The sequence below is a fragment of the Bidens hawaiensis genome, unplaced genomic scaffold, assembly GCF_021521415.1.
Source record: "Bidens hawaiensis isolate Kalapana, Puna unplaced genomic scaffold, B.hawaiensis_p1.1 tig00031839_1, whole genome shotgun sequence".
Taxonomy (NCBI): Eukaryota; Viridiplantae; Streptophyta; class Magnoliopsida; order Asterales; family Asteraceae; genus Bidens; species Bidens hawaiensis.
In genome coordinates this window covers 8,127-152,305 of record NW_027495392.1, presented here as the reverse complement: position 1 = coordinate 152,305, position 144,179 = coordinate 8,127, and the positions used below count along the sequence as shown (strand labels likewise).

General features: G+C 36.7%; 6 protein-coding genes, 20 non-coding genes and 2 pseudogenes across 30 annotated transcripts; 3 read left to right on the top strand and 25 right to left on the bottom strand.

The window, feature by feature from the left end:
- The first annotated feature begins 15,718 nt into the window (after positions 1-15,718).
- On the top strand, positions 15,719-19,868 carry LOC143582678 (polynucleotide 5'-hydroxyl-kinase NOL9-like). The gene is made up of 9 exons (XM_077065195.1): positions 15,719-15,971; positions 16,223-16,320; positions 16,408-16,441; positions 17,646-17,800; positions 17,885-18,053; positions 18,127-18,286; positions 19,479-19,569; positions 19,647-19,774; positions 19,863-19,868. Exons 1-9 carry the CDS (start codon positions 15,781-15,783, stop codon positions 19,866-19,868), a joined length of 1,032 nt encoding a protein of 343 aa, XP_076921310.1. The 5' UTR covers positions 15,719-15,780.
- Positions 19,869-28,447: 8,579 nt separating this feature from the next.
- LOC143582677 (putative myosin-binding protein 5 pseudogene) lies at positions 28,448-29,269 on the top strand (annotated as a pseudogene).
- A 684-nt stretch (positions 29,270-29,953) lies between these two features.
- Positions 29,954-30,975, top strand: LOC143582676 (putative myosin-binding protein 5). The gene is made up of 2 exons (XM_077065194.1): positions 29,954-30,682; positions 30,800-30,975. The coding sequence occupies exons 1-2, from the start codon at positions 29,968-29,970 to the stop codon at positions 30,973-30,975; spliced, it is 891 nt and encodes a 296-aa protein (XP_076921309.1). The 5' UTR covers positions 29,954-29,967.
- An 884-nt stretch (positions 30,976-31,859) lies between these two features.
- Positions 31,860-34,901, bottom strand: LOC143582672 (serine/threonine-protein phosphatase PP2A catalytic subunit-like). The gene is made up of 6 exons (XM_077065190.1): positions 34,593-34,901; positions 32,963-33,077; positions 32,623-32,731; positions 32,455-32,532; positions 32,181-32,372; positions 31,860-32,093 (listed from the first exon to the last, which is right to left on the bottom strand). Exons 1-6 carry the CDS (start codon positions 34,843-34,845, stop codon positions 31,920-31,922), a joined length of 921 nt encoding a protein of 306 aa, XP_076921305.1. The 5' UTR covers positions 34,846-34,901; the 3' UTR covers positions 31,860-31,919.
- Positions 34,902-39,037: 4,136 nt separating this feature from the next.
- Positions 39,038-42,787, bottom strand: LOC143582675 (transcription factor bHLH79-like). Of its 2 annotated transcripts, none has more exons than XM_077065192.1 (6): positions 42,441-42,787; positions 40,901-41,107; positions 40,749-40,814; positions 40,591-40,659; positions 40,407-40,487; positions 39,038-39,451 (listed from the first exon to the last, which is right to left on the bottom strand). In XM_077065192.1, exons 1-6 carry the CDS (start codon positions 42,735-42,737, stop codon positions 39,326-39,328), a joined length of 846 nt encoding a protein of 281 aa, XP_076921307.1. In that variant the 5' UTR covers positions 42,738-42,787; the 3' UTR covers positions 39,038-39,325. The 2 variants fall into 2 exon arrangements, with proteins under 2 accessions (XP_076921307.1, XP_076921306.1); XM_077065191.1 differs by having other exon boundaries at positions 39,038-39,463; positions 40,416-40,487.
- Positions 42,788-49,750: 6,963 nt separating this feature from the next.
- LOC143582674 (transcription factor MYB35-like) lies at positions 49,751-51,674 on the bottom strand (annotated as a pseudogene).
- A 16,380-nt stretch (positions 51,675-68,054) lies between these two features.
- On the bottom strand, positions 68,055-68,173 carry LOC143582693 (U5 spliceosomal RNA). The gene has a single exon (XR_013144028.1). It is a non-coding gene; the product is annotated as a U5 spliceosomal RNA (small nuclear RNA).
- A 741-nt stretch (positions 68,174-68,914) lies between these two features.
- LOC143582681 (U1 spliceosomal RNA) lies at positions 68,915-69,076 on the bottom strand. The gene has a single exon (XR_013144016.1). It is a non-coding gene; the product is annotated as a U1 spliceosomal RNA (small nuclear RNA).
- An 828-nt stretch (positions 69,077-69,904) lies between these two features.
- LOC143582696 (U5 spliceosomal RNA) lies at positions 69,905-70,023 on the bottom strand. Its single transcript, XR_013144031.1, has one exon. It is a non-coding gene; the product is annotated as a U5 spliceosomal RNA (small nuclear RNA).
- Positions 70,024-71,882: 1,859 nt separating this feature from the next.
- Positions 71,883-72,043, bottom strand: LOC143582679 (U1 spliceosomal RNA). The gene has a single exon (XR_013144014.1). It is a non-coding gene; the product is annotated as a U1 spliceosomal RNA (small nuclear RNA).
- A 1,790-nt stretch (positions 72,044-73,833) lies between these two features.
- On the bottom strand, positions 73,834-73,952 carry LOC143582688 (U5 spliceosomal RNA). Its single transcript, XR_013144022.1, has one exon. It is a non-coding gene; the product is annotated as a U5 spliceosomal RNA (small nuclear RNA).
- A 1,602-nt stretch (positions 73,953-75,554) lies between these two features.
- LOC143582692 (U5 spliceosomal RNA) lies at positions 75,555-75,673 on the bottom strand. The gene has a single exon (XR_013144027.1). It is a non-coding gene; the product is annotated as a U5 spliceosomal RNA (small nuclear RNA).
- A 725-nt stretch (positions 75,674-76,398) lies between these two features.
- Positions 76,399-76,559, bottom strand: LOC143582700 (U1 spliceosomal RNA). The gene has a single exon (XR_013144034.1). It is a non-coding gene; the product is annotated as a U1 spliceosomal RNA (small nuclear RNA).
- A 1,791-nt stretch (positions 76,560-78,350) lies between these two features.
- On the bottom strand, positions 78,351-78,469 carry LOC143582687 (U5 spliceosomal RNA). The gene has a single exon (XR_013144021.1). It is a non-coding gene; the product is annotated as a U5 spliceosomal RNA (small nuclear RNA).
- A 1,710-nt stretch (positions 78,470-80,179) lies between these two features.
- Positions 80,180-80,298, bottom strand: LOC143582690 (U5 spliceosomal RNA). Its single transcript, XR_013144025.1, has one exon. It is a non-coding gene; the product is annotated as a U5 spliceosomal RNA (small nuclear RNA).
- Positions 80,299-98,242: 17,944 nt separating this feature from the next.
- On the bottom strand, positions 98,243-98,403 carry LOC143582698 (U1 spliceosomal RNA). Its single transcript, XR_013144033.1, has one exon. It is a non-coding gene; the product is annotated as a U1 spliceosomal RNA (small nuclear RNA).
- A 1,791-nt stretch (positions 98,404-100,194) lies between these two features.
- Positions 100,195-100,313, bottom strand: LOC143582686 (U5 spliceosomal RNA). Its single transcript, XR_013144020.1, has one exon. It is a non-coding gene; the product is annotated as a U5 spliceosomal RNA (small nuclear RNA).
- A 1,705-nt stretch (positions 100,314-102,018) lies between these two features.
- LOC143582695 (U5 spliceosomal RNA) lies at positions 102,019-102,137 on the bottom strand. The gene has a single exon (XR_013144030.1). It is a non-coding gene; the product is annotated as a U5 spliceosomal RNA (small nuclear RNA).
- Positions 102,138-102,854: 717 nt separating this feature from the next.
- LOC143582680 (U1 spliceosomal RNA) lies at positions 102,855-103,015 on the bottom strand. Its single transcript, XR_013144015.1, has one exon. It is a non-coding gene; the product is annotated as a U1 spliceosomal RNA (small nuclear RNA).
- A 1,790-nt stretch (positions 103,016-104,805) lies between these two features.
- LOC143582685 (U5 spliceosomal RNA) lies at positions 104,806-104,924 on the bottom strand. The gene has a single exon (XR_013144019.1). It is a non-coding gene; the product is annotated as a U5 spliceosomal RNA (small nuclear RNA).
- Positions 104,925-106,631: 1,707 nt separating this feature from the next.
- On the bottom strand, positions 106,632-106,750 carry LOC143582694 (U5 spliceosomal RNA). Its single transcript, XR_013144029.1, has one exon. It is a non-coding gene; the product is annotated as a U5 spliceosomal RNA (small nuclear RNA).
- Positions 106,751-107,475: 725 nt separating this feature from the next.
- Positions 107,476-107,636, bottom strand: LOC143582697 (U1 spliceosomal RNA). Its single transcript, XR_013144032.1, has one exon. It is a non-coding gene; the product is annotated as a U1 spliceosomal RNA (small nuclear RNA).
- A 1,790-nt stretch (positions 107,637-109,426) lies between these two features.
- On the bottom strand, positions 109,427-109,545 carry LOC143582684 (U5 spliceosomal RNA). Its single transcript, XR_013144018.1, has one exon. It is a non-coding gene; the product is annotated as a U5 spliceosomal RNA (small nuclear RNA).
- A 1,708-nt stretch (positions 109,546-111,253) lies between these two features.
- LOC143582689 (U5 spliceosomal RNA) lies at positions 111,254-111,372 on the bottom strand. The gene has a single exon (XR_013144024.1). It is a non-coding gene; the product is annotated as a U5 spliceosomal RNA (small nuclear RNA).
- Positions 111,373-112,098: 726 nt separating this feature from the next.
- Positions 112,099-112,259, bottom strand: LOC143582691 (U1 spliceosomal RNA). Its single transcript, XR_013144026.1, has one exon. It is a non-coding gene; the product is annotated as a U1 spliceosomal RNA (small nuclear RNA).
- Positions 112,260-114,048: 1,789 nt separating this feature from the next.
- Positions 114,049-114,167, bottom strand: LOC143582682 (U5 spliceosomal RNA). The gene has a single exon (XR_013144017.1). It is a non-coding gene; the product is annotated as a U5 spliceosomal RNA (small nuclear RNA).
- Positions 114,168-116,521: 2,354 nt separating this feature from the next.
- On the bottom strand, positions 116,522-122,519 carry LOC143582671 (DDT domain-containing protein DDR4-like). Of its 2 annotated transcripts, none has more exons than XM_077065189.1 (12): positions 121,789-122,519; positions 121,383-121,493; positions 119,724-119,810; positions 119,602-119,639; positions 119,388-119,469; positions 119,113-119,219; positions 118,738-118,888; positions 118,560-118,652; positions 118,335-118,455; positions 118,196-118,238; positions 117,846-118,046; positions 116,522-117,740 (listed from the first exon to the last, which is right to left on the bottom strand). In XM_077065189.1, exons 1-12 carry the CDS (start codon positions 122,134-122,136, stop codon positions 116,876-116,878), a joined length of 2,247 nt encoding a protein of 748 aa, XP_076921304.1. In that variant the 5' UTR covers positions 122,137-122,519; the 3' UTR covers positions 116,522-116,875. The 2 variants fall into 2 exon arrangements, with proteins under 2 accessions (XP_076921304.1, XP_076921303.1); XM_077065188.1 differs by having other exon boundaries at positions 116,523-117,743.
- Positions 122,520-131,523: 9,004 nt separating this feature from the next.
- Positions 131,524-140,632, bottom strand: LOC143582670 (uncharacterized). 3 transcript variants are annotated; one of them, XM_077065187.1, is made up of 15 exons: positions 137,849-140,632; positions 137,625-137,753; positions 137,358-137,540; positions 137,232-137,284; positions 136,921-137,149; positions 136,779-136,842; positions 136,559-136,693; positions 136,164-136,277; positions 135,455-135,651; positions 135,158-135,373; positions 133,453-133,728; positions 133,223-133,370; positions 132,408-132,541; positions 132,199-132,285; positions 131,524-132,103 (listed from the first exon to the last, which is right to left on the bottom strand). In XM_077065187.1, exons 1-15 carry the CDS (start codon positions 140,405-140,407, stop codon positions 132,017-132,019), a joined length of 4,611 nt encoding a protein of 1,536 aa, XP_076921302.1. In that variant the 5' UTR covers positions 140,408-140,632; the 3' UTR covers positions 131,524-132,016. The 3 variants fall into 3 exon arrangements, 1 of the variants encoding a protein (XP_076921302.1); XR_013144012.1 differs by lacking the exons at positions 131,524-132,103; positions 132,199-132,285 and having other exon boundaries at positions 132,414-132,541; positions 133,223-133,728; positions 136,574-136,693; XR_013144013.1 differs by lacking the exons at positions 131,524-132,103; positions 132,199-132,285 and having other exon boundaries at positions 132,414-132,541; positions 133,223-133,728; positions 136,164-136,274; positions 136,574-136,693.
- Positions 140,633-144,179: the final 3,547 nt, after the last annotated feature.

Sequence of the window (144,179 nt, the reverse complement as noted above, 5' to 3'; positions counted from 1 at the left end):
TAGGCCTGTTCGTTACAAGTTTGGAATTGATCTACATGTAGCATCTGAGTAATTGAGCTCCATTCCATGTTCTTGGGACGGGGGTGCCATCGAGCCTTTCGAGCCGGTATGCGCCCTTTCCTAGAACTTCTTTAATAATGTATGGCCCTTCCCAGACCGGGGCCAACTTTCGTGGGCGCTCCTGGTTCGAAGCCTCGTTGTTACGCAGTATGTAGTCTCCGACATTGAAGTTGCAGAGTTTCACCCGCGTGTTGTAGTGCTTTTGCATTTGTCGCTTGTAGTTCTCTTCACGCGCTGCGGCTAAGTCTCTGCGCTCTTCGGTTAGCATAAGGTCTAACCGTCTTTCCGCATCATTGTCTTCTGGTTGAGTTATGACTCTTGGTGAGGGTAGACCGATCTCGACTGGAACCATGGCTTCAGTGCCATAGGTGAGGCTGAATGGGGTTTCGCCCGTGCTTGCTTTTTTCAGCGTTCTGTTTGCCCAAAGGACATGTGGAACTTCGTCCACCCAGCCGGATCTATGCTCCAAGAGTCTTTTCTTTATGCCGTCGACGATGCCCTTGTTTGCTCTTTCCACCTCACCATTACCCTGCGGGTGTGCCACTGAGGTAAATGTGTGGGTGATTTGAAGCTCTTTCAGCCACTTTTGTAGCTTCTGGTCAGCAAAGTTGGTGCCGTTATCGCTCACCAAATTCTGTGGAAGTCCAAAACGACAAATAATAAATTCTCAAATAAATTTTTTGATATGTTTTGCGGTTGTTTGGGCTACGGGTTTTGCTTATATCCACTTGGTGAAGTAGTCGATGGCTACCACTAGGAACTGAACGTTCCCTGCTGCTGTGGGAAATGGGCCTGTAACATCGATGGCCCACTTCTGGAATGACCATGAAGAGGTGACTGGAACAAGTTCGTTCTTCGGGCGATGCGTGTTGGGTGCGTAGAGCTGGCAGGACCTACATATTCTGATGTAGGTCAGCGCATCCGTGTGCATCCCCGGCCAAAAGTATCCCGCGTTGTTTAGCTTAGCTACAACTGCGCGTGGACCTGCGTGTATTCCACAGATGCCTTCGTGTACTTCCCTTAGGAGGTAGTCGGCATCTTGGTCGTCAACGCATCTAAGGAGTGGGCCAAGAAAATTACGTCTGTAAATAATGTCATCAACAAGTTGATAGTTCAGTGATTTACAGCGTATCTTTCTTGCCTGTGTCTTTGACTCTGGTAGTACACCCGTCGCAAGGTAATTTATGATTGGCGTCATCCATGTTTCCGTGCCGGTTTGGATGAAACAAATTTCCTTGTGCGGGACTGATGGTGCTCCAAGAAGTTCAACGCGGATGTCCTTTCCCAAGTGGGTGAAGGCTAACGATGCAAGCTTGCTTAGCGCATCCGCAGATTTGTTTTCGCTTCGCTTGATGTGCACAACTTTGCAATCGTTGAAATCGCGCATAAGGGTTTTTGCTTGTGCGAGGTATAGGGCCATTGTGTCGTTCACAGCCGTGTACGTCCCGTTTATCTGGTTGGCTACTAGCATGGAATCCACGTGGGCTTCAAAGTTTTTTACACCCATCTTACGCGCAATTCTTAATCCGGCCAAGAATGCTTCGTACTCTGCTTCGTTATTCGTACTTGGGAAATCCAGCCGAATAGCGTAAGTGTATTCTTGGCCCGCTGGGTTAGTTAGTTTCAACCCTGCGCCTGAACCTTCGTTGTTGGCTACTCCATCAGTATAGAGTCGCCAGACATCGTTAATGTCTTGTGCTGGAGAGGGTTGAGCCTCTTCCTGGCACTCTTTTTCCCGCAAAGTGGGGACTTCTGCAATAAAGTCGGCCAAGACTTGGCCTTTTATGGCTAGTCTTGGCTTGTACTTTATCGCGTATTCTCCCAACTCAATTGCCCATTTGGCTAGGCGCCCTGCCAACTCGGGTTTGCCTAAAACTTTCGCAAGTTTGAAGCTGGTGAGAATGGTGATTGGGTGGCCTTGGAAATATCGTCTTAGCCTGCGTGAACCCTGTACAAGCGCTAAGACTAATTTTTCCAGGGTGGAGTACCGGGTTTCCACGTCTGTTAAAACGCGGCTTACATAGTAGATGGGCATCTGGATGCCCTTTCGTTCTACTAGTAAGACTGCCCCAGTTGCTCTATCTGTGGTGGAGAGGTAGAGAATTAATTCCTCCCCAACTTCTGGTGCTGTGAGTGTTGGGAGTTCGATCAAGCGTGACCGAATCTCTTGAAAGGCTGCTTCCGCTTCTGGTGTCCAGCGGAAGTGCGTTTTCTTCAAACAATTTCTCAATGTTGACACGAATGGGAACGACATTTCCACATGGTTTGCCAAAAAGCGGTTAAGTGTGACTAGTCGTCCATTCAGTGTCTGTGCCTGTTTGATGGTAGTAGGTGATTCCATTTTCATAATGGCTTCAACCTTTTCGGGGTTCGCTCTGAAGCCATCTTTGGTAACGATGACTCCTAAGAACTTCCCATCTTCCATCCCAAAGGAACACTTGCTCGGGTTGAGCTTCATGTTTATCTTTCTGAGCGTGTTGAAAGTTTCTTCGATGTCTTTCAACATCGCCTCTGGCTCGAGGCTTTTGATGACCAAGTCATCCATGTAAACTTTCAAGTTCCTCCCGATTTGGGCATGAAACTCTTTGTCCATCAGGCGTTGGTTTGTGGATCCGGCATTCTTTAGTCCGAATGGCATCATTTGGTAACAAAATGTTCCATCGGGCGTCCGAAATGCGGTTTTATCCTGATCGTCAACAGCCATGTGGATTTGATGGTGCCTTTTATACGCATCAAGGAAGCATTTAAGGCGAAACGGTGCTAATGAATCTACCTTAAGGTCAATTTCGGGTAGCGGGTAACAATCCTTGGGGCATGCTTTGTTTAGGTCTTTAAAATCTATGCACATGCGCCATTGTTTGTTGGATTTTGGTACCATGACGGGATTTGCATCCCATGTTTGATATTTACTAACGCGTACGATGCCTGCGTCAAGGAGTTCCTTGACTTGGGTTCTACACGCGTTAGCCTGCTTAGCACCCATTACGCGACGCTTTTGTATGACCGGCGCAAACGCCGGGTCACACCTGAGCTTATGCTCAGCTTTACTTCGAGGTACACCAGTCATGTCAGTTTGTGTCCACGCGAAGATGTCGGCATTTTTTTGCAACAAGCGTTTGAGAAAGGTGCGTGAGGGATTAGTGATCGTTGGGCCAATGGTAACGGCCTGGTCAGGGTATTTGCCATTGAAGGCCCATTCTTCTGGCTCAAGGGTGGTTGGTTTAGCCATTTTTGGTTTGGGTTTAGATGAGACAGATGCGATGCATACCTGGGGAATGCCCGTGATCATAGCGACGCCCTCAGCTTGTCACACCCTGACCAAAGGCGGCGGAACATGCCGGGGTGCAACGATTGCTTATAAGCGCATGACACTATTTAAAGCGACAATATTTAACAAACTCATTTCATTTCACAACATCGAAAATGTCACATAACCAAATATTCATAACTCAAATACAACAAAATATAACAAAATATAGCAAATCAAATATTGGTCATTTTTGCTAATATCCTAACGGTATTTGTGATGTTTTCTTCACCGAACTCCATAATCAACCTAGATGCAAACCTGTAACATTTCATAAAATAAAGTTTATCAACACAAAGGTTGGTGAGCAATTCATAAGTTTGAACAATAGATATATAGTATGAAAAGCCACAAAACTAGTATACAAAACCATAAATAATAGCTATAAACTTGGATAAATAGTTATCGCTAACAAGTTAGCGACACCCAACTATAAGGGGTTGCCAAATAGTTTAGGATTTTATAGTTATCGTTAATTGCACTACGTTAACGACACCTTGCCATGAGGGGTTGCCAAATGGTCTAGGATTTATAGTTCCACCATCCAAAAGCGATAAACACATAGTCAAATAAGCATAGAACACCAAATCGAGCAATTATTCAAGTAAGGTATACAACAACGTTTGTGGTTTATGACCCCAAGTATAAAACATTTAGTTTAGATAAGTTGAAATGTCACCCCCAAAATAAAAGATAGAAAACGGGGTATGAAGTTACTCACGTTCAAGTAATAAACTTGAAAGATTGATTATTTGGAGATTTGCCGGAACGACGAGTTTAACGTATGAAGCCTAAATAAAAGAAAGTCTTGGATTTAGAAAGGTTGTCTTGAAGATCTTTAAATAAAATAATTGTTGCAAAAACTAATCAATTAAAGTTCAAGGTTTAAAATGTAACTATTTAAGAATTTATAATAATAACCCTTTTAAAAAAATGTAAGTTTGCTCAAAACCGGGTTAAAGTATCTAACCTTAATATTTACTTAACCAATGTTAAGTAATAAGGTGGGGAAAATGCTAAAATGCAAGTTCCATTAGGCTAAAGATACTAAAACGGGTTTTTAACGAGTGTTCGGGTTGTCGGTTCGGGTCTTGACAAATGGTCGAACCCAAAGTCAACTTTCCAAAATATTAATTGTTATGAGATAACTCATTAAAACATACTAACACTTAACCAATTACGTAGATCTATTGTTTAGAACTAACAAACGCACGTTAAGCGAGTGTTCGGTTTTGTCGGTCCAAACTATGTTATGAGATCAAGTTGGATCCAACTATTCCAAGTACTTAAGAAAAATAATTAAAAATCAGTTTGTAAACTATTTTTTTTAAAGAAATATACAAGTCTTGATAACTAAAAACACACTTGTGTGTCTTAAGCGAGTAAAAGTCGGTATAGTTCGGTCTCCATCTCACAAATAGTTCATAGATGGTTTCTACATGCCCAAATATCATAGAACTTGTATATTGGTATATAAATGAAGAAAACTTAAATTTTACAACAAAAAAAGTTAACTACAAGTCTTTTAAGCAAAAGTTTCGGTTTAGTTCGGTTTCCATCTCCCAACGAGTTCATAGATGGATTCCATATGCTTAATATCAAAGAACTTGTAAAAATGATTTTTGAAACTCAAATCTAGCAATAAACATGTTTAAACAACTATTTTAACAAAACTAGTAAACAAAAGTTCGGTTTCCGGTTTGGACTAGTTTCGGTTAAACCGAGGTTAGTCTTATACAAACCCACACCATGGAACTTGTAAATAAGATGAACAAACTAAAGGGTTAGAAGTTAGTCATAAGTGATATGTATAATAAGTTATGTGTGTGTAAATATATATCAAGGACATGAAGTCCTCCATGAAGACTTGCCTTATGACATTCGAAACTTAACCAACCAAAGTCGGTGAAGTAACAAATAAAGGAAACAAGGGGTGTGTACTATATATATGTTGTACCACCATATTCAAGAGTTAGTAATGTTAGATGAACAAGTTAGAATGAAAGACTATAGTTAGTTTGACCTGAGAAGTCAAAACTTCAAAAAATACATAAGAAATAACAACCTTAAATCAATGGAGTTTGAGAGAGTTTTTTTGGAGATGTAGCAAGAGTAAAATGAAGAAGATGGGTGTGTATATATAGGGAAGGAGTGAAGGGTTGGGTATAAAGATTCTTTTATGGTTTGCATAAAAATGGGTATGTTTAAATGGTCAAACAATGCATAATATAAAAAAACAATATTTTATATATTTTATATATTTTAAATGACAAGATCCAATATTTTATATATTTGAAATGTTCGGGTTACAAATGGGTCGGGTTTACATAACAAAAGTGACCTAAAATTGACGAATGTCACACAGCTGTTGGCCATCCCATCATACCATGGACCGAAGACACCACGACATTAAAACTTGCCATCCCATCTCTCTCGAAGAGAATGTCGTATGTGTGGTGTGACTTCCTCATTACAACGAAGTCCACGTCTTCTGTGCGGGAGTACTTCCCGTTCGTGAGAGTGACGGGGAAAGATAGGATTCCCAAAGGGGTGTTTGTGCTGCCGTCGAACCCTTCCATCGAGGCGTAAACTGTTTCTAGGCGTTCATTGTCTTCGTCGTCTAGCTTGTCGAAGAACTGCCTATACATGACCGTTGATGAAGCGCCATTATCAGCAAGGGTGCGGGAGGTGATGTAGTGCCCCAGCTGGCTTTTGATGACTATTGGGCCTTTTTTGTTGGGCCCCACTGGCACACGCGGGAAGCGCACTTCTGTTTCCTTCCACGCACTTGGCTCTGTTGTTCGTCGTTTTCTTTCTCTGATGTTTCCGTGAACCATGTGAATGCTGATGTCGACGGGCTTCCGTCCATTGCCCTTGTACTGATTGTCTTTCCTCCCTCCGTTCTTGATTGACGCCACGAGGTGTGTGAGTTTCCCATCTTTGACGAATGTTTCGACGACATCCTTCAAGGATGTGCATTCCTCCGTGGTGTGGCCTTTTGTCCCGTGGAAGTCACAGGATTTGCTCTTATTAGCGTTTTGACGCTGTCGGATTATTGGAGCCTTTGGCCATGGGAGCTTCTCGTTGGCAAATATCTCGGTGACGCTTTTGGTGAGTGGCGTCCATCTGGGATTCCAGTTCGACGACTGCATGTTGTCCCTTCCGCCTAAGAGAGGGCGAGAGCTGGATGAGGTGTCAAAGTTTACCCTTGACTGCCAAATACTAAGCTTCCTCCTTTTGTTTTGTCGGGCGGTACGGACGTTATTTTCTCTTGTTCTCTGAGTGTAGAGGTTTGTGCTCTGGGGAAGATTTCTACCCAGTTGCTTCTCCGTTTCGGCAAAGCGTTTAGCTGCCGTCATGATGGCATCCCACGTGGGTGGCATGCCGTCTTTACCTGTCAACGTGCGGATGAGCTCTGGGTACTCAGCGCCCTGGATGAAAGCGGCGCAAACAAGATCTTCGCTAATAGTGCCCAGACTTAGCTTCTTTGAGTTGAAGCGAGTGATGAAGTCTAGCAAAGATTCATCTTCTTCTCGGATGCAGTTGAGGATCGTCCATTGCTCTTCAGTATATTTTCTTTGTTGACTGAAGTGTTGGCTGAATTTGTGCTGGAAGTCTACCCAATTGTAGATGTGGTGGACCGGTAGACGATCAAACCACGCTCTAGCTGCCCCGACAAGCGTCATTTGGAACATGTAACACCATGTAGGTTCCGTCCAATTACTGATGGTTGCTCCCGCTATCAATCTGTTCATGTGATCGTCCGGGTCAGATATGCCATCGTAAGTGCCTATGTTGGACATCTTTTTGGCACTCTTTGGAGCGATTGCTTCCGCAATGTCCCTTGCAAATTTGGACGTTCCCCGCATTCGCAACAGTTGGTCTGAAAGTTTTGGAGAAGTCACGTGGGTTTCCCCCCGTGTTCTTTGGTTTGAAAGTTTCTTCGAAATTTCTTCTCGAGTGGAAGTATGCTTTTTTACGCTTCCCTTTCGCCTTATGACGTGGGTTTGCGTCACTGTCAGATTCTTCCCAATCTTCATCATCCACATACTCGCAATCATTGCTCATGTTGAGCTGTCGTCGAGTGCTTCTGAATTTGTCATTGGCCTGTTGGAGTGAACGTAAACGTTCGTCCAACTCGGCTTGGAATTCTTTCTGACGTGCTTCCGCCCAAGCTTTAACTTGTTCTGGTGTTTGTCGGGGAAGTCTCGTCTGTTGTTTCCCCAACTGGGTATCAATGAATCCCAGGAGAGGATTGTTTACTGCACTTGCCCCGGCTTGGGTAACCGGGGTAGTGTTCGTAACAATCGTGTATTCACCGGTGTTCCCCCCAGTAGCTGGGGTTGTGGATACCGGAGTTTCTTGGTTACCCGGTGGCTTTGGCATCGGAGTAACCTTAACCATCTTTCCAGAAGTTTGAAAAAACTGAGAAAAAGAAGAGTAAGTTCTAGCTTAATGCACGGATGGCGCCAATGAAGAAACACTAGTTAACCCCGACAAATTAAGGATAATCTTAGGGTTAAGTAGATGTTTCCCACGAGGGTTAGGTCCGGCAAAGATGGCTATTCTTCTCAACCTGCAAAACAGACACCGTATGCTCGTCACTGAGAAGGGGGGGGGGGGTTCCTCCTTGTGACCACCCTCCGGCGTGAGAATCAGACTAGGTTGCTCTGAATATAAGTGTATATAGAGAGAAATAGCTAGAGAGAAGATCCTGATACCGTTCCAAGGTGTTCGAGTATTTATAGCCGAAGGTAGGTTTCCAAGCAGGTACGGCCAGCTGTATATAATATTCCTTTTCCACCAACTATGGGCTACGTTAGTGCCATGATGGGAGTTGGTGGGTAGGCAGCGGCTGATAGTGACATTTTGTACTGGAGCGTGCTTCTACTCGTACTATTGTCAGTGAGCTGTCACCCTGTGATTGGTTCATGGGTTCCTTTTGTCAGATCTTGTCTATTTGTCCATACCTTGGTAGGTATAGTACAAAAGATCTTCTAGAAGCGTACGGACTGGCTCTTTTGGGCGGGAATATTCCCGCCCTGCTCATTCCTTCTTCAGGTGACATTACTGCTCATTCCTGCTTGTACCCACAGCTGCGGGGACATGCAGGGTACTGTACCAAGGGAGGCTTTATGCGGGGACAGCTGGCTTACTGCGTGTAAGGTCTTCATCTCTCTGAGCATGGTGGGTCCTGCGGATCCAGTTGGTCTTTGCGTAGACGTACCTCTTCAAGATGAGTCTTGTGGGTCCAACTGGACTTTGCGGGAACCTACCTCTTCACCAACTTTCTACAGAAAATAAGTCAAATCACAATATTAAATAGCATTATCCATTTCAAATAAATAAACATGTTCAAAAAAAAAATATTAATCAAACATTTTCATCAATTATGTAAATGACAACTTTTGTTTAAAATATCAATCTCATTGATCAAATAACTATTAACATTTGACCTACACACAACCCCATTCACTTGCACAAATCAACTTCACCAAAATAATCATACCCACAAAACCACAACCACTAACACAAAAGAATCATCCCGCATCAGATAACTTTTAATCTTAATTAAAGAATTTCTTTTAACAGAGTAGCAATATTACATCCCTAAGCCAAACAAAAAACAAAATCCCTAACATATGGATTGAAATAGCTTAAATCAGTTGACAAAATTGAAAAATTAAAGATGCAATTACGAACAACAGTATTGAGAAAAAATCATAAAACTGCAAGCTAAATAGCATACCTTCCATATCGTCGTTCATTGATTGACCATGGTAGCCAAATCTAACCATAAATCGAATAACTTAAACCATCGATTGACCGCCGTTCATCGAATCACCATGTTGTCACGATATCATAACATCGATTTCAATATTAAGATTCAGGGCCCGATTATTAGGAATAACTGATGAAGAGAAAGAACCCTGCGTAGCTGCTTATAATGAATTTTGTAATATAAATAACCTGTAGAAATTAATAAACCCTAAAGATATGAGCGGGAAAAAATAATTGTGGATGATCGAGAAATGGACACGTGTTTAATTATTGATTCCTTTATTAGAGAAGAAGATGGTAGATGGTAGATTGGTACCGAATGAAACAAATAAATACTTAAAATAAATAAAGTAGGATTTGAAGTTAAAAAATATATAAAGTTAGATAAAAGTTTAAATCGTTTCTTGTATAAATAGTAATCAACAGATTCGTTGGACTAATGTATAAAAATCAGTAAACATGTTATACGTATTTGCCTTACAAAATGTTCTAAAAAATGGTTGATTAGAAAAAATTAAAATACAAATAATCTTTATGTCTTTACTAAGAAATTGTAACTTTCATCATACAACATAGATTTATACAATTTACTAAGAAATTGTAAAATGCTTATAAACAATGCTTTTTCTAAAAATGGTTGTATAAAACAATTTTGGTTCACTTATAAACAACTTTGGTACATATAATAAGCATGGGAATATAAGTCTGCACCTATAAACAATAGACCAATTAGAATTGAGATTCTTTTTTTTAAATACTAGTATTGAGCCGGTACATATAATACGGTATTTGATACCCACTTTTTTCAAATTTCGTTTTCAGTAATTTCAGTATCGGTACCGATATTTGGTAATTGGTACCGATTGAAACAAATGGATACTAAAAAACGTTAAAGAAGCAGTCGAGGTTATAATGTATACAAATTTAGTTTTTTATGCATAAAGTCATAAAGATATAGAAAAAAGTTTAAATCATTTCTTGTATGAATACTAATCTATAAATACGTTGGATTAATGTATAAAATTGAGTAAACTTGTTATGCTACTTGGTTACAAAAACTTTTTAAAAAATGGTTTATTAAAAATACAAATAATCTTTAATTCATTATTAAGAAACTAGTTTTAGAACCCGTGTAGCACACGGGATTTGTCAAATGTTAAAATAAATAAGATTGAGTTATTTGAAATAAGAGAACAAACAATAAGTTAACGTTTGGTATGTAGAAATTTGAAATATTTTAAAGGTAATGAAATGGATAATGTAACACTCATAGGTGATTCAATTTCCTTAACTTACCAAACACTCTTTTTTTCGTTCATTTGTAACGATCCATTTCATTATGTCTCCCAAATTGTGCATACCAAACGTTAACTTACTGTTTGTTCTCTTATTTCAAATAACTTAATCTTATTTATTTTAACATTTGACAAATCCTGATTGATGTAAACTTAGCTCGAAACAATGCTCCAAGCGGCTTAATTATTGCTTCAAGTTGGGTGTTTGAAAGTGGTGTTTAAACTTCCAGTTAACAAAAATTAAGTTGTCCATAGCATCGTTTCGAGCTCTTCAACCACCATCACCGACCACCTCCAACATCGCCACCCATCAATGCCAACCACCATTAGATAAATGAATTCACCACCCGCCACTAGAGGTGGACAACAAAACCGGTTCCTGGAACCGGTTCGGTGGAACCGAACCGGAACCGAACCGGTTCCTACCCGTTTTTCGTAGGAACCGGTTCGGTTCCGTTTCAACCCGACGATCCGGGACCGGTTTGACATTTTTGGAGGTGGACCGGGTAGGAACCGGAACCAGTTCTGGAACCGGTTCTGGAACCGGTTCGGAACCGGTTCTGGAACCGGTTCGACCGGAACCGGTTCGGAACCGGTTCTAGCCGTTGGAGTAGTTCTAGCCGTTGGGAAACGGTTTTATGGCCGTTTTTTGACCGTTGGGGTCAAAAATGGCCGTTTTTGGCTCCCCAAACACCCCACTACTAGTATAAATAGGTATTTGGTGTAATGGGTTTATCACAACACTCAAAACGCAAACCCGAACGCAAAAAAATACAAAAAAACGCTATTACAACGTTCTGAGTTCTCTAATCTCTTGTTTTCTCTTCTTCTATATTCATATTTGTTGTTATGGCTGCCTCACAATCATCGGTTGGTCAAGGTTCCACCGCCGGACCAAGTTTCGTTCGTATTGTACCTCATAATCGTAATCAAGAGATTTGGTGCAATTGGGATTTGGTTGAATTGAGTGACCATTCATTGAAGGCTCGGTGCAAGTTTTGTGAGATTTATTTAAACCCACTTTCGAATTCAAATTTGAAGAAACACATCGAAAGACCGTATTGCAGGGCGTTGAAACAGAACGTCGAGTCGCAACAAACGCAAATGGATAGTGAAGGCGGAATATTTACATACCAAATTGATCGAGTTCAAGATCGTATGGCGAAGTTTGTGATTCAAGAAGCTTTGCCGTTTAGCCACTTCGACAACCCTCGCTTAACCGCCATGATTCGAGATACGCTTCAACCACAATACACTCACGTAAGTCGTCATACTCTTAAACGTTATTGTTTAAAATTGTGGAAGAAGGCCAAAGAGGTACTAATTGCATATTTTGAAAATATAAATACGGGAATAAACTTAACTAGTGATGTTTGGTTGGCTCCACATGGTCTACCCGAATCTTATCTTTGTGTCACCGCTCATTGGGTAGACCCGTCATCGTGGGAAATGATGAAACGCACCATTGCTTTCGAACTCTTTGAGTATCCACATACGGGAGATAATTTGTTTGAAATTTTAGATTATGTTATAAAATCTTATAAACTAGAAAATAAAATATTTTCAATTGCATTTGATAACGCGTCGAATAATACATCGGCGGTTGATAAATTAAAATTAAAATATACGCCGATTTGCAATGGTGTATTTTTTCACTCAAGGTGTGTTGCACATATCATTAATTTAATCGTGCAAGACGGACTTGCTTCGGATGAGGTTACATCGGTTATAAACGATTTTAGAGTAATGCTACATGAAGTTTTTAAGAAAAGTAAAAAAAGACAAATGGATTATAGAAAATTTTGTAAAGATACGGGGAGAAAAGCTTTGGGAGCTAATTGGGATGTACCTCATCGATGGAATTCCACTTGCATAATGTTTCAAAGTGCTTTGAAACAAAGAGAAACTTTACAAATGTTTCATTCTAGTCTTGCCGAGAATGATTTGGCAATCCCCTTTTCAAATGAGAAATGGGAAATTATCAATGACTTATCGACTTTTCTTGAAGTTTTTAAAACATCAACTACGAAACTATCGGGAACGTATTATCCGACAAGTCCCTTGGTTCTTTCGGAGTTATTTTTAATCGTTAACAATCTTAAAGAATTTGAAAATAAAAGTCCAATGTTTTCAAACATTATATTACCAATGAAGTTTAAATTAAAAAAATACTTTCTTGAATTGCCACCGATTTTTACTTGCGCCGCCGCTTTAAACCCAATGTTAAATATTACGGGGGTTGAATGTGTGATAGACGAAATTTTTTCGGCCTTAGATATGCATGAAGTTGACCCAAACTTTTCAACAGAGGCACAAAATGATTTTAACTTGAATTTTAAATTTATGTATGACTTTTATATAAATAAATATGGGTCAAACATACACATGCCTACGCCGGGGGTCTCTTCATCAAGTTCAAGTGCTACTAGAGTACGAGACCCCATGATTAGCCTTATGAACACCGTTCGCAACGTAACGGCTAAAAAACAAAGGGGTAACACCCCTTCAAGCGAACTAGGAAGGTATAGTGCATATGATTTCTCTACCGGTTTATCCGAAGAGGAATATGGCACTTTTGATGTTTTGGCTTGGTGGAAGGTAAAGGAAACCGAGTTTCCGATTCTTGCCACCATGGCCCGTGATTTACTAACCGCCCAAGCTTCTACGGTAGTTTCGGAATCTGCTTTTTCTCTTAGTGGCAGGGTAATATCGGTGAGAAGAACAAGACTGAATTCGGAGTCGGTGGAGATGTGCATTTGCTTGAAGGATCACTTGGACTCAATCGATCGTGTTCAACACGTAACCACTCTGGAAGACGAAACACCACTTGATGTTCGAGTGCACGACGAACAAGAAGGCGTTTCTACAAGTAATTCTAATGAATAAGTCGCCACTCAATAACTACGACGAACAAGAAGGCTTTTATAGAAATAATATGTCACAACTTTATATTTATAAGTTTAATGTTTTGTTAGTTTGTTTTTGAATATTTTAAAACATGTAACCTTTTTTTTTTTAACTTCTTAAAGTAAATAAAATGAATTTTATGTTAATTGTTTTTTTTATTTAACATGTTATACAAATACGAATCGTATAACACCGCTCTTGATTATAATTCAGCATTTGACTTGCGTAAGCCAAAAGACTATAATACATAGCAAACTCAACAAATGTAACACGATACAGATTTAAGTTCACCATTACACGATACACGATACAGACTAATCAATTCAAACACGCAGACACTCATAGCATTAAGTTCAATATGTTGTTTACCATTGCTCTGTGGGTGAACAACAAAAGTAGCATGAGCCTCTTCAGAAATCAGAAGAACACAAATCATCACCTACACAAGCAGCGGAAACGAAAAACGAAAAAAAAAATAATATTTTACACTGTAACCGGTTGGAACCGGTTACAGTGTAAGAACCGGTTTAGGAACCGGTCAGAACCGGTTCCACCGGTTCCGGGTCCGAGGGTTGGGGAACCGGTTCGGTTCCCTAACCGGTTCGGTTCCCTAACCGGTTCGACCATGGAACCGGTTTAAACAGTGATGTTGACTAATGGAACCGGTTCTGAACCGGTTCCGGTTCCTTTGACCAACCCGATTTGATCACCTATACCCGCCACCCACCAATGCCAACCACTTGGTAACCAAACAATAAATTGGAACAATAATGATCCATTTTATTCATTTGTTCATTTATTCACCCTTCTATTTCATTCTCTCGTCTATTTCATCACCCAACTAAACATATCTAAAAATATTTATTTTATTAGCTAGAATAAATAAGAGTGGAGAATACAAAATTTACAAAAAAAAAATAAATTGTTTAATAAAAATTAACATTCATGTCATCGAATAGACTTTAAAATTAGAACTTTAAAATACAAAATAATCGGATTATTCATCTGTAACTATTAATGTATTATAAGTATGGAAATAATGCTAACGTAATATAAGTACCAATAATTTTAATTATTTGATATTATATAAATATAAATAAATTATCATTAAGGAAACAAATAAATCCAAACTTATATTTTATTAGCTAGAATAAATAAGAGTGGAGAATAAGATTTTAGGCGGGAAAATTTGGCCAAAATTTAATATGGACATGACACGTGTCTTTCATTATTTTCTTTTATTAGAATAGGTAGATTGAAACCTTCTCTTTATATAACACTAGTTTTTATCCCCCGTATTACGGAGGTTGTTTTATATTGTTTGTTCTAATATTTATTTATTTTTTGAATTTATATTTTTTTATTGTATGAAAGTTAATAATATACTTATGATTTGATGATAAATTGTTTCACAAATAAATGAGATGTTATAACCCGGTTTAAAAGCTATATGGTTTTGATGAGACCCAGACCCGTTTATTTTTTTTACTATAAAATTGGTTTTTTTAATTATAAATAATATTTATGAAAGTTAATAATATACTTATGGTTTGATTAGATCCAAGACCCGTTTATTTTTTTTTACTATAAAATTGGTTTTTTAATTTAAATAATATATATCTTTTTTTAAGTAAATCATATATTAATTTTTAGTATATCTCTACTTTATAAGATTTTTATATCAAATATTTGGCGAGATTAGTTTTTAATTTAATGAGATGTTATAACTCGTTAAAGGAATATCTGGGTTTGGTAATACCCATACCCGTGAATTCAGGTCAAATGCTCCATTTAAAAGTCAAGCAAATTTGGTGATTATTTTTTCCAAAATGTGTCATTTTATCTTATTTGTTTGTTTTTAATAGTCATAAGTTTATATATTGTCATTGATTTACCAAGCGGACCGATTTATTATAGGGATGTGAAACATCAAGTATGTTCTTTGACATTAAGTTTGCTAAAGGACTACCATTGAAAAAATGTTTAAACATAAAGGACGTGTTTTGCCATTTTGTCATTAATTATTTAGTATATTCTATTTTATAGGATTTTTACATAAATAATTTGGTGAGGATAATTTTTTATTTAATGAGATGTTATAACCCGTTTAAGGAATATCTGGGTTTGGTAAGACCCATACCCATGAATTCGGGTCAAATGCATGAGAATCCACCATTTAAAAATCAAGCAAATCTGGTGACTCCAAAAAAAGAGGAAGCGACCACATCGCGACACGTAGGATTTTTATGTTTTCGTTTATATATATTATAGATACTTTAATACAAACTTGGTATCAATACTGATACTAGTACGGTACCGATCCTTATGAACAGTCACAATAAATACATGCAGAACGCATGCCTTCTAGTTCTTCCTCCCGCCTGCTAAAGTCCAAACTGAGCTTTCATTTGCAGTGAACAACTTCCGGCAATGGCCGTCAACTTACCACCCGAAAACACCAACAATAATAACCAGCTCGTACCGCTAGAGTGGGACGAAGCAGCCAACGCGATTGCTTATGATTCAGTTACGTCTCCAGCGCCTATTTGTGTTGTTTGCGGCCCTCCGAAGAGTGGCAAATCAACGTTCTCTCGACACCTTCTCAATGTTCTCATTGGCCGGTATAATATTTTTTCATAGGGGTCGGAAATTTTTAGTGTTACAATATAATATTTTTTTCTGGTAGTGTCGGGTCAGGTTACATAATTAAAAGATGAAAGAGAATTATATGTTTTTTTGAAAATGTGACAAAAGTACGTCAAACTTTATTAAAAAATGTGAAACAGAAATACAATATCTCTAAAGTAGTTCTCTGCTACTGCGGATAAGTAATGATTATCGAATTTTGTTTTTGATCGTTTTTGGTGAACAGATACCGACGAGTTGCGTACATGGATACTGATGTCGGGCAAGCTGAGTTCACGACTTCGGGGTGCTTATCACTTACTGTTATTAGTGAAGAAACTCCAGGTACATTCGACTCGTTCATATTTAAGTTATTGTTAAATTAAAAAGTTTTGAAATCTGTGTTAATTATCGTCTTTTGTTTGAATGTAGATCTGGCAATGCCGTGTTTGAGGACGCCTGAGAGGCATGGATCGGATCTTGATTTATCGTATTTCTCATTTGCTTAGTTCATGATCAAAATATCTAGAGCTGTAAACGAACCGAATGATTGGCAAATTGTTTACGAATAGCTTGGCCCGAAGTTCGATTATGTTCGTTTGTTTATAAAAAATAAGCGAACATGAACAAGAAATTCCGTTCATTCAGTTGTGTTCGTGAACGTTCAATAATAATATTCATTTTGATTATTTATGTTTGTTCATTAAAGGGTATTTTTTTAAATATTTTTAATGACTTTTCTAATTTTGTCATATAAATTTAAGCAAAACTATTAACTATGAAAAAAATGAATATGTTTATGGGTATTATGTAGGGATGAGATTGGTAACGTGTCGAAAATACTGATAACGAATTTGAACAAAACTGGGTACCAAATACCAAAATCAAATGTGTTGGCTCGGTACCGGTAAAATACTTGTATTTTGGTAAGGCATGTGTATTTCGGTACGGTACCCGCTTTGGTACCACTTTGTTTTTGTTTTTTTTTCTGAATCTCTTTTGATCATATAAAAATTCATTCGTAACCAAGGGTAATCAAGAAACCAAAAATTGTATCAAATTCATTTGTAATCAAGAAACCATAATACCAAAACATACAAAATGTTTTAAAAAGTGTATCAATTTCTCCATAAAAACAAAAAGAAAAGGTAAGGATACCGATACGACTATACGAGTACCAGGTACCGGTACTTAATAAGCTATACCCAATAAAAACTCTACATTTTTCAGTCGGTATGAAATACCAAAAAAAATACCCAATACCGAATTTGAGAAATGTGAGTACCGAAACGGCAAAACTGTACCGTATGTATCGGAAAAAAAACCCTAGTATTATGTGAATATGTGATTAATTTATAAGTAAATTAACAGATGGATATAATTATATGAATGTTAAAAAAAAACACAAACTTGGTAGCGGAGCCGAACCATTGACACTGACCATTCTTGTTTAGCCAAATCAAATAAAAGTTTTTTTGGGTTCATTTGTGTTTGCGAACCGTTCACAAACAAGTTCATATCCTTAATGAACGAACACGAACAAAAAATTTCGTTCAGTTAGGTGTCCGTGAACTGTTCCTTGTCCGATAGAACCTTAACGAACATGAACATGGCCTGTTCGTTCAAAGTGTGTTTAACAAATGCATGTTCTAAAATCTAAACCTCTGCAGATGCTACTTTTTTGGGGATACTACCCAAAGAACTAATCCAAAGACTTATCTGGCATATATACATGCATTGTATGATTACTATCTTGAAAAATATCAACAAGCTGATGCTAAGATTGGTGTTCCACTGGTTATAAACACTCCTGGATGGGTTAAAGGTATGCTTATATAGTTATATCTTTCTTTTTTATATAAGTTGTGTTATGATTATTAATCATTGACTTATTATATTGGTATGCAAGGTATGGGACTTGATCTACTGGTGGATATGTTAAAACATATTGCTCCTACTCAAGTGGTTAAAATCCGTGTACCCGATGAAAACAAGAACCTACCGCCCGGCCCGTTTTGGTTGAAAGACGCGCATGATAATCAAGAAGTGACCCTATTTGAAATCGGTTCAAAGAAACTGTAAGTTAAAGTTTCCCTTCATTTCTAAGGTCATATTGGCATATGAATCTTTATTTATATATTTATTATGCAGGGTACATGCTGCGCACGATCGTTTGCTAGCGTATTTCAGAAACTGCGTTCCAAATGACGCGAGTTTAACCACAACTGAGGAGCTTGATCATGAGCTGGCTGCACACCCTCCTTATGAAATTCTCATGTCTTCGGTCACCATCAAGAAACTTCATCCTGAGGTTTGTGTGGGACAAAATGGGTCGGGTCGGGTCACAATTAGTTTCCTATCTATTTTAACCAATTTGATTAAACATAACCTGAATTAGGGGTGTGCGTGGTGTGGTTAGGTACGGTTTTAGGCTAAAACCAAACCGAAAACCAAAACTTCGGTTTTTGGATTTTTTGAAACAGTTCGGTTTCGGTTATTTCATTTTCAGTTTTTCGGTTTTCATTTTGGTTTCGGTTTTTTCGGGTTTTGTCATTTAAGCTTAAAAATTTTAGGCCGAAAATTTTTTTTGCAAAAAATAATTAATTTAAATATAAATAGTTTTGTTCATTGTTAACTAATAGACTATTATATATTTGACCAAAAATATATGAGTTACATATTTATTAAATTAACACCCTGCTTGCGGTGCGCGCATATAATGTATGACCAAAAATATTATATATTTGACCAAAAATATATGAGTTAAATTAACGCCCTGCTTAAATTAACGCCCTGCTTAAATTAACGCCCTGCTTTAGTTACATATTATATATTTGACCAAAAATATATGAGTTAAATTAACGCCCTGCTTGCGGTGCGCGCATATAATGTATATATGTGTGAATCCTCGGGTGGGCAAAAGTAAAAGTGCACTAATTTTGACGTTATTTTACTAATCTCGTGAAAATAACGTTAAAAGTGGCGGAAGGTTAATCAGGCATCATGTGGTGGCGTTGATAGCCGAAAGACAAGGGCACATGCACCAATCAGCCGGTGTCCCTGATGATTGAGTGCTATGTGCCTTATGTCCAAGGCTTGATGCAAAACTACTATCGAGCCGGTGGTCTCACCGGAAGCAGCCTCTCTATCCCTATGGGATAGAGGTAAGACTGTCTACATCTTACCCTCCTCAGACCCTACCATAGCATTGCTATTGGTGGGATATACTGAGTACGATGATGATGATGATGATGATGATGATGATGATGATATTTATTAAATTCATATAAATTATTTAAAATAATAATAAAAATTTAAATTTACGAATTCCGTTCGGTTCGGTTTTTTGGGTTTTTATTACATGGAAAACCAAACCGAACCGTTAGTTCGGTTTTTATAAAAACATAAAACCAAACCGTTGGTTTTTGTTTCAGTTCGGTTTTTTCGGTTTGGATTTTTCAGTTTTTTCGGTTTCTTGCGCACCCCTAACCTGAATTATGCAGATGCCACGGGTGCAAACATCGGGTAGCTTTATAGTTGGATTGGCTGTTAGTTCATCAACTTCTGAAGGTTTACCTTGCTGTGTTGGTCTTGGTATGTATTATTAATAATCATTTTTTTTTCATTATTTAATTTGCTTATAAATTAAAAACGTTTTATAATTTTTACAGGAATTGTGAGGGGAGTAGACACTGCAAAAGATACTTTGTATTTGATAACACCTGTTCCAAAAAGTGTGTTGGAGAAAGTTGATCTATTGCTACATGGATTGATCAAAATTCCTGCTTGTTTGAAACAGGTAAAAGAAATAAGTTATACAAACCGAACCTTATTTTAGTGCGTATTAGCGATTTAGCGTATAACTTTCTAAATCGTTTCATTTAAAGATTTAGACGGAAAGTCAGTTTAACAATTTTTTTTCATTATTTGTGTTTTAACTATATATATAATTTTATAAACATGGGCTCAAACGACCCGACCTCTAACGTGTGATTTTCGGTACAGGTGCAGGAACTCGTGGCTTCAAATACCGCGCTTATAAATTAATGGATGATAGTTTTTTAAGCTAACTAGACATATTATATATCTAAGTTCACTGCTGCACTAGACTGTTATTTCAAACATGAACATTTATTTATGGTTTATTTAGACTTTAAATATTGTCAAGTTATATTGTAGTTCAGACCTTTATCAATGGTTGAAAATGCAAACTTTTCTATTATGTTAAGTATGGTGGTGATCATAATGTGTGTAGAAATTACCTCAAATAGTTTTCTTATATATTTTTACTCGCGTCTTAATTATATCGTCGTCCTGAATAACATAGTGTGCATTATATGTTGTAAGTACATGTAGTGTAACCATCAAATGTGGGGCTGTAAACGAACCAAACGAATAAGAAACAAGGCCTTGTTCATGTGCATTTGTTAAGGAAATAATGTGTTCACGAACACTTACCGAACGATATTTTATGTTCGTGTTCGTTCATTAAGGAAATTAATGTGTTCACGAACACAAAATAAAATCACAAAGCCTAGAGATTGAGACCACTGCATTCATCAATGTGAATAATGAAAGCATGTGAACGAATGAACGAACACGAACAAGGGTGTGTTCATGTTCGTGTTCGTTCATTTAACTTTAAATGAACACGAACACTTAATCGAACATAAATTTATGTTCATGTTTGTCTAAAATCTAAATGAACATAACTGAACAAATATAAACGAACATAGATAACATATATGAACAAATGTGATGAACACAAACGAACATAAATGAAAATATTTGAATGAACACAAATTAACAAATATAAAACCTGTAATTAGATAACTCATCCAGATATATATGTAACTAGGTTATTGACCCGTGTACGACACGGGTGGATTTACACGGGTGGAAATATTGAAATTGTCAACTAAAGACATATTTAAGGTGCTAAAAAGTTTGTTTCATATGTTTATGTGGAGAATTATTTGATATATTTGCAATTCATATTCCAATATAAACAAAGTACTTAAAAACATAAACTTACTAAAACAAAAGATTTATAGTACATTGTTTGGAAACATAATTTAAAACTTGAAATATTACAAATTCATAAGCTGCTAAATATTTTTTTATAAACCATATTTGTTGTCTTGTTTGTAACTTTACATTGCTTATCCAAAATATGCATTTTAATACAATCTCTACTCTTCACTCTTGAAAAAGCAACATATAGTTGACCGTAAGTAAAACTGGTCTCTCATATATATTCCAACTTTTGTGAGAAATCTGTTTTGAGTTGTTACAATTATATCGCGCTTATTTATTGTGTCACCAATATCATCAACGATTAACGCTGCAACTTAGAAGTTTTTGGCAGGTCGTAAGTCATTGCATCTTTTTGCCTTGTTCCAATAATGCACAACTTTAAATCCATATCGGGATCGTTTTGAAAACAATCACTTACCATCTAGTATCCTTGAACCAAAGGATTTTGAGAATCCAACATTGTCTTCAAGTAATTCATTATTTCTTTATCTAACATTTCCGAACTTATTTCTGTGTCGTTGCGTAAGAAAATGGTTATGTGTTAAAAATAATTTAATTAAATTACTCATAATTTAGATTGTTCATAAAAAAAATATTAAAAATAATAAATGATGTTTTAATGATACCCCTTGAGTCATGACAATTATGATATATAATACGCAAATCTAGTTATTTCATATAATAATATTTATTTATAATTTTTTAATAAGGTTTTATATATTTAGAGAAATCTGCAATTTGCCTCCCTGGTTTATATCATCGCGAGATGGGTTAACCACTGAAAAAGATTTTGCGAACTTTGCGCCACAGTGTTTCTCCGGAGGGTTCATCTGACTCCTGCCGTCAGTTGACCATCAGTTGACCGTTGGTATTTTAGTAATAATACCAACATATTAAGGGTATTTTAGTAATCTTCTAATAAATAATAAATATAATAATAATAATAATCGTAGAACATCAGCAGTAGCAACTCATTACAATCCATCATCATCAGTAGCAACTCATCTTCACCATCATCAACCTCACATACTTGATGTTCTTCATCATCATCAACCTCAAATCCTCAAAACCACCACCAAGTAATCCCTCTTACAAGTAATCGAATCTCTCAAATCCTCAAACCCAAAAATCATTCCGACCAAAACCCCTAACCTACGGCACAACGTCGTCGCCATGGCAACCGCCGCAGCCATGGATTCCGGTCATCTCGTTCCGGTCATAGTTCGATTCGGGTGAAAAGTGTATAAAAAATGGTTCGTTTAGTTGTTTTCGGGTAAAAAGTTTACTAAAAAATAGTTCGTTGGGTTGTTTTCGGGGTCGGTTCGGGTGAAAAGTTTACAAAAAAATGATTTGTTTGGTTGTTGTCGGGTGAAAATTTTACTAAAAAACGGTTCGTTTTGATGTTTTCGGGGTCGTTTAGGGTGAAAAGTTTACAAAAAATGGTTCGTTTGGTTGTTTTTGGGGTCGGTTCGGGTGAAAAGTTTACTAAAAAACGGTTCGTTTGGTTGTTTTCGGGTTAAAAGTTTACTAAAAAACGGCTCGTTTCGTTGTTTTCGGGCGAAAAGTTTACTAAAAAACGGCCCGTTTCGTTGTTTTCGGGCAAAAAGTTTACTAAAAAACGGCCCGTTTCGTTTTTTCGTGTAAAATGTTTACTAAAAAAACGGCGCATTTCGTTGTTTTCGGGTGAAAAGTTTACTAAAAGAATGTTTATGTTGATTGTGTGTTCGGGCTTGGGGTTTACTAAAAAACGACCCGATTCGTCGTTTTCGGGCGTAAAGTTTACTAGAAAACGACCCGTTTCGTTGTTTTTGAGCGAAAATTACAATAAAAAATTACCCGTTTCGTTGTTTTTTGGCGAAAATTACAATAAAAAACGAGCCGTTTCGTTGTTTTCTGTAACATCCCGAAATTTCCAAAATGATATTAATTATATTACTTAATAATAGAGGGAAAGTTGACTCGGGTTCGGGAAATAAATAATAGAGTAGGAGTTGGTATGAGTCGGGCTAGTGTTAGATTAATTGAGATGGGTTAAATGAGAATGGGCCTTAGGTCCATGGGCTTTAAGGGATATAAATATCCCCTAAACCACCATAAAACCCTAAACCTCATCTCTTTCCATTCTAATCTCTACACGTTCAAAAACACACACACCATAAACGAGCAGGATTCAGAGAGAGAGAGAGTAAACGTTAGTTGGTGCTAGATCGTCGTGACGAACCAAAGCAACAAGACCAGCTCGTGTTCGTAAGTTCGACTCGTTCAAGGTACGTTTATGGTTAGAAATCGTTCGTATAGGTTCGGTTTGATTTGAGAAATGGTAGATCTGAGTTTGTATGGTAAAAACGAATCCAACAAAGCTAAACTTACTGAAAATGGTTATGATTTGATGGGTTAATCGATTGATAAAAAGGACCCGTAACCTATATGCCTAAATCGCACCCTCTAAACATCGATGTTAGGTCGATTTGATAGTTGGGGTTTGTAGGCGCTGGTCAGACGATTCCATGGGTACCTAAATCGAGTTATTTGGTTAAGGAACGAAGGATTTAAGGGCGAACAGAACCTGCAGACGACAACTTCGCCTGCAAGCTAAGTTCGCCTGATGAACTTCGCCTGCAAGCTAAGTTCGCCTGATGAACTTCGCCTAAAGCTAAGTTCGCCTAAGGTTTAACTTCGCCTAAAGCTAAGTTCGCCTAAGGTTTAACTTCGCCTAAAGCTAAGTTCGCCTATGGTTTAACTTCGCCTAAAGCTAAGTTCGCCTAAGGTTTAACTTCGCCTAAAGCTAAGTTCGCATAAGGTTTAACTTCGCCTAAAGCTAAGTTCGCTTAAGGTTTAACTTCGCCTAAAGTTAAGTTCGCTTAGAAAATAAATTAAAAACCTAATGGAAAATGTGTTAAGACAGTTAATGTAAATAAAATTTTTCCAAGCTGACCTGGCAGCTCGACCCCAGCCAGGGGCTCTGCCCCTTGGACCCTGCTAGGGGATGCCGCCCCTAGACCCCGCTGCCAGGGGCGCTGCCCCCGGACCCCCGTTCGTTGTGGGTAGTAGTTAAGACTAGAAAGATGATATGAGTAGTGATAGTTGTTTGATACGTGTACTTGTTATACAGTCAGCCGTGCACAGCTGAAGAAAGGGATTACGATTAACGGTGAACGTAACCGTGTTCAGGTGAGTTTCTAGCCCCATTCCTTGTTATGTTTTCGGGGCTGTGTGCATACTCGATGTGTTGTTAATACATTTATCCTAAGTGATAAGTGTATGTCATATGTGATATGTGTGATAGATATGAATGATTGTTTGTCGGTACGCGAACGATCTTCGGATATTGCGCGTACTGTCAGGATTAAAAATAAAGGTACGAATATTATATATCGAAGATGTATGAATATTTCAAATGAATACTTGTCGGGGCGTGAACGATCTTCGGATATTGCACGTAACGTCAAGGGGTATGGTTGTTAAATGAATGAGGTAAGGAATGCCTAGAGTGTTCTTATGTTATAATGTAAGTATGTGTATATAGGTACACGAATGGCATGTGAGTTCTACGTTCGACATAGTAAGTTAGGATGGCAAATCCCTCTAGCTTCTCTCGGACATAGACTCGGCTGGTGATGGCGTAGTTAAGGACTGCGAGCCTTATACGTGAAGTAGATGATATATGTAAACGTAGATAAGGACTGCGAACCTTATACGTAATGTAGATAGGCGTCAGCATAGGAAAGGACTGTGAACCTTATACGTGCTGTATTTGTAGCATAGGGGAGGACTGCGAACCTCGTACGTGCTATGAATTAGGTTGCAACATAGGGAAGGACTGCGAACCTTGTACGTGTTGTGGATGTATTTCAGCATAGGAAAGGACTGTGAACCTTATACGTGCTGATTTTGTAGCATAGGGGAGGACTGCGAACCTCGTACGTGCTATGAATTAGGTTGCAACATAGGGAAGGACTGTGAACCTTGTACGTGTTGTGGATGTACGATGGTATAGGGAAGGACCGCGATCCTTGTACGTACCATAAATGGTGAACATAGGTAAGGACTGCGAACCTTGTACGTGTTCACGACCTTGAGTACAGGTATAGACGGTGAACTATGAACGTACTCTCGGTAGACTGAGGTTAGTGATTGTAGATATGTATGTATGTATGGTAGCAAGTATGTATGTAGAACAGAAGGGTAACTAGTGAAGTATGGATATGTATCTACAGATATGTATGTATGTGTATGTATTGTATGGCGTTCGATTAACTACAACTCACTCAGCGTAGCTGACTTTTAGTATGCACGCAGGTGAGCTGATTATTGAGTTAGCATGAGGATGACACACGGCATGGATTGAACGGCCGGCATCTGAAGAAAGAAGTAAAGATGTTTTAATTATAAAGTTTTGTGTTATGGTATCAAAGAATAGATTTAATGTTTTGTAACAAATGATTGATGTTTTATATTCCGCGAAAAGTTTTAATAAACTCTGATTTGAAGAACTGTGTTTATGAGTAAATCCGACGCTAAAGTAGGGTCACCGGGTTCGGGGCCTTACATTTTCGGACGAAATGTTTACTAAAGTTTACTAAAAAACGGTCCGTTTCGTCGTTTTCGGACGAAAAGTTTACTAAAAAACAACACTTTTTGTCCTTTTCGGACGAAAAGTTTACTAAAAAACGACACTTTTCGTCGTTTTCGGACGAAAACTTTACTAAAAAACGACACTTTTCGTCGTTTTCGGACGAAAACTTTACTAAAAACGACAATTTTCGTTGTTTTCGGACGAAAAGTTTACTAAAAAACGGCCCGATTCATTGTTTTCGGGCGAAAAGTTTACTAAAAAACGACCCGTTTCGTTGTTTTTTTGCAAAAATTACAATAAAAAACGAGCCGTTTCGTTGTTTTCGGACGAAATGTTTACTAAAGTTTACTAAAAACGGTCCGTTTCGTCGTTTTCAGGTGAAAATTTTACTAAAAAATGAGTCGTTTATATTACATATTTTCAAAATGGTTTTTTAAGATGTTGGCAGATGATGAAGATGAAGAGGAATTCTTAAACAAAGTGAGGAATATATATTACATATTGTATAGATATATCAAATGTTAGTTCGGTTTAAATGGTTGGTGTTGTTTGTTGTTATACCAAAGGTCACGGGTTCGAACCCCACTGTCTACACGATTTTAGAACATAAGTTTTAATATTAATTATAGGCTCAGGGGTAAAATGGTAATTTCAACGTTTTTTGGTCAGTCAACTCACGGTCAACTGACGGCAAGGGCACCGACTGACCCGCCCAAATTTCACAGTGGCCCAAAGTTCGCAAAATCTTTTTCAGTGGTTAACCCATCTCGCGACGATATAAACCAGGGAGGCAAATAGCAGATTTCTCATATATTTATGCACCAAAATTTGGTGTGATTTATTTTAGAAATAAAACATTCATACCGATATTATTATATTACATTTTGTGCGTATAAAAAAGATATTTAGGAAATTAAACATTGTCACGGATTTAAAATATAAATTTACAAAGACTAAGATTTGGTTGTAAAAAATAAATTATCTTAAAATAAAAAGAGAAATGTTCAACACGGGTTAGTAAATCAAAGAACCGTTTACCACACAGGTGGAAAATATATAATATGTCATATATATGCATATGTTATACACTATAATGAATTGTAAAAAATTGTATTTCTAAGAAAAAATATAAATATATATGAATTATAAGGTATTTATAAGAGTAAAATTACAAGTTCAATCATCTTTTTAATTTAAACCATGAACCAAAATAATACATTAAGAAAAAAAAATGCAAAATCTATTTAATTCATAGGTTACATGTCCAAAAACCTTGTAAAATTAAGAAAAACGTTCGAAAATATATGCTATAATAGGTTATAGGTTAGTGACCCGTGTACTAAACAGGAGAAAATTATATAAAAAAACGTCAATTATATATATATATATATATATACGTTAATATATTGTAAATTTTGTATTTATATGAACGAATAATTTTATATAAATGTTATGTTTTTTAAAATAAATCCAAAAATGGAATGTGTAAAAGCCATACCTAATAATTATAATCTTATGAAACTATTTCATTTACTGAACTACTCACTAAACTTTCTTCGAGAATGATCAATAAGAATGCAAGTATTGTTATGATCCTTAAACTCTTCTTGTTTTAGCCTATCACATTTAAATACAATTGCAGAAAATAATATAAAGATACTCAATTGAATGTTTATGAATCCACTTGTTGACACCATTACCATAAAAAGAAAAAAATCAATCACAAAGTAAAAATAAAATTAGAAATAAAAAATATATATGTGTCAAAATTTGAGAAATCTTAAAATGACTTAATAATTTGATTAAGTTTAATTTGTCTGCAAGTATTAAAATCTCGTAACAATAATATTATATAAGAAGTTTATAAACGTATTAAAATACATTTATTCAAATATTGATATTGATATGTAATTAAGGAAATCATTATTGTTAGTTAAATCAACTATTAAATGTTTGTCATAGTTATATTAATTATACATCTATATACCGATAAATAACTATATAATTATGGTAATACTTTGAATAATTGATTGAAAGTTTAAAAACTTCAATATAACTTGTTGGCCATTAAAAAAAACTACAATATAATAAAAATCTATAAGACCTAAAAACAAAACTATAAATAATAATGCGATAGCAGCCCAGTCACAAACTCCACATATTGACTCAAGCCACAAATCTGTTAGTTATATAAACCAGGAATTCCAGAATGTATAAGTGAATGTTAAACAAATCTGTTCTCCAGGAATTCATGTTTGTTTAAAATCTAAATGAACATAACTGAACAAATATAAACGAACATAGATAACATATATGAACAAATGTGATGAACACAAACGAACATAAATGAAAATATTTGAATGAACACAAATTAACAAATATAAAACCTTTAATTAGATAACTCATCCAGATATATATGTAATTATTTTCTGTTAATACATAAATGGACATATATAAACAGACCTAAACAAACATAAATATACAAACATAAATGAACGAACGGAACATGTGTTCATGTTCGTTCGTTTAATTAAACGAACATAATTTTTTTTATTCATGTTTGTTCGTTTAACTTTTATTTTCAAGATAAAGTAAGAAAAATGTTATGTGTGATATTTTTGGTCATGTTGATGACTTGATGTAAAGGAAATTAAATGCATATAATGTGATTGCAATATATTATTAATGCTCTAATAACATATGCACAATTTAAGCATGCATAATATGTGCAAAAGTGCATGACTGACCGTTAATTCAGTTATAACAACAGACCATTTCTATATTTAGCTAACTCATCACTTCAAACCTTGTTAAGCATCACATAAACAAAAAGATAACCAACCGAATCTTAACCCGACAATGTCGAAAAGAACATTTCGAATGTTTGTCGAGGAAGAACTTGGCGAATTCCCACATTTTGTAGTCGGAGCCATACTCGAATGGCTCTTGATCGCGTCTCTTTTCATCGATGGGTTCATCGCGTTTATATCTCACCAGTTCGCCTCGGTCTTCCAGCTCGACCCGCCCTGCGTCCTCTGCACCCGCATCGACCAGTCCCTTGCGGCTACAAACCCGAGCTCTTACTACAACAACTCAATATGTGAGTCTCATAAAAAAGACATATCATCATTAGCATATTGTCATGTGCATAGAAAACTGTCTGATATCCGAAACATGTGTGACGGGTGTCTAATCTCGTTTCAAACCGATAAGGAATCGGATAATGTGGAAACCAAGAACCCGGGTGAGCAAAATGTGTGTACAGCGGGTGGTCGGGAAATGAAGTTGAAACAGGTGAAAACGGGTAAGGAATCGGTTGCTAACCCGAGTGTTGAAATGAGTAAGTGTTCGTGTTGTGGGGAGACGTTTAAAAAGCGGACGTCGTCTAAAGTGTTTGTTAGGACTCCTTCTAACCTTCGGGCCTCGTTGACTGCACCGGCTTTTTCGCCCCGGGTACCGTTGACCCCAATGGGGTGGCGAAATGATGATCAAAAGAATGTGGAGTTGAATCAGATGAGGTATACTGAACTTAAGTTTGTTTCGGATAATGAACCGGATATGCCTGAGGATGAATTTATGGGTTTGAATGCTGAGTCCAAAAGTGAGTTCTTTTTGTTATTAGGTCGAAACGGGCCAGGTTGTAATGAGTCAGGTTTGAATTCAGCTTCCACTGGTTTGTAGCTTTTAACTCCTTTGAAGGCCACATGCCTAGTGAAAACTGTGTTTATCTAATCTCATTGGTTAATATGAAATTGGTGGGGTCCCATAAGTTTACTAGTAACAGGGTCTCATTGAGTACCGAACTAATTGAACCCAGACCAAAACCAATTATGTTTTCTCAAAAACTGAATTTCCGGTTCGGTTTCAGTTTTGCATGTATTCATCTGCAAAAAATTTAACCAAACCTATTAGACCAAACCCGTAAAAACCGGTTTTGCTTGAATTAAATTGTTTTATTTGAATGTTTGTTATGAATTGTGGATGATAATCTTTGTTTTAATGTTAAGTAATTTACAAGAAATTAATAAATGATGTAGCACAAATATTCTTGGTCTAAATGTGTAATAACTAATAAGAGTTAAATAATTAATTAACAAAAAATGAATAATCTAGGCCCAATGTTTTAGGCCCAAATTCGTTATTTTGGGCCTTTTTTAGCAAAAAACTTTAAGTCCAAATGACAAAACTGAAAACCCGAAACGAACGGATCATGAAAACCAAAACCGAAAAAATGAATGATTAACGCACCGAATAAGTTTTTGATATAGTTTGAGCCCAAACCGACCCATCAACACCCCAAGCATTTATTATCTATGTAACTAATATCTAATGCAAGCTTTATCTCAAACAACTTGATCTATGTAGCAGTAAAAAACGACATGAAACCGACACCAGCACCATTGCTACCAGATATGGAAGAACTAACTGAAGAATCGTTAAAAACCCCGAGTTACGGTAAAGGAAACAAATTCTTCGGTGTCCCACTCGCAGACTCAGCAGTAGTCAGCAGTCCAAGATTCGGCACCAAACTTTCAAAAAAATTCCCATTTGAACGACCCGACTTTTTATCTGACTTAAACGATGACGGGCCATTAGACGGCGACTCAACTCTTCACATTCTAAAACGCCAGGCCCGTTCAGACAGACGAATGCTGATGGTGTTGTATCAAGAACTCAATGCAGAAAGAAGTGCATCTGCAGTTGCAGCTAATAACTCAATGGCTATGATCACTCGGTTGCAAGCCGAGAAAGCTGCCATTGAGATGGAAGCATTGCAGTATCAGAGAATGATGGAGGAACAAGCGGAGTATGATGACGAGGCGATTCAGATACTTAAAGATATGCTTATTCAGAAGGAGAAAGATATTAAGGTTATGGATGCCGAACTCGAGGCTTATAAAGAAAAATATGGAGAGATTAAAAAAAAGGTAAGTAAAGAGTTTGTTGGTGATTATGATTATGTGGAGACCGAGAGCGAGAAGAGACGAACGAATTTTGAAACCGAGCGGTTTCAGATTTCGGGCATGTTGAATGATTTGGAAAATCTTATACAATTAGATGATGATGATCATGATGATAAAGATAAAGATAAAGGTAGTTTTTTTTATATGTTACCTGTTTTAAATGTGGGGCCCGCTGAATAGTAAGTCTGTTCAGCGGGCCCCACGTTAAAATATTGGTACTCGGTTTTAATTGTTTTTGTGTTAATAGGGAAAGAAAAAAAGGCAACTATGGAAACAGAGATGTCTCTAATTAAGGAGAAAATGAGTGTGATGGAAGCGGATAGCGGATACTTGAAGAACACCACAAGGACACTTCAGAAGGGTGATGAAAGAGCTGATCTTCTTACTGAGATTGCTCAAAATCTTAGAAGGCTCAGGACTTAAACGGGTTATGAGCTAGACAGACTGCAACCGAGTTAATAATGGTTAAAGCGAACGTGGTGATTTTGAGCCATTTGCTTGTAAATGGGTCGATTAGAGGTGATGTTTTTTTTAATCTCTAACGGTTTCAAATGGATCAAACAAAGAAAAATCAAAAAAGAAACAGGTCAAATGGATTGAAAATTACCCGGAGTGTAAATTCTACACACAACACCTCAGTCCTCAAAAATTGTTTTACTAAATAACTGCATTACATTTATTACTAGAATAATATAGATTTTGTAGTCATATTTAACAAACTATTTTTTTAGAAATACAGGTGAAAACAAGCTAGGCTACTCGAGATCAGATAGATAAAAAGCTTGAAAGGAGCCAAGCTGTATCGAGCCCAAGCCTCATATAGAGATCGTTTAGTTATCGAGCCCGAGCTCGAGCCTTGTATGGGAAGATCGTTTAGGCTCATCAAGCCTAACAATTCTAGTGTGTTTTTTTTTTTAAATTTAAACTCTTTTAGACTTGTAACTTAGGGTAAAGCTTTGGCTCACTTAAAGTACTACACACGCCACACTAGCTTGAACCGAGCCAAGGATCGTTTTGAGGTTTTTCTCTATATATAAAAATAATTTCAAATACATATAATGCAACTAGTAAATAACAAATGATCTAAGCCCAAGCTTAAAAGAACAAGTCACAAGCAGAGCTCAAGTCTTAAAAAAAGAGCTTGAAATTACCCGGCCTCAAGTTCAAGCTTTCGTAAGTCATATTGAGACCAAAAGTACAATATCAAGTGAACTGAGACCAAAAGTTTAACATACAATATCAAGTGAAACAACAAACAATCATTCAATTTGTCTTTGAATTTGCAAGAAATAAGGTACTCTTCTAACAAAAGAAAATTATAACAACATAAATAAGATGCAAAGGTCATATTAATATCAAACACAAATTTACAAAAAGTAATCTGGAGTTCTTCTTGCAACGTCGGGCTCAACTTGACGAGGGGCCGGATCAAACTGTAAGAAATTCTGGTCCATATTCTCTCCAACCTCAAGTATCGCAGCCATGTTCCCGCATCTATAGCAGTAGTTTGGTGCACTAAATATTGTTACAACATTATTCTCCTGCAAATTAAAATAAAATGTTATGTTTCAGAAAAAGGATATGTAAACAAATAGTTACAACTTAAATAGATAAATGTTATTACAAACCTGAGACCAATTGTAGCCTTCCATGACGAGCTGATGAGCCCGAGAAATAAGACTGAGCCCATTTGTATGGTTAAATTGGGCAGCTATATCCTGCCCGAATGTGTAACCCGCTCCACGAGGAGAGATCCCCCAACCGCATCGGTCATCAGGGTCAGACCACAAGAGGTCACACATTGGCCCCTCATGAGGAACCTAAATTAGATCAAAACATTACGATAGATCATAGAATCACGCATGGTGTCACTAAAACGGTTGCACGTATTAAAGTTCAAACCTCTTGTATGCGATCTAAAGCACGAATGTTATCTAGTGTATCCAAAGATGGAGACAAGCCACCATGCAGACAGAAAATCTGCGATCAGAATAATATTATTACATAAACAATGTTTTTATAAGACTTCAAGCTAAAAAAAGGCAAGATAGATAATATGGCGTTCTGAACCTGACTCTCGATTAGGGCGGTGAGAGGTAGATAATCGAAAAGATCAGTAAAATGTTTCCATACATTTGCATTTCCATACTTCCTTAAACATTCATCGTAAAATCCATACCTGAAAGGAGATGTTAAGATTAGGGGAGATAATATTGCTAATGGTTCATAAACTGTAACTTAAGATAAACTGATAAACATAACCGTGCAATTTATAGTGGGAATTATGATGCAAAGACATCAGTGATTGACATGCTTATTACCAAAGATATGGATCTTGACAACTGAATATTGACACAAAGTATACTTTCTGGTTATAATAGAAGTGAAAGGTAAGGAGCAGAGATCTCACACTTGAGTTATTTGCCGGCTCTCATGGTTTCCTCTAAGAATGGTAATCCTATCTCTATAACGAACCTTCAGCGCCACAAGAAGTGTGACAGTCTCCACCGAGTAATAACCTCGATCTGCATGAATTAGATCAAAACATAACTAATCAGGTTCAACCACAAATCGTCAATATCTACAGTCTACTACATTTATTTAGCTCATAACACACTCAACAACTAACCAGATTCAACCACATATCCTCAGTTACCAGCAATTTCACTTACATAAGCCACAATACTCAATCAAACTTAACCTAATTAACATTCAGCAATATCCACTACATTTAATGTTTTCATACCAAGTACCAATACTGTATCGGTAACGTCATGGTACTAACAGAACACAGCTGGCACCAGTTACCGTCTTCGTTTTTCATATTTTCAGTATCAATACCAATTGGTTTTGCTATTTTCAACGGTACCAATACTAATCGTTATCAAACCAATAAAATCCATACAAGATTCCGTTAACACTTTCACTCATTTTCAGTATGAAAACTTTTCGACACCGTGCCAGTTTGGTACAACATTTTATTAGATCATAACACACTCAACAGCTAACCAGATTTAGCCACAACTCCTCAATTACCAGCAATTTCATTTACATAAGCCATAATACTTACTCAAACTTAACCTAAATAAACATTCAGCAATATCTACAACACTTAATCAGATCACAACATACTCAATAGGGGTGTGCGTGGTGCGGTTTGATGCGGTTTTGGGCTAAAACCAAAACTTCGGTTTCAGTTTTTGCCAATTGAGCTTTAAAACTTTTGGCCGAAATAATGAATTTAGGTCTAAATTGTTTTGTTAAATGTTAACTAATAGAATATTATACATTTGGGCAAAAGTATTTGAGTTTCATATTTGTTAAATTCTTTGTAAATTACTTAAAATAAAAAATTAATAAATAAATTAAAATCTAGAAATTCGGTTCAGTTTGGTTTTTCATTCTTTCTTACATACAAAACCAAAACCGAACCGTTAGTTCGATTTTCACAAAAGCATAAATCTAAACCTTCGGTTTTTATTTCGGTTCGATTTGGATTTTTTGGTTTTTTAAAACCAAAAAATTCAAACCGATAAAACCAAACCAAAACAAAAACCAGTGGTTTAGATTACATAAAACAAATAAATAACTAAAAATTCGGTTCAATTCGGTTTTTTCCGGTTTTTATCACACGCAAAACCAAAACCGATCCTTTACTTCTGTTTTCACAAAAGCATAATTCCAAACCGTCGTTTTTGTTTCGGTCCGGTTTGGATTTTTAAGTTTTTCAGTTTTGGTCAAATTTTTTGGTTTCTTGCACACCCCTAATACTCGACAACTAACCAGATTCAACCACACAGGGAAAGTTAACGTACAAATGGTAACTGTGAGAATCAAGTAGTGTAGTTATATATACAAGTAGTGTAATAATGTAATTACGTCGTATTGTAATTACACTACACTATAATTACACTATGTTGTATATACAACTACACTACTTGATTCTTACCGTTAACACGTTAATTTAATTTGTACGTTAACTACGTAACCAAACTTAACCTAATCAACATCTAATTTCAAAACCACAAACCACTACTAACCAACATAATCTCCCATAAACAAGTAATTAGTATCCGGAGCACTTCCTCCGATCCGAAACAACTCCAACAAATCATGAAACTGTCCATGAATATCACCACAAACTGTCACCGGACACTTCACCGGCTGCACATTCCACTCCTCCACTAATATCGTCCGCGCCTGCTCACACAACACCTTCACCTCTGCCTCCGCCAACGGCTTGCAGTCCATCAGCTGCGAGATCTGACGGTCCAGATCCGATTGCAACGGCATGCTTGGATAATAATAATAATAATAATAATAATATAGTTGTGAGGATCTGGTCGGAAGTCCGCCGGAGAGTCGCCGGAGAAGCAGGTCAAGGCTCGGTCATGGCTGCCGGCGGCGGAGATATTTTCTAGGGTTTTGGAGAGAGTGTTTTTATATTATTGGGGGGTAGTTAAACTGGTTAATATTTTCGATTTGGTCCTTGTAGTTTTTGTATCTTTACGAATTATGGAATTATGGTTTTCGTTTCTGCGGTTTGTTTGCGGCTGATATTTAAGTTTAAGATTTGTTGTTTCGGTTTCTAGAGTTTCAGTTCATTGCAATTTGACGATTTGTGTATCCATCTCATTAACATATTTTGGATTGAAATAAGAAAAATTCTAAAAATAAGCGTTTATGAAAACAACTTTCAAGTTTGAGGTTTCATTTGCAAGAAATTCCGAAAACAGCACAAGAGTTTTTGTGGAACCAATTAATATTTTTGATGCAGTCCTTGTAGTTTTTGTAAGTTTACTCTACAGTCAAATAAATAATAAACAAGCTAAATTTGAAGATCTTCCCATACGACGACTAGTTTACCCAGTTTACACTTCCTACACGAGTAGTTTATCAGTATTTAACTTGTCGTGACTAGTTTAGCCTTACAATCTACTCGTCGCGACTAAAGGACTTATTAATTACTTGTGGGCGTTGATTATGATGCATGAAACTAATTTGGTCGTAACGAGTAAATGATTAGTGAACGTGCTCGTTACGGTTTGTTTAATGGCACATGTCAAGTTTTAATTGGTTCTACAAACTACTTGTCACGAGTAGTTTATAATACATATTTTTGAATTTTTTTGCAAATGGCACCTAAAACTTGAAATTTGTTTTTATAAACGCTTATTTTCGGAATTTTTCCATTGAAATAACAAATTTTAACAAACCACGGGGATGAAAATACTAGATTTTAATAAACTACATGGACATAACTTGCAATGAAAATGACACTCTACGGACAGAAATAGAAAATTTTAAACATTTGGGCTGAAATAGAAAATTTTGAAAAAACTAGATAGACGAAAATCATAGGAGTGGAAATAACAAATTAACTTATGGACTAAAATAATGAATTTGGGTAAACTATAAGGACGAAAACTATAGTTTTCACTTTACACATTATGCACAAGGTTATTTTAATTATTTTTGACGTGTAAGTAGTCATTATGAAACATAATTGTAAGACTTATGTGTGCGATTTATAAATTATTGCTCACACTAATTAGTAATTACTGTCTTTATAGTTATTTTCTAATTCCGATACTTTTTACCTAAGAATGTATTTTTTAAGATTTATGTTACTTTATAAACATTTTTGAAATGTAATTATCCTATAATATAGGGTGAGCAAAAACCGAGACGTAACAGTAAACCAAACCGTTAATCGAAATTAACCATAACCAAACAAATATGATGGTTATGGTTAAGTGAATTTGATTAACTAATCATTCGGGCATGGTTATGATTGATGGGTCTTAGTTAACCAACTTTAACCATAACCGAACGAGCATAGTATGTTTGTCGTTTTCCAAATTTTGTACCTCTATTTTCATTTTTTGTACCTACAATTTAGCTTCGAACATTTAAATTTATGTTGTACATATATCTATAACATAGCTTGGAACACCGCACTAACCTTTGAAACCTCATATATTTGAGTTTCAAACACCATAACGGAATCATTTTTGACTGTAACAAATGAAAAACTAATTAAAACAATACGTTGTACAATTAACCTTACCGAACCATACATTCTTTACACACACTATTCATGTAAGAGCATTCACATCACATCACATCACATCATTCATCTCCAGCTATATAATTACACTAAAAAACACTACATTTTCCCTCTCATATACAATTAAATAATAATTTTTTACATCTTTATCATTATCTTTTCTATTTCCTCCACTCACAACCACTTTCAAATATATTAAAAAATAATAGGAGGATGAACAGTGATTCTCCAAATTTACTCAAAATTTACCCATCTCTTTAAATTTTCTCTCTCCCTTACTCACAAACACTTACCATTCTTTAAATTTTTTTGAGATTTTCTCTCACAAATATTTTAGAGGACCTGATATGAATGCTCTAATACTATCTACTTATCTAGTAAATATTTACAATCTAGTAAATCTAACAAATCATATTTATTCACTTTTCTATTGTAACTCATGTCCTTAACTCAACGTAGCACTAAATCAACTACTTTATCTTATATCACTCCACCTTACCTTAAGGAAGTTGTTTAACCCCCCTTATCTCTCTTTATTTAATATAAATTGATTCTTAAATTATTTATGTTTATAGAATTTTTAAATCCGTTATTATTTAACCCACATTGCATTTAACACCCCTTAACCTATAAAAAGAACAGCATGTCACTTGTTAACCCATGCCAACTTACGCCATGTGTGCTAAGGTATACCCTATGCCTAACTGATCTCTTGTCAATGTTATCATTTGACGTCAGAGCATTCACGTCATACCCATCAAATTATGTGAGTGGAGTTTTTATAATGTGGGAAGTGGTTTAGAGGTGTTGTGAGTGAATGAGAGAGAAATGCAGTGATTTTTCTGTGTATTTGAAAAATTATTGTTCACACCATATAATTTTTCAATATATTTTGAGAGTAGTTGTGAGTGAAGGAAATAGAAATGTTAATGATAAAGGTATAAAATTTGTTTTATTTAACTTAAAGAAGATAGAAAATATATTGATTTTTATTGTAGTTTTTACTCTAGAGAGAGAAAATTGGATATGATCATTTTAAATATATGTGTTAACAGAAAAAATTAGTTATGTTTCAAAATAAATAAATAAATAAAATTAGAATGGCATTTTGTATATTTTTTTGGCTTTTGTGGGTTCCATAATAAAATAGAGAACAACATGTTACTTGTTAAAGATAATAAAATATATTTTATGTCACTCTTTGAAATGTGACATTTTGATTATATTCTCTACACATATTCATTAAAAAATTACATCATGTTTGTTTTATTTATCATTTGATGGAACACTTGTCTTTGCATGCTAATTATTTAGCCTTTTTAACTCATGTTGCTTTAGAATGATATCTACATGTATTCTGAGTTATCAGCCTAAAGGTTCATATTAAAACCACTTACGGATACCTGGTTTGGGCGATCCGGTTTTGACTTGCTTAGGCTTGAACCAAACAGGTTTAAGCAGATTCGGTTTTATGCATAACATGCTTCTAGCAATGAGTTTAAATAACCTACAACTCTTTTTATATAATTATCGAAGTACTGTATTTTGTATATCGTACGAAGATTTCAAATGAAAACGTATATAAAAAAAATATATAATATGGTCATAAAATACTATTCATAGATGATGACTTTACATGAAAAGTTATTTCTTTTGTTGTATTGTTAGACATGTTGTACAACATGAAAGAATGTCTATGCAATAAATAAATCAATTAATTATTAATTAATTTATAAAACATTAAAATTTTTTCATATTGTGACTTGTGACCATTCATTAAGTAACTAGTCAGATCACCATATATTTACAAAACTTCCATTAAATGCATTATATTGATATGTGGCTCTATCTCAAGTCTTAACACTTTAAAAAATCATTTTTTTATAAAACAAAATTATACATAATCATTTTCTTATAAAGCAAATTTGTGTATCAACTGATAATAATCTCACATTTAAAAATATATGTAAACGTTTCAATCTTTTGACTATATTTCTCTCAATGAACATCCGTTAAAAAAAACTTAATGTCATTAAATTTTTTATTTATGCGAATTTCAAACCGATGTTTTAAGGGTTTTGATCGGAAGAAGAATACGAGTCGACTGATGTAAAACTTATCTCGAAGTGACGAAACAATGTTCCAATTCAGAATTTCCAATTAACAAAAATCAAGCCATTTAAATCACCATTTCGGGATAAGTTTAATATCAATCAACTCGTATCTTTCTTCTGATCAAAAGCCCTAAAACATCGGTTTAAAATTCGGAAAAAAAAACCTTAACGACATTAAATGTTTTTTTAATGGAAGTCTACTGAGAGAAAAATAGTCGAAAAGTTAGATTATTTATTTTCCATTTACCTTTTATAAAAAAATTAAACCATGTGAAAGATATGAACTTGTTTCATCACCATGTTCAATAATGAAACTTTTTTCTGAATTAAACTAGTCCAGGTACACTTTATCTGTCAATAACATACATGTAACCTTGAAATGCAAATCTCTACACATGGTATATAGTACATAAAAACACTTTAAACATCAATAGTAGTTTCATTCTCATACAATTTTCTATATATATATAACACAAGTAATGCAATCACACTGGTCAATCAGTCAGTGCAACTGCCAGGGCTTATCTGATATCTAGTTGGCTAAAAATGCAGCACATGGTGGGCCGGCTGGTGCGGTACGGTCTGATGTTCATGTCATTCGCCCGCAGTTATTATTGCCTAACTGCATATGAAGCCATTCAGGTTGGGACTCATGTCCAAATGGTCTTGGGGTCTGTGAGCCGAATAAGAGCCCGGCTGCATCAAGCGGTTGTTGCTGTGGCCCAAGCTGCAAGGACAACATTTGTTATATGGTCAGATGTGTGTTTAAAGTGAATATTGTGACATGAGTTTCAGTATTTGACAAATAGCGATTAAATGGTTAGGATTAGTAGCCTAAACGAGCTAAGCCGCTCGTGAGTCGAGCCTAAACAAGCTCATGCCTAGAGATTGTTTAATAAATGAGTCCGAGCCAGAGCTTCACTTATCGATCTTTGAGCCACGAGCCTAAACGAGCCTATTATTTGTATAATTTTTATTTAGTGTATTGAATATATCAATTGTAATATGTAATAACAATTATTATGTATAAAAATTGAAACAACTAAATAATTTATATTATGTTACATATAAAAATTATAATTTAGATACATATATAAAATAATTAAAAATATATATATAAATTATAAATAATAAACAAGTCTATCGAGCTCTAGTATGTTAGACGAGCCGGGCTCAAGCCTAGTCGAACGCAGGCCTGACTCGACTCGTTTTCACCCCTACTTACTAGTAGTCATTAAGAAAATTAATTGTTGAGATGAATAAAAATTTAAGGTAATAATCTTAACAAATATTGTTAAATTAATGCACATTTAAACACACCCCTTAAGAAGGATTATGGATTCATTTTAAGCGTAATTCGACGATTTGGATCTCAATTACCATTTAAAAAAACTCTAATCACAAGTTTTTTAGAAATAGTTTTCAGTTTGATGAGCAAGATTTAGCAATAAATTCTGAATAGATAAAGTCATCAACAAAAAAATCCTTCAAGGGTTGGCACGGTGGTAAGCGTCTGATTCCCCTCTAGCAGAGGTCTCAGGGATGCATCCGGCTTCCACTAGTTTCCTGCCTTAACCCCTTGAAGGCCACATGTCCTACTGTTAGCAGGGTCTTGGTGGGGCCCGCTTTACATAACTGTTTCTCAAACCGACCAAAAAAAGTTGACAAACAAAACTTACATCTTTATTAGGAAACCCTTCTACAGGCAAGGCCATCCTGGTATTTACAGCTTCTAGCTTCATCGACAAGAACTATAACATAAAAATAAAAATAAATAAATAAAACATATGGTATGGTGTCAAATTCTTCGGTAATCATCATAAGAACTTCGGTTAACTTAATAACAAAAATTACCTCAACTTGATGTTGCAAAGATTGGATGTAATTAATTATTTCATCAAGAACAAGTGCTTTTCCTATAACCTAACATTAACAATACCAAAATGACGAAATCAATCGTCTTTACTACAATTCTCACAAAAACACTAATCAAACCATTTTATTATACACACCTTGTTGCATCCCGGGACCAAATCTTGCAAGATTTTCATTCTTTCACTTATCTTTTCTCTCCTAGCCTGAAATTCATAAGGATATTATAAATAAATCAAGATCAAGATTGGATTTTTTTTTATTTTTTTTTTAAGTGCAAGAAAAGTATTACTCTCTCGGCAAGACTGTGTCTATCAGTGGCTTCACCTCTTCTTGCTCTAACATGAATATAGTCTTTAGATGGTTCAGAAGGTTTATTAGTTTGGCCTGATGCAGGACCTTTGCTAGCTGACCCTGAACTCATTTCTTGATCTGTTTTCGAACCACCTGACTCGTCTTTCGAACCCGATGCCTTCATTTTCTTACCATTCAATCTATTCTGCAAATTAGTAATCACAATTTAACGATAGATCTTCACAAAAGACAAATCAATTTTTAAATCTTTAAACAAGATTCTGAATATTTACATCAAAAACTGAAGACCATATTTATGCTCAGAAATTAATATTGACCCAAGGGATTTTTAAAATAACCAAATCAATCAAACATAAATCTTCGCAAAAACATAATCAATTTCAAATTTTCAAAAACATTTTGAATGTTTACATTAAAAACTAAAGAACCCTAACTCATGCTCAAAATTTAAAATTGACCCAAGTGAATTCAACAAATCAAACTATAATAACTTCAATTTCAAATTTGTGGATTTAATTTCTATCTTTCAATACCAAAATCAAAAACTGAAGAACACGCATAAGGGTACAATTGAGAACCCTAATTCATAAAGACTAAAATTGACACAAGGATATTATCCAAATCAAACTAAAATACCTTCAATTTCAAATTTGGGTGCTCAATTTCAATCTTTAACACCTAAATCAAAAAAGAGGGTTTTTTTTAATTACCAAATCAATCAATTCTGCAAATTAGTAAATCACATAAGATGATCAATTTCAAATCTTTACATCAAAAACTCCAGAACGCACACAAGGGTCCAATTAGAAACCCTAAATTGCACTCAAAAACAAAAATTGACACAAGGGTATTCAACAAATCAAACTAAAACACCTTCAATTTCAAATATGAGTACTCAATTTCAATCTTTAACACCTAAATTAAAGGAGGGGGGGGGGGGGGGGTTAGTTACCAAATCAATCTATTCTGCAAATTAATAATCATAAAAAGATGGTCAATTTCAAAAAAATAAACAAGATTTTAAATTTAAATCCAAAATTCAAGAACACAAATAAGGGTCCAATATTTATACTCAAAAACTAAAATTGACACAAGGGTATCAACAAATCAAACCAAAACACCTTCAATTTCAAATATGTGTACTCAATTTCATTTTTTTAAACAAGATTTTGAATCTTTACATCAAAAACTCAAGAACCCTAACTCATGCTCAAAAAATAAAAATTGACACAAGGGTATTCAACAAATCAAACTAAAAGACCTTCAATTTCAAATATGGGTACTTAATTTCAATCTTTTAATACCTAAATTAATAAAAGGGTTTTCAAGATTTTGAATCTTTGCATCAAAAACTCAAGAACACACATAATGAAATGGTCCAATGTTTGTACTCAAAAATTAAAAATTGACACAAGGGTATTCACCAAATCAAACCAAAACACCTTCAATTTCAAATATAAGTATCCAATTTCAATCTTTAACACCTAAATCAAAAAGGGTATTTTTTAATTAATTACCAAATCAATCGCACTACTAGTAGACACAATCTTCGAAGACTCATCTTCATAATTAATATCCTTCCGCTTCCGTGCACCACCACCACCACTGTACTCCGTCACCGTCGATTCATCATCACGAGTATTATTATTAATATTATTATTATTATTCGGGTCACCAATTTGACCAATTAGGGTTCCCATTTTAAGCCCTAAATCTTCAATTCGACCGCCATTGAACGGCCAGATCCCGGTTAAAGTATAAGATGATGGATTGGCTGCTGAGAATGAGGCTTCATTGATTATTGGTGGATCCATTGATATCAAGATATAGATAGATATACACACAATGTGTATGTATGTATATATGTGTGTGAGTTTATGAATTGGATTGAAGAGTTAAAAATGGGTTTTTTGATGTGGGTTTTAAGTGGGTTGGTTTCAAGATTCGGGTTTATTATGTTATATTAATATAATAATGAGATGTTTGATTTATAGCCATTTGTTTGTGTAATTAATTACAGTGTAATGTTAATGGTGGAAGATGATGATGATGATGATGATGATGATGATGGTGAAGTGTACTGTGCTTATGGTGCATTTTAAACAAGCTTAATTAAATGCCTAACAAAAACTTTTTATCCCAGTCATTTGTAATGGTTAATGCCGTCCGCTTTTCATCACGTTGTTACCGTTATCACTCTTTTTTAAGGTCGGTGAGTATACACTGTTTCGGATCAGTGAGGGGTTCTACGTAGCACCTAAATTTGAGAATGACATCATTTGAATACCACACGTCTATATACTAGCTAATGCATGAAACGAGGAGAATCATCGTGCTCATTTAGGTCATTCCCACTGGTCTCGGTCTAATCCAATCAGTTTTTTTCTTTTCTTTTTATTTATTTATATTATTAAATAATGGAATGGTACGGAATGGTACAAAATGAAAAGAATGACCCATACAGCTGTATGAAGGGTGTTGTTGAATAATGAATGTATATTTGACGTGGCGTATACATGTAGAATGAAGGGGATGGTTTAAATGAATCATACCATTTAGCCTAATAAAAAGTTTGTGTAATGGTTAGTGCATTTAATGTCTGTTAAAACATTATCATTTCAAGCCGCATAGAACTTTATTGTGGAAACATTCATGATCATGTATGTGTGTGTTTGTGAGTATATGTTGTAAAGATTCATTGTCCTGTCTGCTTAATCATCTGCAGATGCAGACTTCAACACAAGACTTGAGCCACATGCCAGCTAGATCCGGATGATGGTAGTTCACCCTTGTTGACTTGTTGTTGGTGCTATATTCTATAATGTGTGTATTTGATGAGTTTAGTTTTTGATAACTTTTTGATAAGTGTGTTTTATTAACACCTTTGGATTTCAACAATTCAAATTGTAATCTATTGGTATATAATACTTTGTATCGCCAATGTGACTAATATTGCCAAAGAGCAATTTTACGAAAAGGAATTTCAACCATCGCTAATGAACTATTGACCGAGTTTCATTTTAATGGGAATGTTGTGAACTTTTTGGAACTTGTTCATTAGAGTGTGATTATTGAATTTTATGTTTGCTTTATGCTTTAAGTTTATCAATAACCCATTTATAAATGATGATATGACTATTTTAATAAAAAATTATGATGTTAGATTGTTGAAAAACTAATAATTATAATTTTGGTAATACAAAAGTTACCAAAAGAAAACTAATATTATACAACTAATATAGAACATGGAGTGCATTATCTTGTCACTTAACATATGTAAGCATTTGATTACTATTATTTAAGGTATGTAATTTAATAAAAATAAAGTGTAATGCAAGTAGAAGAAAAAAAGTACAAAATTTGGTAGAAGTAATGAAAAAGGGCCCTAAAATGTCGAATTGGTTCGTAACACAAACGAAAGATGATAAGATAAGGACCATTATTTGCCTAACTTTCCAATATCACCCTCCTTACTTGAAGTTGAACAAATGAGGTCACCATAAAGCCTAAATTCAATCATGCCCAAAATGGTAAATTCCTAGGCCTGTTCACGAGCCGAGCCGAGCCGAGCCCGAGCCAAGGCAAGCTCAAGCTCGGCTCGATAATCAATCGAGCTGGCTCGGCTCGAGCTCGAGCTCTTAATCGAGCTAAAAATTTGAGCTCAAGCTCGGCTCGGTTTTAATCAATCCGAGCTCGAGCTCTTAATTGAGCTAAAAATTTGAGCTCAAGCTCGGCTCGGTTTTAAATCGAGTCGGCTCGGTTTGGCTCGATTTGGCTCGAATTTACCTGTAATAATAAAAATTATATGCAATCATCAAACTAAACTAAATAGTATGACGTTAAGATCAACACCAACCAAATACAAACTATATAAATACGTCTAATAACACCATCGAAAACAAAATATGTTCAACAAGTCTAAACCAAACCAAATACAAAATTAAGCAGAGAAGTATTATCTATGAGCAACGGCCGATGGCGGAGGTGAATATGAGCGACTAGGGTTAGGGTGGAAAGTGGAACGTATACTGATTATTGAGTGTGTGAACTATGAAGTATCATCTCTCAGTTACTCAGTATATGAAATTATGAATAAGAACTATGAAGTGAGAAAGGAAATTGGGCTAGATTAAAGGAAAGCTCATGTGTTAAAATAATTGGGCTCGATAATTATATGCATGTATGTATGTGTATATATATATATAATAAATTAAAATAAAATAGTTCGAGCCTATCGAGCGAGCTCGAGTCGAGCCGGGGCTAGCTCAGGCTCGGCTCATTTAGAAATCGAGTCGAGCTAGGCTCGGCTCGTTTACAATCGAGCTGATTTCGAGCGAGCTTTCTCCGAGCTTTTTTCGAGCGAGTTTCGAGCGAGCTTCGAGCTGTGAGCTTTTTGAACAGCCCTATAAATTCCCAATCTAGTGTCTCTCATGGCTATCTTATTCATTGATGTATGTCCTAATAAAAAATGGGAACAATTAAAACAACGACCCACTCCTAATTATTCTGTCTAAATTCACACTTGTTAGTTAATCAAACACGTTTGATTTGCAATCATTTTTTTGTCAAGTTATAGGAAATAAAGGTTGATGTCTATTGCGTCGCTCTTATGGTATGTAGTATGAGTGAAACTAGAGAGACGCTCGGAATTTGTTATTCTTGTGGACAACCAAGTTTTGTATTAACATGGTATCTAACATCATCGTTTTCTTGTTGTGTAATCTTATATTATCGTTAGTAAGATAGTTAGAAACTAATGTAAACAAAATATCTAGTTTACTATTCTAATTGGAAGTTTCTATATATCATTATTGAGTTTAATGAATTGCTTTTTATCATAATGTCCTTGTGTGAGTTGACTAGACTTCCCATGAAGAGACTTGCAAGATAAGATTTCAGTAACATTCGATTGGAGAAAACTAAAATTTTCATTAACAACCATACAAATAGAATTGACTCAAGTATTATAATTATTTAGTACATGTATGTACGGATTCACATACTATACACCAATATAAAGAACTAGCCATTCACCTTCTGGTCCAATAACATGAGTTGATGGTTAAGGCTTAGGATCTTACGATCTTTGATTCGGAACTTGACTCATAGGGGTTTTTATACAGTGGTAGATTTCGTCTTTGATTGTGTTCCTGGGTAAATCAGACATTTAACGTCAAAATCAACATGAATGGTTAAACATCCCATCTTAGAAAAACTCACTCGATATTTGGGATAGTTCCTAATGTTGTTTAAAAAAAGACCAATATAAAGAATTATGTGTCATACGAAACCGAAAAAAGGTTTTATGTGTTATTTGCGTATGTAAGAGTCAAATGACGTTTATTAACAGAACATTTTCTACGAATGATATCAAGGCAATAAGTTTATCTGTAGTGTAGATAATGATACTATTAGTGATAATACATATTCTTATAAATTATAATACTAATTATTATTATTATTATTATTATTATTATTATTATGATGAAACAAGCAATGTTTAATTGACACGTTCTAAAATACATAGATTTGGGTATAGTGAATGTAGGACTTTAATTTCATTATCAGGACAAGTATGAGCATCACCATCACTATCACATTGGCATAACATCACACATGGAATAACACCTTTTTTTTGTGGCGAAAGAAGTCCATTATTAGTGGGAGTGCATTATGACTTTTATTTGATGTTTTTCGGTGTCAAGAATTTATTGGCCTTGATAATAAAAGTTAAAAATGCCTTATCAAAAGTTTCCTAAAATAGAAACCACACAAGGACAATGTAGTCCCAATTGGCTTTGATTGTTGTGAGGTTCATGGGAGGGATAAAGAAAATTAAACTTGTCCACAACTTCACATGTTCTTTATTCTTTGAGATAAAATCTTTTTAGCTAACATCTCCCAACCCAAAATTTCAATCTTAAAGTCCTCTTTTTGTATATTATAAAGTAAAAAAGAAAATAGAGGAAAACAATCTCATTTGCCTATAAAGCTAAAAGCTAAGTTACAATTAGGGTTGTTTAAATAGCTCGTGGCTCGCCGAAAATAGCTCGAAAAAAGCTTGGCTCGAAAAAGCTCGATTTTAAATGAGCTCGGCTCGACTCGGCTTGATTTCTGAACGAGCCGAGCTTTTTTCGAGGCAAGGTCAGCTCGGCTCGTGGCTCGGTCTGGCTCGACTCGTTAGCTCGGCTCGTTCGCACGGTTATATTAAACCCTAAATTTAATATATATATATATATATATATAATTGCATATCAAGAAATAAATAAATAAAAATTATACATATATTATGTCACTAAATACCTAAAACCTTATAAACGAATAACTAAAAAACATATAACGTTAAAAATTCTCTAGTTTATAAATTTTATATAATATGTATGTTTAAATTATATTTTGTTTCTTTTATATATCAAAATTTGTAAAATAAAAAATAAAAAATTAAACGAGCCGGCTCGACGAGCTTGAGCTCGGCTCGAGCTTTAAACGAGCCGAGCTCGAGTTTGATTTTTTAGCTCAATAAAGAAAACGAGCCGAGCTCGATTAAGTTCGAGCTCGAGCACACTCTGGCTCGACTCGACTCGTTTACAGCCCTAGTTACAATGTTACATGCACTCTCCTTTTGTTATTAAGTCGGCTGTAGGAATACTCTTTTAATAGGCAAATTGAATCTTAATAGTTAAACTAGTCATTGTTTGACTAAATATCTGCCTTTGATACGACTGACCAAGATTAACTATTTGTTAACAACTTTCGAAACTACTTTTAATATCCAAGTGAGCCTTTCTAATACGGGATGTCACCGTCCATACTGATTTTGACGCGACTCATCGAAGAGCACCACCAAGAAGGATTAAGAATGATCATATTCCCTCATACATGTCTTAACAAGTAATTAGAGGTCGTAATGAGTCTTTATGGCCAATAACGAATTTTAATAACCCACTATGTTGTACATGTTAGTGTAAATCTTGTGTAAGTACCGAGGATAAGTTGCCGTACTTACAAACCTAAAGGTCTTTTGTGTTAGTTTTTCTCTTAGTATGAGTCTAATACGTATTCGTATAAGTTAGGGATTACAAGGTTATATATACGGGTTATTTGTAATCAAATTTATCATCACAATCAAAACAAACAAGAATTAGATTCATAATCTCTTATTACCTCTTTCAGGACACTATGACTTGTTGTCATTCATCCATTTTGTTAAAAAAAATTTGGGGTCAAAGTTCATCTAAAAACTGGATGTATTCTGAAGAAATATATCAAGAAATTTCATTGTGCGCGCGTGTGTGTAATCGTGATTAAGAAGCAAAACCAGGGAGTAAAATTCAACATATTTCTAACCGTTAATTCAACTTTTCATAGTGATTAGAATCAATAACAGATCATTTTTGTAAGCATCTATTCACCCATTTCTTTCCATTCTTGTGTTCTTAAAGAGTTTAATCCAAAATATTGAAACTGATAGAAATTGGTGATGAAATTAATGTATAGGATTCTACAATCATGATAAATGATGATTATAGTTAGTTGTAATCAAATAAATCTAAATAGGTTGTAAATTCAACATGAGCCTTTGAGTTATAGGTGGGTTTAGAACTCAAAATCCGAAATTTGGACAAATATGACGTTTATTGGGTCTAAGAGCACTCAGAAAGGGCACCAAAGCAGAGGCCCGGCTGATGTGGCCTAGAGGCGGACCAGTGGGTGGCAAATATTGGCGATGCGGAGGGGGTCCTGGGGGGTGTGGGGGTTGATGCTGCAGATGTATGCGGGACGGAGGAGGTGGGGCCCTTTGCCATTCCCTCTCACTACATACATACATATATATACACACACACACAACATTTTTAATGGTATTTGTGAAAGTTTGATGTTATAGAAGACACTGATGGGTTTTTGAGAAAAAATAAGAATATGATGATACTGGTGTAGCGGTTGTCGAGGTCCAGCATTACTAGTGCTTTAAGGGTGTAGAAACATCATAAATGTTGCTTATGATATGATGTATGTTCTTGTAGTATTGATGAAATTTGACTCACAATAGATTTTAAGTAAGTGTTGTGTTTTGATGATAAATTATTGATAAGAAGTAACCAAAAGGTGCTATTGAAATAAGTTTGAATCAAGATATGAGGTTAAAATATAATAATGCCGGGTTTTTTTTTGGGATGGTGACTATATAGTTATGCTAAGAGTTTAATATGAGTAGAATAATAATAATATGATTAAGTAATTATATGGTGATTGACTTGGTTGTGAGTTATGCATACTAATTAAATTGTTTGAACTATGTGATGAATTCATGACTATTATGGTCTAGCGGTATTAATGTATATATAAATGACATCTATTTCACAAAATTGAGGATTTGAGTCATATGGTAGACAATGATTTAGATTTAGCTAGAGTACGTAGGATTGGAGAATGGGCGTGTCAATCGTTTTTTATTTAAATGTAACATAAATTATGTAGTGTAAAAAAATATTGGATAATGGTTGATCAAACCTTTTAAAATGAGGTCTAAGAACTTTCTTTTATGGCATAACTATATTGATGTTTAAATATGTGTGACATTAACTATAATTAACAACATTATATATTTTTTCAGTGTCTCTATTTTATACAAAGTTCATACTTTTCGTTTGGACGTGATTGTTATTATCATAATCACAAATATATTATTGCTAAGACTTTTACCATAAAACATTACTTTGATTTCAAAAGTAAAACCATTTTTTACTCAAACCAACAAACTCACAACTTTATGGAACTAACCATTATTCTAACACTCCAAAGGTTAAACCAAAAGTCAACCCTAATTTTATTTATAAGATTGTTCACCCAAAAGCCCGGGAAAGTCCAAGAACATGTCATCTTCTCCATCTAGGATGCCTTCCACAAATGATCCATCACAAGCATTCTCCATAGTTTCCGTAACACCGTTCATTAACGGAGTGTTACCTTCAAAGGTAAGTTTTTCATCATTGCCTGCATTCCCATCTTGTGCATTCTCAACCAGAAAGTCACGCCAATTAAACGGTTGTTGTGGAGTCATTTCGTTCAAGGTGGAACAAGAACTTGAAGAAGACGATGAAGATGATGCCACAGAAACTTGGAATTGTGTGAAAGATGTTTCATGGTTCGTTGATGTATCTTTCCCATGTGTGATGGCTTGAAGTTGCGTTAGAAGATCGAGTGAGTCGGTTTTGATCACTTCCGATGGTTCCATCTTGACGTTGTTGTTGAAACTAGGAAATAAGTGTTCGGGTGTTGGGAGTTGTTGAGTTTGATCTTGACTTGTTATGAAGAATGTGTTCTTGTTTTCTCTACTGAGTGAACCCATTCTAGTTTTGGTTCATGTGAGTTCACTAATGTTGCCATAGTCGGCCAACATTTGCGAGAAGGGTCGATGAGTGACTGGATCAATTCCCATTGATGATAGCTTCTTTTTTAGTTTAGTGTTCCAGTAGTTCTTTACGTCATTATCTGTTCTTCCTGGAAGTTGTTGTGCTATTATAGGCCACCTACAATACAAATATACATCAATAAGACCAATGGGAAGCCTAAAAACCAACGTTTTCGTAGATCGGACTTCAAAGTGGACGTATTACCAACCTACTGGTTGGATCAGATTAAAAAACTGATGAAGTTATAAAAAATAATAAAATACTTACACTTTTGGTGTAGCTTTGCAATTTTAATTATGTTTGGTGTAGATTTGTAATTTTAGTGAAATACAACAACTCTTAAACAAAAAAATAAGGAGTTTGAAGTACTCAAATAACTTGTAAGTGAAAGTTTGGAGAGAGTTAAATGGTAAAAGTGAACCGGGTTTGTGTTTGAACTGTTGCACATAAAAACGCCATAAAACAATTAAGGATGGAGCAACATAGGCGTAAAAACACTAATTGTGGCTACTTTGAAGACCAAAGTTTTGTCGACCAATATGACTAAGTTCATATCATGGACCTCTTTTATAATCCGATTCAGATAAAACTCGTGTCCCGGTTTACAATCAGATTCAATGATTCTTTACATGATTTTTCCAAAGGGCTTTTGTTAAGACTATTAAAACTTTTATGTGCACATTAATGGTTATAGAAAAATTAAAAAAAAAATTGTAGAAGTAAAAAAGAAAAACCTGCTGGCTATAGCGGAATGAAGCTTGATGATCAACTCCTCTTCTTGAGGCGTGAAGTTTTCGTGCCTAGCGTTATCATTCCTCGTAACGTTTGTTTTCCTTAACTTACAACTCTTTGCGCATCTTCTTAATCCTTTTTTCTCACACAAAAAACACAAACATTAGAATCTAAACTATTTCTGAGTACGTACATACATACATACATAATATTAATTCATAGTAGAAGTAGTAGCTAATAACTTGGCTTTCTTGGAGCCCCAACTTGCCAACTACTTGTCGGTTGTTTGTTTACAAATGCAAGCATTTGTGCATCCTCCTCTTCGGTCCATGATCCTTGTTTCATATTGATCTTATCGTAACACGAAGGCCTTACCATTATCTGACTATGTGTTAGATCAAAAGACGACCTGAGATAAGAGAATTGCGCACATTATGAGTTTTGCATTCTAATAATAGAAATGATCAAAGAAAATGAACTTAAAGAAGGTTTAATGGTAGGGTTGAAGAATAAGCAAGAAAAGCATGTTCTATTAACTACAACTTCATGATAAAATGCATCTACTTTGAAAACTAGAATGTGTCACACGAAGGGAAAGGATACTATCTTTTAATAATTAAGTTATAAATGCTAGTAGCTCAACTATTTAGTCTTGAAATAGGTTTATATTTGGTGGGATTAATTAGTTAAACTAAGGATTAAAGTAATTACAAAACTTATATTATTAATTTTAGTTGGGATTAAAAAGGTGGAAATGAGTTTTGAATGTGTTTTGATTAGTTACAAATGAGATCAAAAGTTTGATAAAGACATGATTCAACTAATTAATTGGAAAACCAAAAGCCCATTTTGTGCCATCTTCTAATTATGTCCCCACCATTTTTGCATGATATCTAGAAATTAAGAAAATGTTTGATATTTATGCTAATTTTTAGTTCACAATGCAAACTAATAATAAAGTTGTGAATAATTAACTATTAAGGAACCACACTTGTATGAATTTTATATCTGGTTCTCGAATTCGGTCGTATATGTGAACCTGAAAATCAAGTTATCATTTGTGATTAGCTCCGAGTTTCGAGTTCTAATATCAATAAGTCTCCGGTTCGAATGTTTTATTGTGAACATAGTACAAGTGAGACACGTTATTCATTTTTTCACCTTTTTTTTTCAAATCAAGTATTTTCACTAAAAAAATAGTGTTTGTATCGTACGGACTGGCTCATTTGGGCGGGAGAATTCCCGGCTTTGGGCGGGAGTATTCCCGGCTTGCTCATTCCCTCTTCAGGTGACATTACTGAATTATTTGAGAGTTAGTGCCTTGTGCGTGTAGCCTTGCTGCGCGGGTAGCCTTCCCTGATGGCTAGTATCCGTAGCTGCGGGAACAGGCGGAGTACGTCACCATTGGGAGGCTTTTCCTGCGGGAACAGCTTGCGTACTGCGCGTAAGGACGTCGCGTCTCTGAGCATGGTGGGTCCTGCGGATCCAGTTGGTCTTTGCGCAGACGTCCCTCTAGGTGAGTCTTGCGGGTCCAACCGCGCAGACGTTCCTCTTTGAGGTGAGTCTTGCGGGTCCGACTGCGCAGACGTCTCTGTTTGAGGTGAGTCTTGCGGGTCCAACTGGGCTCTGCTGGGACCTACATCTTCAAGTCCCCCCAGTCCAATGTTCTTCTCATGAATTGTTAATAAGTGAGGTGAACTTTTGGACTTAAGCAAGGGGTTTTGAAAAGGGTTTAGTTTTAAGGTTTTCCATGGGGATTCTTCCCGCGGAAGTCCTAATGTCACGTGCAGAAATTCCCGACTTTTCTGCTTGATCTTTGGGTATGATGCGGGTAGGTCTGTAACCTCCTCGCAAGTCAGGAGCGTTGAGTTCCACTTGTGTAGATTCTCCATGAGGTTTTGGTAGTTTTGAACATAGTGATCAATTATGTTAAACAACCAATTCCATCTTGGAGCTTCAAACAATTTAGTTCTCAACGTTCCCGCTATGCGGGGATGTTATTTCCGTTTCCGCAAGCATGGCCCAGAAGATCCTTCTTGGTTTCAATTCCCTGCGGAGTGCTAAGTATGTGAAGGGTTTTGCCTTGACACTGTACCCGCACTCGTCTTATAGTTACTTTACTTCCAAGGTATTCCTGGCGTCAATTCCCTGCAGGTGCTAAGTATGTGAAGGGTTTTGCCTTGACACTGTACCCGCACCCGTCTTATAGTTACTTGGTTGCCGAGGTATTCTTGGCTTCAATTCCCTACAGGTGCTAAGTATGTGAAGGGTTTTGCCTCAACACTGTACCCGCACCTGTCTTATAGTTACTTGGTTGCCAAGGTAAGGGGTATAGTCCCGCTTACTTTTGAATCTTTTTGAATCTTTTTGAAATTCGAAGAGTTGGTGAAAGGATAAGAACAGTCCAACTGTTGAAGGGACGTCAGCGTGGTCTGACGGTTTCTTCTAACAGTTTCAGGACGTGCATGAAGTTATGGCGACGTAACAGTATATGGTCATTCCAGACTATTTTTCAGGCGCGTGGGCGCGAGTTTTCGGGCGCGTGGCCGCGAAGTTTACGGCGCGCGTCCTGTCTACAGTTGTTGCTAGCTTGCATATTCCATGCGTCATAGTTTCATTGCACCTGCGCTTTTCCGTCTCTCCCACATTAAATTCATCGCATTCATTGCGATGAGTATATAAAGGGAGGAGAGGATGCATCTCAACTCACAGTTTCACTTCTTCTTCTAACCGATTTCCGGCGAATACTCTAACTTTTGTCGAGCATTCTCCTGAAATCGTTCTTTCCATCTTCCAAAACATGTCTTCCATTCGTGATCCTGAGGCTATTGCCGAGGAGTCTGAAGTATACACCGAGAATCCGATATCCGCGTCTGATAAGGACGATAAGAGTACTGCTGGCGAGTGCCAGTGTGCTCTTTCCGTCGACTTGTACCAGTACATCGTCAAGAAGTTCATGCTCGAGTCTTTCGAGCCTGAGTTTCCTGAGTCTCACCAGACGGTGTATGATGCCCCCAAGGGCAAGATAGGGGTGTATGCTGCATTCTTCGTCTATGGGAATCTGAGGTTCCCATTGACGAAGTTTGTGTACCGTGTTTTGGAGAGACGGTGTACACCTAACGGAGGTGCACCCGATGGCGATCGCAAAGGTTCGCCATTTTGAATGGGTGTGCCATATTCTGGGCGTTGAGCCCCGCGTCGACCGCCTGATGACCTTCTACTCTTGGAGGTGCATCCAGGGCTGGTATACGTTGGTCAATAGGATCAAGGGTTTGAAGATCTGCGCTACCGAGCGCAGTCTTCGTTCTTGGAAGCGGGAGTTTTTCTATGTCTCCGCTCGCGTCGTCCCCATTGCGATGACGTTCAAGAACGGGAGGGCGCTCCCTAGCCTTCACGCCTCCAATTACCAAGAGGCGGAATGGTTCTCCAAGATCTCCCAGATCCAGACTCTGGTTTACCGCTTTGCGGAGTCTGGGGTGGTGATGCTTGGGATGAGCCGGGTATGGAAGGATGCTGGGGCAGAGGCGCCACAGATTCCCATCGTCCTCGAATACGGTTTGAACTCTATCCCTTACGGTATGCTTCATATCTTTTTGCTGATTTAGGGTTTTTCTTCTAACTGCTTCTGTTTATTTTCAGAGGGGAACAATTTGCAGTCGCTTCTGCAATCGCGTGAGAGCGGTGGTCCCGCTCGGCTGGGTACTCGTGCTCTCGACGAGAACGAGTTGCCCATCTTGGAGCAAACGGCGGATAGGTTCGTGGAGGTCTACCCGCCAGGCCACGAGATTCTAAGCGCCACGCGGCCAGGTAAGGGATTATTTAACCCTCGCCCACTCAATGCTCAAACATCTGCTGGAATTCCTCTAATTTTGTCATCTTCTGATGAGGAATCCGCAGATGGTCCTTTCTTCGCGAGGAAGAAGGCTGCTGGCGGGAAAGGCAAGGCGAAGGTTGCCTCCGCCGATCAGGGCAACCGGTCTGACTCGGAGACCGAGAGCGAGGAGGCGGCGGGGAACCCTGGTGGTGGTAAGACCACTGTTCCGGAGGTTGAGACGGCTATCACCTCCGGGCAGCCCAGTGCGACGACGGTGACCGGCGTGAAGAGGCCGGCTCCATCGGGTTCGTCCCCGCCTGTCAGAACCTTCAAGCTCAAGAAAACTCGTAAGTGTAAATTAATCTTACCCGTAATTCTTTCCGCCATTGTTTTTAATATCTTGTCTTCATGCAGGCGTGGATGCTACTGCATTCCAAAGTGATGCAGGGAGGAGCAGTTCTGGACCCATAACGGTAGGTTTGGTCAACCTACCCGAGGCAATGACCCAGGCGGCTACGCCTGTTTGCAGTATTGGTTCAGTTGCTCATCCTGTTGAGGCAACTGTTCCAACTGTAACATCATCCCCGCCGGCTGTCAGTGCGATCTTCACGGAATCCTTTACTGAGCCGGCGGTAATTGATTCCGCGGGCTCCTCCGCAGCAGCGGCCACGGTTGTGAGTTCACCTCCAGTGAGTTCACCTCCGATGGTCTCTACCGCGGCGGCTTCAACCGTGCCTCCGGCACCGGCAACTACCTCGTCCCCGGCCGGTTCAGCAGGTATGTTCGGGGCTTCTAGCCAATCTCTGCCTCCTTCCCATCTGCCTGACCTCTTGGATGGTTATCCGTTAGGTTCGGGTGATGGGTTTGGCGGCTACCGGCCTGTTGTCGACCCTACAGGTGCGTAGGGTTATTTCGGCCTTTTTATATTTTTATCATCTTTTCCTAACTGCTTTTTGTTTTTGCAGTGTCGGATTCGAATGAGGTGTATGTTCCACGGTAGAACATCCGCCGGGGAACAACCATTCGGACGGCTGTGGACTGCGTCGAGTGGGCGCGTCACGCGGCCCCAAGTGGCGCGTTGGGGGAAGCCATGTCTAGCTACCAGGAAGGTAGGCTGACAAATGAGCTTCGGATTCTCCTTGCTCGGATGCAGCCGCGCGTCGAGTTGCTTTGTCGTGAAAACGACAAGTTAAAGGCTGCGCGTATCCAAGAAGTGGCTCAGGTGCGGGCTATCCGGGATGAGAACAGGAGACTTTCCGCAATTGCTGCGGAGAAGGAAAAGGCCTTCAAGGCCCTCGAGGTTGAAGTGCAGGCCCGGCTCGAGGCCCGTTCCAAGGCTACCCAAGCTGTTAACGAACAGCTTCGGTTGGCTAAGGAAACTGCGCGGAACGCGACCGAGAGGGCCACCAAGGCTGAAGCCGTTGCTGAACCTCTGCGCGCCGAAAATGAGGAGCTTAAAGCCAAACTAGAGAGGCTTCAGCAGGCTCATGATGCTTTGGCTATGGAAGACGCTAAGAAGCTCCAAGAGATCTTGGATCAGAGGGGTATGCTTGACCACACTGAGCGTAAGCTAAAGGGCGTTGAAGAGGCTGCTGCTAAGGAAGTGTTGCTTGCCAACCTTAACAAAAATGAAGCCGAACGCGCCCGTAACCAAGCTCAAGCTGCCCTCCAGGAGGCTCTGATCACCAAGGAATGGCTTCTACGAGAAGCGTTGTCGCAGGTATGCGTAGCTTCATAATATCTTTACGCTTTTCTTTGTACTTAGAAAAGGTTTTGATACTTTGTATTTTTTCTTGTTGTAGGTTGTGCATCGGATCTTCACGAACACATCTTATGACGATGCCATGAGCGCAGCCCTCAACGCTTCTCATGAGGATGGGGAAAAGGCTGGCTTCCTGCTTGGTCTAGGGTTTGTTGAGAAGGGCATTCCGCCTTCCAACTTCCCTCTATATGATGTGGATACTGAAGCTGCTTATGACCAAGCAGTGAACCAGTATGCTGCCTTCCCGCATCCGGTGGTGGAGAAGGTGAACGAGATTGCTGCTGCTGATGATGGGCTAACCATTCTCAAGACTTTCCTTGAACCGCCACAGCCAACTGATGGTGCGGGTACAAGTGGGTTTGGAGGGAGTGGTCCTGAAGTTTGAACCTTGAGATCCCTTCCCACCGTTAGGATAGATTTATATTTCTGTAGGCGGGTAGATACCCGGCCATTCTTGTAATGTTTGAATTTTTTATGAAATATAAATGTTTGTGCGGGTAGGACCGCCAATTTCACTGGATGACTTGCTTTATAAACGTTATATGACTTGCTCATGCATATTATAGCTTAATTTGGCACTTGTTTTGCCGCATAAACAATATATGATTCGCTCGTACATACGTTAGTTTAACAGCAATTTTCCAAGTGTTTTGAATAAGTTAACCGTTCGACGCGCGGTTGTCAATAGGTTAGTGTTCAGTTTCCTCTATCATGATTGTGCGGGTAGGATCGTCACTTTCATTTAGTGGGATGACCAGTCTTCACCTATAACTGACCTGCGTGAAGGTTTGCCGTTTTTTGTGTTTATGCGGGTTTTGCCGCCGTCCACACGCAACGACGTCTCCACTTATTTATGTGGTGAATACCGGCATATCAGTGTTTTGAATAAGTTAACCGTTCGACGCGCTGTTGTCAATAGGTTAGTGTTCAGTTTCCTCTATCATGATTGTGCGGGTAGGACCGTCACTTTCATTTAGTGGGATGACCAAACTTCACCTATAACTGACCTGCGTGAAGGTTTGCCGTTTTTTGTGTTTATGCGGGTTTTGCCGCCGTCCACACGCAACGACGTCTCCACTTATTTATGCGGTGAATACCGGCATATCAGTGTTTTGAATAAGTTAACCGTTCGACGAGCGGTTGTCAATAGGTTAGTGTTCAGTTTCCTCTATCATGATTGTGCGGGTAGGACCGTCACTTTCATTTAGTGGGATGACCAAACTTTACCTATAACTGACCTGCGTGAAGGTTGTCCTTATTTCTTAGAAATTTTTGCCGTTTTTTGTGTTTATGCGGGTTTTGCCGCCGTCCACACGCAACGACTTCCTTTCACACTTATTTATGCGGTGAATACCGGCATATCAGTGTGGAAAATTCATAAGTATAAATGTAAGACCATCAGCGTCAATGTGATAAGGAGAATCATTTCCATTAGAAGTGGCTCTGGGCCTTTTCTTTACAAGTTTGGAATTGATCTACATGCAGCCTGTGTAATTGAGCTCCCTTCCATGTTCTTGGGATGGGAGTGTCATCGAGCCTTTCGAGCCGATATGCACTTGGTTCGGAATCTCGTTGTTTACGCAGTATGTAGTCTCCAACATTGAAGCTGCAGTTTCATTCATGTTTTTCCCAACTGGGCTTCAACACGCATTAGCCTGCTCAGCGTTCATTACGCCACGAGGTGCGTGAGCGTCCCATCTCTGACAAATGCTTCGACGATGTCCTTCAAGTCTAAGCATTCCTCGGTGGTGTGGCCTCTTGTCCTGTGGAAGTCACAGAATTTGCTTTGATCAGCGTTTGGACGTTGTCGGATAATTGGAGCCTCTGGCCATGGGAGCCTCTCAGTGGCGAATATGTCGGTGACGCTTTTGGTGAGTGGCGTCCATCTGGAGTTCCGGTTCGACGACTACATGTTGTCCTTTCCGCCTAACCGAGGGTGCGAGCCGGATGAGGTGTCAAAGTTTACCCTTGACTGCCAAATACCTAGCTTCCTCTTTTTGTTTAGTCGGGCGGTAAGGACGTTGTTTTCTCTTGTTTTCTGGGTGTAGAGGTTTGTACTTTGGGGAAGATCTCTACCCAGTTGCTTTTCCGTTTCCGCGAAGCGTTTAGCTGCTGTCATGATGGCATCCCATGTGGATGGCATGCCGTCTTTACCCATTAAGGTGCGGATGAGCTCTGGATCTTTCGCGCCCTGGATGAAAGCAGCGCGAACAAGATCTTCGCTAATAGCGCCCAGACTCAGTTTCTTTGAGTTGAAGCGAGTGATGAAGTCTAGCAAAGATTCATCTTCCTCTCGGATGCAGTTGAGGATCGTCCATTGTTCTTCAGTGTACTTTCTTTGTTGACTGAAGTGTTGGCTGAACTTCTGTTGGAAGTCTGCCCAATCGTAGATGTGGTGGACCGGTAGACGGTCAAACCACGCTCTAGCCGCTCCAACCAGCGTCATCTGGAACATATAACACCACGTGGGTTCCGTCCAGTTGCTGACGGTTGCCCCCGCTATGAATCTGTTCAAATGATCGTCTGGGTTAGATATACCATCATAAGTGCCGATGTTGGACATCTGTTTGGCACTTCTCGGGGCGATTGCTTCCGCAATGTCCCTTGCAAACTTGGATGTTCCCGCATTTGCAGCAGTTGGTCTAAAGGTTTTGGAGAAGTCGCGTGGGTTTCCCCCCGCGTTCCTTGGTTTGAAGGTGTCTCCGAAATTCCTTCTCGGTTGGAAGTCCGTTTCCTTACGCTTCCCTTTCGCCCTATGGCGAGGGTTTGCGTCGGTGTCGGATTCCTCCCGATCATCGTCCGAGTACTCACACTCACTGCTCATGTTGAGCTGTTGTCGAGTGCTTCCAAATTCGTCAGCCTGTTGGATGGAACGTAAGCGTTCGTCCAACTCAGCTTGGAATTCCTTCTGACGTGCTTCCGCCCACGCTTTAACTTGTTCAAGTGTTTGGCAGGGGAGCCTCGTCTGTTGTCTTTCTGCCTGGGTATTAATGAATCCCAGGGGATGATTGTTTACTGCACTTGCCCCGGCTTGGGTAACCGGGGTAGTGTTCGTAAAATTTACTGCACTTGCCCTGGCTTGGGTAACCGGGGTAGTGTTCGTAAAATTTGTGTACTCGCCGGTGTTCCCCCCAGTAGCTGGGGTTGTGGTTACCGGAGTTTCTTGGTCGCTCGTTGGCCTTGGCAACGGAGTAACCTTAACCATCTTTCCAGAAGTTTTGAAAAAACTGAATTAGTTCTAGCTTTTATGCACGGATGGCGCCAATGAAGAAACACTAATCGACCCCGGGCAGATTACGGATAATCTGGGGGTTAAATAGATGTTTCCCACGAGGGTTAGGTCCGGCAAGATGGTTATTCTTCTGATGACCTGCAAAACAGACACCGTGAGCTCGTCACTGAGAAGGGGGGGTGCCTCCTTGTGACCACCCTCCGACTTGAGAATCAGACTAGATTGCTCTTGAATATAAGTGTATATTAAGAGAAATGACTAGAGCAGATATCAGATAATATATGAAGATATAAGATCATAAGATAATGTGATACCGTTCCAAGGTGTTGGAGTATTTATAGCCGAAGGTAGGTTTCCAAGCAGGTACAGCCGGCTGAATAGTATTTCTGTTCTACCAACTGTGGGCTACGCACGTGCCATGCTGATGGTTGGTGGGTAGGCAGCGGCTGATAGTGACCAGGCCGGCTGTGTACTATTCCTTTTCCACCAACTGCAGGCTATGGACGTGCCCCGACAGGGGTTGGTGAGTAGGCAGCGGCTGATAGTGACTTTAAGTACTAGAGCGTGCTGCCCGTTGTACTGTTGTCAGTGAACTGTCGCAGCTTTGGTCAGTTCTTTTGTCCATACCTTGGAAGGTACAGTACAAAAGATCCTCCAGTATCGTACGGACTGGCTCATTTGGGCGGGAGAATTCCCGGCTTTGGGCGGGAGTATTCCCGGCTTGCTCATTCCCTCTTCAGGTGACATTACTGAATTATTTGAGAGTTAGTGCCTTGTGCGTGTAGCCTTGCTGCGCGGGTAGCCTTCCCTGATGGCTAGTATCCGTAGCTGCGGGAACAGGCGGAGTACGTCACCATTGGGAGGCTTTTCCTGCGGGAACAGCTTGCGTACTGCGCGTAAGGACGTCGCGTCTCTGAGCATGGTGGGTCCTGCGGATCCAGTTGGTCTTTGCGCATACGTCCCTCTAGGTGAGTCTTGCGGGTCCAACCGCGCAGACGTCCCTCTTTGAGGTGAGTCTTGCGGGTCCGACTGCGTAGACGTCTCTGTTTGAGGTGAGTCTTGCGGGTCCAACTGGGCTCTGCTGGGACCTACCTCTTCAGTTACGCCTGCGATAGCCATTTTCACTTTGTTGCTTCTTAGTCACATGTTTCCCTTAACACCTTAATATCATCATGAAATCAGTACTTGCATTTGCAAAAGAGATCAATTTATCCTTTAGTATCTGATTAAATGGCATTTGAGTTTCTAACTTTTTTTTCAAAATCACTGAGATGAGTGTGTTTTCTTGACCAACTATTTATAGCGACTTGATTTGCAAATTTGTTACGACTCTAAAGATATTTTAAGCTATTTCTAAAAGAAATAGAAATATAATTATTTTATTTATAATATCGAGGCTAAAAAAATTAAGATTGGCAAGGTGACACATACCTTGAGGGGCTTTTAACTACATGTCTTGTTGAAAATGAGAAAGGGCACACATCACCAATACTTTTCCAAAACATTTCACCTAGATTTGTTTGTCATTAATTTATTAATATAATAATATGAAATAAAGATATTATATCAAGTCACGATTTTTGTAAATAGGACTCTTAAAAATACAATAATTAAATCGTTAAAAATCAAAACAATTCAAACTGCTCATGTCCATCACGAGATCTGAACTCCCAACCTCTTAAATAGGACAACATTTTACACACCATCTGAATATCGTCAGGCAAAAGGCCCCTTTGTTTCGAAGAGTAATTTATTATTATAAAAAGTAAACATATATTTGTGAACTACATACTTAGGACATAAAAGATGGAGTATTATATAACATGTTACTTAGGTTAAAGTTATCTATCTTAAGTAAACTGAACTGTTTTAAAACCAAACATTAGAGAGAGTTGTTTTTCTTGTTTTTTTTTAAATCAAAAGTTGATTTATGAGTTAGTAGTTATTTACGATAGCGACTACCAGTGAAAACCGTAAAAGTTGCTACCTAAGATATTAACTTGAGTTATGTGAGCTTCCAATATAACTTAAGTCATTATCTCAAATAGTGACTAATTTTTTCTATTTGAAAAATCGCTATATATCTTGAATAATGACTAACCCTGAAATCAATTCCGATACAGATAAAACATCTACTTATTTTCTTTAATATAAACAAAGATAAGTTATAACTAATATATTTCATATATTATCTAACACACTTTAAGGCTATGTGCAGTGGATGAGCTACAAAATGGGGCGTTTTGCGTCATGTGGCGCTCAGTCAGCAAATGGTAGGTTTTTGTTTTTGGGGTGTAATGGTGTTAGACCTATATATATACATAAATATAAATATATATCTTTCTTACACACACAATATAATAATAACAAAACAACACAAGCCGGCGACAAATACCCCCCCCCCCCCCTTATCGCCCCACAATTCGGGGGGGGGGGTGGAGGTGTTCTCGCACATATTCGCCGTTTGTCGCCCGGAATACCCGCCCACTACGGGTGGGCCTAACAGCAGTGTTTTGTCTATTAACCTTTAAACTTATTCAGAGGCCTAGACATATGTATGTTGGGCCAGTAATTGTTTGATGGGCCTTGGGTAAGGGTTGCACATATAATAACCAAGGGGAAACACATAATACTGCAAAGGTGCGGGCCTGCGTATACTGTGTATGTCACCATTGGGCGTTCAGCGTTTCTCAGTGACCGGTCCCACAGCTAAAGTTGGCGTATACGTCACATTAAAAGGCTGTTTGTGCATAGTGAATGATGTTGACCCGATTTAAGGTGTCGTTTCATCATTTGTAATTTGACATCCGCATGCCCAAAGCCAACTGGTTTATTGTTCACAAACAAAACAAGATATATGCAAAACAGCATTGCCTTATAAAAAATTTAATCATAGATATTTGGTAGAGGCTGCGCGAACGCAGCCCTCCAGTGCCACAAATTATGACGTAGGCTCAATCTTCATTGCACTTGGAGCGGTGCCCCCCTAAGGTCGGTAGGCTCAATCTTCATTGCACTTGGAGCGGTGCCCCCCTAAGGTCGGTAGGCTCAATCTTCATTGCACTTGGAGCGGTGCCCACCTAAGGTCGGTCCGACCGACCTTAGGGGGGCACCACTCCAAAGTGCAATTTAGGTCACCAACCTAGGCCATGGACCTTCAAGATCGCCCATTGACCCCGTCCAGCTAAGTGAGTAACCCAAAGGCCTCTTCTATTTTTTGTACTACAACACTTACCCCTGGTTTCTTATTCCCAACGATGTGGGATGTGCTCAAATGATATATTTATGTTTTTGTAGTTATATACATAGAATATGAATAAATGAAGTAATGGAACATTACCGGAAAGAATAAGAAAAGCTAAGCATAGATCATAAGAATGCATCGCTTTGATGAACAAGGCTTGCTATATTCATTGTTGTAACGCTGATAACTACCATTAACATGTTCTGTTTGTTTGCGGTTTTATTTCTCATTGTACACCTTATATTTTCCTTCTACGGGTATTATGCCAAACACATCAATGCAAATAAGAACTTCAACTTCTAAATATAAGTTTCCTACTCCCAACTTCTAAATTGTACATGTAACGAAGAACCGAAGAAGCCTTCTTTCATAATCGGATACAAATGAAATCCCATGCCCACAAGAACTTCATATATATACACTATAATTTGATGGTTTTTGATAAAGATACATTTTTTTATTTAAAAGTTATAACTTTAATTGGTTGGTGCCTTTCTACAAATAAAAGGACTCTCCAAAAATAAGCGTATGCCATTTTGCGCAACAGTAAAAGGCGAAAGAATAGTTTGCTTTGTGCTCATTGCATGGTTGCGTGTCTTAAACCGCCTCACCTGGTTCCATTAAATTGTGGTATTTTCTTTTTAGCTATCTCTATACAGCCGATGTGGGACGGAGTCCACATACCAAATGCTTTCTTTTTCTACCCTTACTCCATATTTTAGATAACAGTTTTCGTATCCTTGTAGCCCAAGGAGCTTGCCGAGATCAACGCTTTACTTTGCGGGGCCGTTAGACTTACGGGGCCTTGACATAAGTCAATCATTAGTATAGGGTTAACAAGAGCCGCAGAACGGTTGAAGTTGGAGCTTCAGCATTGAACTTGGAAGACACGTGAGATAAGTGCCATACGATTTTCAGGAGCTTAGCAATTGATGAATGATGATAGATCTCCAAGACTGCATCGTATTTGACTCTTACTGTAACGGTCCGTTTCAACCCAAGACTATTTTAGTTGGGACTTTTTCAGGCCCGAAACGAATTGATACTTTCTTAAAGTGACCGCGGCCCCTTTTTATCCGAATCTCGTTTAACCTGAATTCGTTAGCTGACGGGACGCATCGGTCAGGCGTACTTCACTGTATATGTAAAGTTTGAATTGATACAACGTGTTGGTGCATAATGTGAAGGCTGAACTTATAACATATCAGACAAGATTAAAACATTATACTTTAATATAAGATAACTAACAAATATTGATATGGTACAAATAAAATACAAATAATGATGCCGGTGAACTGGTGACGGCTGTGCATAATTTTTTTTATAAAGATTTAATTTTGTCTTTGAACAAGGACTCTAGAAACAAGGGTATTTTGGTCTTTAAACAAAAAGTTAACAGATATATTGGACGTGGTTAATGAAATGGGCAAGTTTTTGTAACTACAGGGGTGGCCATGCGTGAAAAACAGATTTTGTTGGCTGACAAAGGTCATTAGGTGAAATGTAAAATCGATAGCACAATAAACGTGACAGTAGTTTTTAAAAAACTTTATAATTTATGGCATTTAAAACATAGTTGCTATATTTAACTTTAAAATGTCCACACAGATTAAAAATACAACTATTAAAATATTTGATTTAAATTTACTTTATTATCTATAATATATATAAACGAAAGGCAAGGGATCCTCCCACACCACCCTGAATCGTGAAGCGTGTTAGTTTGTGTCTGAGGTTGTCGGCCATCGTTTATAGTGCCTCGTATAGGCCTATACAGGTCGTATAGACCTATACGACCGTATAGGCCCTTTTTTAAAAAAAAAAATTGATGACCATATATACAATATATCAGATTTATACTGGTCGTATTTGGCTTGTTTATCTTAACGGGCTTAAATGTTGAGCTCAAACTTAGCTCGTCAAAAGCTCAAGACTGTTTGGGGCTGGTTGACCTAACTTGTTTATTATTAAATTTTCTAAAATAAATTGAAGTCTTTTAATATTCTAGACATACTTGTTGCTTACATATAATAAAAATTTAAGGTTTTTTTAATATCTAGCACATACATTAAAATAAAAGTGCACCCCAAAATACATCATGTTCCAAACACATGGTCCACATACATAAAAGTAACCAGTTCACCCAAAATACATCCAATGTTAAACGTGGTCCACATACATAAAGTTCATAATAGTGCACATCAACACAATGAAAATAAAATAAGAACTACTGTGGTGGTGGCCCCTGGCTCCAATGCCGGTGGTGAACCATATCCGTATAGGCCCGTATAGTCGTTTTCCGGCAGCGATTAAGGCAGTCTGAATGTTTCCACAAATGTTTTCTATGCGGGGTCGTATAGCCCTATACGACCGTATAGGTTTTATGGTTTTGTCATAAGGCAATACGGGCCATTTAATGTCTATACGGCTCGTATAGATCTATACGGTCGTATAGGCTGCAAAAAGCTGTTTTTTTGTCCCCTTGCCTGGCATGCGTACCCTATACGGCCGTATAGGCCTATACGAGCCGTATAGGCATGTGGGGGTGGTGTATGAGGATCACATCCCAAACTAAAACAGAAAAATCTTATGTGTCACGATGTGGTCACTCCCCATTTTTTTGGAGTCTCCAGATTTGCTTGATTTTTAAATGATGGATTCTTATGCATTTGACCCGAATTCAAAGGTATGGGTCTCGTCAAACCTAGATATTTCTTAAACGGGTTATAACATCTCATTAAATTAAAAACTAATATCACCAAATATTTGATATAAAAATCCTAAAAGCAGGGATATACTAAAAATTAATATATGATTTATTTAAAAAAAGATATATATGTTTTATAATTAAAAAAACCAATTTTATAGTAAAAAATAAACAGGTCATGGGTCTCATCAAACCCATATAACTTTTAAACCGGGTTATAACATATCATTTATATGTGAAACAATTTATCATCAAACCATAAGTATATTATTAAATTTCATACAACAAAAAAATATTCAAAAAATAGATAAGTATTAGTAACAAATAATATAAAACAACTCCCGTAATACGGGGATTAAAACTAGTATAATATATAATTAGGTTTAATTTATCTTTTGAAATATAAGGTTATTCATCATATTTCATTTCTACGAACAGTCATTTGAGGCAAAACTGAAACATAACAGGCTACACTTGGTTTATATTTATTGAAAAAACGGGTTCTACAAATTACAGCAAATGAATGTTAGCACACTAAACTACCATAATAGAATGTTAGCACACTAAACTACCATAATATTTAGCATACTAAGTTTCAAATGCATAATTTATAGCCATTTTATTCAAAAGTAAAAGTAAAAGCCCATAGTTACACAGAATTAAATAATGGGTTTCATTTCTTTAGCTTTCTCTAACAGCCGATGTGGAACAGAATTAGAGTTACAAATCCTGAGTCTTATATGCAACCGATGTGGGATGGACTCCACATACCAAATCCTTCTCACCTTCTACCATCATGACACCAACACCGCCACCGCCACAGATGTCGTCTCCACCAGCCACTTCCACCTTACGAAGAAATAAAGTCATTTTGATACTTTTTTTTCCTACTACGATTTGTTTCAACTTAAATTTATATCAGTTAGAACCTGTTTTGACTAGAACCGAATCACTACTTTTTGACAGTGACCAGTTTTGACTCAAACACATCAGCTGACGGGACTGACCGAATACACCGAGTTACGAATATTTCAGTTTTGCTTTGATCAACGCTAATTTAACCATGGTTGGTTGTTGGGTTCGGAACAAACAAATGTAAATATTCATAGATTATGAACGACAGCGTATTCGTACAGAATGTGGGCAACGACACTAATATTATATTTCTTCATTATGTTTAGCCTTTTTCTGACTGTCTTACTACTAAACACATGTTAAATTAGTGGTTCCTTTTATTTAATCACGATGTGAAAATTGAAATATGAGAAAGGAACCCGTGATGATGATATTAACAAGTATGACTAGTCGAAGGCGAGCTAATGGTTGACCGGGGTGATAGGCCGAACCAAGGAGTTGACCATCAACTGTTACTAGGAGGTTTGGATGTGTTGTTGTATGGGCTTTTTCTATAGGATTGGCCAGAAGAGTTAGATCCGCCTTAGGCAAATGGCCCGAGCTACATATTAATGTTCTAGCATCGAACATAGCCAAGTTCATTGCTTCAGAATTTGAGAAGCATAAAATGAAGGTAAAAAGTTAAATGATAAAATCATTATGTGTTTTTATTACTTACACATGATCTTGATGGTGTTTTACACAGTTACATCTTAAAAGCAAAAGACTTAAACTTGGGACGCTGCTTGGTTCATGGACCGTGAGTTGTGGTCTTATTATATAAAACAGAAGAGAGATTGTATAAGCATTCCTTACAATTCAATATCATATGCATATTTAAGATGGGAGTTTGAATTTTAATTGTTCTCTAATGAAGTGTCACTTTGCATATAAATCTTTGGGCTAATGCCGAGTTGATTGGGTTATTGCGGACCAACCATCTATGTTGGAGTGTATATAAAGAAGAGAGGGTGGCTAATTATTCTTCTTCACCCAAAATTTATTCTTTATAATCAACATCACCTCTAAGTTCATATCGGTCCTAGTTTTGATACCTTTTTTGTCTTCGATTCTTGTTCTCCGTGTGGAGTTGTAGGCTAAATTTGATGTGTATCGAATATACTAAACATTGTTTTAGATTGTTTTGTTGTAACGATTGGGGTTACATCATAGCATTTATATAGAACACTAAATTACATGTATACATTTTTTTGTGACCGTAACAGATTACTTAATGTAAAAACAATCAAACATATACAACAAAAACCTACACAAAATCTGTACAGTTCATAAACAAAAATGAACAAAAAGTTTTAAACTAGCAACTGGTTGGAGCCTTTCGATATTCAAAGGACTCTCCAAAAACAGGCGTATGCCACTTAATGCAGCGAATACACGGTATTCTTTAGTAAAAGGCGAAAGAATAGTTCGCTTTGTATTCACTGCGTGGCTGCGTGCCTTTCACCAGGCTCACCTGCTTGCCTAAAATAGAGGTTTCACCTTTTCAGCTTTCTCTATGCAACCGATGTGGGATGAACTCCACATACCAAACCCTTATTATTCTCTACTCTTTTTCCTTATTCTTTTCAGTGTAATTATTCTAAAAACTTTCATGGTCAAAATTCCGTTTGATGAGTATGATGGATCTGCAATTCTGCACCGTATTTGACTTCAAGTAACAGAGAGTGCGTCAAACATAACTAACTTTTTTTTTCATACAAACAGCTCTGGATTATAGTATATATTCAACAAACTAATTATATATTTATATATAAAATAGTTTGGATAACCCAACTTGCTTGTTTCAACTAAACCGGTTTGGGTGTCAGATTGACCCATTTGGATGTATTGTAAAATATAACACAAATCAGCTCACTTCAATACGGATTTAAAATTAGTGCAAAACAGCACATTTATATATACTTCATGCCCGACCCGAACATTGTAACACGCGATGACTCCACAACTTGAGACAAACACACAGACTCGTCATGGTCACGTTTGTTTCCCATAATATTCAATAGGTATATAACATAACACATTACAGGTAGAGGAAGCAGCTTTGACACATTTATGAACGGTTTGATTTGGATTGCAATTTATCTTAATTACTCAAACAATTCACCGTAATTAAAGGTTACCCAGTCTTGTAATTTTTAAAACAGTTTTGTAATTTTAGACATAAGGTATTAGGCAGAGGCTGCGCGAACGCAAGCCTCCACTGCCACAAATTATGACGTAGGCTCGACCACTTAGGCTGGCCTTAGGCAAGCACCCCTCCTAAAGTGCAATGGAGGTCACTAGCCTAGGCCATGGGTCTTCTTGATCGCCCATTGACCCAGTCCAGGTAAGTGAGTACTTCAAAAGCCACTTCTCATTTTTATATACACACTAACCGTTGATCTTTTTCAACATCACCGATGTGGGATCCCCTCAAATTCCTACTTCTACTGCTTCTTCAGGTTACAATACTTTTTACCACAAGCACAACTTACTCCTTCATGACCGACCCAAACGGTGTGACATGAGATGACACCTACACTGCTACAAAAACAGCCATAAGATGCGATAGGCAAAACACAAAAGGTGTGGTTCAGCCATTTAATCTAATAAATATTTTTTATTTTTGTTTGATTTGTTCATATTATAACAGTTTGTTTGTAATTTTAGGTAGATGAAGTGCATCATGCCTCATCACAATTCCATGACGAGTTATCATTTGGTAGCCGACCCATTTACTCTTTTTTTTGCTATTTAGTTTGTTTTTTTAACGATTGGTTTGTTTTTAGGTTGATGAAGACGACCAAAATCAAACGGAAAATCTATATCCTTTCAAAGACGGGTTTTTTAAATGCGGTTAGTATTCAAAAACTTGGTTATATAACAATTTGTATATATACACATATTTTTATATACGTACTAATGCTTTTATGATCGTATTTAGTTATTATCCACGGAGCAACAACAAATCATCGCGGCATATGCTACCATACAGGCACCCAAACCCGAGCACAAGCCCAAACACAATAATAAATAATTCCAAATACATGGGAAGATCCTGATTTGGAGCAAAATTTGGGGAAAATAAAGAAAAAACGGGTATCATTCAAGTTATAACGTTAAAAATCCGCACAACTCATAAAGAGAATGAACAGAAAAGGTTTAAACTAGCGACTGGTTGGAGTCTTTCAATGTTTGAAAGGGCTCTCCAAAAACAGGCGTATGCCACTTAATGCAGCGAATACACGGTATTCTTTAGTAAAAGCCGAAAGAATAGTTCGCTTTGTATTCACTGCGTGGCTGCGTGCCTTTCACCAGGCTCACCTGCTTGCCTAAAATAGAGGTTTCACCTTTTCAGCTTTCTCTATGCAACCGATGTGGGATGGACTCCACATACCAAACCCTTACTATTCTCTACTCTTTTTCCTTATTCTTTTCAGTGTAATTATTCTAAAAACTTTCATGGTCAACTGCATTTTGATGAATATGAGGCTGAGGGGTGTGGGGCTTCAGCGGGGGCGCGAGAGCCCCTCCGCTCGCGCCCCCAGGCGCGAGCACCACACCACCGAGGCGCGAGAGGGGCGCGAGCACGGCTTTCAAAGCAGGCGCAAGCCTGTTCGCGTGAAGGAAGAGGCGTAAAGGGACATGGGAATGCGTAAAAGAGCCGTTGGGATGAGAAATGAGCCGTTGGGCTCTTTAATTTTATTAAAAAAAAATCTGTTTTTCCTATATATAAACCTAAACCAATTACCACACCCAAAATCACATACCACACCCAAAATCACATAAAACAATTACCAAAACTTCAAAAAAAACCCAAAATCAACCCATCTTCCAAACCTTTTTTTAAAAACATGGCTGGAAATTGGTACCCAAACCTAGATTCAGGTTATAGTTACGACGATTTATGGTCGTCACCAGACCAATCGATGTTTTTTTCGGGGTCGCAAGAAACATCCGGCTTTCAACCATCCAACATACAACCGTCTCCTAACTTTGTTGTTCCGGAGACACAAGAATCACACGGTGATGCTACGGGAGCAAGGAGACGCGTCCACCGGAAAAAACAACTTGCAACGGACGGCCCGGGACCGGCTTCGACTCCGAGGATGAAATGGAAAACCACTCCATGGTCATCGGATGAGAAGGAAGCCTTGTGTCGGGCTTGGATAGTCATTTCTGAGGATCGGCGTTGCGGTAATTGTTTTAACGTTTTTAAAAATGATTTTTAATAAAAAAGTTAAATAAAAAAGTTAACTGGAAATCTAAGTGGCAGTGATGATTTGGCGGTTTACAATTTCACTGTCGAAGAGTGGAAGCAGGAGTGTTTGCGGAGGTATGGGACGGTGAAGACGTGGGACGATGTAAATTTTTTTTTAATGTGTGTTTTTTTTAATAATTTATGAGTTTTTTTAATAATACGTTTTTTGAATATATCTATAAAAAAATAAAAAAAAAATCCGCTGGAGCCCCTGCTGGAGCCCCTCCACACCAGGGCCAGGGGCTCCAGCGGGGGCTCCATCACCCATCTTATCCAGTTTCTCTCTCTGCCACACGTCACAATATTATTGGCTGGAGCCCCCACTCGCGCCCCCGTTAGAGCCCCCCACACCCCTCAGCCTGATGCATCTGCACTATATTTGACTTCAACTAACTTGTCATTATGGTCAACATCCTCATTTCTTAACCCTATTCATCATCCCACCTATACAACGTCATTGATGCGAAACTCATTATGATGCATTTTATTTTCTAAAACAATTTGTTTCAACGCAAACCAATAATGCCTCTTTGACTCAAACCTGTTAGCTGGCCGGGCACACCAGTTTATGGTTACTACTTCAGCCTATGCAGGGTTCGGTTTTCAGATTTGCAACAAAAGAAATGTAAATATTATCATACAACCTCCTAACAGCTTGGGAATATAGTATATATTCAACAAAGTAATTATATATAAAAAAGTTTGGATAGACGAAAAATTGTTTGATAACCCACCCTGCTTGTTTCAACTGAAACCGGTTTGGATGTCAGATTTACCCACTGGGATATATTGTAAAATACAATGCAAATCAACCCATTTCAATACAAGTTTAAATTTAATGCAAAACAGCTGATTTCAATAGGCTTCATGCCCGACCCAAACATTGTACTAGAGTATTAGGCAGAGGCTGCGCGAACGCAGGCCTCCACTGCAACAAATTATGACATAGGCTCGACCACTTGGGCCGACCTTAGGCGGGCACCCCTCCAGAGTGCAATGGAGGTCACCAGCCTAGGCCATGGGTCTTATTGATCGCCCATTGACCCCGTCCAGGTAAGTGAGTAATCCAAAGGCCTCTTCTCATTTTTATATACAGCACCAACTCTTGGTCTTTTTGACATCGCCGATGTGGGATACCCTCACATTGCTACTTCTACCGCCTCTTCAGGTTACACTACTCTTTACCACAAGCGCAACTTGCTAGATATTAATGTTTTTGTAATTGTATGCAAATTATTTACATATCTTTGTTTTCTAAGTTAATGTTGAAGGATTAGTTTTGATTTCCAAAGCTTATAGGGAAGTGACCTTATTTTGTGTACTTAAAGTCTAAACAACTAAATGGACACAAACAGATTACACCCTCTATTCAATGTTGACCACTCTCTTTTCAAACATCTGCATAATATACAGCTTCGTATTTCATTAATCCAAGCCAACCAAAGATATTACAATCCTAAGATTAAGAATTGGCACATTTCTGCTCATCATAATCGCAAGATCATAAACTACAAACAATTTTAACAGGATGGCTATGACCTTGTCGTTCTAAAGATCGTTGCAATATGGGAATACATGTTGAGACTTGAATATGAAAGCGGTATTTACAAGGTCAAAACCGCCATTTTAATGAAAAGGTGTACTTGCATGATCCACTTCATGTTCATACACATTTGAGCCCTTAATTACAGCCAAAATCCACCCATTGACTTGTAATAATGAATAAAAATTGTAACATGTAAACTCTAATTACAGCCAGTTTGGTTTTACATCTTTTACTCCCCTTTTGTGAACTTATTAGTGTCGATAACTTTTCATCTTCTCGAGTTCTTGATCACGTCTGAACAAACCATGATTTCCTTTGGGTTTCTCGTAATAGTATTAGAATTTGAACAAATTGTGTTTAATATCATTATGTCAAAGAGCTGGACTATATAGTAAGTTTGATTTTGGTGTTACATATCACTACATGTCATTTATCTTGTTTGGCTTTTAAAAATCAGATTAGTCATAAATTAATCTTAACTTTTCTCTTCTCGGATGCGAGATATAAATTATTGATTTGATGGTTTAATGTGGAAATGAACTGGCCTTAGCTTGTGAAGAACATGGTGAACTTTGAAATATTTTTGAAGGTTTCTAATTGGCTCTGGTGAAAATATAATTTCGGATTTTTTGGATCATATCAATGCGATTTGTGAACAGCTTTGAGAATTGAGATGGGTTTCTATGTTTAATTTAAATGACTTCAAAAAGAAAATTTTATTGCCATTAGAAGTATTATTGTACTTTTTTATGCAAGTGATGATTTTCCTTTAAATACTACAAATGTTACTGCTGTGATGAAGAACAGGGTCCTCCATTTTCTGGTTTGAGTATTTTGGTGCAACCGATGATCAGTGATAATACACGGTTAAATCCATAAGTGATTTCTTGATGACGTTGAGTCCGAATTTCTTTATTTCGATGTTTCTTTATCACAGTGTTGATGATTTAAAATATTAGTGACTCAAGCGCTACTAAGTGCTACTTTTGAACTTTCTATTACGGTTTTAGTTGTTCTTCCCCATCTTGCTTGTAATCTTAAGAAGTTGGATATGTTTTATAACAATTTATGATTTGTAGTTTCATGATTTTAGTCATTTAATGCCTTGTTTCTAAATCAATTCGTTTTGGCCTTGATGGTTTTGTCATAACCGTTCGAGGTACTAATTCAGCGCGCACTTTGTTATTGTGAAGGACAAAATAATTAAACCCACCATACGGAAGTGGTCCGGGCTAATTCTTTCGTAGAACACAGCTAGCAGTTTAAAGAGAGAAGAAAAGGTTTTAACTTCAAGTTTTGGTTGGAGCCTTTCAATGTTAGAAAGGACTCTCCAAAAATAGGCGTATGCCACTTTGCGCAGCGAGCACACGGTATTCTTTAGTAAAAGGCGAAAGAATAGTTCGCTTTGTGCTCACTGCATGGCTGCGTGCCTTTCACCTGCTAAACCTGCTTGATTAAATAGTGGCTTGCACCTCTTTAGCTTTCTTTAGACAACTGATGTGGGACTGACTCCACATATCATATCCATATCCTCTTATTTTCTACCTTTTTTTTACTTTTTAGTGGCATATGTCATATGAGTAACCTCTTCACCATCACCTGCAACTACCTAGCTTTGTTGACACCCTTTAGGCCACTCTCATTGGCAAACTACTCCTAGTTTGTAACACTATTTAAGATTAAAAAAAAACAATCAAAATGAGGTGAACGGCTCGTGGTGGCAACCTTTATGGCAAACAAGTTCACCTCCATATGTCACTCATTCTGTGGTTCTCTTTTTTTTTTTTTTTTCATTTTGTTTCTTCTTTTAACTAATTTATTTTAACATCAATATTTTTTTTTCTAATAACTTTTATTTATTAAGTTGTTTAAAAATTCTAAAAACACATTCTTGTTCATTTTTTTAACGCATCGATATAAATTTTTTGAAGTTTGTAAAAAAATTTGTTTTTAATCATTACCGATTTATATTATCCGTTACTTGTCAACTTTATTTTGGTTCATAAGATTTTTTAGATAGAACTTATTATCTAGAAAATCTAACATTATCTGATTATATAATTCACCATCCGACATTTTTCAATACTCTACTCAACGAATTGGAAGCTTGTCCAATTATATAACCAATATGAAACAACTTCGCAATAGAGAAGCTCATATCACTTTAAAAAACGATTTGATTTATATTTGGCAAAAATTTGGCGATGATGAATGATTATGTAGTCTTTATCATTTCTAAGTGTAATTTTATATTTAATGCTACGATCGTAACTTTGTTATCTACTTTATTAAGTGTGTTTGATGAATATAAATATTTTTTAAAAATATTTTTATATTAAATATATATTGTTTTTTTAAATAAAAAAATATTTTTTATATTGTTAAACACTTTTAATATAAAAAAACGCAACAATTATTAATAAAAACACTTATAAATTATATTTATTTAATAAAAAAATGAAGTTTGGTTTACTAATGATGATGGAAAGTTTGGTTTGGTTGGATTGGGTTGGTGGAAGAGAGAGAAATTAATTTAATAAATGAAGATTGGTTTAGGTTGGTTTGTGAACGGGGATGGTCTTAGGGGTGTGCAAGAAACCAAAAAAAACGATTCGAAACCACAAAGACCGAAAAATTCAAAACGAAAAAACCGAACCGTAACATAAACCGACGGTTTGGTTTTATGTTTTTATAAAAAACGAACTGTTGGTATTTCATGGTTATTGCGGACCAACCATCTATGTTGGAGTGTATATAAAGAAGAGAGGGTGGCTAATTATTCTTCTTCACCCAAAATTTATTCTTTATAATCAACATCACCTCTAAGTTCATATCGGTCCTAGTTTTGATACCTTTTTTGTCTTCGATTCTTGTTCTCCGTGTGGAGTTGTAGGCTAAATTTTTGTGACCGTAACAGATTACTTAATGTAAAAAAAATCAAACATATACAACAAAAACCTATACACAAAATCTGTACAGTTCATAAACAAAAATGAACAAAAAGTTTTAAACTAGCAACTGGTTGGAGCCTTTCGATATTCAAAGGACTCTCCAAAAACAGGCGTATGCCACTTAATGCAGCGAATACACGGTATTCTTTAGTAAAAGGCGAAAGAATAGTTCGCTTTGTATTCACTGCGTGGCTGCGTGCCTTTCACCAGGCTCACCTGCTTGCCTAAAATAGAGGTTTCACCTTTTCAGCTTTCTCTATGCAACCGATGTGGGATGGACTCCACATACCAAACCCTTACTATTCTCTACTCTTTTTCCTTATTCTTTTCAGTGTAATTATTCTAAAAACTTTCATGGTCAACTGCATTTTGATGAATATGATGCATCTGCACTATATTTGACTTCAACTAACTTGTCATTATGGTCAACATCCTCATTTCTTAACCCTATTCATCATCCCACCTATACAACGTCATTGATGCGAAACTCATTATGATGCATTTTATTTTCTAAAACAATTTGTTTCAACGCAAACCAATAATGCCTCTTTGACTCAAACCTGTTAGCTGGCCGGGCACACCAGTTTATGGTTACTACTTCAGCCTATGCAGGGTTCGGTTTTCAGATTTGCAACAAAAGAAATGTAAATATTATCATACAACCTCCTAACAGCTTGGGAATATAGTATATATTCAACAAAGTAATTATATATAAAAAAGTTTGGATAGACGAAAAATTGTTTGATAACCCACCCTGCTTGTTTCAACTGAAACCGGTTTGGATGTCAGATTTACCCACTGGGATATATTGTAAAATACAATGCAAATCAACCCATTTCAATACAAGTTTAAATTTAATGCAAAACAGCTGATTTCAATAGGCTTCATGCCCGACCCAAACATTGTACTAGAGTATTAGGCAGAGGCCGCGCGAACGCAGGCCTCCACTGCAACAAATTATGACATAGGCTCGACCACTTGGGCCGACCTTAGGCGGGCACCCCTCCAGAGTGCAATGGAGGTCACCAGCCTAGGCCATGGGTCTTATTGATCGCCCATTGACCCCGTCCAGGTAAGTGAGTAATCCAAAGGCCTCTTCTCATTTTTATATACAGCACCAACTCTTGGTCTTTTTGACATCGCCGATGTGGGATACCCTCACATTGCTACTTCTACCGCCTCTTCAGGTTACACTACTCTTTACCACAAGCGCAACTTGCTAGATATTAATGTTTTTGTAATTGTATGCAAATTATTTACATATCTTTGTTTTCTAAGTTAATGTTGAAGGATTAGTTTTGATTTCCAAAGCTTATAGGGAAGTGACCTTATTTTGTGTACTTAAAGTCTAAACAACTAAATGGACACAAACAGATTACACCCTCTATTCAATGTTGACCACTCTCTTTTCAAACATCTGCATAATATACAGCTTCGTATTTCATTAATCCAAGCCAACCAAAGATATTACAATCCTAAGATTAAGAATTGGCACATTTCTGCTCATCATAATCGCAAGATCATAAACTACAAACAATTTTAACAGGATGGCTATGACCTTGTCGTTCTAAAGATCGTTGCAATATGGGAATACATGTTGAGACTTGAATATGAAAGCGGTATTTACAAGGTCAAAACTGCCATTTTAATGAAAAGGTGTACTTGCATGATCCACTTCATGTTCATACACATTTGAGCCCTTAATTACAGCCAAAATCCACCCATTGACTTGTAATAATGAATAAAAATTGTAACATGTAAACTCTAATTACAGCCAGTTTGGTTTTACATCTTTTACTCCCCTTTTGTGAACTTATTAGTGTCAGATAACTTTTCATCTTCTCGAGTTCTTGATCACGTCTGAACAAACCATGATTTCCTTTGGGTTTCTCGTAATAGTATTAGAATTTGAACAAATTGTGTTTAATATCATTATGTCAAAGAGCTGGACTATATAGTAAGTTTGATTTTGGTGTTACATATCACTACATGTCATTTATCTTGTTTGGCTTTTAAAAATCAGATTAGTCATAAATTAATCTTAACTTTTCTCTTCTCGGATGCGAGATATAAATTATTGATTTGATGGTTTAATGTGGAAATGAACTGGCCTTAGCTTGTGAAGAACATGGTGAACTTTGAAATATTTTTGAAGGTTTCTAATTGGCTCTGGTGAAAATATAATTTCGGATTTTTTGGATCATATCAATGCGATTTGTGAACAGCTTTGAGAATTGAGATGGGTTTCTATGTTTAATTTAAATGACTTCAAAAAGAAAATTTTATTGCCATTAGAAGTATTATTGTACTTTTTTATGCAAGTGATGATTTTCCTTTAAATACTACAAATGTTACTGCTGTGATGAAGAACAGGGTCCTCCATTTTCTGGTTTGAGTATTTTGATGCAACCGATGATCAGTGATAATACACGGTTAAATCCATAAGTGATTTCTTGATGACGTTGAGTCCGAATTTCTTTATTTCGATGTTTCTTTATCACAGTGTTGATGATTTAAAATATTAGTGACTCAAGCGCTACTAAGTGCTACTTTTGAACTTTCTATTACGGTTTTAGTTGTTCTTCCCCATCTTGCTTGTAATCTTAAGAAGTTGGATATGTTTTATAACAATTTATGATTTGTAGTTTCATGATTTTAGTCATTTAATGCCTTGTTTCTAAATCAATTCGTTTTGGCCTTGATGGTTTTGTCATAACCGTTCGAGGTACTAATTCAGCGCGCACTTTGTTATTGTGAAGGACAAAATAGTTAAACCCACCATACGGAAGTGGTCCGGGCTAATTCTTTCGTAGAACACAGCTAGCAGTTTAAAGAGAGAAGAAAAGGTTTTAACTTCAAGTTTTGGTTGGAGCCTTTCAATGTTAGAAAGGACTCTCCAAAAATAGGCGTATGCCACTTTGCGCAGCGAGCACACGGTATTCTTTAGTAAAAGGCGAAAGAATAGTTCGCTTTGTGCTCACTGCATGGCTGCGTGCCTTTCACCTGCTAAACCTGCTTGATTAAATAGTGGCTTGCACCTCTTTAGCTTTCTTTAGACAACTGATGTGGGACTGACTCCACATATCATATCCATATCCTCTTATTTTCTACCTTTTTTTTACTTTTTAGAGGCATATGTCATATGAGTAACCTCTTCACCATCACCTGCAACTACCTAGCTTTGTTGACACCCTTTAGGCCACTCTCATTGGCAAACTACTCCTAGTTTGTAACACTATTTAAGATTAAAAAAAACAATCAAAATGAGGTGAACGGCTCGTGGTGGCAACCTTTATGGCAAACAAGTTCACCTCCATATGTCACTCATTCTGTGGTTCTCTTTTTTTTTTTTTTTTCATTTTGTTTCTTCTTTTAACTAATTTATTTTAACATCAATATTTTTTTTTCTAATAACTTTTATTTATTAAGTTGTTTAAAAATTCTAAAAACACATTCTTGTTCATTTTTTTTTAACGCATCGATATAAATTTTTTGAAGTTTGTAAAAAAATTTGTTTTTAATCATTACCGATTTATATTATCCGTTACTTGTCAACTTTATTTTGGTTCATAAGATTTTTTAGATAGAACTTATTATCTAGAAAATCTAACATTATCTGATTATATAATTCACCATCCGACATTTTTCAATACTCTACTCAACGAATTGGAAGCTTGTCCAATTATATAACCAATATGAAACAACTTCGCAATAGAGAAGCTCATATCACTTTAAAAAACGATTTGATTTATATTTGGCAAAAATTTGGCGATGATGAATGATTATGTAGTCTTTATCATTTCTAAGTGTAATTTTATATTTAATGCTACGATCGTAACTTTGTTATCTACTTTATTAAGTGTGTTTGATGAATATAAATATTTTTTAAAAATATTTTTATATTAAATATATATTGTTTTTTTAAATAAAAAAATATTTTTTATATTGTTAAACACTTTTAATATAAAAAAACGCAACAATTATTAATAAAAACACTTATAAATTATATTTATTTAATAAAAAAATGAAGTTTGGTTTACTAATGATGATGGAAAGTTTGGTTTGGTTGGATTGGGTTGGTGGAAGAGAGAGAAATTAATTTAATAAATGAAGATTGGTTTAGGTTGGTTTGTGAACGGGGATGGTCTTAGGGGTGTGCAAGAAACCAAAAAAAAACGATTCGAAACCACAAAGACCGAAAAATTCAAAACGAAAAAACCGAACCGTAACATAAACCGACGGTTTGGTTTTATGTTTTTATAAAAAACGAACTGTTGGTATTTCATGGTTATTGCGGACCAACCATCTATGTTGGAGTGTATATAAAGAAGAGAGGGTGGCTAATTATTCTTCTTCACCCAAAATTTATTCTTTATAATCAACATCACCTCTAAGTTCATATCGGTCCTAGTTTTGATACCTTTTTTGTCTTCGATTCTTGTTCTCCGTGTGGAGTTGTAGGCTAAATTTGATGTGTATCGAATATACTAAACATTGTTTTAGATTGTTTTGTTGTAACGATTGGGGTTACATCATAGCATTTATATAGAACACTAAATTACATGTATACAATTTTTTGTGACCGTAACAGATTACTTAATGTAAAAAAAATCAAACATATACAACAAAAACCTATACACAAAATCTGTACAGTTCATAAACAAAAATGAACAAAAAGTTTTAAACTAGCAACTGGTTGGAGCCTTTCGATATTCAAAGGACTCTCCAAAAACAGGCGTATGCCACTTAATGCAGCGAATACACGGTATTCTTTAGTAAAAGGCGAAAGAATAGTTCGCTTTGTATTCACTGCGTGGCTGCGTGCCTTTCACCAGGCTCACCTGCTTGCCTAAAATAGAGGTTTCACCTTTTCAGCTTTCTCTATGCAACCGATGTGGGATGTGTTGGGTTTTTATGAATATTTTATACTAAGTTAACCATTTAACTAGTCACAATTAAGGCGGAAGCGTGATATTTACAAACTAAACATATGTATCCATGTGTTTATATATATATATATATTACAAGTTTATATAAGATATGTTCATGAACAACCTAGTTTATTCATGTCATAAGATTACCAATAATCTATTTATTAGAAACCCGAAGCAAGGATCAAATGATACGGAAAAACTAAACTATCAAAACTATAAACACTTACATTCTTAACTTTTAAGAGTGTAGTTGTTGTTGAAGAAGATGATGATGTTGATGCTAGACTTTCAAAGGAAAATCCTCAAACGGAATATACCCCGAGCCTCCAACACACACCGAGCTATGTTAGGGAGCTTGAACACAAAAAACGAGACCCGAGCCTCTTCTTTTGATCTTGGCCGAGCCAAAGAAAACAAGAAAGAAAAGGAGTTGTATGTCTCTTGTTTTGTTACTTGAAAGTCTCTTTATAATTATAAAATCTTCCAAAAGGAAATCATATCTTGTGTTAGGTTTTTAGTCAAGTAGAAAACACTCAATCTTTCACCAAATCCATGACAAAACTTGACCAAAACCTTGGGGTGTGGGGCCCACCCAAAACCGGCCCCAAAATATATATATATATTTTTTTTTATTTATTTTATATTTTATAAAATATATAAACACCCCATCTTTTATAAACCATTTTATAAAAGAACACATAGTTAAATAATCATTCCAATAATAATTATTTGAATAAATGAATTAACCAATTAATTTATTTAATACTTTCAAGTAGGTATTCAGAAACCCGATTTCTGAATGTGTCGTGTTCTGTATTTGTTTTATAGATCATATCTCAACAAATACATAATTGGTGTGTGTCTAACTCGTTATTGGGTATGACCCGACTTGGATCAAACACAACTAGCCACATTAACCTAATTATGTGTCTCGGGCATACGGTATTCCAACAATCTCCCACTTGCACGTGACTCATAAGAAGTTAATGCTAATGGTGAATACCGCCTAACAACAGGTCACCACCCCTAGTGTGTTTGACTCAGTGCCATTCAATAACATCATCCCCTTCAAGTCCATACTTGATATGATATAGGTAAGTCTTATCATTATATCCCTTTGTTACTAGATGTCCTGTCAAATCGAAGAGACACAGAGTGATCATTCTCTCAATGATTTAACTTAACAGGCCTTAGACATCTAAACTCTCAACACATAAGAGGAACAAATTCCATCTTGACTGCATACATCCTCGTTGACATCTCATATGATATCTGAGCTCTTTCTTACACGTCATCGTGTTACCGAAATAACAAAGAAGAGAGTCAAGTTATCAGACTTGATGAAAAACCAGATCCAATATGCATCTCAGGTCAAAGGACACAATGATACTCGCCTTTACTCAAGGATTACTTATGATCAGTTGCACTAACTCCATGCAGTGATCCTTGAGAGCGGATCATGTCCAATATTTGTATCCCACAAATATCTATGAACCTTGGTGGCAAACCTATGCCCTATATTCATCACATGAATATCAACCAATCCGGGTTCATAATAGTCTTACCTTCATACTTGTTCCCACAAGCATGATCGACTACGGACGTTTAGAACAACATAAGTCATTCACGGATTAAACATGCAAATATAGAACATAACTCATTGAAAAATTAAAATATAATTAATTTTCATGAGATACCCATTACATTCGTTCTTATACAAACACTAAATACAGATTAAATCCACTCACTAGAATACCGAAGTCCTAATGCACAAACATGACCCTCATGCTTTGGCCTATCGAGGAGCTTCGTGAGTGGGTCCGCAATATTTTGATCGGTATGAACTTTATGAATACATATCTTTCCTTTTTCAACTTCATCCCTTATGTAGTTGAATCTGCGCTCAATGTGCCTCGTTTTCTGATGAGCACGAGGCTCCTTGATCTGTGCAATAGCACCCTCATTGTCACAGAATATCTCTAGGGGCTCCTGAATGGTAGAGATAATCCCTAGATCCATGATGAACTTTTTCATCCATGCAGCCTCTTGGGCTGCCATTGAAGCGGCGATGTACTCAGATTCTGTAGTGGATAACGCGACAACATCCTGCTTCGAACTCTTCCAAGAGACAGCGCCTCCATTCAAAATAAAGACATATCCCGACTGTGACCGAGAATCATCTCGGTCAGTTTGGAAACTCGCATCCATGTAACCCTTTACGACGAGTTCCTCCTCACCAGACCCATATATTAAAAACATATCCTTAGTCCTTCTAAGGTATTTTAATATATTCTTGACAGCCATCCAATGACTGTCACCTGGGTTGTGCTGGTATCTACTCGTTATGCTTAAAGCATACGAGACGTCCGGTCTAGTGCACATCATTGCATACATAATAGATCCTATTGCCGAAGCATAAGGAACATGCTTCATCCTATCCTGCTCTTCCTTAGAGCTAGGACTTTGGGATGAGCTTAACACGGTTCCTCTAGGAATAGGTACCAAACCTTTCTTAGAGTTTTCCATCCTGAACCTTTTCAGGATTTTATCAATGTATGCACTTTGATTGAGTCCGATCAATTTCCTTTGTCTATCCCTATAGACCTTTATTCCCAAGATATATGTCGCTTCTCCAAGATCCTTAATTGAGAAACGACTACTTAACCACGCTTTAACGTTTTCCATACTTGGTATATCATTTCCAAATAAAAGTATATCATCGACATACAAAATAAGGAACATGACTATACTCCCACTAGCCCATTTATACACACACGCCTCATCACCGTTTTGGACGAAACCAAACGCTTTGATTTCTTCATTAAAACGATGATTCCACATCCGTGATGCTTGTTTCAACCCGTAGATTGATTTCCTTAACTTACATACTTTATCAGGATTAGATGGATCGACAAAACCTTCAGGCTGAACCATATGGACATCTTCCTCAAGATATCCATTAAGAAAAGCGGTCTTGACATCCATCTGCCATATCTCATAATCAAAATGAGCTGCAATGGCAAATAATATCCTGATCGACTTAAGCATCGCGACCGGCGAGAAGGTTTCATCATAATCAATCCCTTGAGTTTGTGTGAAACCTTTTGCTACAAGTCGTGCTTTGTAAGTATCTAGATTTCCATGCATATCGGTCTTCTTCTTGAAGACCCACTTACATCCAACCAGTTTGGAGTTAAGTGGACGATCAACCAATTCCCAAACTTGGTTATCGTGCATGGATTGCATCTCGGCACTCATGGCTTCAAGCCACTTGTCACAATCAGGTTGTGACATAGCATCTTTGTAGGAGATCGGTTCATCCGAATCGACCAATGTCACACCCGGCCCTGAGCGGCGGAAACAGCCGGGCGCGCGCGAGTGGGGATTGATACTTAAGCACGGGCCATTGCAAAACATTCAAAGATTTTTATTGCGCATGAGAAGTTTAATACAATTACATTACATTGTTTAAGGATTACATAAAAACATCCAAGTACAAAAACTGAAGATTTTCTCGCCATATCCCCTTGCGCGGCGGGTAACCGTGCGCATCGAGGGGATAAAACCAAAATCTTCCAAAAAGCTTGTTTTAGATGTTCAGCGTGTGGTGCTCTAAGTGTGACTCCATGCGCTACCTAGTTATCTCCTGAAAGACACGTAAAAACATTTGAATCAGTATAAACTGAGTGAGTTCACAAGTTTTAGTAACTTGATAAATCGTATTGCATCATAATCATTCTGAAACATAATTCTGTTAGCATCATTAAAACACATGCTTGGTAAAACATAGTTCTATCAACATATTCTGATAAAATCGTTCCGCGGGTTACGCGCGAACATTCCTGGGAACTATGCTCGTCTGTGTAAGTGGCGCTGCCACTACGAGCTAAAATAACGTAATACCGTCCCGCGGGTTACGCGCGGACACTTCTGGAAAACTGTGCTCGTCTGTGTAAGTGGCGCTGCCACTACGAGCGAATATATGCTGTAATACCGTCCCGCGGGTTACGCGCGGACGTTGTGCCGGAAAACAAGGCGCTCGTCTGCGTAAGAGGAGCGACCTCTACGAGCGGGCTTAATCCCATAGTACTGCCCCGTGACATGCTAGGCACTCGTCTGTGTAAGAGGTGCGACCCCTACGAGTGGGCGGATCAAACCAGCAGTCCCTACCCTTAGAGTTCCAATGGTAAAGTGATCACTTACTCGAATCTGGTGCACTATCATCGAAAAACCATAGATAACTGTTCGCATTGCTCATCATGAAACATAACTTAAACACGTAACCGTTTGCTTAGCTTGTAAGTATACCATGATAAAACATTATTTAAGTACGTGTCCCTCGCCCCGAAAACAGTTTAAAATAGTGAAAACAGTAAAAATGGGGCTGTGAGACTCACCTGTGGTTCTTGTTAAGGGATTAATCGAGATTCGGGTTTTCTTGGTGTTGGCCTCGGAATCGAAGGTCTAGAATACGATTAAATAACAAATATATATATTAAGATCAAGATATAAGGGTTGGAAAGTAGATCTCAAGGTTATAATCTCGGCTTACCTAGTAACAGGATCGGAGCTGGAAACAACGGATGCTTGGGAAAAGATTAGTGCAAGTTTGTAGTTCTTTGAAGTGTGTTTTGGGTGATAATTTAGGCTACAAATTTATAGGCAAACTCAAGGGAACATAATCCCTTGCTTTAGGGAATTGTAATCTTTTGAAATGATGATAAAGTATGGAAATTATTATTATTTATTAAAAAGAGTAGAAAAGTAGATTAAAGATTCTGATTTGATATGGACAGGACATGCAGGGCTGTGGTTGGTGAGAGTGGGTGGCTGGCAGTTGACTTTTACAGTTTGCTTTTTCAGTGCTTTAGACAGTGTACAGTAAAAAGTAGAAGTTTTCTGAAACACGCTACCGCCCTCTTTTGGGCGGGGACAATTTCCTTAAATCTGAACATTTTGACTAAGTGTTGTTCTGCGCGTATAACTTGGTGCGCATAGCTTTCTGCGTGTAGAACATTTCTTTGCTGCGGGTAGGTGCGTAACCTTCTCGCAGTTAGGGACATTTGAGTTTCATTTGTAGATTCTCCAGGTGGTTTTGGTATTTCAACATAGTGATCAGTCATGTTGAAGTCAATTCCATCCTGGAGCTTCAGACAAACTAGCTCTCAAAGTTCCCGCCATGCGGGTAGGTTAGTTCCCTTCCGCACGCGCATAAACGATGTAGGATGCACCCGCCTTAGCATCATGCGGGATGGTCAACCCATAGACAACATAACGTTTAAGTTACATGAAAACATAAGGCCAATACGTTCACGCATGGCGCATATAACATATGCTCACGCTGGTTCTTAACATGGTGCGCTCGCGCAGGGCGCACATAACACATGCACGCGCTGACTAACATGGCGCGCTCGCGCAGGGCAAACATAAATGCCCGCGCTGATTCTAACATATGCTCGCGCCGGGCGCACATAATGTGCCCGCGCTGATTCTTAACATAGCGCGCTCGCGCAGGGCGCACATAACAAATGCACGCGCTGACTAACATGGCGCGCATAATATTTACAATCACCTAATTATTAGGTTGATTACTTAGTTTAAGGGGGTGGGAATTTACCGGGTGTCACATTCTCCCCTCGTTAAACGAATTTCGTCCCGAAATTTAGGAGACGTTGCTGGCAGAAGCCATGTTCTGAAAGAGGTGTGGGTATTTTATGCGCATCTGATCTTCTCTCTCCCAAGTGAATTCAGGCCCACGCCTTGAGTTCCATTGAACTTTTACCAACTTGATTCTGCTTCTGCGCAACCTTTGTTCTTTCCAATCGGTTACTGCTATAGGCTCTTCTACGAAGTGCAGCTGTTTGTCAATATGAATTTCTTCCACCGGTAAAATCAACGTTTCGTCAGATAAACATTTCTTGAGGTTGGATACATGAAACGTATCATGAACTCCACTGAGTTCGGCGGGTAGACGGAGTTTATAAGCAACTGGACCGATCCTCTCCAGGATCTCAAAAGGTCCAATGTAGCGCGGATTTAGCTCTCCTCGCTTACCGAAACGGGGGACTCCCTTCCATGGAGAGACCTTCAAAAGTACTTTATCCCCTACTTGAAACTCCAACGGTTTCCTTCTCATATCAGCATAACTTTTCTGTCTGTCGCGTGCTGCCTTAAGGCGATCCCTTATCTGAAAAATCTTGTCTGTTGTTTCTTGGATCACTTCTGGACCAGTCATTTGCTTGTCGCCCACTTCAGCCCAACACAGTGGGGATCTACACTTGCGCCCATATAAAGCTTCGAACGGCGCAGCCTTAATGCTTGTGTGATAACTGTTATTGTAAGAAAATTCAACCAACGGGAGGTGGGTATCCCAACTACCTCCAAAATCGATCGCGCACGCGCGCAGCATATCTTCCAATGTCTGGATCGTTCGTTCGCTTTGTCCATCCGTTTGGGGGTGATAAGCCGTACTCATGTCCAGTCGAGTACCTAACCCCTCTTGTAATGATCTCCAAAACCTTGAGGTGAACCGACTATCTCTATCAGAAATGATGGACACTGGGACTCCATGTTTTGAAACTACTTCTCGAATGTATAGTCGGGCTAACCTTTCCATTTTATCAGTTTCTTTAATCGGCAGGAAGTGTGCTGACTTAGTTAGCCGATCTACAATAACCCATATCGTGTCATAACCCCCAGGTGTCCTTGGTAGTTTGGTGATGAAGTCCATAGAGATTTGTTCCCACTTCCACATGGGAATTTCTGGCTGCTGAAGCAACCCCGATGGTTTCTGGTATTCAGCCTTTACTTTTGAACACGTCAGGCACTTACTGACATACATCGCGATGGCGCCTTTAAGACTGGGCCACCAATACAGCGTTTTAACATCTTGGTACATCTTGTCTGCGCCAGGATGTACGGAATATCGCGTCTTGTGAGCTTCGTTTAAAACTTGCTCGCGCAATCCTCCCTTGAGAGGAACCCATATGCGGTTAGCGAAACATAGATTGCCGTTCTCTTTCAGTTCCAGACTTTTAACCATACCCCCAAGGCATTCGTTTTTAACAAACTCTGGTTTCAAGGCTTCTTGCTGAGCGTCTCGGATGCGCGTAGAGAGATCTGCGTGAATGGTCAACCTTAGAGCCTTGACTCGTAGCGTTTTTATTCGCTCCTTTCTGCTTAGCGCGTCTGCTACCACATTCGCTTTCCCCGGATGATACTTGATCTCGCAATCATAATCATTCTCAGGTGTTGCTCATGCTCGGCCTTGGTTCGAGAGTAAACCAAAATATCATCTATAAACACAATCACAAACTTGTCCAAATATGGTTTGCACACGCGGTTCATCAGATCCATGAATATAGCCGGCGCATTAGTTAGCCCGAAAGGCATCACTAAGAACTCATAATGGCCATATCTGGTTCGGAAGGCTGTCTTTGGCGCGTCTTCCTCATGGACCCTAAGTTGGTGGTATCCTGACCGTAGATCTATCTTCGAATAATAACTGGATCCCTGCAACTGGTCAAATAAGTCGTCAATCCTCGGTAAGGGGTACCGATTTTTGACTGTCAGCTTGTTCAGCTCCCTGTAGTCAATACACATTCTGAACGAACCATCTTTCTTCTTTACAAACAGTACTGGAGCTCCCCAAGGTGAAAAGCTTGGGCGTATGAAACCCTTATCCAATAGTTCCTGTAACTGATTGGATAGCTCTTGCATCTCAGATGGAGCTAAGCGATAAGGCGCTCGAGCTACTGGCGCAGCTCCTGGGACCAAATCAATACGAAACTCGACTTGTCGCGGCGGCGGTAACCCGGGCAAATCTTCAGGAAAAACTTCTGGAAATTCGCGCACTACTGGTAAGTCTTCAATTCTTCGCTCATCTCCTTTCTCTACTACATGCGCCAGGAAGGCGTAGCACCCTTTCCTTAGGCACTTACGCGCCTTTAGGCATGAAATCAGTTTCGTCGCAACTCCCCTTCTTTCCCCTTGAATCATCAAAGTTTCTCCGTTCAACAGTGGAATCCGAACCTGTTTCTCATGACAAACAATCTCCGCGAGATTCTCGACCAACCAATCCATACCTACCACAATATCGAAACTTCCCAAATCTATTGACAATAAGTTTATATTGAACTCATGACCTCCCATGACTAACACACATTGCTCAGTCCTTTCATTCGCGCATAACTGCCTACCATTGGCTAGTTCTATAGTATAAGGTTTGTCTAGCCTACTGGTCGCTAAGCCCAGGGAGTTTTTAAACTCATGGGATATAAAACTTAGGTCAGCGCCAGTATCAAATAAGACAGATGCATAATGACCGTTAAGCAAAAACGTACCGGTTACCACATTCGGTTCTTCCTTTGCTTCACCCGCGCCGATCACAAAAGCTCTCCCGCGAGCTTGGTTTCCTTTCTGTGGGCAATCCCGACTGAAGTGTCCAGGCTTCCCGCATGCGTAGCAATTGTCATTGGCTCCAGCTTCTTTAGCACGGCAATTCACCGTCTTGTGTCCTGGTCTGCCACATTTGGCGCATGTGACGTTCGCGCATTCGCCTTCGTGGTGATACTTGCATTTGTTGCACCATGGGTAAGGCCCGCTGTATCCTTTCCTTGATGGTTCCGCGGCTTGAATCGCGTAAACCCTTGTGCTTTCCTGCTTCTTGGGCGGTGGCTGCTTGAAGTCTGATCCTCGGTGGGAGTTCCATTTCCTCTTGGAGTCAGAGGTTCGCTGCTCGTTCAAGCGAGCAGTCAACATACCCGCACGAACCGTATCCCTTGTAAGGGTGATGGCTCGCGCAACCGCCTCGTCAAAGGTCGGAGGTGCGGCGGCGTTGAGCGGGACTCTAACGACAGGAGGTAACCCAAAGATGTACCTCTCGATTTTCTTTTCTTCTGTGTTTGCCATGTCTGGCACCAGCTGGCAAAGCTCGTTGAAACGATTGGTGTAGGCATCGATATCCGTTCCTACCATGGTGTGGTTCCAGAATTCTTGTTGCAAGCTCTGAATTTCTGCGCGAGAGCAGAACTTTCTCATCAACATTTCTTTCAATTCTTCCCAGGTCTTGTGAAGAGCAACTTCTCGCCCCAAAGTCTTTACTTGGAGCTTCCACCAAGACGAAGCTGCTTCTTGGAACATGCAGGTCGCGTAAAGGACCTTCTGGTTTTCACTACATCCGCTGATGGAGAGAACGGTCTCCATCTTGTCAATCCAATTGTAGAGCCCAATGGCTCCTTCGGTGCCTTTGAACGGCCAAGGCCTACAGGCCATGAATGTTTTATAGGAGCAACCTTTGTCCAAGGCTCCTGATTCGGGTTCTGGGGTCTCGTTCTCTTGGCGACCCTGACTAGATTCAGCCTTGCTGGCCTCATGCGTTGCAATCGCCTGCGCGATTATTTCTGCGAGCTCCTCGGGTGTCATGGTAATTCCCTTGGCTCTGGTTGGAGGCATTCTTTTCATAAAAAGAAAATGTAACAAACTTAGCGCATGTACTCAGAGCACATAATGTTCTTATCTCTAGACACTGTGACCCGTGTTCCTAAGTGCGTGTGTGATTTTTCTTTTGACAATATTCTTTGAAAAATATTTCATGCGATTCCCCAAAGGTTATAGTCTAGGTTAAAAACTTCTTTTCCTAGTTCGCTATAACCAGTGCTCTGATACCAATCTGTCACACCCGGCCCTGAGCGGCGGAAACAGCCGGGCGCGCGCGAGTGGGGATTGATACTTAAGCACGGGCCATTGCAAAACATTCAAAGATTTTTATTGCGCATGAGAAGTTTAATACAATTACATTACATTGTTTAAGGATTACATAAAAACATCCAAGTACAAAAACTGAAGATTTTCTCGCCATATCCCCTTGCGCGGCGGGTAACCGTGCGCATCGAGGGGATAAAACCAAAATCTTCCAAAAAGCTTGTTTTAGATGTTCAGCGTGTGGTGCTCTAAGTGTGACTCCATGCGCTACCTAGTTATCTCCTGAAAGACACGTAAAAACATTTGAATCAGTATAAACTGAGTGAGTTCACAAGTTTTAGTAACTTGATAAATCGTATTGCATCATAATCATTCTGAAACATAATTCTGTTAGCATCATTAAAACACATGCTTGGTAAAACATAGTTCTATCAACATATTCTGATAAAATCGTTCCGCGGGTTACGCGCGAACATTCCTGGGAACTATGCTCGTCTGTGTAAGTGGCGCTGCCACTACGAGCTAAAATAACGTAATACCGTCCCGCGGGTTACGCGCGGACACTTCTGGAAAACTGTGCTCGTCTGTGTAAGTGGCGCTGCCACTACGAGCGAATATATGCTGTAATACCGTCCCGCGGGTTACGCGCGGACGTTGTGCCGGAAAACAAGGCGCTCGTCTGCGTAAGAGGAGCGACCTCTACGAGCGGGCTTAATCCCATAGTACTGCCCCGTGACATGCTAGGCACTCGTCTGTGTAAGAGGTGCGACCCCTACGAGTGGGCGGATCAAACCAGCAGTCCCTACCCTTAGAGTTCCAATGGTAAAGTGATCACTTACTCGAATCTGGTGCACTATCATCGAAAAACCATAGATAACTGTTCGCATTGCTCATCATGAAACATAACTTAAACACGTAACCGTTTGCTTAGCTTGTAAGTATACCATGATAAAACATTATTTAAGTACGTGTCCCTCGCCCCGAAAACAGTTTAAAATAGTGAAAACAGTAAAAATGGGGCTGTGAGACTCACCTGTGGTTCTTGTTAAGGGATTAATCGAGATTCGGGTTTTCTTGGTGTTGGCCTCGGAATCGAAGGTCTAGAATACGATTAAATAACAAATATATATATTAAGATCAAGATATAAGGGTTGGAAAGTAGATCTCAAGGTTATAATCTCGGCTTACCTAGTAACAGGATCGGAGCTGGAAACAACGGATGCTTGGGAAAAGATTAGTGCAAGTTTGTAGTTCTTTGAAGTGTGTTTTGGGTGATAATTTAGGCTACAAATTTATAGGCAAACTCAAGGGAACATAATCCCTTGCTTTAGGGAATTGTAATCTTTTGAAATGATGATAAAGTATGGAAATTATTATTATTTATTAAAAAGAGTAGAAAAGTAGATTAAAGATTCTGATTTGATATGGACAGGACATGCAGGGCTGTGGTTGGTGAGAGTGGGTGGCTGGCAGTTGACTTTTACAGTTTGCTTTTTCAGTGCTTTAGACAGTGTACAGTAAAAAGTAGAAGTTTTCTGAAACACGCTACCGCCCTCTTTTGGGCGGGGACAATTTCCTTAAATCTGAACATTTTGACTAAGTGTTGTTCTGCGCGTATAACTTGGTGCGCATAGCTTTCTGCGTGTAGAACATTTCTTTGCTGCGGGTAGGTGCGTAACCTTCTCGCAGTTAGGGACATTTGAGTTTCATTTGTAGATTCTCCAGGTGGTTTTGGTATTTCAACATAGTGATCAGTCATGTTGAAGTCAATTCCATCCTGGAGCTTCAGACAAACTAGCTCTCAAAGTTCCCGCCATGCGGGTAGGTTAGTTCCCTTCCGCACGCGCATAAACGATGTAGGATGCACCCGCCTTAGCATCATGCGGGATGGTCAACCCATAGACAACATAACGTTTAAGTTACATGAAAACATAAGGCCAATACGTTCACGCATGGCGCATATAACATATGCTCACGCTGGTTCTTAACATGGTGCGCTCGCGCAGAGCGCACATAACACATGCACGCGCTGACTAACATGGCGCGCTCGCGCAGGGCAAACATAAATGCCCGCGCTGATTCTAACATATGCTCGCGCCGGGCGCACATAATGTGCCCGCGCTGATTCTTAACATAGCGCGCTCGCGCAGGGCGCACATAACAAATGCACGCGCTGACTAACATGGCGCGCATAATATTTACAATCACCTAATTATTAGGTTGATTACTTAGTTTAAGGGGGTGGGAATTTACCGGGTGTCACAACCAAGTAGCAATCATCCACGAGAAATCCATATTTCTTGGGAGGTCGACTAATCCTACTAGATCTGCGAGCAACGTGTGTATGATCAACCATTTGATCACCTTCAACATCCTCGTGTTGAAAACTAGTATCGACCAACTGTGTATCATCCAGTGATTCTTGAACCTCTTCAAGTTCCACTCTCTTTTCACTAGGTCCTTCCATAAGGAACTTAGTTTCTAAGAAGTATCCTTTGCGTGAAACAAACACCTTTTGTTCACTAGGATCATAGAATATATATCCTATATCATCCTTTGGGTATCCTATGAAGATACACCTGATGGATCGAGCCTCAAGCTTATTTGGGGTGTCACGTTTAACATAAACTATGCATCCCCATACCCTTAAATATGAAAAGGATGGAACCTTTCCATGCCACACTTCATAGGGTATTCGATCCACCTTTTTGGTCGGGGCCATATTCAAAATACGAGCCGCTGTAAGTAGCGCATATCCCCAAAATGATGGCGGTAGTGAGCTTCGTGCCATCATTGATCGAACCATGTCCAACAGTGTTCTATTCCTCCTCTCGGATACTCCGTTATGTTGAGGAGTTCCAGGAGGAGTGAGCTGTGAAATAATTCCACAATCTCTAAGATGACATTGAAAAGCTTCACTTAGGTATTCGCCTCCTCTATCGGAGCGGAGTACCTTGATTGTTCGGTCGAGCTGATTTTGTACTTCATTTTGAAATTCCTTGAACATTTCAAAGGCTTCATGTTTGTGTTTCATTAGATACACATACCCATATCGACTAAAATCGTCGGTAAAGGTAATGAAGTACCTTTCACTATTCCTACTAGTGGGCTTGAGAGGTCCGCATACATCCGTATGTATGATACCTAACAAGTCCTTAGCCCTTTCATTTGTACCTTTAAAAGGTTCTTTGGTCATCTTGCCTTGAATACAAGATTCACACTCATCAAACGAACCTAACTCATTTGTTTTCAAAAGACCATTCTTTTGGAGAGTATTTACACGATTCTTGTTTATGTGTCCAAGACGACAATGCCAAATGTAGGAATCACTCAAATCCTTTTTGAGTCTTTTAGTGGAAGTTTGATATAATGAGCTATTTGAGGTATTGTCATGAACCAATTCATAAATACCGTTGTTTGGTACAGCTTTAAAATAAAAGATACCATTAGATGATACATGCATTTCTGATTTTACAAATTTAAAGTCAAAGTTACATTGTCTAAGAAGGTGCACGGAAATAATGTTCCTAGTCAAACTAGGAGCATACAAAACATTTCTCAAAACAACTTCCAAACCACTTGGAAGCGATAAAGTGAAGTCTCCTCTAGCGACCACGTGCACCCTTGCACCGTTGCCCATGAAAAGACTCACTTCGCCCTTCTTTAAGTCTTCATTCCTTTTGAACCCCTGCAACCAATTGCAAATATGAGTTCCACATCCGGTATCCAATACCCATGTGTTAGAAGAAATAAGATTTAGCTCAATATTAATCATAAAGACATTACCCGAGGCATGCCCCGCATTCCTCTTGTCTCTTAGCTCTTTTAGGTAGACCGGGCAATTGCGTTTCCAATGTCCGGTCTCCCCACAACCAAAACAAGGATCATCCTTATGACCCCCTCGGTTCCACAACCTTTTGTTTCTTTGCCATAACCGGTGATTTGCCCTTACCCTTAAGATGCATAGGAGGACCCTTTCTTTTTGCTACCTTAGCCTTAGGATTGGGTTGAGATCGATTCTTGGATTTACCTTCATTGATCACAAACATGGGTAAAACCCTTTTACCCATGCTCGCCTCGGCTGTTTTAAGCATTGAGTGAAGTTCTCCAATGTTTTTGTCCCACCCGTTCATGTTATAATTTAACACGAAAATGTCGAACCTTTTCGACAGAGAGTTAAGGATCAAATCCGTTGCTAACTCTTTTGAGATGGGACAGTTGAGCTTGGCGAGACGATCAATGTAACTTTTCATCTTAAGTACATAAGTTGAAACTGGTTGATTATCATCCATTCTACATGCATGCAAGGCTCGAACCGTTTCGAACCTTTCAACTCTTGATTGCTTAAGGAACATTTCCTTAAGTTGAGTAATCATGTCGTACGCATTATGGTTTTCGAAATCCTTTTGGATTTCGGGAACCATAGTCGCCAACATGAGGCATGACACTTGAATGGAATCTTCCGTGTGTTGGACCCAATTCATATATTCGACCTCACTTCCCTCTTCCGGTTCATTGGGGATAGGTGTTTCCAAAACATGATATAATTTTTCTTGTTTTAGAACAATCCTTAAATTTCGGAACCAATCCGAAAAGTTATTGTGGTTAAGACGGTCTTTAGCGAGAATAGATCGGAGAGATACATTTTGGACGTTAGGGATTATGTTGTCGTCGACGTGTGCGGCCATCTGCAGAATTTTAATTAAGTTCATTTTAGTGTTTTACCTTTTTAATTATTAATACCCTTTTATATATACCAAATATAATTAATAATTAAAATCTAGAATCCAACGATAAACCCGACTCCGGTTAGGTGACCTTTTTCCCATTGTCGGTTTATCAAGGTAGTTATTCATAACAATTGCAAACCCTTTTGCAACTTCTAGAGTTTATGGGACCGGTTCGAAATCATATTTCGTGTTGGCATGTTTATCCCATCAACACCTATTAGACCCCATGCTTGGGTGACCCTCTTCACATGGTTCTAATTTAAGTCGTCCTACTTGTATCAACATGTAATATTAACATACAAACGGTTAGGTGACCTTTTTCCCATTTATATGCCAATATTACCTCAACATATTAATTTACTCTACGCGGTTAGGTGACCTTTTTCTCACTAAGAGCTTACTAATATGTTAAGCGTTATACAAAAGGATGGTGTTTAACTTGTTATCCTTAATTTTAAAAGGGATTTTTAGTTTTAATAATTCTAGTTATAAAACTTTAAATCATGTTCTAACATGCATTTAGTAACATGATTATTTTGAAACCATTTTCAAAATTCTAATTTATAATAAAACCATTTTATTATGGGCGTGAGACGGCTAGTTAATAAATCCATTTTATTAAACTATGTGTCACGTAATTACCGATAATTATTAGAACCCTTTTATGCTTTGTTAATTAATTCTATGTGACGAAGTTGATATCCTAATATCTAGCAACCACATATTCAAACAATCAATTAACAAGCATACACAATTATACTAGACACGAGCCACTAAGTTAGACCACACTTGTTAGCCGAAACAAGTGTGTGTCTTAGGTCCGATCCTAAGGGACACACGACACATGGATGTTGTAGCTCCCACTTGATCCCGCATCCAAATGCGTCAAGCATCTTCTTCAACCCCGTTGTAATCCATTGGGCTTGAACTTGGGCCTTAGCTTCCATAAGCTTCCATTTGGGCTCAATGGGTGGGCTTAGGTCCTTTTGGGCTTGAATCCCCTTAATGGGCTTGTGAGACCCATTATCACCATACCCGGCCCAATAAGGCCCAAACTTCCAATTTTGCAATCTTCTTTAAATTTACATAACAAATGTCCTAATACATTTTTTTATAAAATAAAGATATTACAAATAAACTATTTATTACATACCCATATGAATAAATAATTACAAAATTGCCCCTAATTAATTATTACAAACCGAAACTTTGAATAATTAATAACAATCACAACAAACATCCATTTGTTCTACGGCTCGGTCTAGTTTTAACAAACATAACCCGTTATGTCTTAGGAACCCGTTCCAAAACCCCTTGACCTTATCGGGCCTAGCCCAACCCAATTTGGGCTTGACCCAATAACTTGATTATGGGCTTCGGCCCACATGTCCAAAACACATGGGCTTCGGCCCAATGAAAAGTCTAATGGGCTTCGGCCCATTTAACAAAATGGGCTTCGGCCCATTTAACTTTCTCCCCTCCTTTTTCTTCTCGGTTAACCCATTAACCTAATGAAGTGGGCTTCGGCCCAATCACATCCGAATTGGGCTTCGGCCCATGAACTCGGTTTTATATATATATATATATATATATATATATTTTTTTTTTTAACAAAGCCAAAATAATGCCAAGATTAAATACAAAAAAAAATCATGCATGTTTTTTTTTTTTTGTATAAAATCTTTCAAGGGGAAAAATATAAAACCGAAAACCCGAAGCTTAGTTTCCCGTATCCCGGCTCTGATACCATTTGTTGGGTTTCTATGAATATTTTATACTAAGTTAACCATTTAACTAGTCACAATTAAGGCGGAAGCGTGATATTTACAAACTAAACATATGTATCCATGTGTTTATATATATATATATATATATTACAAGTTTATATAAGATATGTTCATGAACAACCTAGTTTATTCATGTCATAAGATTACCAATAATCTATTTATTAGAAACCCGAAGCAAGGATCAAATGATACGGAAAAACTAAACTATCAAAACTATAAACACTTACATTCTTAACCTTTTAAGAGTGTAGTTGTTGTTGAAGAAGATGATGATGTTGATGCTAGACTTTCAAAGGAAAATCCTCAAACGGAATATACCCCGAGCCTCCAACACACACCGAGCTATGTTAGGGAGCTTGAACACAAAAAACGAGACCCGAGCCTCTTCTTTTGATCTTGGCCGAGCCAAAGAAAACAAGAAAGAAAAGGAGTTGTATGTCTCTTGTTTTGTTACTTGAAAGTCTCTTTATAATTATAAAATCTTCCAAAAGGAAATCATATCTTGTGTTAGGTTTTTAGTCAAGTAGAAAACACTCAATCTTTCACCAAATCCATGACAAAACTTGACCAAAACCTTGGGGTGTGGGGCCCACCCAAAACCGGCCCCAAAATATATATATATATATATATATTTTTTTTTTATTTATTTTATATTTTATAAAATATATAAACACCCCATCTTTTATAAACCATTTTATAAAAGAACACATAGTTAAATAATCATTCCAATAATAATTATTTGAATAAATGAATTAACCAATTAATTTATTTAATACTTTCAAGTAGGTATTCAGAAACCCGATTTCTGAATGTGTCGTGTTCTGTATTTGTTTTATAGATCATATCTCAACAAATACATAATTGGTGTGTGTCTAACTCGTTATTGGGTATGACCCGACTTGGATCAAACACAACTAGCCACATTAACCTAATTATGTGTCTCGGGCATACGGTATTCCAACAGGATGGACTCCACATACCAAACCCTTACTATTCTCTACTCTTTTTCCTTATTCTTTTCAGTGTAATTATTCTAAAAACTTTCATGGTCAACTGCATTTTGATGAATATGATGCATCTGCACTATATTTGACTTCAACTAACTTGTCATTATGGTCAACATCCTCATTTCTTAACCCTATTCATCATCCCACCTATACAACGTCATTGATGCGAAACTCATTATGATGCATTTTATTTTCTAAAACAATTTGTTTCAACGCAAACCAATAATGCCTCTTTGACTCAAACCTGTTAGCTGGCCGGGCACACCAGTTTATGGTTACTACTTCAGCCTATGCAGGGTTCGGTTTTCAGATTTGCAACAAAAGAAATGTAAATATTATCATACAACCTCCTAACAGCTTGGGAATATAGTATATATTCAACAAAGTAATTATATATAAAAAAGTTTGGATAGACGAAAAATTGTTTGATAACCCACCCTGCTTGTTTCAACTGAAACCGGTTTGGATGTCAGATTTACCCACTGGGATATATTGTAAAATACAATGCAAATCAACCCATTTCAATACAAGTTTAAATTTAATGCAAAACAGCTGATTTCAATAGGCTTCATGCCCGACCCAAACATTGTACTAGAGTATTAGGCAGAGGCCGCGCGAACGCAGGCCTCCACTGCAACAAATTATGACATAGGCTCGACCACTTGGGCCGACCTTAGGCGGGCACCCCTCCAGAGTGCAATGGAGGTCACCAGCCTAGGCCATGGGTCTTATTGATCGCCCATTGACCCCGTCCAGGTAAGTGAGTAATCCAAAGGCCTCTTCTCATTTTTATATACAGCACCAACTCTTGGTCTTTTTGACATCGCCGATGTGGGATACCCTCACATTGCTACTTCTACCGCCTCTTCAGGTTACACTACTCTTTACCACAAGCGCAACTTGCTAGATATTAATGTTTTTGTAATTGTATGCAAATTATTTACATATCTTTGTTTTCTAAGTTAATGTTGAAGGATTAGTTTTGATTTCCAAAGCTTATAGGGAAGTGACCTTATTTTGTGTACTTAAAGTCTAAACAACTAAATGGACACAAACAGATTACACCCTCTATTCAATGTTGACCACTCTCTTTTCAAACATCTGCATAATATACAGCTTCGTATTTCATTAATCCAAGCCAACCAAAGATATTACAATCCTAAGATTAAGAATTGGCACATTTCTGCTCATCATAATCGCAAGATCATAAACTACAAACAATTTTAACAGGATGGCTATGACCTTGTCGTTCTAAAGATCGTTGCAATATGGGAATACATGTTGAGACTTGAATATGAAAGCGGTATTTACAAGGTCAAAACCGCCATTTTAATGAAAAGGTGTACTTGCATGATCCACTTCATGTTCATACACATTTGAGCCCTTAATTACAGCCAAAATCCACCCATTGACTTGTAATTATGAATAAAAATTGTAACATGTAAACTCTAATTACAGCCAGTTTGGTTTTACATCTTTTACTCCCCTTTTGTGAACTTATTAGTGTCAGATAACTTTTCATCTTCTCGAGTTCTTGATCACGTCTGAACAAACCATGATTTCCTTTGGGTTTCTCGTAATAGTATTAGAATTTGAACAAATTGTGTTTAATATCATTATGTCAAAGAGCTGGACTATATAGTAAGTTTGATTTTGGTGTTACATATCACTACATGTCATTTATCTTGTTTGGCTTTTAAAAATCAGATTAGTCATAAATTAATCTTAACTTTTCTCTTCTCGGATGCGAGATATAAATTATTGATTTGATGGTTTAATGTGGAAATGAACTGGCCTTAGCTTGTGAAGAACATGGTGAACTTTGAAATATTTTTGAAGGTTTCTAATTGGCTCTGGTGAAAATATAATTTCGGATTTTTTGGATCATATCAATGCGATTTGTGAACAGCTTTGAGAATTGAGATGGGTTTCTATGTTTAATTTAAATGACTTCAAAAAGAAAATTTTATTGCCATTAGAAGTATTATTGTACTTTTTTATGCAAGTGATGATTTTCCTTTAAATACTACAAATGTTACTGCTGTGATGAAGAACAGGATCCTCCATTTTCTGGTTTGAGTATTTTGATGCAACCGATGATCAGTGATAATACACGGTTAAATCCATAAGTGATTTCTTGATGACGTTGAGTCCGAATTTCTTTATTTCGATGTTTCTTTATCACAGTGTTGATGATTTAAAATATTAGTGACTCAAGCGCTACTAAGTGCTACTTTTGAACTTTCTATTACGGTTTTAGTTGTTCTTCCCCATCTTGCTTGTAATCTTAAGAAGTTGGATATGTTTTATAACAATTTATGATTTGTAGTTTCATGATTTTAGTCATTTAATGCCTTGTTTCTAAATCAATTCGTTTTGGCCTTGATGGTTTTGTCATAACCGTTGGAGGTACTAATTCAGCGCGCACTTTGTTATTGTGAAGGACAAAATAATTAAACCCACCATACGGAAGTGGTCCGGGCTAATTCTTTCGTAGAACACAGCTAGCAGTTTAAAGAGAGAAGAAAAGGTTTTAACTTCAAGTTTTGGTTGGAGCCTTTCAATGTTAGAAAGGACTCTCCAAAAATAGGCGTATGCCACTTTGCGCAGCGAGCACACGGTATTCTTTAGTAAAAGGCGAAAGAATAGTTCGCTTTGTGCTCACTGCATGGCTGCGTGCCTTTCACCTGCTAAACCTGCTTGATTAAATAGTGGCTTGCACCTCTTTAGCTTTCTTTAGACAACTGATGTGGGACTGACTCCACATATCATATCCATATCCTCTTATTTTCTACCTTTTTTTTACTTTTTAGTGGCATATGTCATATGAGTAACCTCTTCACCATCACCTGCATCTACCTAGCTTTGTTGACACCCTTTAGGCCACTCTCATTGGCAAACTACTCCTAGTTTGTAACACTATTTAAGATTAAAAAAAAACAATCAAAATGAGGTGAACGGCTCGTGGTGGCAACCTTTATGGCAAACAAGTTCACCTCCATATGTCACTCATTATGTGGTTCTCTTTTTTTTTTTTCATTTTGTTTCTTCTTTTAACTAATTTATTTTAACATCAATATTTTTTTTTCTAATAACTTTTATTTATTAAGTTGTTTAAAAATTCTAAAAACACATTCTTGTTCATTTTTTTTAACGCATCGATATAAATTTTTTGAAGTTTGTAAAAAAATTTGTTTTTAATCATTACCGATTTATATTATCCGTTACTTGTCAACTTTATTTTGGTTCATATGATTTTTTAGATAGAACTTATTATCTAGAAAATCTAACATTATCTGATTATATAATTCACCATCCGACATTTTTCAATACTCTACTCAACGAATAGGAAGCTTGTCCAATTATATAACCAATATGAAACAACTTCGCAATAGAGAAGCTCATATCACTTTAAAAAACGATTTGATTTATATTTGGCAAAAATTTGGCGATGATGAATGATTATGTAGTCTTTATCATTTCTAAGTGTAATTTTATATTTAATGCTACGATCGTAACTTTGTTATCTACTTTATTAAGTGTGTTTGATGAATATAAATATTTTTTAAAAATATTTTTATATTAAATATATATTGTTTTTTTAAATAAAAAAATATTTTTTATATTGTTAAACACTTTTAATATAAAAAAACGCAACAATTATTAATAAAAACACTTATAAATTATATTTATTTAATAAAAAAATGAAGTTTGGTTTACTAATGATGATGGAAAGTTTGGTTTGGTTGGATTGGGTTGGTGGAAGAGAGAGAAATTAATTTAATAAATGAAGATTGGTTTAGGTTGGTTTGTGAACGGGGATGGTCTTAGGGGTGTGCAAGAAACAAAAAAAAAACGATTCGAAACCACAAAGACCGAAAAATTCAAAACGAAAAAACCGAACCGTAACATAAACCGACGGTTTGGTTTTATGTTTTTATAAAAAATGAACTGTTGGTATTTCATGGTTATTGCGGACCAACCATCTATGTTGGAGTGTATATAAAGAAGAGAGGGTGGCTAATTATTCTTCTTCACCCAAAATTTATTCTTTATAATCAACATCACCTCTAAGTTCATATCGGTCCTAGTTTTGATACCTTTTTTGTCTTCGATTCTTGTTCTCCGTGTGGAGTTGTAGGCTAAATTTGATGTGTATCGAATATACTAAACATTGTTTTAGATTGTTTTGTTGTAACGATTGGGGTTACATCATAGCATTTATATAGAACACTAAATTACATGTATACACTTTTTTGTGACCGTAACAGATTACTTAATGTAAAAAAAATCAAACATATACAACAAAAACCTATACACAAAATCTGTACAGTTCATAACAAAAATGAATAAAAAGTTTTAAACTAGCAACTGGTTGGAGCCTTTCGTTATTCAAAGGACTCTCCAAAAACAGGCGTATGCCACTTAATGCAGCGAATACACGGTATTCTTTGGTAAAAGGCGAAAGAATAGTTCGCTTTGTATTCACTGCGTGCCTTTCACCAGGCTCACCTGCTTGCCAAAAATAGAGGTTTCACCTTTTCAGCTTTCTCTATGCAACCGATGTGGGATGGACTCCACATACCAAACCCTTACTATTCTCTACTCTTTTTCCTTATTCTTTTCAATGTAATTATTCTAAAAACTTTCATGGTCAACTGCATTTTGATGAATATGATGCATCTGCACTATATTTGACTTCAACTAACTTGTCATTATGGTCAACATCCTCATTTCTTAACCCTATTCATCATCCCACCTATACAACGTCATTGATGCGAAACTCATTATGATGCATTTTATTTTCTAAAACAATTTGTTTCAACGCAAACCAATAATGCCTCTTTGACTCAAACCTGTTAGCTGGCCGGGCACACCAGTTTATGGTTACTACTTCAGCCTATGCAGGGTTCGGTTTTCAGATTTGCAACAAAAGAAATGTAAATATTATCATACAACCTCCTAACAGCTTGGGAATATAGTATATATTCAACAAAGTAATTATATATAAAAAAGTTTGGATAGACGAAAAATTGTTTGATAACCCACCCTGCTTGTTTCAACTAAAACCGGTTTGGATGTCAGATTTACCCACTGGGATATATTGTAAAATACAATGCAAATCAACCCATTTCAATACAAGTTTAAATTTAATGCAAAACAGCTGATTTCAATAGGCTTCATGCCCGACCCAAACATTGTACTAGAGTATTAGGCAGAGGCCGCGCGAAAGCAGGCCTCCACTGCAACAAATTATGACATAGGCTCGACCACTTGGGCCGACCTTAGGCGGGCACCCCTCCAGAGTGCAATGGAGGTCACCAGCCTAGGCCATGGGTCTTATTGATCGCCCATTGACCCTGTCCAGGTAAGTGAGTAATCCAAAGGCCTCTTCTCATTTTTATATACAGCACCAACTCTTGGTCTTTTTGACATCGCCGATGTGGGATACCCTCACATTGCTACTTCTACCGCCTCTTCAGGTTACACTACTCTTTACCACAAGCGCAACTTGCTAGATATTAATGTTTTTGTAATTGTATGCAAATTATTTACATATCTTTGTTTTCTAAGTTAATGTTGAAGGATTAGTTTTGATTTCCAAAGCTTATAGGGAAGTGACCTTATTTTGTGTACTTAAAGTCTAAACAACTAAATGGACACAAACAGATTACACCCTCTATTCAATGTTGACCACTCTCTTTTCAAACATCTGCATAATATACAGCTTCGTATTTCATTAATCCAAGCCAACCAAAGATATTACAATCCTAAGATTAAGAATTGGCACATTTCTGCTCATCATAATCGCAAGATCATAAACTACAAACAATTTTAACAGGATGGCTATGACCTTGTCGTTCTAAAGATCGTTGCAATATGGGAATACATGTTGAGACTTGAATATGAAAGCGGTATTTACAAGGTCAAAACCGCCATTTTAATGAAAAGGTGTACTTGCATGATCCACTTCATGTTCATACACATTTGAGCCCTTAATTACAGCCAAAATCCACCCATTGACTTGTAATAATGAATAAAAATTGTAACATGTAAACTCTAATTACAGCCAGTTTGGTTTTACATCTTTTACTCCCCTTTTGTGAACTTATTAGTGTCGATAACTTTTCATCTTCTCGAGTTCTTGATCACGTCTGAACAAACCATGATTTCCTTTGGGTTTCTCGTAATAGTATTAGAATTTGAACAAATTGTGTTTAATATCATTATGTCAAAGAGCTGGACTATATAGTAAGTTTGATTTTGGTGTTACATATCACTACATGTCATTTATCTTGTTTGGCTTTTAAAAATCAGATTAGTCATAAATTAATCTTAACTTTTCTCTTCTCGGATGCGAGATATAAATTATTGATTTGATGGTTTAATGTGGAAATGAACTGGCCTTAGCTTGCGAAGAACATGGTGAACTTTGAAATATTTTTGAAGGTTTCTAATTGGCTCTGGTGAAAATATAATTTCGGATTTTTTGGATCATATCAATGCGATTTGTGAACAGCTTTGAGAATTGAGATGGGTTTCTATGTTTAATTTAAATGACTTCAAAAAGAAAATTTTATTGCCATTAGAAGTATTATTGTACTTTTTTATGCAAGTGATGATTTTCCTTTAAATACTACAAATGTTACTGCTGTGATGAAGAACAGGGTCCTCCATTTTCTGGTTTGAGTATTTTGATGCAACCGATGATCAGTGATAATACACGGTTAAATCCATAAGTGATTTCTTGATGACGTTGAGTCCGAATTTCTTTATTTCGATGTTTCTTTATTACAGTGTTGATGATTTAAAATATTAGTGACTCAAGCGCTACTAAGTGCTACTTTTGAACTTTCTATTACGGTTTTAGTTGTTCTTCCCCATCTTGCTTGTAATCTTAAGAAGTTGGATATGTTTTATAACAATTTATGATTTGTAGTTTCATGATTTTAGTCATTTAATGCCTTGTTTCTAAATCAATTCGTTTTGGCCTTGATGGTTTTGTCATAACCGTTGGAGGTACTAATTCAGCGCGCACTTTGTTATTGTGAAGGACAAAATAATTAAACCCACCATACGGAAGTGGTCCGGGCTAATTCTTTCGTAGAACACAGCTAGCAGTTTAAAGAGAGAAGAAAAGGTTTTAACTTCAAGTTTTGGTTGGAGCCTTTCAATGTTAGAAAGGACTCTCCAAAAATAGGCGTATGCCACTTTGCGCAGCGAGCACACGGTATTCTTTAGTAAAAGGCGAAAGAATAGTTCGCTTTGTGCTCACTGCATGGCTGCGTGCCTTTCACCTGCTAAACCTGCTTGATTAAATAGTGGCTTGCACCTCTTTAGCTTTCTTTAGACAACTGATGTGGGACTGACTCCACATATCATATCCATATCCTCTTATTTTCTACCTTTTTTTTACTTTTTAGTGGCATATGTCATATGAGTAACCTCTTCACCATCACCTGCATCTACCTAGCTTTGTTGACACCCTTTAGGCCACTCTCATTGGCAAACTACTCCTAGTTTGTAACACTATTTAAGATTAAAAAAAAACAATCAAAATGAGGTGAACGGCTCGTGGTGGCAACCTTTATGGCAAACAAGTTCACCTCCATATGTCACTCATTATGTGGTTTTCTTTTTTTTTTTCATTTTGTTTCTTCTTTTAACTAATTTATTTTAACATCAATATTTTTTTTTCTAATAACTTTTATTTATTAAGTTGTTTAAAAATTCTAAAAACACATTCTTGTTCTTTTTTTTTTTAACGCATCGATATAAATTTTTTGAAGTTTGTAAAAAAATTTGTTTTTAATCATTACCGATTTATATTATCCGTTACTTGTCAACTTTATTTTGGTTCATAAGATTTTTTAGATAGAACTTATTATCCAGAAAATCTAACATTATCTGATTATATAATTCACCATCCGACATTTTTCAATACTCTACTCAACGAATTGGAAGCTTGTCCAATTATATAACCAATATGAAACAACTTCGCAATAGAGAAGCTCATATCACTTTAAAAAACGATTTGATTTATATTTGGCAAAAATTTGGCGATGATGAATGATTATGTAGTCTTTATCATTTCTAAGTGTAATTTTATATTTAATGCTACGATCGTAACTTTGTTATCTACTTTATTAAGTGTGTTTGATGAATATAAATATTTTTTAAAAATATTTTTATATTAAATATATATTGTTTTTTTAAATAAAAAAATATTTTTTATATTGTTAAACACTTTTAATATAAAAAAACGCAACAATTATTAATAAAAACACTTATAAATTATATTTATTTAATAAAAAAATGAAGTTTGGTTTACTAATGATGATGGAAAGTTTGGTTTGGTTGGATTGGGTTGGTGGAAGAGAGAGAAATTAATTTAATAAATGAAGATTGGTTTAGGTTGGTTTGTGAACGGGGATGGTTTTTTTGGTGTGCAAGAAACCAAAAAAAAACGATTCGAAACCACAAAGACCGAAAAATTCAAAACGAAAAAACCGAACCGTAACATAAACCGACGGTTTGGTTTTATGTTTTTATAAAAAACGAACTGTTGGTATTTCATGGTTATTGCGGACCAACCATCTATGTTGGAGTGTATATAAAGAAGAGAGGGTGGCTAATTATTCTTCTTCACCCAAAATTTATTCTTTATAATCAACATCACCTCTAAGTTCATATCGGTCCTAGTTTTGATACCTTTTTTGTCTTCGATTCTTGTTCTCCGTGTGGAGTTGTAGGCTAAATTTGATGTGTATCGAATATACTAAACATTGTTTTAGATTGTTTTGTTGTAACGATTGGGGTTACATCATAGCATTTATATAGAACACTAAATTACATGTATACATTTTTTTGTGACCGTAACAGATTACTTAATGTAAAAAAAATCAAACATATACAACAAAAACCTATACACAAAATCTGTACAGTTCATAAACAAAAATGAACAAAAAGTTTTAAACTAGCAACTGGTTGGAGCCTTTCGATATACAAAGGACTCTCCAAAAACAGGCGTATGCCACTTAATGCAGTGAATACACGGTATTCTTTAGTAAAAGGCGAAAGAATAGTTCGCTTTGTATTCACTGCGTGGCGGCGTGCCTTTCACCAGGCTCACCTGCTTGCCTAAAATAGAGGTTTCACCTTTTCAGCTTTCTCTATGCAACCGATGTGGGATGGACTCCACATACCAAACCCTTACTATTCTCTACTCTTTTTCCTTATTCTTTTCAGTGTAATTATTCTAAAAACTTTCATGGTCAACTGCATTTTGATGAATATGATGCATCTGCACTATATTTGACTTCAACTAACTTGTCATTATGGTCAACATCCTCATTTCTTAACCCTATTCATCATCCCACCTATACAACGTCATTGATGCGAAACTCATTATGATGCATTTTATTTTCTAAAACAATTTGTTTCAACGCAAACCAATAATGCCTCTTTGACTCAAACCTGTTAGCTGGCCGGGCACACCAGTTTATGGTTACTACTTCAGCCTATGCAGGGTTCGGTTTTCAGATTTGCAACAAAAGAAATGTAAATATTATCATACAACCTCCTAACAGCTTGGGAATATAGTATATATTCAACAAAGTAATTATATATAAAAAAGTTTGGATAGACGAAAAATTGTTTGATAACCCACCCTGCTTGTTTCAACTGAAACCGGTTTGGATGTCAGATTTACCCACTGGGATATATTGTAAAATACAATGCAAATCAACCCATTTCAATACAAGTTTAAATTTAATGCAAAACAGCTGATTTCAATAGGCTTCATGCCCGACCCAAACATTGTACTAGAGTATTAGGCAGAGGCCGCGCGAACGCAGGCCTCCACTGCAACAAATTATGACATAGGCTCGACCACTTGGGCCGACCTTAGGCGGGCACCCCTCCAGAGTGCAATGGAGGTCACCAGCCTAGGCCATGGGTCTTATTGATCGCCCATTGACCCCGTCCAGGTAAGTGAGTAATCCAAAGGCCTCTTCTCATTTTTATATACAGCACCAACTCTTGGTCTTTTTGACATCGCCGATGTGGGATACCCTCACATTGCTACTTCTACCGCCTCTTCAGGTTACACTACTCTTTACCACAAGCGCAACTTGCTAGATATTAATGTTTTTGTAATTGTATGCAAATTATTTACATATCTTTGTTTTCTAAGTTAATGTTGAAGGATTAGTTTTGATTTCCAAAGCTTATAGGGAAGTGACCTTATTTTGTGTACTTAAAGTCTAAACAACTAAATGGACACAAACAGATTACACCCTCTATTCAATGTTGACCACTCTCTTTTCAAACATCTGCATAATATACAGCTTCGTATTTCATTAATCCAAGCCAACCAAAGATATTACAATCCTAAGATTAAGAATTGGCACATTTCTGCTCATCATAATCGCAAGATCATAAACTACAAACAATTTTAACAGGATGGCTATGACCTTGTCGTTCTAAAGATCGTTGCAATATGGGAATACATGTTGAGACTTGAATATGAAAGCGGTATTTACAAGGTCAAAACCGCCATTTTAATGAAAAGGTGTACTTGCATGATCCACTTCATGTTCATACACATTTGAGCCCTTAATTACAGCCAAAATCCACCCATTGACTTGTAATAATGAATAAAAATTGTAACATGTAAACTCTAATTACAGCCAGTTTGGTTTTACATCTTTTACTCCCCTTTTGTGAACTTATTAGTGTCGATAACTTTTCATCTTCTCGAGTTCTTGATCACGTCTGAACAAACCATGATTTCCTTTGGGTTTCTCGTAATAGTATTAGAATTTGAACAAATTGTGTTTAATATCATTATGTCAAAGAGCTGGACTATATAGTAAGTTTGATTTTGGTGTTACATATCACTACATGTCATTTATCTTGTTTGGCTTTTAAAAATCAGATTAGTCATAAATTAATCTTAACTTTTCTCTTCTCGGATGCGAGATATAAATTATTGATTTGATGGTTTAATGTGGAAATGAACTGGCCTTAGCTTGTGAAGAACATGGTGAACTTTGAAATATTTTTGAAGGTTTCTAATTGGCTCTGGTGAAAATATAATTTGGGATTTTTTGGATCATATCAATGCGATTTGTGAACAGCTTTGAGAATTGGGATGGGTTTCTATGTTTAATTTAAATGACTTCAAAAAGAAAATTTTATTGCCATTAGAAGTATTATTGTACTTTTTTATGCAAGTGATGATTTTCCTTTAAATACTACAAATGTTACTGCTGTGATGAAGAACAGGGTCCTCCATTTTCTGGTTTGAGTATTTTGGTGCAACCGATGATCAGTGATAATACACGGTTTAATCCATAAGTGATTTCTTGATGACGTTGAGTCCGAATTTCTTTATTTCGATGTTTCTTTATCACAGTGTTGATGATTTAAAATATTAGTGACTCAAGCGCTACTAAGTGCTACTTTTGAACTTTCTATTACGGTTTTAGTTGTTCTTCCCCATCTTGCTTGTAGTCTTAAGAAGTTGGATATGTTTTATAACAATTTATGATTTGTAGTTTCATGATTTTAGTCATTTAATGCCTTGTTTCTAAATCAATTCGTTTTGGCCTTGATGGTTTTGTCATAACCGTTGGAGGTACTAATTCAGCGCGCACTTTGTTATTGTGAAGGACAAAATAATTAAACCCACCATACGGAAGTGGTCCGGGCTAATTCTTTCGTAGAACACAGCTAGCAGTTTAAAGAGAGAAGAAAAGGTTTTAACTTCAAGTTTTGGTTGGAGCCTTTCAATGTTAGAAAGGACTCTCCAAAAATAGGCGTATGCCACTTTGCGCAGCGAGCACACGGTATTCTTTAGTAAAAGGCGAAAGAATAGTTCGCTTTGTGCTCACTGCATGGCTGCGTGCCTTTCACCTGCTAAACCTGCTTGATTAAATAGTGGCTTGCACCTCTTTAGCTTTCTTTAGACAACTGATGTGGGACTGACTCCACATATCATATCCATATCCTCTTATTTTCTACCTTTTTTTTTCTTTTTAGTGGCATATGTCATATGAGTAACCTCTTCACCATCACCTGCATCTACCTAGCTTTGTTGACACCCTTTAGGCCACTCTCATTGGCAAACTACTCCTAGTTTGTAACACTATTTAAGATTAAAAAAAAACAATCAAAATGAGGTGAACCGCTCGTGGTGGCAACCTTTATGGCAAACAAGTTCACCTCCATATGTCACTCATTCTGTGGTTCTCTTTTTTTTTTTTTTCATTTTGTTTATTCTTTTAACTAATTTATTTTAACATCAATATTTTTTTTTCTAATAACTTTTATTTATTAAGTTGTTTAAAAATTCTAAAAACACATTCTTGTTCATTTTTTTTAACGCATCGATATAAATTTTTTGAAGTTTGTAAAAAAATTTGTTTTTAATCATTACCGATTTATATTATCCGTTACTTGTCAACTTTATTTTGGTTCATATGATTTTTTAGATAGAACTTATTATCTAGAAAATCTAACGTTATCTGATTATATAATTCACCATCCGACATTTTTCAATACTCTACTCAACGAATTGGAAGCTTGTCCAATTATATAACCAATATGAAACAACTTCGCAATAGAGAAGCTCATATCACTTTAAAAAACGATTTGATTTATATTTGGCAAAAATTTGGCGATGATGAATGATTATGTTGTCTTTATCATTTCTAAGTGTAATTTTATATTTAATGCTACGATCGTAACTTTGTTATCTACTTTATTAAGTGTGTTTGATGAATATAAATATTTTATAAAAATATTTTTATGTTAAATATATATTGTTTTTTTAAATAAAAAAATATTTTTTATATTGTTAAACACTTTTAATATAAAAAAACGCAACAATTATTAATAAAAACACTTATAAATTATATTTATTTAATAAAAAAATGAAGTTTGGTTTACTAATGATGATGGAAAGTTTGGTTTGGTTGGATTGGGTTGGTGGAAGAGAGAGAAATTAATTTAATAAATGAAGATTGGTTTAGGTTGGTTTGTGAACGGGGATGGTCTTAGGGGTGTGCAAGAAACCAAAAAAAAACGATTCGAAACCACAAAGACCGAAAAATTCAAAACGAAAAAACCGAACCGTAACATAAACCGACGGTTTGGTTTTATGTTTTTATAAAAAACGAACTGTTGGTATTTCATGGTTATTGCGGACCAACCATCTATGTTGGAGTGTATATAAAGAAGAGAGGGTGGCTAATTATTCTTCTTCACCCAAAATTTATTCTTTATAATCAACATCACCTCTAAGTTCATATCGGTCCTAGTTTTGATACCTTTTTTGTCTTCAATTCTTGTTCTCCGTGTGGAGTTGTAGGCTAAATTTGATGTGTATCGAATATACTAAACATTGTTTTAGATTGTTTTGTTGTAACGATTGGGGTTACATCATAGCATTTATATAGAACACTAAATTACATGTATACATTTTTTTGTGACCGTAACAGATTACTTAATGTAAAAAAAATCAAACATATACAACAAAAACCTATACACAAAATCTGTACAGTTCATAAACAAAAATGAACAAAAAGTTTTAAACTAGCAACAGGTTGGAGCCTTTCGATATTCAAAGGACTCTCCAAAAACAGGCGTATGCCACTTAATGCAGCGAATACACGGTATTCTTTAGTAAAAGGCGAAAGAATAGTTCGCTTTGTATTCACTGCGTGGCTGCGTGCCTTTCACCAGGCTCACCTGCTTGCCTAAAATAGAGGTTTCACCTTTTCAGCTTTCTCTATGCAACCGATGTGGGATGGACTCCACATACCAAACCCTTACTATTCTCTACTCTTTTTCCTTATTCTTTTCAGCGTAATTATTCTAAAAACTTTCATGGTCAACTGCATTTTGATGAATATGATGCATCTGCACTATATTTGACTTCAACTAACTTGTCATTATGGTCAACATCCTCATTTCTTAACCCTATTCATCATCCCACCTATACAACGTCATTGATGCGAAACTCATTATGATGCATTTTATTTTCTAAAACAATTTGTTTCAACGCAAACCAATAATGCCTCTTTGACTCAAACCTGTTAGCTGGCCGGGCACACCAGTTTATGGTTACTACTTCAGCCTATGCAGGGTTCGGTTTTCAGATTTGCAACAAAAGAAATGTAAATATTATCATACAACCTCCTGACAGCTTGGGAATATAGTATATATTCAACAAAGTAATTATATATAAAAAAGTTTGGATAGACGAAAAATTGTTTGATAACCCACCCTGCTTGTTTCAACTGAAACCGGTTTGGATGTCAGATTTACCCACTGGGATATATTGTAAAATACAATGCAAATCAACCCATTTCAATACAAGTTTAAATTTAATGCAAAACAGCTGATTTCAATAGGCTTCATGCCCCGACCCAAACATTGTACTAGAGTATTAGGCAGAGGCCGCGCGAACGCAGGCCTCCACTGCAACAAATTATGACATAGGCTCGACCACTTGGGCCGACCTTAGGCGGGCACCCCTCCAGAGTGCAATGGAGGTCACCAGCCTAGGCCATGGGTCTTATTGATCGCCCATTGACCCCGTCCAGGTAAGTGAGTAATCCAAAGGCCTCTTCTCATTTTTATATACAGCACCAACTCTTGGTCTTTTTGACATCGCCGATGTGGGATACCCTCACATTGCTACTTCTACCGCCTCTTCAGGTTACCCTACTCTTTACCACAAGCGCAACTTGCTAGATATTAATGTTTTTGTAATTGTATGCAAATTATTTACATATCTTTGTTTTCTAAGTTAATGTTAAAGGATTAGTTTTGATTTCCAAAGCTTATAGGGAAGTGACCTTATTTTGTGTACTTAAAGTCTAAACAACTAAATGGACACAAACAGATTACACCCTCTATTCAATGTTGACCACTCTCTTTTCAAACATCTGCATAATATACAGCTTCGTATTTCATTAATCCAAGCCAACCAAAGATATTACAATCCTAAGATTAAGAATTGGCACATTTCTGCTCATCATAATCGCAAGATCATAAACTACAAACAATTTTAACAGGATGGCTATGACCTTGTCGTTCTAAAGATCGTTGCAATATGGGAATACATGTTGAGACTTGAATATGAAAGCGGTATTTACAAGGTCAAAACCGCCATTTTAATGAAAAGGTGTACTTGCATGATCCACTTCATGTTCATACACATTTGAGCCCTTAATTACAGCCAAAATCCACCCATTGACTTGTAATAATGAATAAAAATTGTAACATGTAAACTCTAATTACAGCCAGTTTGGTTTTACATCTTTTACTCCCCTTTTGTGAACTTATTAGTGTCGATAACTTTTCATCTTCTCGAGTTCTTGATCACGTCTGAACAAACCATGATTTCCTTTGGGTTTCTCGTAATAGTATTAGAATTTGAACAAATTGTGTTTAATATCATTATGTCAAAGAGCTGGACTATATAGTAAGTTTGATTTTGGTGTTACATATCACTACATGTCATTTATCTTGTTTGGCTTTTAAAAATCAGATTAGTCATAAATTAATCTTAACTTTTCTCTTCTCGGATGCGAGATATAAATTATTGATTTGATGGTTTAATGTGGAAATGAACTGGCCTTAGCTTGTGAAGAACATGGTGAACTTTGAAATATTTTTGAAGGTTTCTAATTGGCTCTGGTGAAAATATAATTTCGGATTTTTTGGATCATATCAATGCGATTTGTGAACAGCTTTGAGAATTGAGATGGGTTTCTATGTTTAATTTAAATGACTTCAAAAAGAAAATTTTATTGCCATTAGAAGTATTATTGTACTTTTTTATGCAAGTGATGATTTTCCTTTAAATACTACAAATGTTACTGCTGTGATGAAGAACAGGGTCCTCCATTTTCTGGTTTGAGTATTTTGATGCAACCGATGATCAGTGATAATACACGGTTAAATCCATAAGTGATTTCTTGATGACGTTGAGTCCGAATTTCTTTATTTCGATGTTTCTTTATCACAGTGTTGATGATTTAAAATATTAGTGACTCAAGCGCTACTAGTGCTACTTTTGAACTTTCTATTACGGTTTTAGTTGTTCTTCCCCATCTTGCTTGTAGTCTTAAGAAGTTGGATATGTTTTATAACAATTTATGATTTGTAGTTTCATGATTTTAGTCATTTAATGCCTTGTTTCTAAATCAATTCGTTTTGGCCTTGATGGTTTTGTCATAACCGTTCGAGGTACTAATTCAGCGCGCACTTTGTTATTGTGAAGGACAAAATAATTAAACCCACCATACGGAAGTGGTCCGGGCTAATTCTTTCGTAGAACACAGCTAGCAGTTTAAAGAGAGAAGAAAAGGTTTTAACTTCAAGTTTTGGTTGGAGCCTTTCAATGTTAGAAAGGACTCTCCAAAAATAGGCGTATGCCACTTTGCGCAGCGAGCACACGGTATTCTTTAGTAAAAGGCGAAAGAATAGTTCGCTTTGTGCTCACTGCATGGCTGCGTGCCTTTCACCTGCTAAACCTGCTTGATTAAATAGTGGCTTGCACCTCTTTAGCTTTCTTTAGACAACTGATGTGGGACTGACTCCACATATCATATCCATATCCTCTTATTTTCTACCTTTTTTTTTACTTTTTAGTGGCATATGTCATATGAGTAACCTCTTCACCATCACCTGCATCTACCTAGCTTTGTTGACACCCTTTAGGCCACTCTCATTGGCAAACTACTCCTAGTTTGTAACACTATTTAAGATTAAAAAAAAACAATCAAAATGAGGTGAACGGCTCGTGGTGGCAACCTTTATGGCAAACAAGTTCACCTCCATATGTCACTCATTCTGTGGTTCTCTTTTTTTTTTTCATTTTGTTTCTTCTTTTAACTAATTTATTTTAACATCAATATTTTTTTTTCTAATAACTTTTATTTATTAAGTTGTTTAAAAATTTTAAAAACACATTCTTGTTCATTGTTTTTTAACGCATCGATATAAATTTTTTGAAGTTTGTAAAAAAATTTGTTTTTAATCATTACCGATTTATATTATCCGTTACTTGTCAACTTTATTTTGGTTCATATGATTTTTTAGATAGAACTTATTATCTAGAAAATCTAACATTATCTGATTATATAATTCACCATCCGACATTTTTCAATACTCTACTCAACGAATTGGAAGCTTGTCCAATTATATAACCAATATGAAACAACTTCGCAATAGAGAAGCTCATATCACTTTAAAAAACGATTTGATTTATATTTGGCAAAAATTTGGCGATGATGAATGATTATGTAGTCTTTATCATTTATAAGTGTAATTTTATATTTAATGCTACGATCGTAACTTTGTTATCTACTTTATTAAGTGTGTTTGATGAATATAAATATTTTTTAAAAATATTTTTATATTAAATATATATTGTTTTTTTAAATAAAAAAATATTTTTTATATTGTTAAACACTTTTAATATAAAAAAACGCAACAATTATTAATAAAAACACTTATAAATTATATTTATTTAATAAAAAAATGAAGTTTGGTTTACTAATGATGATGGAAAGTTTGGTTTGGTTGGATTGGGTTGGTGGAAGAGAGAGAAATTAATTTAATAAATGAAGATTGGTTTAGGTTGGTTTGTGAACGGGGATGGTCTTAGGGGTGTGCAAGAAACCAAAAAAAACGATTCGAAATCACAAAGACCGAAAAATTCAAAACGAAAAAACCGAACCGTAACATAAACCGACGGTTTGGTTTTTATGTTTTTATAAAAAACGAACTGTTGGTATTTCATGTAATTAAAATCGAAAAAACCGAACCGAACCAAAATTCTAAGTTTTCGTATTTTTATATTTTATATTAAGTAATTTATAAGAATTTAATAAATACGTAACTCAAATATTTTTGGTCAAATGTATAACAGTTTATAATTTTATAATTAACAAAATTATTTATACCTAAATTCATTTTTCTTGCAAAAAAAAATTTCGGCCTAAAATATTTCAGGCTCAAATGGCAAAATCCATAAAAACCGAAACCGAAAAAACCAAAACCGAACGGTTTCAAAAATTCCAAAAACCGAAGTTTTGATTTTTGGTTTGGTTTTAGCCGAAAACTGCACCGCACCGCACCACGCACACCCTTAGTTGACACCGCCGCCAACACCACTTGCCTCGACTGTGCAGCCGCCTTACAAACACCTATAGTAGGGGAACTATTTTTTATATTTTTTTTCCTTTTTATCTTAAACCTTATATTCAAACGCACGCCTGTTTTAATTATTTTTTCATCTTTTTTTTTATAATTTAGAAAAGGGCCGAAACGAAAATAGGTTTTGAATCTTTAGGACAATTCATATATTCGGAATCAACATAGATTCATAATTTAATTGAATAGATGTATCTAGGGAGAATTCACTTTGAAGCGACTGTTCCCTAGATACATACGTCGTGATATTTTATTTCACAATTGAATCAATTTAAAAAAGACCTAAAGTTAGGGATTTATCAATACGCCTGTTTTAATTAATACTTGTTTTTGACCCAAACCAAATCAATATATATTTTTAAGTCCCCCTTTGGCAAGAACCTGTTAGTTGACTGCTACCAGGTTCAGCAGTTTAGACTTACTCAAGTCAATGCAGAATTTCGCTCCGCCGACACTAACATGAACCATGGTTTGATCGTTAGGTTTGAAACAACAAATAATTGTAACTGTCGATTATGAACAGCGTTATGGCACATAATGCGAAGGCTGAATTAAGCACCAAGTGGAACGTAGCCAGAAGAATTATATCCAACAATCGATTATTAACAGAGTCCAGGCTATATTCTATCATTGGACATATCTGAGTTAACAGACCGACCCGTAGCAATAAATGTTTCAGCACATTAGCAACCAGTTTATAAACAAAACTAAAGCATCAATCTTGCATAAACACATACAATTACGTTAATGTTTTAAGGAATCTACGCTAAAAACGCAAGAAATTAGTACCTTTCTGGATAAGGCGGACGGTTCAAAGTACAACAAACAATTCGGCTTCTAAATGCTGATAATATCAACAACCAAAATTCTCAGATATAAAGACTTGTAACCATAATAAAAATCTAATTCAACGCCATCTCGTTTCGCTAAATATTACACCCCACTGAAGAACGAACCCACTTGCTTATTAAAAACGCGGCTTGTTTAAAAAATTACTCGGTTTTAGAAATCGTTGGTATCGTCATCCTTTACAGGCCCATCTTCAAAACCCGAACCCGGAGCAAGCTCATTTAGATCAAGAAACCTTCTTTTCCGTGCACCCGTTTCAAACTCATCTTGTTCCGAGCTCTCTACCTTCATTGACGCCCCGTTTTGTTCTTCTGGGTCAACCTTCGGGTGTTGCTCGATAACAGGCTCGTCAACCTTCATCTCTTCATTTTCATTATCAATATCATTCTCATTCTCATTCTCATTCTCATTACCATCATCAACTTCATTATCGTTATAATTCTCATTATCATTATCATCCTCATCATTGTTATTGTTAACGTCGGCTTCGTCACTACTTCCCATCGAAAACCCGGATTTCTCACTCGGTTCCGAGTGCTTATCCGAACTCTCGGAAGTCTCGGGCTGTTCCATTTCGGGCTCCGAATCTGAAAACTCAAACTGTTTGTAATCGATTCGGGTCCGAGCGGCCCGTCTACTACGTCTAGGGCCCTTTCTGATTTCATTAACCGATCTTAACTTCGTTTCACGACGGGTACGGCCCGATAACTTTTTAATTCTTCGCGGGCTTTCATCACTATTTTCACTCGCACTTAAAGACTCTTCACCTTCGTCTTCATCTTCTTCATCTTCAGCGTTATCGCCATCCCATCTATATCCTTCATCTCCTTCAGAACTACTTGACATCTTCTTCCTTTCTTTTTTTCGTTTTAAATATTCATCATCGTACACGGCTTCACCGACTATATCATCCTCATCACCATCATCGTTATAATCGCTGTCCATACGCGCCTCATTGTCTGAAACCGCTTCAACAAACTCGCGTGCAGAGTATCGTTGAGGTCTCTGCCTCCTTCGACTACTGCGTGTGAAAATGATAACAGGTCAAACGGGCCAAATGGGCTAATTGATTGTTATCAATCAAACTTTGCTAAAAAAGAGATGTGAATAATTAACGAAATACCTGTGATCCAGTTGTTGAGATTCGTCATCCTCGTCACTCTCATCATAGTTGAGTGAATTGGGAGATGGTGGGCTGAAGGAGGTGTTATTGTTATCTTGTATAGCGGCAGGCGCGGGCCCACTACTCGATCTACCATTTGTAGAAGAATCGTGTCTCAACCCTTCTCTTCTTACGGTTGGTTCTAGTGACTGTTGCTTTCTTCTACAAAAGTCAAAAAGTCAATAATCCAAGTACAAGTGCCAAGAAGAACAGATCAGGTCAAGTCGGGTCGGGTCGACCAACAAAAACACATTTAGAACATATTTATGAAAAAGAAAAAACTGTAAGTGTAAAGATGAAGAACTGATTACTTGGTTATCTCGATAGCCTCGTTGATTGATCGATCATAATCATCTATAAGAAAATTATAATATAACAGTTCAATATGATAGGACCAGAGGACGACAAATATTTATAAAACAAAGTTAACAAATAAAGAACTAATCTTACCAAACGTGTAGGAGACTTGTTTTCTACCACGAAGAGATCGGCCCGGACCAAGCCCATCTAAAATCATACCATCTAAAAGAAGCGCTTCTCTATGTTGTTTCTTTAAAAGTTTCTCTTTCTTCTGCAATAATAAACAAAACAGAAACCATGAATGAAAACACTGTAAGACACAATCATTTACATTATTATTAGTTATTACCACTTCAAACAACAAAAAGGAGTTACCTTTTGGACTTTCTCAATCTCCGGAAGCATGTCGTTTTTTAGTTTCTTCCCGAGAGAAGCTTCCATTCTGTTTTTGCTAGAAAATAGCTTCTCCTGATGAACCATAAATGGTTCGCTTTTTGTTGGTACGAGCAAAAAAAGTGAAAATATATGCAAGAAAATCGGTCATGAAACTTACGGACACGTCTTGAAATTCATCCAAATTAGTTGCAACTGTTTCCCATTCGTAAGATGAAAACGAGTGTACATTTTTCCCCTTTCCTTTCTTCACTTCGACTTTTCTAATTTCACGGTACAACCTTTGACCAATGATAGGATCGTCTTCATACCTTTTGACCAACAAATAACACACAATAAGTCCACACAAACCAACACCACTAAATAAGTAAATATCACCACCTAAACAAATATTTAACTTAGCAGCCATCATATTCTGTTTCTAAGTGCAAATTGACAATCATTCAACTTGGATTTTTGCATGTATAACGGTTTGTTTGCAATGAAAAGCAAAGCTCCTAAAAATATAGATAATTAAGAGAGATAGGTATATTACCAGAAAGAAACACCATGAGAATTACCGCCAGTACGCTCTTTACAAAATGCAGAAAGAGGAACACCATGCTTTATGGAGTCATCTATATAGCTTCTGATATCATCTTGCTGCAAGAATTATGCCATATACACTTCACCAATGGTTATTAAAATTAACATGACAATTAATAAAACTGGTATTTATTCTCACATTTTCGCAAAAAATAATAGTTTATAAAGAAAAAAAACAAGAGTTATGGTTTAAAAAAATCAACCACTCTTTAAAAAAAATGTTACCTCAACACGAATATCACATAAAGCTTTCAATATCACCACACGAACACCAGGATCAAGGTTCTTATATGTCTCAATTTCGGTCCTGAAAAAACAAAATATTTAACCAATTGACCCAAGAAACAAAATATAACCCAATGACCCGTTACAGATAAATGAGTCAAAATTGCAGCTTTTTATCCTAAATAATTACATGTATAAAGTATGAGTAACCTACCCGTGTGATGCAACTATAGGTAGTTCTCCTTCTGAAACCTGCAATGAAGTTACAAAGTTTTAACTTTTATGATTAGCAACACTACATAGAACCAAAATGATCAAAATAATCTACAAAATTACCCAATGCCACCAATCTCTTAGCTTTCGACATAGAACAGTAACCCATGTGTATTGCCCTAGAGCCATCCGAGTAACTGGAGGTATTGCCTAAATAAAAGAACATAAAAGAAACAGTAAACTTAACTTTTTTAATGTTGAAATTAAGTGCAAGAAAATGGAAATTGGTAGATACAAGCCAAATCATTGTAGTATTGTACCCAAATGCATACATTAACACATTGTCTTGCTTTCAAGCTTTAGATTTTATAACTTGTAATTGATTTACTACCAGACTACATCTAGTTGAACATAATAGCCAAATCAATTCTCATATATTAGTTTAAAGTATATACAATTTCAAAGTTTTGCTTCGAGTGGTTCAAATGATTAACATCTATTAGTATTGTTACGGTTCACCTACGAGGTTATTGCAACATGCTAGTTGTTTATTAAGGTTTCTAATATTCCGGGCAAGCCCAAAGAAAGAACATATGACGAATCCTGTAATATAAATATAAAATCTCTTGGAATTTTATGATTTTGTAATTCACATGAAGTTCAAAAACTTATAATATCTTCATACAAAGACCACTAAATACAACTAAAACATGAAAAATCTTGTGTTAAGATGCACCAAAAGAAGCAGTCATCGTGTATTTTGTTAGATATGTTCCCCTAACTCAAAGATTACCTAATAAACCATACCAAGAAATAATAATCAGAAGTTATAATGCCCTGCTTCTATGCAAAGATACAGTCTTTAGCTTTCCCAAAACCCAAAACTATTTCTGCAAAAAGATAGTTTTTTTCATCTTCAAAACCAACCCGACAAACTATTCTACCCGTAGCAACATACCCATCTAACCTAACCAACAAATGCAGGATCAAATAACAAATTTCATGTAAAACACTTGCAAAAACAAAATTCTCAGCTGTATGAGCATCATAACAACCTTTAGCAGAGAAATATAAAGACCAGCCTACATCTAGTTGAACATAAAGACCAAATCACTTATATTAGTTTAAACTATGTACATTTTCCAAGTTTTGCTTCAAGTGTGATTCAAATAATTAACATCTATTTTGTACCGTTATGATTTATCCAAAAAGGTTACTGCAGCATGCTACTTGCTCATTAAGGTTTCTAAGATTTCACGCAAGCCCAAAGAAAGAGCATACGATGGATCTTTTAAATATAAAACATGCCTTTTGTTGGCAGTATGTTCTATCTAAAGGAAAAAAACACCGTCTCATACTTAATTCTTATAAAATCTATAATATCTATTAGAATTTGATGATCAGGTATTTCACATGAAGTTCAAAAACTTATCCTATATTCAAACAAGAACCACTAAATAAAACTAAACACGAAAAGACCTGTATTAAGATGCACCAAAAGAAGCAGTCACCATGTTATTCTTAGATATGTTCCTATAACACAAATCCCTAATAAACCAGACTTTTGAACACAAACAAACCACAATATACCAAGAAACAATATTTCTGTGAAAAGATGCAATCTTTTTCATCCCCAAAACCAACCCGACAAACTACTCTACCCGTAGCAACATACCCATCTAAACCTATCAACAAACGCACATTCAAATAAACAAATTTCATATCAAAATATCAAAATACTTGCAAAAACAATATTCTCAACTGTATGATCATTATAACTACCTTCAACAGAGGAATATGAATTTCACCCAAGGTATTATTCGGCGTAATAAGCGCCGTCTCCAACTCCTCAACCGAAAACTCCGCTTTAATATTCAACAAAGGCCTAAACACCTACACCACAAAAACCACAATATATTATTATGGGGAAAGTTAACATACAAATTAAATTAACGTACTAAGTGTGCGAATCAAGTAGTGCAGTTATATATACAAGTAGTGTAATTATGTAATTACATCATAGTGTAATTACACTACACCATAATTACACTATGATGCATATATAACTACACTACTTGGTTCGCACAGTTAGCACGTTAATTTAATCTGTAAGTTAACTTTCCCAGTAATAATATTATTACACACAACTTCACTAATCAAAACACAAACTTTAAACTAAAACCCTCACATTTAAAAAATTTAAAACCGAAGCCAACTCCGACATGGACCGAATATTCCAGCGGGGCAGCTGCGAGGGTTCGGGCTCTCCAACCAAGGGCGTAACGCTATACGGGTTTGGCGGGCTCGGCGGCTGCTCCTCTTCTTCCTCATCTTCCTCCTCCACTTCCCGGCGAACCCTCCGGCGGGGCTTCTGGCGACGTGCCACCACCACCGCCGCCTCCGCCACCGCCGCCTCGTAAATCCGAGCAGCCGATCGTGCAGTACACGCGCGTGACGGGCGTTCTCTCCTCACAACACCGTTGGCAGCCGGTTTAAGTTCGGACCGGATCGGAGACGGTGGGTGTTCGTCGGTCATGGTTATGGGATCTTGAAGATGGTAGAAGTAATAATAATATTAATAATATTATTATTATTGTTAGTGTACAAGAATCTATGAATTGGGGGTCATTTGATGTGAAATTGAGATCAATGGGAAGGTTTCTCTCTCTAGATTTGTGGGTAAGAGAGAGAAAGTGAAGAAATTGAAGGAAAACTGGTTGAAATTGGAGAGAAATCGAGTGAGAAATTGAGGGTTTGATGGAAAATTAGGGCAAAAAGGGGGGTTTGTGTACGGGGAACAAATTCAGCAGTGAAACGACAGCGTTTTGGGACTGATTGATGATATTGATATTTGATAATAATTATTATAAGACTAAAGTAAACCTTTGTTTTGGTGTTTTAGAAGTTTGGAGTTTGGAATGGCTTTACACTTTTTGTTAAAAGATTTCTTTTATTTTGGGTTTATTTCTAACGAGTTTGGTTTACCTCTCACGTGATGAATTTGAAATGGTTTACGATGGATGTGTTAATATGGTCGAGATTTGACTTTTGAGGTAACAAGAATAGATGAGATGCTTTTTGATCTTAGCTTTCTAATATGAATTTTGTATAAGTTTATATGAAGGATGGTGTAGTATAATTTTGTAGAAGATTTTTTGGAGGAATGTGTGTGATTTTTGAAGAGTTATGAAGTCGAATCTTGAGATGCTTTGTATTTCACAAGATATGGTTGTTGGATGAGTGTATTGGACGAGGGATGTTATATGAAATCTAAAATAGGAATTAAAGCTTTGAAATTAATTAAATGTGAATGTGTGAATAACTGCTATGATTCTTGAAATGATGGATTAGGTAATGGTTATTGTTAGGACAACGTTTGGGTTTAAAGTGGATATGTTGAGGTGGTCGAGTTTTGAGATTTGAGGTAACAAGCATAGATGAGATGGTTTTTGATATCGTATGTTGATATAAAAATTTGTATAAGTTTTAATGAGGGGTGGTGTGCGATTTTAGAAGAGTTTTAATGTCGAATCTTGAGTCGTTTCATATTTTACAAGAAACGGTGATCGGATGGTGTGCCCTTCTCTTTCTAATCTACTTTCGGTGTTTGTTCAGCGAACTTGATTTATCTCTCAAGTGATTGGTTAATGTGGTTGAGATTTGACTTTTGAGGTAACAAACATAGATGAGACGCTCTTGGATCTGGCTTCTTGGTGTGAATTTTGTAGAAGAATTTTATAAAGAACAGTGTGTGATTTTTTGAAGAGTTTTATTGTTGAATCTTGATTTGCTTCATGTTTGATAAGATAGAGTGATAGAAGGGATGGTTTGAACAAGGGTTATACAGAACCTAAAATAGGAATTAAAGTATCAATATTAATTAAATGTAAACATGCGAATAATAACTATGAATCTTGAAATTATAGATGAGTTTATGATTATCGTTAGTATACCGTTTGGGGTATGTTATCATATAATTAATATTTTCTTTATCCGGCATAGAGAACTCTGATAATATTTTATGAGCCTTATATATACGTGTTTAAAAAAATGGCTATATATGTTTTGAATTGTTGATAAATAGTTACCATTGGAAACTAGGAGTCAATCTCAAGCAAAGTTCATTTTTTGTAATATTTATTAATTTGTCGATTATAAGTTTCACATGTTTTAAAAAGAGTTGGTGTTTTATTAACAGCAGTTCAATATATTCAACTTCGAATGATAGATAACTAGTTAAGTTTGAATGATTTTATTTTATAGATAACTAGTTAACTTCGAATGGTTAGACTTGCTGTAGCTACACCATGCTTTATGTTAGTTGAATTAGGGCTTGTCCAATCGCATAAAAGAATATCACACTATAGGTCTATAGCATACAGATTCCAGTTTTATAAATAGATGAGAAGAGTGTTTAACATTGTCTGGACTGTCATTTAGTCAAAGATAGATCAATACGACTCGTTTTAGTTAATTATTAACATTATTGGGAAAATATATTGGCTCTACCAACCGATGTAATTATTATGAGATATGTTTAGAAGCTTAACGAAATGTTATGTGCTTAAATGAAAATCGGGTGTTTTTGAAGGATGGATGGATATCATATGCGACGGTTGATTGAGCGGGTTTTCAACCTGTCCTACTAAAATAACTAAGCATAGCTTTTCTTTGTATCTTTCTTTACCCCAATTTTAGTACCACCGTCCACCAAGGTCCAACTCTTCTTTCGAGACCTACTTTTCACTCTCTTTCACATCTCACTGCCTACACGTAACGAATATTTTTAGAAAAAATTCCACTTAATCATCTCAATAAGCATGTACACATGTTTTCCAACTACAATTGCACACCTTCTTTATCTTCATATAATTTTGAAGATGCATTTGGCTCATAGACCTTTGAACAGAGACTTCTAAACTAATGGCCAGACATCCAGTCTAGTGTGTGGTGCTCATAAGCGGTCCACATGTTTCAAGCTTGAGGCGACAAGACCTTTGAATAGTTTAATTCAGAGGGTTATGATGAAATGTGGTTTATAGGTTGTGTGACTTGTGTCCTTTTTAAAAGGATGGAAAAACCCACTCAAATAATAAGTTGGTCCATAGGTTGAATCATAACTCGCTCGAATATTGAGAAGTTGATCTAGATGTTGGGTCAAAACACACTCGCGGGTCTCTGAAAGGATGTTTAGATACACTTGCATACCACAATAATTTCATACTATAAAACTAAGGTTCTACCTTAGTTAGAGAGGCGCTTTTTGCATCCCACATTTCACAACAAACCCACACAAACAATTCTAGCAACAAATGTCATACATTTGCCTTTTACAATTTAGACTCGGTGGTCTTTTTTAGTGGTACCACTACTACTTTGGTTGTTGTATCCTAAGGAGACAGACGTGTTCTTAGAGGTCTACTTAAGGGAAACGTCTCCAACGTGGGTAGGGGTGTTCAAAATGCCCGAATCCGAATAAACTAATTAGGGTCGGGCTAAATAGGGTCAAAAAGTATCAATCGGGTTACCCGGGTTATACCCGATTACCCCTAGTTATTATTAGGGTCGGGTTTCGATTTTTTTAATTAATTGGGTTTCGGGTTAACCCGATTAATAGCTAAATTAAGAATTGATGCTCATAGCCCAAGCCCACCTACAACAAATCACAATTGATGCCCTAACGAAATTAGGCAACCTAATGCACAAGCCCACCTACGATACAAATTACTATAATCGCCTTAATCACAAAACGTCTAAACCCTTTTAACAATTTTAATAATTTTATTTTTATAATATTTTGCAAGCATTGTCATTTACCAAAAAAAAAATGTAACTTGTGATAGTTGAGTAACGTGAGACTTGCTGGAAGTTAGTGCAATAGTGTAACGTATGTAAATTTAGTGGTTATCACGCCATTGGAACCCCATTATAGAAAAAAAATTTATGTTGATTGGAGTTGTTTAAACATCATGTGAAGATGATTCAAGGGTCTGGATGCAAATAATATCTTAGAATTTGTTAGATATATTTAATGATCAAGAAAACTAATAGTGCATAGCATTTGATATAAATGAGTCAAGAACACCCTATATGGAATTTAGAACAAGTTAATACATCAAATGATATGCTAAAACGCTTAACCCTCTCTTTGACATGATTTAAGATCAACCATCAAACACGTTCATATTCGGCCGCTACTGAACCAATGTGTTAATAGGTTGGAATAATAATCAACTTAAAATTATAGGATAACACGACTAACCCGAACCCAAGAAGCCCAGACCTTAATAGTGTTAGGTTGCGAGTTAGATTTATTTTTAAAACCCCGATTAACCCGAAACCCAATCAGGTTGACCCAATGAACACCGTGGGCCTTAATTAGCCGTTTCTTTTTTTATTTTCTTGTTCTTTTTTTCCATTTGTTTCAGTTGTAACAAGTATTGTAAGATTTTCCTTCCTACATTTAGTTTTCTTTTAAAAGTGTTTCATATAATTTTTGCAAGACGAGACAGAAAAAAAAGGCAGAAATTGAGTAAGGTTAGTGAGCACAAGAGACTAGAAATGGAGTTAAATGAGAAATTGAGATTATTAGAGGATGATCAACATTAGAATCAATTTTAAACAAAGAACTATGATAACTACATGAATATATCTTCTTGCTATAATTGTATTAATACATAAACTCAAGCAATACATTAATTGCTTCCAAAACATAAAGTAAAATTCAAAACCAATTTCATCACAAAATATATAATAAATATTACTTTTATATATAACACAAATCCAAACATCCCCTTATAAGGAATTTCCAATTATATAATTAGAAATAGAAATAACATATGCCATACAACCATGTACATAATACATATGCATACATATACTAGTGATACTACCCAACCTAAGTCTCATAAATCATAATCTCCATCATTAACATGTTAATATATAGATGTTATGAAGGTTATTATAGAATAGTCCATGAAATGGTATATATTAATTAGTACCTTAATTCATCACATTCTACCTATGTTTCTCAACCTTGAGTATTATCGAAGAATGGATAGATTTCGCTATGGTTGGAGTTACTAGATTTATATGTTTCTTGAAGCCAAGAGGCATTAATGCATACATTAGCATTCTCACATGATAAAACTGGCAAACCTGGCTGTAACAAACCATGACCAACATTTTGTGACAAAGTTGTCACATGTTGTTGTTCATGATGTTTTTAATAAAAAGAAAGCCAAGTAAGAACATTATACAACTCCTCCTCAGCTTGTCTTATTTGATACTGAAGGTCACATATTACACTGAGGCAGCCGTGAACCGGGAACTGATCTCGCATGTTAGCTTCATAGATTATGGACCGCATGGCTTCGGTTTTATGGTTTGGGTCGATTTGTTCGAGTATTCTAAGGATGTTTCTTACACCAAAGAGTTTGTGTGCATTTTTGAAAATTATAGGGTGTTCGGGGCGGAAGTATGGGGCGAGTGCGCACTCAGGGGTGCACCGCTTGCGCTGGTAACGGCAGGCGGCACAGGCTTGGTTGCTGGTGGCACCCTTGAGGGTCATTTTGGATTGGTGTGAAAGGTTAATTAGTGTTTTGTGGGAAGAGTAGAAGACCATGTAAAGTATATAGAGTCTAGTCCGTAACCGTTTGGGATAGCATGCATGAGATTGTACGATGCATTAAATGAATCTATAGTTATATCACATGCATGTTATTTACTTTTTTAACAACAATTTTTTTTGAACGAACAACTAAGTAACGCGGGAAATTCCGTACACGGCCCCCATTAGCTAAAGGTAGCCCGAGCCGACCACGAATCCGGACGGACGGAGCCCCTAGCGGTCCACCCACTGAGGGATTCCCTGGATAAAACCCGACCCTCACGCCCGCTAAACGGCACGACAGCGAGGAGCCGGTAAAACCGGGTGAGATCAGGACTCGAACCCTGGCAACTCAGGGTCATCTCTCATATCTCCCATATAAATTGGTGATAGTGAAGTTTGAACATCAGACCTCTCACTAGTAAAGTGACTGCTCTACCATTCAGCCAAATCCAGTCTATAACAACAAATTTTTTCACATAAAATTCTTTAACTATCATATTTTTTCCACTTCTTTTGTTTCACATTGCACCCCATCAATCATAAGTCATAACATATATATAAACTTCAACTTGTCAAATTACATAATATTTCATTTATTCAACTCGTATAATACTCGAGCTAATTTCTAACCTAGTTAATCATTTCCATTTCATGACTAATAATAATATAGTATTTTGATATAACTAGCAAAAATATATATGTACATGGCGCACAATAATGTAAGATGCGGGTGTACCCACAATGGGAGGCACCCGTCATTCATACAAATATATTCGTGTTATTTATACCCAAAAATACTTATCGCTTTCCGTGAACAGAAATCATGGTTTCATCACTGATGGAAGAGTTGTATACTTATATTTTATATTGTTATTTTTATAACGTCAAATCTAACTCTACTCATAAACTATTACACTTTTTATTTATCCTAAGAGACTTGAACCATCAACAATTAGAAGACAAAGACATATCCAATACCTTAGTACTGTAAAACCAAAACGCCATTTGGTGTGTATTGTATGGTTCTTGCATTACAAACATATTAAATATATAAAAACGAAACCTCCCTAAATTCTCTCAAGCCATCAGATTGCTTTATTTTTAAATGAAGACTTCTCATGCATTTGACCCGAATTCACGGGTATGGGTCTCACCAAACCCATATAGCTCTTAAACGGATCATAATATCTCATTATATTAAAAATTAACCTATTAAATATTTGTTATGAAAATTCTATAAAATAGGGATATACTAAAAATTAATATCCGATTTTTTTTTTAAATATTATCTATAATTAAGAAATAATTTTATAGTAAAAAAAAAGATGGTCTTAGGTCTTATCAAACCCATATAGCTTTTAAACCGGGTCATAACATCTTATTTATTTGTGAAACAATTTTATCATAAAATCCTAATTATATTATTAATTTACTTACAATAAATAAAACTAAAATCTTAAAAAATATATAAATTTAGAAACGAATCATATAAAACAACCCGTAATACAGGGGATAAAAGCTAGCATTATATATTCCGAAGGCATATATAACTTGGTGTGTATTATATGCTAATATATGCATGAACATATATATGTAGGTGTGTAGTATAAGTACAAGCGAAGTGAAGTGTCCTACAATCATCCAATTTCATATTTATCGGCACCTAACCTACACAGTCCTGAGGTGTCAGGTTATACTATGTCATCATCATAAATTCATAATATGCTGCTGCTCATTTAACTTCAACCTCATATGAGCTTTTCAACTGATAAAGCTTAAAATGGATACCGAGTATACTACCACATGTTCATTCGTGTTTTAATTCTTTCCTCTTTCCTGTTTACTATGCAAATGAATTAAATACTACTCCACTAATAATATCTGCATAATAAGACTTGTATACAATACACGGGTATCTGCTGGGTGAGCTTTAACTCAACTGGCATTGGAGAGGAAGTGGAGATTTGGGTTGGAGATCGTAAGTTTTCAAGTTTGAGAGTTCGATTCCAACCGGGTATACTGCAGTGAGCTTTCGGGCGGCGGGTTTTCTTCCAAACAGAAGATGCTGGGTTTGGGCTATGCAGCGTTGTCTGCAATTGCAGACGTACGGCGCCTTTTGTCATCAGGTTAACCCTGATAGCGGAATTTATTCGTTGGTAGTTAAAAAAAATTGAGACATGAGAAAAATATTAATAATAGTATCGGGGAAATTCCTAATATTACCCTTTTATATATATATATATATAAAGAGAGAGAGAGAGAGAGAGAGAGAGAGAGAGAAAGTGAGAGAGAGAGAATGTATTTTAGCCCAAAAATCTTCAAAATTCTCAAAATAAACCACAAAATATGGACTCAGACGACACATTAGGATAAGATCCGACGAGATTTCTAGCCCAATTATAATTTGACACGTGTAAGAATTCCTGACAAGCTTGCCAAATTTTTGAAAATATCGAGGGGGCCGTCTATATTTTCTCACTAAATATTTATCTCAAAAGCAATCTTCCCAGACGGTTTTTTAATGTTTCCTAACTTATCCGTCTAAATTTTAAAAACCTTGAAAATTGTTCCTTTTAAATTCCGTCTTTCAAGACGCATTTGAGACGAATTTGTACCTAGGGACGAGATTATGGTTTTGTTCTTATAAGTTGAAATCTCGTCCACACCGACAAGATTTAAGTTTAATCCGTCCACACCGACATGATATGGACAAACCCGGCAGGAAAAACCATAATCTCGTCTCCTTGGTACAAATTCTTCTCATATGCGTCTTGAAAGACATAATTTAAAAAAGAAAAAAAACAATTTTCAAGGTTTTTGAAATTTAGACAGATAAGTTAGGAAACATTAAAAAACGTCTGGGAAGACTGCTTTTGAGATAAATATTTAGTGAGAAAATATAGACGGCTCCCTCGATATTTTTAAAATTTTGGCAAGCTTGTCAGGAATTCTTACACGTGTCAAATTATAATTGGTCTAGAGTCTCGTCGGATCTTATCCCAATGTGTCGTCTGAGTCCATATTTTGTTGTTTATTTTGAGAATTTTAAAGATTTTTGGGTTAAAATACATTTTCTCAATTGATAAAAGGGTCATATTTTTCCCTAACTTATTTCTCTCGATCTTCTCTTTAAAATCTATTTACCCTTGACTTTAAAAATGTACAACTGTGAAGGTGTTGTGATTCCAACAATTAATCGTTGGTCAAAGAAATTAGACGGGAAGCCAGATTAGAAATTTAGAGAGAAACTTAGATCAAATTAATATTTTTCATTCATTCTTTCGTTCCTAATCGTACATGTCTTTTATAGGCTTCAAATTGAAAACTAAATAGACCCACTAAGAAAGTAACTACCTATCCACTACTTGCAAACTAACAAAACATTAACTACAAATACTCAAACTTAAAGAACTTGGATTGCATGTTATTTCCCATGATTGTCACCATGCCCACGTTGTGCATGTTTGGTGGCACATAAAAGAAGGCTATGTTCATTTTGTGAACAGGTTTTATCAACATATTTTCGGAATCATTCTTCCCAAATTTGTCTCACCCTTTTACACACTGAAACTAAAACTAAAGAATAGTCATTTTTAAGTGAGCTCTTAACTCTATACAAGTTAAAAGAGCAGAAGATAAATCTCGTGTGATTACACGAACACACACAAATTTGTAGTGATTCGGGTGTGTATTACCATGTGTCATTCCTTAGTGTTCATGGACAGTTTTTTTCGTTAAGAGCGTCTCTCTGAGTAGGCAGAGATAATTTCGACACCTTCTCACTAACATGATAATACCACCTCTCGTTGTCTCGATAATTTTGTGCAGTAATCATAAATCTCGTGTCGCTTATATTTGGTAGTATTTTCTCACAAACAATGATTGCGATCAGTGACAAGTTTCATGATATTGGTAAGAGAAATCAGTCAACATTAAACAGGTACCGTTTATTTCACCAGCACGGTGTGTAACTGAACCGAACGGATTAGAGAAGGAAAAAAAATGAAAAGCAAACTTGCAACCTAATTTGGTAACTACCATCACTACCAGGATCATGACCATGGTCATCTCTGGTAGCTTCAACTGTAGAATTATAATCAACTTCTTGCGGAACCACGTGCATAAAGCTCAAAACATCTTAACACCCAATCTATATTTCCCTAATTCATATGTTTATTATCAAAAGAGTTCTAGTTTATGCTTGTGTTAACCAATCTTAAGCTAGCCTCGGTTCCAGCTCATAACAAACACAGAAACACACTATCATAAACTAATAAAAGGTCATCAAAAAACCGAGCAAGCAATTATGTCTGAAAGATGGGGAGATCAATAGCACCCTAAAACATCTATACGATAACAGTCACCAATATAACACGTTTGAATAATTAAATCGACTTCTTTTGCAGTACAAAAACGAGCACACGGGCTCTTTTTACCTCTTTGTTGTCCACCAATTCCATTGGTTTATGTAATATCACAATGGCCAAACCCAAGTACACAACCGAAGGCTGCAGTAGTAGAAACCAAGATGCACCCATTACCAACCACCGGATCACCGAACTGTACAAACCTTTCTCAATAGTAAAAGCCCGTTTTCCAATTTCTGATTTACCATAATAACAAGTCTGGAAAAAGACTTTATAATAATAATAATACTGAAGCGGATAAAAAAAATACGATACTTTTGACTTTTGCTGACTGCACCATCAAAACTTCTCAGAAAGTCAACTCTGCTACAAAATTTCTTTATAATACAAGCTTCCCGAACGACATCATAACTTCTCACCACCGGCCGCCAAAATTGCTAATTTACAGCTTCATAAAAAAGAACCTGAGGTTGCAAATGCCCTTTTTCACACATTGATACTACATCTTCCCATTTTCCAACTACCTACAAATTTAAATATCATACATTAATACATACACACACACACATATACGTCGTCATAAATATATATCATAGATGATTGCATAAAAATGTGTTACCTTGACTGTTTTGTCATCATACATCACCCATCGATGATGAGCATGGCTGTATGCAAAGCAATGATAATGCTGCCCATAATAGCATACCTTAAAAGAAATTGCAAGCATTTATTTTGAATTAAACGACTGCGTGTGTGAAAAATGATATATTCCACTTGCAATAGACTAAAAGAAATCAAAATAATGTCGCTCTATATAAAGAGATTTACCACTGAAACAAGACGGCGTGTGTAATTTGGATCAAGTCCACGGTAAAGTACGCTTAAATCTATTTCAGTAGATAATGCTGCTAATGTCGCCTTTATATCTTCAACACTTTCACATGTGTTCTGCCAACCAAGAACTACAAAACATAACATTGTAGGTTAGCAGTTAATATAGGTGCCGATTTTGACTTAATTACATAAAAATGGGTAGGTTGGTTATAGGTTAAATAGTTAAACAGTTCAAAACTCTTCCAAAGTGTATTCAAAGTTCAAATGCATAAAATATTTTAAAATTCAAAAAATGCTACAAAGGCGTTCGTGGATCGGCCCAAAACCTTAGGGGTGCAAACGAGCCGAGCCACTAGCAAGCTAATCGAGATCGGATCAATAAACAGCTCGAAGCGAGCTGAGCCTGAGCTTCAATAAAGCTCGTTTAGTTATCGAGCCCAAGCTCAAGCCTTGTATGGAAAGATCGTTTAGGCTTGTTGAGCCTTAACGAGCCTTGTGTGTTTTTAACTCTTTAGGACTTCTATGTATTAATTTCACACTGCACAGCCTAGCTCAAGGCGAGCTTAGGCTAGTTTAAGGTTTGTCTCAAAATATATAAATATAATTAAAAATGTGAATAATTATTAAATAACAAATGAGCCGATCTCGAGATATAGAAAAGGGGCTCAAAGCTAGCTGAGCTCAAGCTCAAGCTTGAGCTCTTGTAAGTCAAAACGAGCCTAGTCGAGCTCGGGCTCAGGCTCAGCTCGTTTACATTCCTACTGAGAATCTCTAAAAACTGCCCGTTTGACCAGTGTTTCTGAGAGCACCTGTTGTGAAAACATGAGGTGGATTAGAAAGGATGTGATGGATGTAATTAAGCTTCCCACAACCACCATCATCTGGATCACAAGCTAACTGGTGATTCATCTCAACAAGATTTAACAGCTCATCAAAAGAACCTTCTGGACACATGACCTGCAGCAGGAGTAATATTATAAAGCTTATCATTAGTAATGAAAATTGAGCACAAGGATAAAACTAGAAAAAAGAAGCATGCCTTCATGGTTCGGAGGGCGCTAGCATTGATTTGATGAAAGAAAGATGTGTATTTGAGACTCCTGGTTTCCAACCCACAATTATAACAATTCATCCGTTCAAAAATGTCCATTCCAAAAAGAGTATGTGCTGTACAATGTTTATTTATACACTCCCACGAGCCCATTGTATTGTTTTCCGTTTGTTCAGTATCAGAAACGTTTGTACCAGGTGTGAATGATTTATGTAAGCAATCAAATATCACTCCCAATACTTCCGATGCATCATTCATTTGTGCCTGCCAAATCATCACATAAAATTTGCTAAGATTGGAGATGAGTCAACTCAAAAATCACATAAACAATTGTAAAATGACATTATTATCTCAGAGCATTCACGTCCCATTCTTCATCCATATCTCAATAATTCAACTAAAAACACATTTTCTCTAAATTTTGTTTACATTCTATTAACCTACGACATCCCATTCTCCATTTATATCTCTATCTTATACACAAAACACTTTTTTTATTATTGTTTCTATTTCTTATACACTCACAACAAGTTTAGAGAGTGATGAATAGTAACCTATCAAATATATAGAGTTACTGTTACTCTCTACTATATAATTTAGAGATATAAAAAATAAAGAATGGGATGTAGAGGTACTTTAGCACTTTTCTTTATAAATTACTTAGGGTCGACCCAACCTGAACCAATATACTTCCACATTTTACCCAGCCAGTCCACTTCTAGGCCTGCAAATGAACCAAACGTTCAAACAGTTCGTGAACCGTTGGGCTAGAAGTTCGTTTATTTAATAAACGAATGGACATGAACAGTCTTTTCGTTCATTTAGTTAAACAAACAAACATGAACGCGTGTCTCGTTCATTCATTTATGTTCGTGAACGTTCGTTTACTTATGTCCATTCGTTTACGTTAATCTATGTTCATTCGTAGATCGCATGCGTTTGTTCGTTTACATTCATATATTTACATTTGTATATATATTCATTTAATCTTTCTAGGCCTGTTACAATTTAGTCTTGTCTTAAAAAGTTAAAATATCACCCAGTACAATTTATTCTAGGTTTATTTAATTTTTAGATACAACAGATTAATGTTCACGTTTACTTCTAATCGGTGTTCGCTCAACTATTTTAGTTCATCTATGTTCAGTTATGTTCGTTCTTTGGTGTTAGTTTACATTTGTGAACCATTCGTTACTAATATTAACAAACAAACATGGACACTCATATCTTTATCAAACAAACACAAAACAAGAAAACCTCATTCGTTTAACTGTTTGTGTTCGATCTTATGTTTGATTAAGTTAAATGAACAAACACAAACATGCCTCGTTCGTGTCCATTTGATTCATTTACAAGCATCCACTTCCCACCTCTAGTACTTAACAACAACTAAACCTAAAACATGGGGGTGTTTGGGATTCCTTATTTTACCTCCTTATAACTTTTTCATAAGTTAATAAGTTACAAGTTTGTAACTTATTAACTTATCCCTCACAATAACACACAATGACACAATATCAAACACCTTTTAACTTTTTCAAAAGTTAACAAGTCATAAGTTGCTTAAAATAAGCAAAATCCCAAACATCACCATAATGTACACAAGGGCTTAGCAGAAGCATATAACGTTTAACTCTAAACCCTAAAATATAAAAATATAATATATATATATGATCAAGATGAAAATGCATACCTCTTGAAAGAAGTTACTGTCGGGATACAAGTTGCTAAGAGCAATCCGAAGAGAAGTAGGGGCAACGGCTTGAACTTTTGTATCAGTTGAAGCAGAGTTTAAAGCACTAAAAATATCATACAAAGCGCATGTAACACATGGATCACCAACATGAAGATGATCACAAGTAGTTGTGCCTAAAAATTCCTCACGAAACCGTCTCAAATGCCATAATGACTGCAATTTGAAGTAGAAGTTTACAAATATTAGATTTGAGACGAATAAAGATTGGTGAAACTTGAATTTTGAAATAATAACCTGTATAATAACATTTAGAAAACAGTTGTATTCACCAACTTCATTCTTCAAGCCTGTACCATATACATCACTTCCATTTACATTGTCTGATTCGACCTCAATAGATGTAATACAAGAGTCTTCCCCTTCTATAAGCACGTCGCCAGGTATTATTATTCCAGATATTGAAGAATATTGCTTGTGCGAATGAAATGCATCTGCATTTTTAAAATAAATACCAACTTTAAAGCAAATTCTAAAACTTTGTCCGGACATTGTGACACGCATTTGCACATAAAAAAATATCATTTCTTTTATAGAAAAACATATTTTGGACAAAAAAAAAGTGGTTCTGGGTCTCAATGCAACCCAGCCTAGCCCATTTCGACACACAACAAAATTATTTGTTCAAACCCGAACCCAACTTTACATGTTAAGCAACCCACCAGAGGTGCTCATTTTGTCACTGTTAGCATAACTTCTAGAAACAAATAACCATATGTTCAAAGACCAAGAACAATTTTTCTAGTTGACAGTTGACTAAACTATGAGCTTCATCAAAGTAATTACAGTAGTCTTAAAACACCAGGATTATGCATAAACTCGAATTCTTCTGGATACTTCATATCGTAGTTAATTCGAACTTAAATATGAACTAAAATTAATCAAAATGGCCCAAATAACATCAAACTATTATTATGTTTGTTATAAAAAGCAGATAAATAAATACCAAGGCTTTGGCGGACAGCTTTTGACAGGTCAGCTTGGAACCTTTTTTCGTCATCATCTTCTGCTTGCAACATCAACACCCTTGTTTCATTATCTCCTGAAGAAGAGGTGTCTGCTGTCAAGAAAAGTACAACACATAAGCTGAGATCTTAATGTCATAATAAGATGACAAGAAATGAAATTATAAGATTTTTGTAAAACGCCTCTATTTGTTTACTTTTCTCATTTTTATCATCCTCGCTTTCTCCATACGGAAAGTTATTGAAGGGACATACTTACCAAATTATACCCCACACAAAGTAAATTAAAAAGAACAAAAAAAACGAACATAAACAAATAGACCATATAACTCAAATGACATTGATATTAATGAGTATTTGAGTCTCACACAGATACACATATATATTTCACCTTGAAGAAAGTCACCATATGTACTTTGTCCAGATTCGGTAGTTTCCTTTCCAGCTGGCACGGTTTGCTGTCTTCCATCAATTAGCTTGGTTATACTTTTTTGGCGTCTACTTCTTCTTCCTAACAAAGAGAGACAATGTTTTGTAGTTTCATAAATAATAACATGTGTATATGATGTATGTTTATATATAAGCACAATCAATACCAGTCCTCTCTGAGAGTCCATCTTCTGTAGGGCTCAAGAGTCCATTAGTTTGCTTCACGGGTTCCTAGAAGACAAAAAAAGGTAAGCCGCATCATACACCATTACATTTTTATGTTGCTAACATCATCACAAAGAAGCTCACCGTGCTCATTGGTGTCATTCTTGAGTTATTTTTATGTTGCTCTGCAAGATGTCTTTGCTTAGCTTCATCCTCAATTCTTCTTTGATATTTTAATGTTTCTTCAAGCTTTCTTTCCTCGTCTTCAAGCTCAATCTTCCTGCGCCTTGTTTCATCTTCCTGCTGATGGAAAACACCAACTTCATCCACACTTTCATTTGGTTTTTCATCTATCACAATTGCATCTGAGGAACTGAGAAAAGCAAACATCAGCACAAGGGTAATGAAATAAATTCTTATAATGAACATAAAAGAATAGTGAAGAAGCCACATACATCATCTCTGCATTCCCATTGGGTAAAACATGCGATTCACCAGTGCTTATAGCCTGCATATGCAACAATGTATTCTCAATCTATAACCTAATAGAAGATAAGAAATTATTTAGAATAAGTTCAAACCTTGAAATCCTTTGTTTTTCTGTATTCTTTGTTCTTTCTTTTATCCTTTAGTTTATCATTAAGATGCTTTGGAGCATCAGCCGATCCTTTTTTAGAATCTAGAGCAAGTTCAGCCAAGAAAGCTTCTCTGGCAGCATCTGATTTCTCTGTGGCATCTTTCTCTGCTAAATTCTCTAGGCGTGCCTAAAAATAGATAAAAGAAAAGTGTAAACAAATGTATTTGCACCTTTAACACATGTATCGAAAGTTGTATATGATGATACGAACCCGCAAATATGACCTCACAAGAGGTTCAACTATGAGTCTAAAATCATTAGCACATAATGGACCTAACTTGGCTTCCAACTGCTGCATTCCAGAGAGATTCCGCATGATCCGTGCATCGATTTTGCTAAGCTGCATTTCTGAAAAAGTGAGATAAAGTGGAAGACCGCACAACCGCATATATAAAAAATCAGTATAAAATACGTATATTCATTAATCAAACAGACCTCAACAGACAGCTGTTCTTTCTGTTTCTGGATTCCAATTTCTATGCAAGCATCCAACTGTTGAAGATAGTCATTCACCCTCCAATCATTTTCACCAGCTTCTAAGTCGACATGATGATTCACATTTACAACACCATATGTATCTTCAAACCTGAATTGATTAACATTGAAAGAGTCTACTTCTTTTAGAACATTTGTCAAGGCTTCCACCTCAAACCTATTAACGCATGTAACATCACCGTTCTGTTGAGTAATGTCTTCTCTTCGTTTCCTTAAAACCGATTCGTAGCTTTGTCGAACGAATTCGGTAGAATTCTCTCTTTTCTTACCTTCTTCTAGACAGAGATCTTCAACTAACTGTAATGCCTCCTCGTAACTTATATGCTCCAACTTTCTATCGCATAAGCTCTGCAAATGCGAAAATTCTCTACCGATTATCTCTAAAAGCTCTATCCCTTTATGTATCTTCTCGTCTCTAGTTTTAGTCCAGAATGCCAACTGTTCCTGACTTGTGGGGCCCGAAAATATCCATGACAGTAGAGACTCATCATCATTATCTTTATCTTGGAAAGTGTTTGCATTTAACAAGAGACTTGAACCGTCTTTATCAAAAGCTATTTTTTCAGATACTTCATTGACTTGTGTGACATTGGTCAACTCTTCTAAAGAGTTACCATTCTCTGAATACCTACCTATTCCACATGAACGAGATAGCTCTTGCAAAAACATAAGCACTTTCGTAAGCTCTGTTGCTCCAAGAAAGCATATACAAATTGGTGACTGTTCCACACCAGAGTTCAGAAGCTGAGGATGCAACTCCTCAAGCGCAAACTGTACAACTTTTGTAAGATGACTTGCTGCAAGACACTTATGTTTAATAAGTAAATGGAACAAAGTTTTAATCTTTTCAAGCAGCTCTGTTCGCTCAATGTCATTAGATAATGGCCAGCTGCCGGGGTTGAAATACCCCTTGCAACCTTCACTTTTATCACATTCCATTGGGACAAAGTCAGCAGTTTTAGTAGTCTTTTTGCTCCCTGCACTTAAACCATTACAACTATCCTCATACTCCTTATGATCAAATAAAGCCCATGAATTCCCATACCCATAACTTTCACTAAAACCGCCATTAACTAAGTCTGAGTTAGAAACCGAAGAATTTGATTGCAATTCAACCATTCTAACAGCGGCATTGACATCCAAAGCTTTCCATGGGTAAGTCAGAAGCATTCCAGTCCACTCATTATCAACATTTAAAGGCAAAACAGCCTGAAACTTTGGTGATAAGCTATCCATGTGCTCCTGTAAAACATGCTGCTTGTGCAGATCAAGATCTACAAACTTCTCACCACATCTACAGCACATCCAGAACCTCCAACCACTATCCACACCAAAGGACAAAGCTTCAGTAATGACTTCATATGCTAATCCATCTTTTTGTGATTTAAAATGGGATTCAATATCTACTACTGTTATCTTGTACAAGTCTTTCTTCAAATCTGTACTCATGGACTTCCAATAATGAACAACATTATCTTTTCTTTCAGATATAGTTGCACTCCTTTTCACTTTTCCATTTTTTCTCCTGTCACCTGTTCGCTGGCCCGGCCCAGAAGAAGACTCCGGACCCTTATCTGTTTCAGTTTGGGACTGGGAAGACTCTAGCTTCTGCTGCAATAACCTTGCTGCAGCCACTTTCACTTCAATCTCTTTCTTCCTTTCCTCATCCGTCTTACTCGCTTTCTTAATATCATTCGGCCTTCTAGCTTGAACCACTCTAACATCCATCGGGTCCTCAGGAACCCTTCTAACAGGAACAAACCTAAACTTATCATCCCCGTTCCCTAAAGTCCTCATCCAAGTCGAAAGAGTCCCAAGACTCGCCCTCTGCAGCAACGCCCGAAGCTCATTCTGCACATGCTCAATCCTCGCATCCGGCGAACCAATCTTCAACTGACTCTCATCCAGCAAACTCTCCTTCCCAGGATCAACCGGATCCTTAATCATCAACGCACGCTCACACTCCCTAACCGAATCCTCGTAATCCTTCCCGTCCGCGGCCGTCTCACACAACAAATTCGCGTAAAAATGCGCAAACTCAATCGAACTCGGCGACAACACCACCGCCTTCCTCGCCGACTCCACCGCGTTCCGCAAATTCCTCTGCTTCGCATTCGGATCGTCGATAATCGCCGCCACCTTAACGCAAACCGTCCCTTGAACTCGACAAACCAGCGCCAAACAAGCCGCGTTATCCTCATACTTGACACACAAATCCTTCATTAACCTTAGGGCTTTGGTATGGTTCCCTCGCCTAACCGCATTCAACGCCTTCTCACACTCGACTTTCACCGAATCAATAAGTAACCTGGAAGCTTCATTTTCTAGGTTAAATTTGGGCGTTTGAAGTCCAATCGACGAATTAAGGTTCCAATTGTGGTCCGGAGTGAGTAAACTAACGGCAACGTCTTCTCCGTCGTTAGATAACGGCGGCGGAGGTTGATTATTATTATTAATAGGTTTGGAACGAGTAACGACGTTACGCTTCTTACGGCCCATAGGCTAATTGAATTGAAATGGAATTGGAATTGGAGTTAAGTTCAAAGCAATTGATACATGTATATATGTTTATGAATATGTATAGATATAGATATAGATATAATTGAATTGAAGATCAGACTTACTGTGAGTTGGTGATGGTGGTGGTTGGTGGCGTTGCACCGCAGCGATCGGTGGTTGTGTGAAAAGAGGGGTTTTTATTGTTTTTATTATTATTATTATTATTATTATTATTATTATTATTATTATTAATTTCAAATGAGGCTTTTGATTTTGACATTGACCACCTTTATGTTGATTCGGATATACCATGCCCACATATAACCTCACGTCTCATCTTGGGTAGGATTTTGCTGTCAAATGTCAATAATTGTCAATTTTGGTGTTTTTTAACTTTATACAATATTAAAAAGTCTTACCTAACGAAACGTCGTCCCGTCCTATTACAAGTGTTCATATTTTCTTTTTTATTTGTCACATTATAAGTGTTCACTTTCAAAATTTATTAGACAATTTTCAAATTTACTCTTAAACACACACAATTAACATTAATACGGAGTAAACACTATTGATGGATCCACTTTTCAAGGGCATTATTGTCATTTGATAAAAAAAACAATCATTCAATTCACCCTAAATTTTGTGTCAACTCTGGACACTTATAATGGAACGGAGAGAGTATTTAACATGTTTTTTTTCAATGATTCACGACTAATGAAAGCGTAACTTCGTTAGTCTCCGGTTGCCGGAAAAATGTTTTCGACCAAATACTTCTTTTTCGTCGGAAAACTCAACATTTTCGTCTCAAACCTCTTTAAAATGTTAGATTGGACTTTTAGGAACATTTATTAGTAAAATCCTAGTTATTGATGTCATTGTAACCTTAGGCGGTGGTAGTCGTAAAAACGTTTTCGGGCGAAAAACTTCTTTTTCAGATGGAAAACCGTCAGTGGTGGTGTTCAGATAGTGATGGTTGGCGATGGTGGTCGTGTTCAGGTAGTGGTTGTCAACAGTAGTGTTCAAGTGGTGGTGGTGGTGATGGTGGTTGTGTACAAATTGAGTTTTCCAGAAAAAAAGAAAACGGTTTTTCAGCTGCCGGAGACTAACGGAGTTACGCTTCCGTTATTCGTGGATCGTTTGAAGCAAACATGTTAAAAGGTGGGACTGTCATCATCAATTTCATTAGTTGGGACCGGCAGCGATCAAAAGTTGATGGTTGGGATTATTTAAAACCAATATACATTCTTCTTCTTCTTCTTATTATTATTATTATTAGGTTGTTCGTTGTGGGTATAACCATCTTCACGTCGAAAGTCGTTGCCACCTCGCTATAGTTTCCCTTGTTTCCCCCTTAGTTCGTTAACTCGTGCGCCCATAATGCCCGAGAACGTCTATTTGGTGTGATGTTTAACGCTGGAAAACACTATCGATGTACAAAAGCGATGCCACGTCAGCCGGTCACATCCTCATAACGCCGTCGACCTTCCTCCCCCGTAACGAACGGTCTTATGTCTTAGTTATAGTAGTTGATTTTAATTATTTTATAAACTTTATACAAATTAAATTTATATGATCATTAATTTTTTAGTAGAGCAATAAAGGAAAGGAAAATTAACGAGACGATTGGTATTGGTTGATATTGATGTTAGGAATCCTATCGCATCAAATACTTGATGAAATGGGATGGATTGAGAGGACATCTTATACGTAATTATTCTAAATAGATTTTTTTTCTGTAAGCGTTTTGTATGTTCTTTATTTTTCAATATCTAACTAGAAAAGCACTTAGCTAACTTTTGTTTCTTTTGACAAACGAAATGAATTGTTAATTTAAAGTTGAATGTCACATTTTAGGTGATGTGATTTGAATAATAACTTTAGTTAAAAAGGAGGATTCTTAAAACTCAAATTCTAAGCAAATATAGATGTAGACAAGTAATTTAAATTCCTAGTGATTACTTTTTCTCTTTTCCTTTGAGATCCTTATTATTAGTAAGCTATTTGTAATAGTGTTGCAATTCGTAATTTCATAAAGAAAAACCATGTGGCCACAAATAAATACTCCTAAACATAAATCAAATAAATATAAGAAAACTAGTCGAATATTCAAAAGGTAAGGAATATTTAGTAGTTTACACTATGAACCTTCAAACAGAGGTTAACAAGTGCATAAACCGGTTTTTAGTGTGTCTACTTGTGTTATAATATTCGTTAATTGTATAGTACTCATATGTTTAGTTAGATATAGGATGTCATAAATATTTGGGGCCACTGAACGGATATTAGTTTGTGCATTAATGGTACATGTTTAAAAGTAGAAGTGGTAGGTTGCGGCCGTGGTTTAGAACCACCAAACGGGTGTTAAATCTTGACGAGTTTGTATTGATAAAGTTTTATATGTCATTGAATGTATAAGGCATGATAATTATGTATTTATGAAACTTTAAATCGGATCTGAAAGTGTAGAATTGACTCTGGGTAAGAGAGAGAGAGAGAGATTAGTATAGTACTAAAACTATCACACATATATGGATTGGACTCTTATATTTGTAATAAAGTTGGTCATGTAAGTTTCAACATTTATGTTATTAAGTTATGGATCCAAAACAATAATTTGGTTTCATTCGAGAATTCTTAATATAACTAACAACCATTCGAGTTCAAATAATTGCTAGATAAGTGTTATGATTGATCGGCATGTGTTTCAACAAGATTTTGTATTTTGTATTACGTATAGTTGATGTGCAATCTTTATGTGTTCTTATATATATGACGGTTTGTTGAAGATTAGAAAAGTTGTATCTTTATCTAGCCAATAGTTGAGTTTCGTAACGATATGTAAAGCTTGTTGTATGATAAAGACTATGATATTCAATCGATTTATTTAGTTACATGTATTTTGTTAAAAGGTTTATAAGTAATAACCCGTCTTTAGTTTATTGTGTCAAATATGCCCACTTATAGAATTGCCACTTACTCTATTCTTAGTAATTAAAAATAATGAAAAATTATATTTCAACAGTAGTAGTTGCAATACATAAGATCTAAATGAACTCAAATAGTTTACAAAACGGTTCATATATAATAACACATTTCATTTTCACTACAAGTTCTCCAATATCTAGAATACCATAATTATTTCTCATGATCAAAAATTCAAAATGCATCTTTAGGATCAAGGCATACTTCCGCAAGGAGCAACTCCTTAATTACATAATATGGTAATGGACTTAATTCAATAACATATTAAATAATTATGCAATGACATAATAACTAGCCTAACAATATATAAAAAAAAATCATAATATGTAATTTAGTGTGAGAAATATGGTCCAAAAAGTTGTTTATGAGAGTTTTAGCTGCCAACCTGTGACTTGGTTCCCAGAACATAGAGGGGTACCTAAGACCATTCGTAGTGGATGATATTATGTTGCGTTTTGGAGTCATAATGTCCAGGCATTATGGATGACATTATGGTGGTAAGCGTTATATACATAACGCTAGTGTGGCACAAATTTTAAGGGTTTTGTGAGTGAGAGGTAGAGAAAGGGGAGGAGAGAGAGACGTTTTGGGATATTTTTCCCAACACGACCACTTTTTGCAAAATGTTCAAAAGCTGACTAAGTGTCATATGGCGTAAAATGCCCAAGTATGCTTAGTTATAATTAAGCATGGTCTAATTATGGTAGATTTTGGGAAGTACATATGATATAGTTATTGAATGATGATTTATTGTTTATTAGGTTACTAGGTGGCAAGATGGGTTAGTTTA

Coding starts and splice junctions, on each gene's coding strand:
- LOC143582678 (XM_077065195.1), top strand. CDS start 15,781: ATGGCCGTCAACTTACCACCCGAAAACACCAACAATAATAACCAGCTC. Junction 18,054..18,126: donor GAAATCGGTTCAAAGAAACT/GTAAGTTAAAGT, acceptor TTTATTATGCAG/GGTACATGCTGCGCACGATC. Junction 19,570..19,646: donor ACCTTGCTGTGTTGGTCTTG/GTATGTATTATT, acceptor TAATTTTTACAG/GAATTGTGAGGGGAGTAGAC.
- LOC143582676 (XM_077065194.1), top strand. CDS start 29,968: ATGAAACCGACACCAGCACCATTGCTACCAGATATGGAAGAACTAACT. Junction 30,683..30,799: donor TGATAAAGATAAAGATAAAG/GTAGTTTTTTTT, acceptor TTGTGTTAATAG/GGAAAGAAAAAAAGGCAACT.
- LOC143582672 (XM_077065190.1), bottom strand. CDS start 34,845: ATGCCGTTGCAATCGGATCTGGACCGTCAGATCTCGCAGCTGATGGAC. Junction 32,732..32,962: donor AGCCGGCAAATAACTCAAGT/GTGAGATCTCTG, acceptor ATCTCCTTTCAG/GTATGGATTTTACGATGAAT. Junction 32,373..32,454: donor CTTTAGATCGCATACAAGAG/GTTTGAACTTTA, acceptor GATCTAATTTAG/GTTCCTCATGAGGGGCCAAT.
- LOC143582675 (XM_077065191.1), bottom strand. CDS start 42,737: ATGGATCCACCAATAATCAATGAAGCCTCATTCTCAGCAGCCAATCCA. Junction 40,660..40,748: donor TGGTCCCGGGATGCAACAAG/GTGTGTATAATA, acceptor TGTTAATGTTAG/GTTATAGGAAAAGCACTTGT. Junction 40,488..40,590: donor CTTTGCAACATCAAGTTGAG/GTAATTTTTGTT, acceptor TTTATGTTATAG/TTCTTGTCGATGAAGCTAGA.
- LOC143582671 (XM_077065188.1), bottom strand. CDS start 122,136: ATGACCGACGAACACCCACCGTCTCCGATCCGGTCCGAACTTAAACCG. Junction 118,653..118,737: donor ATGAATTTCAAGACGTGTCC/GTAAGTTTCATG, acceptor ATGGTTCATCAG/GAGAAGCTATTTTCTAGCAA. Junction 118,047..118,195: donor GAGGCTATCGAGATAACCAA/GTAATCAGTTCT, acceptor TGACTTTTGTAG/AAGAAAGCAACAGTCACTAG.
- LOC143582670 (XM_077065187.1), bottom strand. CDS start 140,407: ATGGGCCGTAAGAAGCGTAACGTCGTTACTCGTTCCAAACCTATTAAT. Junction 137,285..137,357: donor GAAAAACAAAGGATTTCAAG/GTTTGAACTTAT, acceptor TTGCATATGCAG/GCTATAAGCACTGGTGAATC. Junction 133,371..133,452: donor GCGCCCTCCGAACCATGAAG/GCATGCTTCTTT, acceptor CTCCTGCTGCAG/GTCATGTGTCCAGAAGGTTC.